At 34.8% G+C, this 144179-nt stretch overlaps 3 protein-coding genes and 1 long non-coding RNA gene across 7 annotated transcripts in view; 3 read left to right on the forward strand and 1 right to left on the reverse strand.

Annotated features, from left to right (window-relative positions):
- The first annotated feature begins 36263 nt into the window (after positions 1-36263).
- LOC141397786 (uncharacterized) lies at positions 36264-38334 on the forward strand. Its single transcript, XR_012411503.1, has 2 exons — positions 36264-37454; positions 37514-38334. It is a non-coding gene; the product is annotated as an uncharacterized lncRNA (long non-coding RNA).
- A 6034-nt stretch (positions 38335-44368) lies between these two features.
- Positions 44369-96057, forward strand: Dbp80 (putative ATP-dependent RNA helicase Dbp80). Of its 3 annotated transcripts, none has more exons than XM_073979037.1 (15): positions 44369-44580; positions 44640-44701; positions 54160-54261; positions 54321-54382; positions 63837-63938; positions 63998-64059; positions 90837-90968; positions 91019-91214; positions 91287-91401; positions 91527-91704; positions 91761-91862; positions 91926-92061; positions 95360-95522; positions 95600-95713; positions 95778-96057. In XM_073979037.1, the coding sequence occupies exons 5-15, from the start codon at positions 63897-63899 to the stop codon at positions 95915-95917; spliced, it is 1380 nt and encodes a 459-aa protein (XP_073835138.1). In that variant the 5' UTR covers positions 44369-44580; positions 44640-44701; positions 54160-54261; positions 54321-54382; positions 63837-63896; the 3' UTR covers positions 95918-96057. The 3 variants fall into 3 exon arrangements, with proteins under 3 accessions (XP_073835138.1, XP_073835139.1, XP_073835137.1); XM_073979038.1 differs by lacking the exon at positions 44640-44701 and adding an exon at positions 53915-54059 and having other exon boundaries at positions 44392-44603; XM_073979036.1 differs by lacking the exons at positions 44369-44580; positions 44640-44701; positions 54160-54261; positions 54321-54382 and having other exon boundaries at positions 62967-63938.
- On the reverse strand, positions 95954-108753 carry LOC141399763 (transmembrane protein 203). Of its 2 annotated transcripts, XM_073979048.1 has the most exons (3): positions 108552-108753; positions 107444-107529; positions 95954-96650 (listed from the first exon to the last, which is right to left on the reverse strand). In XM_073979048.1, exon 3 carries the CDS (start codon positions 96494-96496, stop codon positions 96074-96076), a length of 423 nt encoding a protein of 140 aa, XP_073835149.1. In that variant the 5' UTR covers positions 96497-96650; positions 107444-107529; positions 108552-108753; the 3' UTR covers positions 95954-96073. The 2 variants fall into 2 exon arrangements, with proteins under 2 accessions (XP_073835149.1, XP_073835148.1); XM_073979047.1 differs by lacking the exon at positions 107444-107529.
- A 23495-nt stretch (positions 108754-132248) lies between these two features.
- Positions 132249-144179, forward strand: part of parvin (beta-parvin) — a 73548-nt gene continuing 61617 nt past the window's right edge. The window contains exon 1 of the mRNA XM_073979039.1: positions 132249-132469. Coding sequence (XP_073835140.1) covers positions 132349-132469 — 121 coding nt within the window. The 5' untranslated portion in view covers positions 132249-132348. The remainder of the gene's footprint in view (positions 132470-144179) is intronic.

Below are 144179 nucleotides of genomic sequence, written 5' to 3' on the forward strand. Positions count from 1 at the left end.
ATTTTGTAAAACACGATTTCCTAAAAACTGCTCAAATATTCTTAGTTGATTTTAATAATTAATTCGTAGACAATAATTAAATATATTTATGTGTATACACAAAAGAATTGTTAACAAAAAACAAAACAGGATTCAAGTGAAACAAGCGAAATTTACAATTAGTAGGCTTCAGTAGTGCGATTCTCTAACACATTTTTGGAGTTACCGACAAAAATCGGTAAAATTAAAATGCTCATAATTTCGGTAATTAACGATATTATTCGGTAAGTTAGCGACAAATAGAAAGTAGTCGCAAAGTTCTAGCGATAGCAACAGTGTTGTCAACTTTTATTTGAACATTTCATTCATAATTTTGCGTTTTAATGTTACCGATTTTTGTCGGTAATTAAAAAAATGAGTTAGAGAATCGCACTACAGAGCCTGTAAAAATCTATTATCTTTTGAATTTTTTTTTTGTAAAATTTATGAAGGAAATTTGGTCAAAATTTCAATAATAGTAGACTTTTGCAAGTTCTGGAACAGAGCAATTTACTGAAAGTTTTAAAATTGAAATAAATTGAATTGTGAAAGCAATTTTATTAGTTTTTCGAAATTTTTTAAGAATTTACACATTTCTTAAAAATGGAGGCAAAACAAAATATGGATTCGAAATTTCGTGAACTAAGATTTTTGAATATTACGGAAATGTTTGAAAATAATTAAACGGATTTATTTCGCTTTTGGAATGCAATATTCAGTTTGAAACGTGGTGATGTCTCATATGCATTTCCTATAAGAACAAAATTTGTAAAGAATCCCACCAAAAATACCCCTTACAAAACCCCTTACTAACCCTTTATTTTAAGAAGGGCATGTCGCGCGAAATTAGTGGTTATTTTTGACCACTAAAATAAGTAGTTAAATAAGTTGTCACAACTTTAAGCGACTACTTTTTTAACTACTTATTTCAACGGTCAAATAATAACTACTTATTTGGCGCGACAGGCCCTTGTTAAAATAAAGGGTTAGTAAGGGGTTTTGTAAGGGGTATTTTTGCTGGGAGGTAATGTTGAATGCGTTCTCAGCCAAGTAAATTTTAATAAAATAAAATATCAAAATTCTCTTCATAATGATTCAATGGAGGGCATACTTTATACCAAAGATGATTTAAAACTTAACAAAACATATTGTTATGACATATTTATTATGCCCGATCTCTTAAAAATGATAAACTCAAATACTTATTTCAAAAATAAATAACTTAATGACGAAATGCTTATTCACATTCTTATTTATAAAATAAATAGCTTCAATTTACTGATTGAAGTAAAAACATGTTTAATAACATGAATATCCATTTTATGTATCTTTTAATAAGAAATATATTAAAATATATCTAAAAGTGCGTGTTTAAATTTTTGACGATCTTATAAAATAGATTTGACGATTTCTAAAATAAAAATCGTCATTTTGACGATTTTCCATAAAAATAATCTGGCAGCGCTGCTTATGTACCCAGACCTGTAGTGCGATTCTGTAACTCTCTACCGATGGAATATTTGTCGGTAAGTGCTATTCTGTATACAAATTTTACCGATTTTTATGTCGGTAAGTATCGAAAATCATCGGTCAGTTACCGACGAAAAAAAGGAGTCGTAAAGTCTACCGACATAAAAGAATTTTCATATTTTAAACAAATAAATCTATGAAAATACATTTTTTAAGAAATGATTTTGGAATATTTTTCTTGGCAAATAAAAAGGTAAGCTGAGATATATTTCTTTACGCATAAAAAAGAAAATTCTGCGACATATGGAGGATACTTTCAATCTAAGTTATAGGAAGCTTATGACAAATTGGAAATGGATACATTTTATAAAATAATGGATGAAATTGGGGGTCATTTGGAAACCTCCAGAATTGCGGGAAAAACCTCGGAGAAAATAATAACTATTTTCAGTACGAATAAAATATTTTTAAGGATATATTCCGTAACAGTTGCTACCCATATAAAAATATATATATTGGTGGTTTCGATTAGCATCAACATTAAAAGAAAGAAGAATATCACCATGGTCGTCATATTCCCTGATAATACGTAATTCTGAAATAACAGATCAATATAGACAATTTAAATATTCCTGTTCAAAATATACATATTAAATGTTGGGATTCTACATCTTCCGTTTCACTCTATACCCCTCCACATCAGAAAAATTCTGAAAAATTTGTCGAATATTACACCATGTTTACATTAGAACTTGGATTTGATAATGAAAATAACATTCATAGTTTTAACTACGATTTTTAATTTGTAGATTGAATTTTTGTACATGTAATTTGAAACATAATCATTTTATATACAATAGTCATTTAAATAATTTCATTAGAAATTTGCATTATGTTAACTTTGAATGAACATTATTTCGTTTAAAGTGTGATTTTTCCCATTTCTCCTAAAAATAACAAGAAACGTTTAAAAATTATAATAATTTATATACTTCGTACACGCTTTTCATTTTGAAATGACGTCCATCTTCTTTAAAATTCCGTCATTCTACCGATATTCGTCGCAAAAATTTTTGTATCGATAACATTGAGTTACAGAATTTTAGCGACGAATATCGGTAGAATGACGGAATTTAAAAGAAGATGCACGTCATTTCAAAATGAAAAGCGTATACGAAGTATATAAATTATTCTATTTTTTAAACGTTTCTTGTTTTTAGGAGAAATAGGAAAAATCACACCTTAAACGAAATAATGCTCATTCAAAGTTAACATAATTCAAATTTCTAATGAAGTTATTTACTTACTTAGCTGGCCCATTACAGAACATTTGTTCCATAGGCCGAACTAAGAAAATATCTCCAATTCTCTCTATTTGTTGCTACGCACTCTGGAATACCGCGCCTTTTCATCTCATCATCCACTTGTTTGCGCCATCTATTCCTTGGCCTGCCAATTCTGCGTGCACCGCCAAGCGGTCCGTGTTTATACGCCTTTTTAGCGGGTTCATCATCGCTCATTCTTAACAATATTGATGTCGTTGTATAGCAGATACAGCTCGTGGTTCATGCGACGTCGATATTCACCGTCAACGCAGATTGGTTCGTAGATCTTTCGAAGAACTTTTCTCTCAAACACACCAAGCACTTCCATATCTGCTTGCGCAAGTACCCAGGCTTCGGAGCCATACATCAGCACGGGTAGTATCAGTTATTTGTAGAGCTTTATTTTTGTTGACGAGATGTGGCTTTGTTTTTAAACTGCTTACTTAAACCAAAGATGTCGTTTGTTGTGTTTACGGAGGTGTCGAGGTAGACGAAGTCTTTTACTACCTCAATATTATAGGAACCAACTTCCACAGTCGGTCCGAGCTCAATGGACGCATTGCACGTCGACACCATCAACTTGGTCTTCTCACCGTTCACCGCCAGACCCACTTTAGCAGATTCTCCTTCGACCTTCATAAAGGTATCAGTTACTTCTTTTACTGATCGGCCCATGATGTCTATATCATCAGCATAAGCAAGTAACATGTGACTATTGATGTAGCTTGTGCCACTTCTTTTGACGTTTGCCTCTCGTATAACCTTTTCCAGCAGGATGTTGAAGAGATCACACGAAAGGCTGTCTCCTTGTCTGAAACCTCTTTTGGTACCAAACTCTTCGGAGAGGTTCTTTCCTATTTTAACTGAGGACCTCGTGTCAAATAAAGTCATTTTACAAAGCCGGATGAGCTTTGCGGGGAAACCAAATTCAAACATGGCTTGGAATACCTTTGAACGCAGCGGGCTGTCGAAGGCTGCTTTATAATAGACAAAAAGGTGGTAGGTGTCGATCTGCATCTCTTGGGTCTTCTCCAGGATTTGCCGCTGGGTAAATATCTGGTCAATGGTGGACTAGCCAGGCCTAAAGCCGCATTAGTATGGTCCAATTATCTCGTTGACCATAGGCTTTAGTCGTCCGCACAATATCCCTGACACGATCTTGTAGGCAATAGGGAGTAGACTTATACCCCTATAGATAGAGCATACAGTCTTATCCCCTCCTTGTGTACAGGGCACATTATACTCAGGTTCCAATAGTCGGGTACTCGTTCTTCCTGTCAGATGGTGCTAACTAGCTGATGAATACACCTTATCAGCGTGTCGCCTCCGGTTTTGAACAGTTCGGCTGGTAAGCCATCAACTCCTGCTGCCTTATTATTCTTCAGCCGATTTATTGCTGTCTTTACCTCATCTTGGCTGGGCGGTATACATTCAATACCATCTTCTGGGATTGGGACTGTGGTATCTTCGTCGTCTTCGCTGCTATTGGATACCAACAGTTTTGAAAAATGTTCTTTCCATATCCTGAGTACACTATCTGTATCAGTTACCAAATTACCTTGCTTGTCTCTACAGGAGGATGTGCCTGTACCAAAGCCATCAGTTTGATGCTTGACTCTTTGGTAGAATTTTCGGACTTCATTCTGGCTCCTGTACATCTCGATTTTTTCACACTCCCGCTTTTCCATCTCTCTCTTTTTCCTGCGGAAAAGACGTTTCTCCTCTCTCCTTTTCTCCCTGTATCTCTCTCGTGCGCTACGCGTTGCTACGGTTTGTAGAGTAGCCCTATATGCCGCATTTTTCTCTTCGGTGGCAGCACGACACTCCTGATCATTCCACGGATTCCTTGGTGGAGGTCTCTGGTATCCAAGTATGGATTTTGCGGCTGTTTGCTTGGAGTGGGCAATGATTTGCCATTGCCCTGATATGTTATCGGGATGAGGAGTGCTTTGATTAAGCAATTGGGCTAGTTGAGTGGAATATGCTGTGGCTATGATTGATTGCAGCTTACCGATGTCTAACTTTTGTGTTGTGTCTGTTCGTACTTTGTTTGCTACGTTTAAGCGGGTACGTACCTTTGCTGCAACAAGGTAGTGGTCCGAATCAATGTTTGCGCCTCGGAACGATCGTACATCCAACACGCTCGATGAATGTCTTCCATCTATCACAACATGATCAATTTGATTTCTTGTTTTCTGATCTGGAGACAGCCAGGTGCCCTTATGAATATCGAGATGATTAAATCTGGTACTGCTAACTACCATGTTTTTTGCAGTTGCAAAGTCTATCAGCCTCATACCATTGTCAGATGTTTCACTGTGGAGACTGAATTTCCCGACTGTTGGGCCAAAGATATTCTTCTTTCCAATTTTGGCATTAAAATCGCCTAGAATGATTTTAATGTCATGGGCAGGGCAACGGTCATATGTTTCTTCTAAGCGCTCGTAAAATATATCTTTGGTCTGTTCGTCATTTTCTTCAGTGAAGCTTGATACCAGCTGTTTTAGCCTCCGACTAACTACGAATCCGCAACCAAACTCATGCTTTTCGTCATGGCAGCTATAATACAGTGCGTCACCTTTAGGTGTTGTTGTGACGCCTTTCCCAATCCATCGTATTTCCTGTATGGCAGTAATATCGGCCTTGTACTTTTCAAGTACGTCTGCCAATGCGAAGACTGCAACTTATCTATAAAGAGTGCGAACATTCCAGGTGCAGATTTGTTTTTCTTTTCTTTCGTTTTTTCATAGTAGGCTGTTTTTTCTAGGGGAGGGTTACTAAACCAACGCCCAAACCCAAGTTTTAAACGTTCTTATGGGTGAACGCGCGGCACATGTTAGCTCACTACCTTTAACGGGTGTTAAAGGCAGTTCCCCAGGTGACACCAAGGGGGGGTCAGTGTCCACTTGAGATGAAAGAGGGACCAAGATAAATCCTGGGCTTTGCCATGTTAAAACCGGTCAGGACCGTTTCTTGGTATCTTCCATCCCCTAGTTACCCTAAATCACTATTGTATATAAAATAAGTGTGTTTCAAATTACATGTAGAAAAATTCAACTTTAGGACATGTTTATATTATAGCCTTTTGCAGGGTTAACCTTCTCAATGAAGATATATTTGAAATATAAGCAATGGAATTGACATTCGAAACCCAGTGGGTTTATTAAATATTAAAAATCGTAGTTAAAACTACGTTTACATACATTTAACTATATTTAATTTTTTATTTATTCCGGGGGATTTTAATTGCCAAATCCATTGGATATACGTATAAATTCTCATAACCCGGCATGTTCTAATGTAAACATGGTGTAATATTTGACAAATTGGTTGAATTGTTTGAAACAGAAGATTTAAAATCCTAACATTTAATATGTATATTTTGAACAGGAATATTTAAATTGTGTATATTGATCTGTTAAATCAGAATTACCCAGCAAAAAAAAAATGGAAGTGGTGCAAGTTGGAGTGAGGATTTCATTACATGCATGGATGCGCTTCCAGTGGACTAATGAAAAAGGCAATCCTTTTCCTCACATTTGGATTACATCCAACAAGCACTTTTATGTATAAACGATAAAAAATTCAATTTTCATTCAACAAATGAAATTAAAGTAATACGGCGTTTATATTATAGTTTTTTGCAGGGTTAACCTTCTTTATGAGGATTTGTTTGAAGTATATACAATGGAAATGACATTTGAAACCCAGACCCAATGGGTTAACCTTGTTATATATAAACGGCCTATAAGAATAAAATTAAAATGTCTTATTAATGGCCTGTTCCCGTACTTTACAAAGTGGTAAAAGTCGTAAACGATTTTCATACAAATTTTGTGTACGGGAACGCAAAACTCGTAAAAGTGGTAAAAATTGTAAAAATGGAGTGCTTCCTAGCTGCGTGCTGCGGAAGCAAAATGGAGTGCTTCCTAACTGCGTGCTGCGGAAGCAAAATGGAGTGCTTCCTTTCTGCGCGCTCCCTTGTAAAATTCACTGAGGAATTCATAGAAAAAGAAGCACTTCGTGACACTTGCACCAGTGATTTAACTGCTTCCGTGGATGCAAACTTTTTGCTGGGTACGTATTATCAGCGAATATGACGACCATGGTAATATTCTTCTTTCTTTTAATGTTGATGCTAATCGAAACCACCAATACATTTTTATATGGGTGGCAACTGTTACGGAATATATTCTTCAAAATATTTTGTTCGTACTGAAAACAGTTATTATTACCTTCGTTCCAGTACTTTTTTTAATGATGAAAGTGTCAAAAGAGCAAACTGTCGAAAATGAGTCCAACACACATTTTTTCAAAATGTACGGGGACGAAAAAATGGCAGAAACGTCATAAAAACTGGAACAAATGTCAGCGAATCAGAAGCCGACAAACATGTTGCACATTTTTGCTCGCTCAAAATTGTCGTGTAAAAAGTTTCTAAAGAGAAAGCTATTCAGCGCCATTTTTGTTCAAAGAGAAGTGAACATTTTGCATCTTTTTTGGTGTACGGGAACGCATTTTGGGGAAAATGTGCAAAATGTGTTAAATGTGTAAAAACTTTCTAGTTCTGGAACGAAGCTATTTTCTCAGAGATTTTTCCCGCAATTCTGGAAGTTTCCAAATAACCCCCAATTTCATCCATTATTTTATAAAATGTATCCATTTCCAATTTGTCATAAGCTTCCTATTTTTTAGATTGAAAGGATCCTCCATATGTCACAGAATGTGTTTTTATGCGTAAAGAAATGTATCTCAGCTTACCTTTTTATTTGCCATGAAATATATTCCAAAATCATTTCTTAAAAATTTGATTTTCGTTGATATTTTTGTTTAAAACATGAGAATTCTTTTATGTCGGTAGACTTAACGACTCCTTTTTTTTGTCGGTAACTGACCGATGATTTTCGATACTTACCGACCAAGATCTATTTAACAGGTCACGTAAGTAGCACAACAACAACTCATTTTTGGCGGAAAATTCTTCAATATGTCAAAATGTTTGTTTACGTTTTCATACAATTTATTCACAATAACAAAAAATTTGACAGACTGAAACCAATCAGCTGGACGTTTTACGCCACCTTATTATTTCATCATGTTACCGACATAAAAATCGGTAAAATTTGTATACAGTATTGCACTTACCGACAAATATCGCTAACTATCGACATTTGTCGTTAATTCCACCGGTAGAGAGTTACAGAATCGCACTACTGATCGTATTTGAAACGTCAAAAGAAATTGTTGTAAATTCAATTCGTCTCAAAAACATACGGCAAATTACAAATTTATTGTTTAATATTAAAAATGATAGCACATTATGCTACTAATGCTAACTAATGAGTAAATAAAAAATTATTTTATCGTTTAGACATCGTATATATTAGTCTTGGTTGATTATTATTTCATCATGTTACCGACATAAAAATCGGTAAAATTTGTATACAGTATTGCACTTACCGACAAATATCGCTAACTATCGACATTTGTCGTTAATTCCACCGGTAGAGAGTTACAGAATCGCACTACTGATCGTATTTGAAACGTCAAAAGAAGTTGTTGTAAATTCAATTCGTCTCAAAAACATACGGCAAATTACAAATTTATTGTTTAATATTAAAAATGATAGCACATTATGCTACTAATGCTAACTAATGAGTAAATAAAAAATTATTTTATCGTTTAGACATCGTATATATTAGTCTTGGTTGATTAATATAAACTTTGTATATCAAAGCAAATTTAATTTGTTCGCCTTGTTTGCAAATTTTGATATTAGCTGTGTCTTTTTACGTGATAATTAATAATAATTATTACTAATGTTGCAGATTTTGACAGTTGTATAAAGGAAAAGTAGCTGAAAAAAAATGTTTCAGCAACATTTAGTAAGTAAAAAGACACCCCTATTTTAAACCATTTTTGTTGTAGCAATTCACGGATGCATCTACCTTGTTTCTTGTGTCAGCTTGGATTTTCTAGCAACATGTTGCAAAGAACAGAGTTGTATACAAGTATTTATGCAGGATTTAAAACAAATCCACTCAATTGTGTCATATCTAAATGGCATATTATCTTGGAATTCAAAAGCCTAAACTAAAATAACAGACCATTTTAAATAGAACCATATAGGATAACGTAATATATCTGCTGAAGAATGAATTTAATATCGTTATTTTTTATTATTTTTTAAAGTAAATTCTACGAATGTATAAAATGAAGAAGTAAAAAATTTGATTCGATTTATTTATTTATTTATTAGAAAGTTTTTATGGAACCTCCTGAGGGAATTGAAGGAAAGAACGTTGGTAAACTTGTAAATTAAAAAATGTTATCTACGGTCTGAAACAGGCGAGTCGAGAGTGGAATAAGAACTTGAGCACACTCTTAAGTCGATGGTCAGACTAGCAAGGTTTCTTGAAACCAATTTCGTTAAAGTTTCTTTTCAAGTTTCGTTAGTGTCCACACACGTTAGCGTGAAATTTAAGATTTTTGCGTGTCCTCTTTAATTTACCATTCGCGTTTGTTGTGTTTCTCAGACCAATAAAAACAAAAATAAATAAACTAAAAAAACGACACAAAATAATTAACATTAATAATTAAATTAATATTAATAGTTAAATTTTCACTATTTCATTAACTAAATGTTTTTATTAAATATTTTTATGCTTGTTTTGTAGTTAACGTTTGCTTGAGAAAATAAAAATGAAAGAAAATGGAAGAAAAAATCTTGCAACGAATAACAAGAAGAGGCAACACAACAAACACAGAAAACCATGTACATGGGTTTCACTACTTCATACCCCTCGCCTATAAACTTGACGTCGCCATGTTGAAATCGTGCTAGTCTGACCATCGACTAAAGGAGGGGGTCAGCAGTCAAAACTTGATCCATGTATTTATTTTTGTGTGAACGGATCAGAGATGTTTTTCATCGCCGTTTATGTAGATGATTTCATTTTATGGATTAAAGAAGAATTTATTGATGAAGAATTTGGGGGAGGCAACGAGCCTTCGTATCACCAAATATCGAGAAAAAGGTAAGATACATATTGATCAAGGTGTATATATTGCAAATACTTTGAAGCATTTTAATGAGTGATTATAAGCCGGTGGGCACACCTTTTGACATAAACAGGAAATTAACAAATCCTCAATCAAATATTAATCGATTTGATAGTATACCATACCAAGAAGCTATAGGCAGTTTACTTCACCTAGTGCAAGGAACGCGCACGGATATAGCTTACGCTGTGAATTTTTTGAGCAAGTTCAACAATTTCGATAACTAGGCGTTTACACCAGACAATTTGTCTTCAAATACAACTCTGATTTACTAACACATACACACATTTGTCGGCTGTCTCCCAGCTGTAGAGCTAACAAAAAATCGATGGCACTATCGATAATATCGATTATTATTTAAAAATTCAATATCGATAGATAGTTTTGTATTTTTTAAATTTTTTAAAAAATAAAAGCAGTTGTTTAATCTCCTTTCTTTCTGTGAACTACTTTTGCATAATTTCAAGAAAAACATTGACATTTCCGCCATTTTCATCTCCAAATTAATGGCGATCACAACTTAACGATAATATCGATAGTAATCGATATTTTAAAACATAAGTACTTTTTTAATGGTAAAATGTTTATAAAAGGAAACTGTCAAAAATGAGTCCAACACACATTTTTTCAAAATGTACGGGAACGGAAAAATGACAGAAACGTCATAAAAACTGGAACAAATGTCAAAGTCGGCATGTTAGCCAATCGGAAGGCGGCAAACATGTTGCACATTTTTGCTCGCTCAAATTTGTCGTGTAAAAAGTTTCTAAAGAGAAAGCCATGGTACAATAAAGTGGAGGTAGGCCAGGTATGAAAATCACTGAGAAATGCCACCCTGCAGCCATGGCTTAAAACGTCAAATGGCATGGTACAATAATAATGGTAGATGTACCTGCATAGCTATCCCGTATTAAAAACATATGGAACTTAGAGCTTCACTTTTTATATGTAAAAAGTGCCATATAGTGTAAAAACATTTCTTTAGCTAGGCTCCAGAATATTCTTGTTCCAAAAATAGCAAAAGTTCTTCACAAACTTATGATAGTGAAAAAATGTCGTTCACTTATTTTATACTTGACAAGTTTGGCTAATCTGACATCGTGATTGCTGGTATCCGATTTGCAGATAAATGTCAGCAGAATTTTTACAAAAATTGTAGTTTTTACATTCACGTACTTTTGGAACAAATTTAAATTAATATCAATATCTGATAAATTGTTCATTCGTAAGTTTTGCTAAAAAATCAACAATTTTATTATGGCACGCGAATACACATTTTTTGTCCTTGTTTTCAATTTTAAGATATAGTGTTACAGCAGAAGTTTTTTGTTGGAACAATTCAGCGATACATCTACCTTTATGATTGCATAATGTCAAAAACAGTACAAAATGTCAACCCTGCTTTTGACAGATTAGGCCATAAAAAGAAAAAAATTGTAATCAGCTGTTAGCTGTGGCCTACCTTTACTTTATTCTACCATGGAGAAAGCTATTCAGCGCCATTTTTGTTCAAAGAGAAGTGAACATTTTGCAACTTTTTCGGTAAAATAAAATGTATTTTTTAGAAAATAAAAGCAGTTGTTTAATCTCCTTTCCATTTCTGTGAACTACTTTTGTATAATTTTAAGAAAATCATTGACATTTCCGCCATTTTCATCTCCAAATTAATGGCGATGACAACTTTACGATAATATCGATAGCAATCGATATTTTAAAACATAAACTTCGTTACAGTACTTTTTTAATGGTAAAATGTTCAAAAGAGGAAACTGTTAAAAATGAGTCCAACACACACATTTTTTCAAAATGTACGGGAACGGAAAAATGGCAGAAACGTCATAAAAACTGGAACAAATGTCAAAGTCGGCATGGCAGCCAATCGGAAGGCGGCAAACATGTTGCACATTTTTGCTCGCTCAAATTTGTCGTGCAAAAAGTTTCTAAAAAGAATGCTATTCAGCGCCATTTTTGTTCAAAGAGAAGTGAACATTTTGCAACTTTTTTGTTGTACGGGAACGCATTTCGAGTAACAATTTGCAAAATGTGTTAAATGTGTAAAAACTTGTTGCGTGGTAAATTATATTTAATTATTTCTGAACAAAAAAAAAAAAAAACGTTGAAAGCCGGCAGCGTCTCTCCATGTACCGGCGCTATTAAAATAAAGCGGAAACAGTTTACTGGGGTTATCAGAAAAGTGAGGCCAAGTACAAGGTTGCATGGCCATAGGCAATTCATAACGAGGGGCGTGTGGCAAAATACAACCCTGTGGGGTCTACAGGCCTTCTTAGTTTGGAATATAATCACAACAAAATGAATGTCGGAAGGATAAGAAAATGAGGAAAATGTAAGCGTGTTTTCCGGAGTATAAAAGGGCCAAAATGGTTAAAATGGCTCTTATTTTCCAGTGGTGTGCCGCAGACGGTAATTGTTATCCTTTTTTTTTAAGAAGGCGAACCCCTATTTTGTTCAAATAAAACAAGCGAGCTATCGTGAATTTCTTTTATTAAAATATAGTTTTCTTAAACCCATGTTGTGGGCGATAAAACCAAATTGTAAGTTGGTTATATATTTTTGGTGGTAAATTAACCAGTTAGTGATGGTGATTTGTGTTTGTGTATTTATTTTAAGATATCGCCAAACAGAAATCGATGTCATTCACTGACCTCTCCGACTATCTAAGCGGAGAGGTCAGCTCATTCCTTTCACAAAGAAGTATTGATGAGGTTGTTGTTTGCTAAATCCATCTGGACCAGTGTATGGGATTCCCTGGAGGAAAACGCACCGATCCAAAAGTATTTTCGGTATGGACAATCCAGGTAAAAAGTAGCCAAAGTGATCTAGTCCCAAGCCCGAAAAACCGCGGCGCACCAAATCGTTGCCTAGAAATACAAAAAGATAAAAGAAGATAATGAAATCCAGTAATTGCCAACAGAATGTTTAGGAGTACAATGAATTTATGAAAGTTAAAAAAAAAGGGCGACTCAATGCAGATTTTTTGTTTGAGAAAATGAAAAACCTATAATGAAATAATATCAAAACGTCTAACTAAAGAAAAAAAAAACTAAATTTTGCAATTATCATTATTAACAATAACCTAGGTTAAGTTGTGCTGTTTAAGTGGTGTCTAATAAGTGTTAAGCGTAAATCAGATCTCTTTATTATTGTTAGGGACATTAACTCCAGTTTATTTTTGATTTTTTTGAGAGTAGGGTTACCCCAAACTATATGGAATTATTTCCAATTTTTCGAGATTTGCTTAAAGTTGTGTTGACAAATTGAAGTGTCTCACGGTCCCCCTAAAAGAGCTCTCTTAGGTAGGAAATCTAGTAGCAATTAGTGGCCTAAAAATTTGGCATCATTGGGTTCCATTAATAGGTAAGGGTAATCTGAACTAATTAATGCCTTCCTTATAGAAAACATCCCTCCTGGCGTTAGTGTTCCAAGAATTCATTTTTTTGTTATTATCGGCTATCTGTTAGATTTAAGGCTAATCATGATAATAAATTGTATTCCTGTTTGAATGTAATGAAGTAACTTGATGTACTGAGTTCTATCTGTGGGAGAGGAGAGGTGAGTTTGACCTGATGTGAGTGTTTGAGGGAGGTGGGGCCCTTATAATGATGTTGTGTTTTTCTATGGATCTAAGGGTCAAGGATGGGCGGGCGAAGTGTGGGGGCAAGTACGTCAAGCTCCTTTGTTTCGAGTGGACTCGTGTTTGTGATCGTTTCATTTTTATATTAGTGTAGTTATCATATATAATTGTTCGTCCCCTAGGGCTACTGGTGTATGGGTTGGGACCGCCCTGAAGATGGCCCCCCTGAGCTGACTGGTACCACACCGTAGCGCCGCTGTAGGTGGCACGTAACAAACTTTTTAGTTCTGGAACGAAGCTATTATATCCAAAATATCTAATGTTGGGAATATCGATGGTTTGCCAGCTGGGCCAGCTGTCCATCATATTTTCAGACAGTAGGGTTAACAAATTTTTGAAATTTTTTGTAAAAATGTGTGAGATAATTGGTCTGTTCCAGTACTGCAAGAATCTACTAATTTTTAATGTTTTTTCGATAACATAAAGGGAAAAATGTTATCGTAGTAAAAAATAGTTGCTTCTATAAACGTACTATAAAAGAGTGGCATTTTTGTTTTCAATGTCTTAAGTTTTGGGTACAACTTTGCTATTTTTGGAACACTTATCTAGTAATAGGCCTGTTCGATAACTTCGCAAGTAAAAAGTATTTGCAAGTTCTTGCAAATACTTGCAACTACTTCTCATTTCTCTTTTATTGAACAAGTTTGTTATCGAACAGCATTTTGTAAAAGTTTTTACAAGTTTATACAAACTTTTGGGTTATCGAACAGACCTAATAATATTCTGGATGTGATTTTTATTTTTTACTCTATTTGGTACTTAAGCGGCCCATACACTATCAAATTGGCTTGTCCAACCGATGATCTCCTTCTGTGCGTGAGTACTTAAGGGCTGTTTACACCAACTATCAATGTCATATGAGCTGCCATTTCTTTCACCCATTCGACATTCTCTATGTTTGTCAAAATTGACGTCATCCATACAACTTTCAATTTGTGCGTTCATACCTGCAAGTGTTATTTTCGTATGACATAACCTAAAAATATAGAAACAGCTGTTTTTGTCATTATTTACATTTATTGTTGAGTTGCAATTTTGCGCAAATTTTAATTTTGGTTGAAGGAAACTGAATTGGTAGAATTGGTGTTTGGAGTTATAGAGGCATTCATGTTTTTGCCACCAAACAATCATTTCAAAGACTGCTTCTTTCGACCAATCGATCTGAAAATAGCATTATAAACGCCATTTATTTACTTTACTGTATATATATAAATATACTATATTTAAATATACATACCTTTCCATTTTCTTTTTTAAAAGATTTTGTTGTTCATTTTTTGTTTGAGAATGTCAGAAAACAGCTGATAAATTTATGTTTACATACGAGAATGCCGTATCAAATAGAGCGCTCCCTAAATAAAAAATTTACATATGAGTTGCCAAATCATTTTGATAGATGAAAATTTTCATAGTGGTTACACTATGTGTACAACATTCGCAGGTAGAAAATTTGACATCTCATACGACATTGATAGATGGTGTAAACAACCCTTTAATAAGTGTGTAGCAAAGCTTTCAATCAGCCTTCAATCTGCAACCGAAATCTTCAAATGAATAAACTTATTTTTTATTTCTTCACAAACACAATGTTCTGTTTTTCAAAATCGTTTTTTGGCAGTATTGAAAATAAACTATATTCATCGGATTGACTTGGTTTCATATTGAAAATCAGAAGTATTTTGATTTTCCTCAATCCATACAATTCACACACACATTCCCATATTTTGAAAAATTTACACATACTACTACAAATATTGACATCAACATTTTATAGTGTATTACCCCGGTTACACTATTGAAGGTTAACCCACTGGGTTTAATAGATCCAGTGGGTTAATCTTTGCTGGTTACACTTAGCTTTTCGAGGATATAAACTGCCAGCTGATGTTTGTTTACGTATACATACAAAATAACTAATAAAGTCGTGTTTTACACTTTTACAATTTCTCGTGTGAGATATCGTCACTCTTTGCTCATATTGGTATATTTTACACACAGGGATACATTTTTGTATCATGGTATCAAGCGTACTTTTTGTTAAAAAAGTGTCCAATGTAAAAAAATAAATAATTTTATGATTTTCAAGAAATATGCTGTTTATATTAGAGCTTTTTGGGAGGTTAACCTTCATTATCAGGATTTGTTTGACGTATATGTAATGGAATTGACATTTAAAACCCAGTGGGTTTGTTAAATCCGCTTATATATAAACGTACTATAACTTTGGATTTATTAACTCCATAAAATTTCATGCGACCAATCGTAAACGTGTAAAACACGACAAACTCTGTTACAAAAACAGTTGCAACTTTTCGTACTTTTTGAGTAGAGTTGGATTTTTTTGCACAAATGCCGAATACAACACTGTATTTTTGGTGGATTTGTGCCGGATTTAAAATAAACCCAGTCGTAAGAGGATTTAATTTTTGTATGGCAAATCTGGTCAGATTTGACCAGATTAAGCAATAAATCCTCATAAAGTGGGTTAACCCGGCAAAAAACTGTAGTGTAACCGCACTATATGCCCACTTTAAAATAAACAGTGAAGTTTTAAATTTCATATTATTTTGTAAAACCAACTAACTGCATATACATCTACCTTTATTATTGCTCCATGCCATTTGACGTTTTTAGCCATGGCTGCAGGGCTGTATTTTTCAGCGATTTTCATACCAGGCCTACCTCTACTTTATTATAACAAGAGTATATCTAAATGCAATGAGATTTGTACTGGATTTATTACATCCAGTTGAGGATTTATGGCTAGTCTAAATGAGCTATAAGTTAAAAACCGGGATGTATTTGCATTTCGTGAAATCGAGTGGATTTTGAAGTGTAATGCTAGGTTTACATTTACAACATTTTCATTGTATAAATGTCAAATGAAATCCAATTGATTGATTTCAGATCAGATTCATTTGACGTATACACAAAGTAATTGGCAGTTGATATCCACTTGATTTCGTAAATGTAATGCTTGTGCTTAGTTTACGTTCGGCTTCGTTTCGTGATTTCGAAGGTGTTTCGTGATTTCGCGCGGAATCAAGCTAAATTTATCATGATTTCGCATACAAAAATGAAATCATCTCATTTCGTGATTTCAGCGAAATCAACATCGGAATCGCAGTACACATGATATACAACCCTGTTTTTGCCTAAAAACTACCAAAAGTTGCAACACTTTTCATGTATCACAATAAACAAGGTAGATGGTCAATTGCTGCAACAAAAAGTTTTAGTATCAAAATTTGTAAACAATGTGCAAAAAAATATTAAATTACTTTGTTACAATGTTATTTTTCATTGTGTTCCCGTACTTTTTTAATAGTAATGTTAGAAAAAATGCGAATTGTCAAAAATTGCTTCCCCATACAAATTTCTTAAAAAAATACGGGAACGGAAAAATTACGGAAATTGCAAAAACTCCTGCATAAATGTAAAAATAAACGTATCAGCTATCATATTAGATGCCAATGAAAATACTTGCTGCTAGTTTCTACTAGGCCAAAATTGTATGGCAGAAAACAGGAGAAGAAGGTGTTATTCGGCGCTATTTTTGTTTAAAGAGAAGTGCAAGTCTTGCTAGAACGCATTTTTAGCACTAAACGGGAATACTACTGCAAGTACAAATATTATGCAGGTTCTGAGCACAACTTTATCTATCAAAATTTATTATTATGATGTCTAAACGATAAAATCATATTTTTCATTTGTTGTACTAATACGATAAATAAATAATTTTCCAAATAAAGTTGTAAAGTTCTATATTTTTATATTTTTGGTGATTAATTCAATTTACAACAACTTGTGAAAATTCATGGTCGATCAGCTGTGCATATGCATCTACCTTGATCATTGCGATATGTTTGAAATCAACAAAAAATAATGGCCCCGGCACATACGGCGTTGTGCGTCGCGTCACGCGTTAAAAACAAAAACCACATGAAAATAGTGTAAGTGATGCCAAGTTTGTTCTTGAACTTTTCATGTGGTTGTTGTAACGCAACGCTCAACGGACCGTATGTGCCGCGGCCTTAAGTGTAAACACCGGGGTGTATTTCACGATTTCGTGAAATCCAGTGGATTTTGGAGCGCTAGTGTAAACTTGGCATTGGTTTACATTCGGCGTCGTTTCGTGATTCCGAATGCGTTTCGTGATTTCGCGCGGAATCAAACAAAATTTATCATGATTTCGCATACAAAAATGAAATCATCTCATTTCGAGATTTCAGCGAAATCAACTTCGAAATCACAGTACACATGATATACAACCCCGTTTTTGCCTAAAAAATACCAAAAGTTGCAACACTTTTCACGTATCACAATAAACAAGGTAGATGGTCAATTGCTGCAACAAAAAATTTTAGTATCAAAATTTGTAAACAATGTGAAAAAATATTAAATTACTTTGTTACAATGCTATTTTTCATTGTCTTCCCGTACTTTTTTAATGGTAATGTTAGAAAAAAGAGCGACTTCTCATACAAATTTCTTAAAAATACGGGAACGGAAAAATGACGGAAATTGTAAAAACTCCAGCAGAAATGTCAAAATCAACGTATCAGATATCGTTTTTAGATGCCAAAGAACATGCTGCTAGTTTCTACTAGGCCAAAATTGTATTGCAGAAAACAGTAGAAGAGAGTGTTTTTCGGCGCTAGTTTTTTTTTTTTAAAGAGAAGTGCAAGTCTTGCTAGGTTTCGGAGTACGGGAACGCATTTTTAGCACTAAACGGGAAAACGACTGCAAGTACGATATTTTGCAGGTTCTGAACACAACTTTTATCTATCAAAATTTATTATTTGCTCTGTTCCAGAACCTGCAAAAGTACTTTTTACTACTATTTTTTCCTTTATGTTATCGAAAAAAAAAATAATAAAAATTAGTAGAATCTTGCAGTACTGGAACAGACCAATTATGTCTCAACGATAAAATCATTTTTTATTTTTTCATTTGTTAGTACTATGCACAATTAATACGTTATATCTATATTGTCATATATTTTTGATGACTAAGGCCCGTTATTACATCCTTTCTGTAGTTAAATATTGGCCGGCATCGGTCAGATAACCCATTTTTTATTCTTACATGTTTGCTTTAAGAATAAGTGTCAGATAAATTAAAAGGAACTTTGTGTTCCTTTTAACATTTAAACTGCGCCCGAGAGTATGCTGCAGCAAAAGCAAGAAAAAATTGTCAGCAAATTCAAATCAACCAATCAGATTTGAGAAAACTTGAGGTATACAGATTTTTTTGCTTGATATTGCCATATTTTTAATAAATATAACATTTAGTTTAAATGGAAGATGTAATAAAAAATCCCTTGTAATGCTAACTTTATTCCTTACTTTTTTTAAAGTAAGGTATAACAAAAATGGACTTTAAACACAAGATGTAAGAACGGGCCTAATGCTAAGTTTACATTTACGAAATCCACTCGATTCCATCTGTCAATTCCATAGCTCAAACGTTTTCATCTGAAATCCATTGGATTTCATTTGACGTTTAACCTATGGATTTGACAGATGAAATCGAGTTTTAAATTTCATATTATTTTGTAAAACCAACTAACTGCATATACATCTGATTTCAAAGCGAACGGACGTGTTTCTGAATACGCGCACTAAACTCTTTAGTACACAGTGTTAAACCCAACAAATATATCGATTTTTCGCAGTTTTTAAATCAATTTTTTTTTACATAAAGTGCATAAACAATCTTCGTACTAAATCAATAACCCATAAAGAATGTCTTTCTTGCAAGTTTCAAATAACATTTGCAGCCAATGTTCTACCAAAATAAAATTCGTGAACTTTGTACGCTGCTTTAATTGCAATCGTCAGTTTCATTTCACTCCATGTTGTTCTCTCTCAGAGATCTCATACAAAAGTATGGGACAGCCGAAGAAAATGGAATGGAGATGTCATGTATGTGATTCAAGAGCAAAATCTCCGAATAACGCATATATCTCTGTAGACAATACTGAAAATGAAACACAACTAATACAATCTAAACAACAACGAGACGGCGACGATGACGAGGACAATGCAAGAAAAAGATTTAAAAACATTACAACACCAACTTCGTCTCTACTAAACCGAGAAATGTCAACACAAGAAAAAGACATTGCCGAGATAAAGACAGGTATGATAGACATACAAAATGCACTAAAACAACTCACTCTGAACATGTCAACAGTGAGCATAAACATGTCTAGCATTGAGCAACACATTAAAGCCAAGATACAGAGTTGGTAAACTAAATATTTGCAAAACAATAAATAAATATAAATACAAAGCTATCAAAGAGACTTTTTCTTTCAAATTCAATTTAAAAATTTTTCTATACCTAAAACAAACAACCCTAAACATTTGTACAAAAAAAAAAGAATTATACTGAGGATATAATCCACAGTTTTAACGACATAAACATGAATTATATGAAATTTAAAATGTCGATCTTACAACTAAATATCAGATCCTTGAGAAAAAACTTTTTGGCATTTATAGCTACAATTTCGAAAATAATAAACGAAATCAAAATAATAATATTATGTGAAACTAATATCACTGATGATGAAAACCAATTCTACAACATTGAGGGTTTCCACTCGATTTTCCTTAACAGAGCTGGTCGAGGTGGGGGTATTGCGATATATATTAAAAAGGACATACAATATAAACAAACACAAACTGAAACAAAAGCGGCAGAGACAATGAAATTGGAAATACAAACATCAAACAATGTAAATGTTATAATGATTCCAATCTATCGGCCGCCAAGCCAAAACATCAAGCTATTTTTGCAAGAAATTGAGCACTTAATAAACAGTATAGATCGAAAACACAAGTTAATATTAGTTGGAGATGTAAACATAGACATCAAAAAACCCAACGCTACAACAAACAACTACTTAAACATTTTATCGTCAAATGGATTACATTGTATGATCACAAACACAACTCGTGAGGACAACAGAAATCAAACAGAAACATGCATTGATCATCTAATTTGTAGATGGGACAAAAGACTAACGCAAGCACACGCATCGGTAATAAAAAGTGAACTTTCGGATCATTTCATGGTGTTTGGATGCATTAATGAAGACACACCGACGGAGAAATCCAACCAAACCCACCAAAATATCACAAATCTGAGAATAAATACAAATAAAGTAAATATTCTAATAAATAACACAAACTGGGAAGAAATTGTGAATATCTCAAATAATACCAATGAACTATTTACTAACATTTGTAATAAATTTAATCAAATATACAAAAATTCAACGTCAACACAAACAAAACTGAAGAAAAGAAACCCATACCCGTGGTTAAGTGAAGACCTACTAAAATGTTGCAAAATAAGAGATCAACTTTATAAAAAATACTCTCAAAACAAGAATAATACAATCAATGAAAAAATATATAAAATTTTTAATAACAAATTAAATAAATCAATAATAAAAGCTAAAAACGATCATTTTCACCAACAATTCATTGAAAATAGAAGCAATATAAGAGGCACATGGCAATTAATCAATAAAATCACTGGAAAATAAGCAGAAAACATAGATGAAAACATAAAAAGAAACTTTAAGAATGAAACACTGAAAGACATTACAGAAAAATTCGCCATAAACTTCAATGAAAACATTTTAAAAATAATTCATCCATGTTCAAAAGTCACACTACATACACACGTGAGCAAAACTATTCAGAACTCTATGTTTATGGAGCTAGCAACTGGAGAAGAAATTTATTATATTCTAAAAAACATCAACCCTGCAAAGAGTGCGGGAATTGATAACATAAGATCACTCGATCTAAAGAACAACGCTGAGGTACTTACACCGATCATCACAAAAGTTATCAACGGAAGCATTGAAGAAGGCTTAATACCTGACATTATGAAACAGTCAATAATAAGACCAATATTCAAAAACGGCAACAAGACCGATTACAATAACTATAGACCTATCGCTATACTGCCAGCAATAGAGAAAGTTCTGGAAGAAATAGTGGTTAGAAGACTTAATGGTTTTCTCATAAAATACAACATTATATGTAAGAACCAATACGGATTCCAAAAAGGAAAAAACATAAACCAGCTCCTTGGACATTTCTCGAACCACATAAACCAACGTCTGAGCAAAAACGACAACTGTATAGCTTTATTCATAGACTTTAGTAAAGCTTTCGACACACTACCCCATGAGAAGCTCATCGATATGTTATCAAAAAGTGGAATACGAGGAACAACTTTGAAATGGTTTGCAGATTACCTCTCGTGCAGATCATTCTCTGTAAGAATAGACAAAGCTGACAGTAGCAAGATGGCCGCGACATATGGAGTACCACAAGGCTCTAAATTGGGTCCAATATTGTATATAATATACTCAAATGAAATGGTGCAACAGCTGAAGAACAGCTCAACAGACACATACGCTGACGACACAGCAATAATAGTTTCTCACAAAACACCGGAGACTGCGGCCAATACACTTCAAAGTGAACTAAACATTATCACAAGATGGTGCCACGATAGTGGTCTCATAATAAACCCAAATAAAACTAAACTAATGCATATCCGACCAAGAAATATACCAAAAGCAAACATCAAAATAAAATTCCATGATATGAAATGTCTCCACAACAACACAACTCAGGAAAGCAGCGATGAATGCGAGAATCTTCTTGAAGTGGTACAAATCTATAAATACCTTGGTGTTCACTTAGATTATAATTTTAAGTGGAAGACACACACTCAATGCCTGCAAAAAAAGCTAAACCAAACCTCATACGCACTATATCACCTTGGGAACTGTGCGCCGTACCACGTAATAAAGCAAGCATACTTCTCCTTAGTCGAATCACACCTTCGACACGGAATCACTGCTTGGGGTAATGCAAGAAGCTGCAGGCTATTACAAACATGTCAAAACAGGATTGTCAAGTCTTTACTGAAGAAAACCCATACAAACACTCAACACAGCCAAAGACTATCTAACACATTGTCAACGAAACAAATGTACAAAGAACAAGGAATACTTAACATAATTGATCTATATTCAATATCAATAATAAAAGAATTTATGGATGATGATAACCTGGCCCAGAAAATAAATCATGACCGAAATACGCGAAGTTAATCTCAAGGCAAATTCAGAATACCGGCATACAAAAACGATTATGGATAGTTCTCCCTAGCAATCAGTCTACCTAAAACCCTAAACGAATTGCCAAAGGAAATAATCGATGAGACCAACAAAAATATTAGAATGAAATTATTGAAAACACATTATTTAAATAAGTAGAAATAATATCTATGAAGTCTACAGCCATCTATTAAAAAATACTGTTAAATTACAATTGTATATATATATATCACCCACAGACAAGCTATACATAGCTTCGCGGGTTGTAATTTAGAATGAATTGTAATAAAACGAAAATAAATAAATAAATAAATAAAAATAAAATTATGAAAGTGAAAAAAAAATTATCATGATTTCGCATACAAAAATGAAATCATCTCATTTCGTGATTTCATCGAAATCACAGTACACAAGATATACAACCTTGCTTTTCCCTAAAAAAGTACCAAAAGTTGCAACACTTTTCACGTATCACAATAAACAAGGTAGATGTGCGAATTGCTGCAACAAAAAATGTTAGTATCAACATTTGAAAACAATGTAAAAAATATTAAATTACTTTGTTACAATGCTATTTTTCATTGTCTTCCCGTACTTTTTTAATGGCAATGTTAGAAAAAAGAGCGAATTCTCATAAATTGCTTCCCATACAAATTTCTTAAAAATACGGGAACGGAAAAATGACGGAAATTGTAAAAACTCCAGCAGAAATGTCAAAATCAACGTATCAGATATCGAATTTAGATGCCAAAGAACATGCTGCTAGTTTCTACTAGGCCAAAATTGTATTGCAGAAAACAGTAGAAGAGAGTGTTTTTCGGCGCTAGTTTTTTTTAAAGAGAAGTGCAAGTCTTGCTAGATTTCGGAGTACGGGAACGCATTTTTAGCACTAAACGGGAAAACGACTGCAAGTACGATATTTTGCAGGTTCTGAACACAACTTTTATCTATCAAAATTTATTATTTGCTCTGTTCCAGAAAACATGCAAAAGTACTTTTTACTACTATACTATTTTTTCCTTTATGTTATCGAAAAAAAAAATAGTAAAAATTAGTAGAATCTTGCAGTACTGGAACAGACCAATTATGTCTCAACAATAAAATCATTTTTTATTTTTTCATTTGTTAGTACTATGCACAATTAATACGTTATATCTATATTGTCATATATTTTTGATGACTAAGGCCCGTTATTACATCCTTTCTGTAGTTAAATATTGGCCGGCATCGGTCAGATAACCCATTTTTTATTCTTATATGTTTGCTTTAAGAAAAAGTGTCAGATAAATTAAAAGGAACTTTGTGTTCCTTTTAAAATTTAAACTGCGCCCGAGAGTATGCTGCAGCAAAAGCAAGAAAAAATTGTCAGCAAATTCAAATCAACCAATCAGATTTGAGAAAACTTGAGGTATACAGATTTTTTTGCTCGATATTGCCATATTTTTAATAAATATAACATTTAGTTTAAATGGAAGATGTAATAAAAAATCCCTTGTAATGCTAACTTTATTCCTTACTTTTTTTAAAGTAAGGTATAACAAAAATGGACTTTAAACACAAGATGTAAGAACGGGCCTAATGCTAAGTTTACATTTACGAAATCCACTCGATTCCATCTGTCAATTCCATAGCTCAAACGTCAAATAAATTTTCATCTGAAATCCATTGGATTTCATTTGACGTTTAACCTATGGATTTGACAGATGAAATCGAGTGGATTTCGTAAATGTAAACATAGCATAATTCAATTTACAACAACTTGTTCTGAAAATTCATGTTCGATCAGCTGCGCATATGCATCTACCTTGATTATTGTGATATGTTTAAAATCAACAAAAAATAAGTGTAAACACCGGGGTGTATTTCAGGATTTCGTGAAATCCAGTGGATTTTGGAGCGCAAGTATAAACTTGGTATAAAAGTGTCAAATGAAATCCAATGGATTTCAGATCAGATCCAGTGGCGTGGATCGAAACTAGTCTTCCTGGCCTTACCCCTTTGCGAACAATGCCAACCTTTTTTCCACTAATAAATTAGTTGTTTTAAAATAATAGAACAACAACAATAAATCCAGTACAAATCTCATTGCATTTAGATATACCTTTTGGAGGATTTAAATTTCAATCAGCTGATTTTTGTTCATAGCACAATTACCAAGGTAGATGCATCAGTCCATCCGATCGAATTTGAAACGTCAGAAGAAGTTGTTGTAAATTGAACTCGTCTCAAAAAACATACAGCAAATTAAAAATTTATTGTTTAATATCTTTGTATATCAAATCAAATTTATTTTTTCGTATCGTTTACAAATTTTGACATTTTAAATTATTTTTGTAATAGCAATTAACCGATGCATCTACCTTGTTTCTTGTGCCACTTTGCAACTAGAGTTGTACAATCTAGTTCATTTGAAAGATCTAATTCAATAGCTCAGCTCTTTAAACTGAACTAGGTCAATAATCTAGTTCATAGTTCACTGTACAGTTCAATCATTCGGATCAAAATCGTTCACCGGCTCTTAATCGGTCGTTTTATGAAAACGCATACGTACGCCAAACAAACAAAATACTAATATGATTTAACTACTCCATAACAAAAATATTACATTTGCATAGTTTTATTGCATTCTTAAGGCCGCCATCAGACCATCTGCTTTTTCACATGTATGAATCAGCTGTTCTGTATATTAGTATACCCAAAGTGACAACATACATATGAAAAAGCAGATGGTCTGATGGCCGCCTAAAGAAAGATTAATTAATTTTAGAAAAAAACTTCCTTCATTTAGGTGGCTGGCAAAAAATCGTATGTTGTGTGTGTGTGTAGAAATTGTCATTGCAAAAAAGCTTTGTGTGTGTGATACTTTTATATTATTTCCCTTTTTCCTATCCAAAAAGGCAGATTGAATCTGGATTCGGCATATTGTAATATGTTATGTCTCTTATGTTTTTGTAGAACAATCTTTCTGTGACCGCTGAGATGAGGCATAACCTCATCATGATGCACTCCTTACTGGGATCTACATAATTTGCATCATTTCTACAAAAACATAAGAGACATAACATATTACAATATGTCGAATCCAGATTCAATCTGCCTTTTTGAATAGAAAAAAAGGGAAAAAATAAAAATAACATACACACTATGCCTTTTTTGCAATGACAATTTCTACACACACACACACAACATACGATTTTTTGTCAGCCACCTAAATGAAGGACATTTTTTCTAAAATTAATAAATCTTTCTTTAAGAGTGCAATAAAATTATGCAAATGTAATATTTTTGTTATGGAGTAGTTAAATTATATTAGTCTTTTGTTTGTATTTGGTGTATGTATGCGTTTTCATCAAACGACCGATTAAGAGCCGGTGAACGATTTTGATCCCAATGATTGAACTGGACAGTGAACTATGAACTAGATTACTGACCTAGTTCAGTTTAAAGAGCTGAGCTATTGAACTAGATCTTTCAAATTAACTAGATTGTACAACTCTATTGTGAACGACATGTTGAACTAGATTGTGATCGTACCGTCACCGACTGATTATAGTTCAGTGAACTATTGATCTAGTTCATACGCTCTTCAATGAATCGTTCAATTGAACTAGTTAGTTCATGAACTATACAACTCTATTTGCAACTTTTTGTATTTTCTAGCAACATGTTGCAAAAAACAGAGTTATATACGAGGATTTATGCCGGATTTAAAACAAATCCACCCAAAACGAGGATTTATTTTTGTATGGAAAATCTGGTAGGTTTTGACCGGAATTAACAAATAAAACCTTATAATGCACTAAATCCGGCTAATGAAGTCATATCTAAATGACCTATTAATTCCCTGTTGCAAACGTCAAATAAATCCAAAATCTGAACGATTTTGCTTCCGAAATTGTTCAGTTGTGTCGGACATCCGACATTTGGTAAGTTGGGAGCTAAAGGCGAGAACACAAGGATTTTTGGTGCCTATTTTTTCGGCCTCGCTTTAAAGCTCAAAAGTGAAATTGTGCTGTTTTCAATAGGAGAGACCACAACGAAGCGAGGCTTCAAGCCAAAAAGTTGAAAATTGTTGAACTTTTGAATTCTTCGCCTGGCTTCATTTTTGACATTTCGTTTCGACATTCAATTTGATATAAACACGTGTTCAATCTGAAAAATAGAATTTGGCTGTAATTTTTATGTTCGGTACTAAGTCCCAATTTACATTAGGCGAGTTTACTTGCGGCAATTGTGAGTTTGTAGGTGAGAGAGGCTGCTGAGAGGCAAAGGGTTACCATATGCCTCACCCCTCTCTCCTACAAAATGACAATTGCCGCAAGTAAACTCGCCCAATGTAAATTGGGACTAATTGTTTACGAACAATTCATATGTCTGTGTTTAGACACACAAATTTCTCGGGAAAGTAAATTGAGTTTTTGGGAGAGAGCGGAGAGGAAAGAGCTCCTCAATACTCTTTCCTACCCCCTATTGCCTAAAAACTGAATTTACTTTCCCGTGTGTCTAAACACGGACTATTAAAAAATTAAATATTATTTGATATATATATATATATATATATATATATATATATATATATATATATATATATATATATATATATATATATATATATATATATATATATATGTGTTTACGCTTCTGTGTGAAACCAAGAAATAAGCGGCCTAGTTCAGAAATAAGCTTAGCAGGAATATTAAGCTAAGAGCTGGGGCTGGATTCTTGTTCTATGAAAATTTGATATGAAAAATATTTGCTTTATAAATTTTTTCATTTGACATTTATTTCCTTTGTAACATTTTCCATTTCAAATTTTCATAGAACAAGAATTGAGCCCCTGATTGTGTTCTCACCTTAATAACATCAACGGTTGATGTTTTTCCACCACCAAACGAATCGAATCATCATTGAATCGTTCACGTGTTTTCAACTTTTTCCATGGTTTAATAATAAAGGTTAGCTAAAGCTTCCTGTCAATTTAATTTTTTTCTTTCGACTGTTCCTAAAACGTCAAAACAATATACACAATCTTTGTATGTGTGTGTGATGTTTGAATAATATGCCAACAATTTTAAAAACAATCGAATTCAATTATTTTCAAAATTGTTTTTAGAACATTTGTATGGAAGAAATCCTTCAGCTTATTATTGAAACAAACATTTTATCATATCCACAACTCAATTATGTGGAGAAACCTTGGCCCTTCATTCATTTTTCGCGTTTTTTATAAAATGCTCAAAACTGGTATTTTGTAAACAAACCCACTTGTTGCCTTTTTGTTTACTAATTTTGAAGTTTCATGAATTCTGGAAAAACAAGGGTTCTATAGATTTTTTTCATTTAAATCTACCTCTTTACTTATACCATGACTTTTTCGTTTTCTATCTGTTGTTGTGGAATTGAGAATTTTTCGCTATTCGTTTTGTTCGCACTCACGAATGTAAACAGAACGAAACAAAACAACGAGTTCGGTCCACGTGGGTTATGTTTCGTGTTGTATTGTTCTATAAACGAAATCAATGGAAATGTTTCATAAAGTATTTTTACGTACGCTGAAGAAAGTATTGAATAATAGGGTCGTTCTTAAAAATTTCTCAGGAATTACTTTTGCTTTTACATTTATTCTTTTATTAGCTTTATTATTATTAGAATCAAAACATTGTTAAATTTAAGTTTTTCAGAGTAGTAAATTTATAGTGGGTTTTCAAACCGATCATGGCCCTATGGGCTAGGTTTTTATATGAGCTGTTGCGTGGTAGTCTATATTAAAGATATTTAATTAATTTGCCACCAGTAGTGGGATTCTGTAACTCATTTTTGCTGTTACCGACAAAAATCGGTAAAATTAAATCGCAAAATTATGACTAAAAACGTAAAGAAAAGTTGGCATCACTGTTTGTGTCGGTAGAGGCTAGCGACTACTTTTTATTCATCGTAAACTTACCGAAAAATTTCGTTAATTATCGAAATTATAAGCATTTTAATTTTACCGACAATTATCGATAACAGCAAAAATGAGTTACAGAATCCCACTACAGAACTGTAAAAGCCGTCCGCTAAGCAACTTTCCACCTACCACCTTCAACAAGAAAATAACGCGGAAACGGTTTTGCTGGGAAGTGTTAGGAAAAATGATGCCCAATGCACGGTTGCATTGACACAGACAATTCATAAAGTTGTACGCATGGCGAAATACAACCCTGGGGGAACTATAGGGCTTCTTAGGTTGGGGTAAAACCAAAACAAAATAAATGTCGGGAAAATGAGAAAATGAGGAAAATGAAGCGCCTTTTCCTGAGTATAAAAGGGCCAAAAGAGGTTAAAATGTCCTCTCAGTTTCCAATGGTGTGCCGCAGATGGTAATTGATGTCAGTTTTTTTTTTTTGGCTTAACATAAAAGTAAACCCCCATTTTGTTGTAATAAAACAATCGAGTTAGTGTGAATTTCTTTTATTGAAAGACAATTATTTTGTCCATAAACCCAGGCTGTGGGCGATAAAAACAAATTGTAAGTGTAGTTAATTTTTATGGTGATGTGGCAATTTATTTATGGTGATTTGTGTTCGTGTATTTTCTCTTAAAGAACTCGCCAACCAGCAACGGACGTCATTCACTGACCTCCCCGGCTATCAAAGCGGAGAGGTCAGCTCATTTTATTCGCAAAAACGCAAAGAAGTCTTGATGATTTTTTTTCCTGGGCTAATTTATCCTGGCCAAGTGTATCCGATTCCCTGGAGGAATGAAAATACCCCACTCCAAAAGTAATTTCAGTGTGGAAAAGCCAGGTAAAAACACGTAGCCAATATTTGATTCAGCTTCAAGCCAGAAAAGCGCCGGCGCACCATACCGTTGCCTGAAAATATAAAGAGATTAAAGAAAATTAGTAAGATCAACTATTGACAAACAAATTAAAAATTGCAAAAAAGGAAATATTGATAAAAATTAAAAAGGCAAAATAATTTAAAATTTGTGGGAAGATCAAAAAATGATATAAAATATTAAACTAAAAAAAAAAGAGAAAAAGCATAATTAAAAGAAAAGAAAAGCATATATAATTTTTTTTTTAAATATTTAAGGTAATCTGAACTAATGTCTCCTTTTTAGGAAAAAATAACTTTTGTTGGCGTTAATGTTCCAAGAAATCGACATATTGTGTTTTTGTATCTATTAGGTTTAAGACCAGTTATGAGCAGATTAATAAATTGTATTGATGTTTGAACGTATTTAATTGACATGATGTTTGGTGTAAACATCGACTAGTAAAGAAGTAAAGTAAAGCTGTGTACTTAGCTATAACAGTCAGTTCCGAATAAGTGTAATAAAGTAAATAAAGCATTGTAGAAGCGTAATCTAAAACGAACCCTGTTTTATTTGGTACAAATCGTATCGGGGAATAAAACAACGTCTACACGGAGATTAGTTAAATCTAATTCCGTAACAGTATGTATATTCCATGGAAATGACAACTTTTATATAGCAATTGTTTCAAAAAATAATGGGTTCCACAATGCACCATTTACTAAAAGTGCATAATAATAGCTGTTTTTATTTTAAAGAGTACATCTGTCGTCATAATGACTAACGGTTTTTATTAAAGTTTTTTGGGATAAATGGTTTATCTAATCCAAAATACGTTGTTAGATTAATTAATAAGAGTATACAAAAAATAGTCTTTAAATGATGATTTTTAAAAAATAGTAAACGTATACAAATATTTATCGATATCGCTCTTTCTTTCATTTCTTTGTAAATTAACTTTAAACCAAATGTGTAAATTCGCACAATAACATTCGACAAATTATTATATATTATCGACAACTATATTATAGCTGCCATGACGTAAAGCATGAGTTTGGTAGTGGATTCGTAGTTAGTCGGAGACTAAAACATCTTGTATCCAGCTTCACTCCAGTGAATGAAAGACTTGCTGCAATTCGAATAAAAGCTAAATTCTTCAACATCAGCTTTATTTGCGCTCATGCTCCCACTGAAGAAAAGGATGAACAGACCAAAGATATATTTTACGAGCGCTTAGAAGAAACATATGACCGTTGCCCTGCCCATGACATTAAAATCATTCTAGGCGATTTTAATGCCAAAATTGGAAAGGAGAATATCTTTGGCCCAACAGTCGGGAAATTCAGTCTCCACAGTGAAACATCTGACAATGGTATGAGACTGATAGACTTTGCAGCTGCAAAAAACATGGTAGTTAGCAGTACCAGATTTAATCATCTCGATATTCATAAGGGCACCTGGCTGTCTCCAGATCAGAAAACAAGAAACCAAATTGATCATGTTGTGATAGATGGAAGACATTCATCGAGCGTGTTGGATGTACGATCGTTCCGAGGCGCAAACATTGATTCGGACCACTACCTTGTTGCAGCAAAGGTACGCACCCGCTTAAACGTAGCAAACAAAGTACGAACAGACACAACACGAAAGTTAGACATCGGTAAGCTGCAATCACAACAGATAGCCACAGCATATTCCACTCAACTAGCCCAATTGCTTAATCAAAGCCCTCCTCATCCCGATAACATATCAGCGCAATGGCAAAGCATTGCCCACTCCATGCAAACAGCCGCAAAATCCATACTTGGATACCAGAGACCTCCACCAAGGAATCCATGGTATGATGAGGAGTGTCGTGCTGCCACCGAAGAGAAAAATGCGGCATATAAGGCTACTTTACAATCCGTAGCAACGCGTAGCGCACGAGAGAGATACAGGGAGAAAAGGAGAGAGGAGAAACGTCTTTTCCGCAGGAAAAAGAGAGAGATGGAAAAGCGGGAGTGTGAAAAAATCGAGATGTACAGGAGCCAGAATGAAGTCCGAAAATTCTACCAAAGAGTCAAGCATCAAACTGATGGCTTTGGTACAGGCACATCCTCCTGTAGAGACCAGCAAGGTAATTTGGTAACTGATACAGATAGTGTACTCAGGATATGGAAAGAACATTTTTCAAATCTGTTGGTATCCAATAGCAGCGAAGACGACGAAGATACCACAGTCCCAATCCCAGAAGATGGTATTGAATGTATACCGCCCAGCCAAGATGAGGTAAAGACAGCAATAAATCGGCTGAAGAATAATAAGGCAGCAGGGGCCGATGGCTTACCAGCCGAGCTGTTCAAAACCGGAGGCGACACGCTGATAAGGTGTATTCATCAGCTAGTTAGCACCATCTGGCAGGAAGAACGAGTACCCGACGATTGGAACCTGAGTATCCTGTGCCCCGTCCACAAGAAGGGAGATAAGACTGTATGCTCTAACTATAGGGGCATAAGTCTACTCCCTATTGCCTACAAGATCGTGTCAGGGATATTGTGCGAACGACTAAAGCCAATGGTCAACGAGATTATTGGACCATACCAATGCGGCTTTAGACCTGGCAAGTCCACCATTGACCAGATATTTACCCTGCGGCAAATCCTGGAGAAGACCCAAGAGATGCAGATCGACACCTACCACCTTTTTGTCGATTATAAAGCAGCATTCGACAGTCCGCTGCGCTCAAAGGTATTCCAAGCCATGTCTGAATTTGGTATTACCGCAAAGCTCATCCGGCTTTGTAAAATGACTTTAACTGACACGAGGTCCTCAGTTAAAATAGGAAAGAACCTCTCCGAAGAGTTTGGTACCAAAAGAGGTTTCAGACAAGGAGACAGCCTTTCGTGTGACCTCTTCAACATCCTGCTAGAAAAGGTTATACGAGAGGCAAACGTCAAAAGAAGTGGCACAATCTACACCAATAGTCACATGTTACTTGCTTATGCGGATGATATAGACATCATGGGTCGATCAGAAAAAGAAGTAACTGATACCTTTATAAAAGTCGAAGGAGAATCTGCTAAAGTGGGTCTGGCGGTAAACGGTGAGAAGACCAAGTTGATGGTGTCGACGCGCAATGCGTCCATTGAGCTCGGACCGACTGTGGAAGTTGGTTCCTATAATATTGAGGTAGTAAAAGACTTCGTCTACCTCGGCACCTCCGTCAACACAACAAACGACATCAGTTGTGAAATAAAAAGAAGAATTGTATTGGCCAACAGATGCTACTTTGGATTAAGTAAGCAGTTTAAAAACAAAGCCACATCTCGTCAAACAAAAATAACGCTCTACAAAACACTGATACTACCCGTGCTGATGTATGGCTCCGAAGCCTGGGTACTTGCGCAAGCAGACATGGCAGTGCTTGGTGTGTTTGAGAGAAAAATTCTTCGAAAGATCTACGGACCAATCTGCGTTGACGGTGAATATCGACGTCGCATGAACCACGAGCTGTATCTGCTATACAATGACATCAATATTGTTAAACGTATCGAGATGCAGCGATTGCGTTGGCTAGGCCATATCAAAAGAATGAGCGACGATGATGAACCCACTAAAAAGGCGTATGAATACATGCCACATGGCGGTGCACGCAGAATTGGCAGGCCAAGGAATAGATGGCGCAAACAAGTGGATGATGAGATGACAAGGCGCGGTATTCCAGAGTGCAAAGCAACAAATAGAGAGGAATGGAGATCTCTTCTTAGTTCGGCCTATAGAACAAATGTTCTGTAATGGGCCAGCTAAGTAAGTAAGTAACATTCGACAAATATACAGCAGTTCAAATACATAAATACATTGTCGTAGCAACATATTTGTTCTGTTCCTTTACGCGCCTGATGTTACGATTTCTTATAATTTTTAACCTGCAAAGGAACGCTTACTTTACAAAGCATAAAATTTACCACTGTTACCATTTTTAAAGTAAAGGAACAGACCAATTGATAGTACTTTTACAATTACGAAATCCAATCGCTTTCAACTTTACGTAAACGTCAATTGAAAACTCGTCTAAAATCCAGTGGATATCATTTGACGTATAAGCAATGGAATTGACAAATCGAGTGGATTTCGTAAATGTAAACATACCATAACTTTTTCTTGGTCAGCAGAAGTTTAACAGTGGCATTTTACTCTCAAAAATTCTCTCTCATTGTTTTTCTACGAAGCACAGCTTCGTAGTCCGTTATTTTCTATTGCTATTTGTTTGAATCTTCGTAAGGGAGAAATATACAGTTCGTCAATAAAACGAATACATTTCTTGTATTAGTTGTCGAAAAATGGCAAATAAGTGGCGTTTTTTTGCAAAATATTGTTGGTGGACTCGTTTATAAATGAATTGTATGTGTGTTCCTCTACGTTTTTAATTGTAAACGTTGCAAAATGAGTTCAACATATTTGTCCAAAACTTATGGTAATGTAAAAATAGAAGAAACGCCAAAAAATGTGTAAGAAATGTCAAAGTCAACCTATCAGCAATCAGAAGTAAGCAAACACGTTACAACTTCCTTGGGCAAATTTGTCGTGTTTAATATTTTTTAAACTTTTTTGATTAAAGGAACAGTTTTTTCGCAAACAGTTGTTAAAATGGCAAAAAATAGTAAAATATTTCTGCTTTTGGAACAAAACTATTCATAAAACTTAAGTATCCTGCGCATAAAATAGTATTTATGACAAATGCGTAATTTTTTGACATATATTGAATGGAATTGATAACTGAAATTATGCATTGTTTATAAAACACGTAGAACGCACTTACACTTGCGCTTAAGACATGCGTTTTGGGAATCTACGTATTTTATTTAACATATTGTTACGAATGTAACTGATAGGTTTAAGTTAATTTAGTTTAATTTCCGTTAATTTAAAAACTTGAATTGTAACGTAAAGTTTTATTACGCAGTTACTTTATTTAAGTAACAACAACTACCACGTAGAATCATCTTCATCATTCTAGTTCTACCTTACATGTTACTGATGTGCCTTTGTTTCCATTTGTTTTGCGATAATCGTTCAATCATCGCCCAGTATTTGTTTTTGTTGTACTTTACTTTGTCCATTACGTCATGTCTGTATTCTGTGTTTGTATCCCGTATATGTGTGTTGTTGTTGTTCGTTTGGTGCGAGTGTGCGTCTGTGTGGTTGTTGTTAGTTGGCTTCTCGAGGTTGCCAGATGCATGCTCTAGATACTTCCAAACGATAAATGTGGGCATATAAATATGAGATGCCGGGCAAACAGTGAGCAGTTATGAATTTTATCGCGAAGTGTAAACATCGACTAGTAAAGAAGTAAAGTAAAGCTGTGTACTTAGCTATAACAGTCAGTTCCGAATAAGTGTAATAAAGTAAATAAAGCATTGTAGAAGCGTAATCTAAAACGAACCCTGTTTTATTTGGTACAAATCGTATCGGGGAATAAAACAACGTCTACACGGAGATTAGTTAAATCTAATTCCGTAACAATATGTATATGCCATGGAAATGACAACTTTTATATAGCAATTGTTTCAAAAAATAATGGGTTCCACAATGCACCATGTTTGTACTAAATATTTAAAAATTACGACCTTTCTTCTGTTTTATTGTTAATAGAGACCAACTAATATTATACACCCTATCTCGTTAATATTTATTGATACAAAAGGGGATTCGTTTTCATAATATGAAAACATTTCCTTGACAAACTGTTCCACAATCACCAAGTTTCTGCTATTAGCTGATACAATAGCGGTATTAACGAAGTGTGAGCAAATCAAAATTTCTTAACCTCATCGTCAATCCATAGTTAAACTATAATTTTTGTGTGGTATTGTAAACAGTTGTATGTTCACAATATTAACAAGATGTAATATGTCTAAAATATCACTTTCAACGATTCGTGAATACCGCTAATGACTTTGACATTTACTCCACAGTTTTATGGTTCTTCCCTTACTCCGTTCTCGTACTTTTTGCATAAATATGTATGGGAAAATAATTGTTGACAATTTGCTCTTGTGCTAATAAACAAGTACTGGAAAGGTGTAAATAGATGACTGATGGAAATTGAAAAAATATTATGTGAATGCTTTGATAGCGATCGGTTTTAATTTGTTCGACAATGGCTCCATGAAAAAATATTACGAATTCAATTTGGCATTATTTTGAACATCAAACCGAATTTGGGAAAGCTGTGTGTAATTTATGCAAAATAGAAATGAAAAGTAATAGATCTTTTAATTTGAAATCTCATTTACTAAAAGTGCATAAAATTGATTTAAACAACATTGAAAGCTCAGCAAATTTTTTATGTTCCGATAAAACATCTACCATTTCTACAAGAAAAGAAACCATTAAAATTAATATAAGTAAACAAATATTGTTTGTCTTATATTGGGCTACTCACTGAAGACTGTGTTTCGTTCAATGTCCTTAATTCCTTATCAAAAAAACTTGGCAATTGTTTTAGTCTAAACGCAACAAATTGTAGGCACACATTAAAAAAAGTTGCTATGGGAATCAGAAATAGCATGAAAATTGAAATGCTTATCAAAAAAACTTGGCAATTGTTTTAGTCTAAACGCAACAAATTGTAGGCACACATTAAAAAAAGTTGCTATGGGAATCAGAAATAGCATGAAAATTGAAATGAGCAAAAGGCTTTTGTCTTTGAAAATTGACAGCGCAACGAGATTATCAAGAAATATTTTTGGAATTAGCGCGCAATTCATTAATGGTGATCAAATAAAATCGCTCATTTTAGGTATGGTGGAATTAAAAGGTGCTTCTTCAAGCTCATCCAACAATCTTGCGGCAGAAATACTAAAAATTCTAAGTAAATACGATGTGCAGATCAACCAGATAATATCTATTACTTCGGATAACGGAGCTAACATGATAAAAACAACAAAAATTTTGTCAAAATTCGCCATGAACGAGGAACATGAAGTCACAGATGAAGATTTGAACAACACATATTTAGACAACATCAATAATTTAGAAAGCCCCTCAAATCTTCACGTTGAGAATATTCAAATATCTAGGTGTGCAGCCCACACAGCACAGCTATGTGCCCTAGACGTCACGAAAGATAGTGAAATAAAAAAAATATTTATTATACTGTAGAAATTTCACAAAGTTTATTCGTAAGACTTCAAATGGTTTTAGAGATGCGTTTGAACTGAGAAGCCTAAAATTGCTTAAGCTAGATTGCACAACTAGATGGCGTTCAACGTATAAAATGATTCAAACGCTACTAGCTACAAAAGAGGCTCCAATTGAAGTGGAGTCTATTACAAACAAAACCAGCGAAGAAAACTTCGAAAATAACGATTCTCTATGGGAATTTATGGAATCCTATGTCACTGTTTTCACTCCTCTACAAGAGGCTATTGTGAAATTTCAAGCAGAGAATTTACATTATGGAAATTTTTATGCTGAGTGGCTAAAATGTAAAATGATTACCAGTAAATTAGTACAAAACAATACGAATACCTTGGTAAAATATATTGGAGAAAAGGTAATACAAAGCATGGAAAGGCGGACGAATAAGTTACTAGACAATGAAAGCCTTAACGCATGTTTGTTTTTGGATCCGAGGTTCCATCACACCCTAAATGGGACAAAAGGGAAAAAGCCGTTACTTATTTAAGTAATCTATGGGAAAAATATTGTTGTGTTACATCAAAAGATGTTGCCGATACCAGCGTTTTGACTCCTCAAGGTTCCTTTGAGAATGAAGCAGATGAAATGTTAAATTCATTTTTAGCTGATGTACTTGAATCCCCAAATGGCGAAATTGTACACAATGACGTGTACTCCAAAATAAAAAAATCTGCACCTGTCTTTTATGCGTAGCGGCACCAATGTATTGGAATTTTGGAAAGAAAGAAAATATTCAGAGCCTGAACTTTATGCTTTAAGCTGTGTTTGTTTCGGTATACCCCCAACACAGGTGGACAAACATAATTATAGTTTATTCTTCTTAGTAACGAAATTTTATATCGTTCACAGGTTACTGTAGAAAGGGCGTTTTCGACATTGAAGCTGATATTAACCGACAGCCGAAACCGAATGAATCACGAAACTCTCGAAGACGTATTATTAGTAAAGCTAAATTCAGCCTTTACCACAGGATACTTAGATTTGTTTATGGTAATCACAGCCGAATCGATTATCAATCACTCTCTGTCCAATTTATAGGTTGCTCTTTTGAACATTTAGTTAGTGTTAGATGCCTTTGTAACCTCTTCTCTACTATTAAATACGGCAAGCCCTCATATTTGTTAGACACCTACACATTTTTAAATACCACTAGAAATTCTAATATTCTTATCGAACGGTTTAATACTTCATATATGGACCATTCATTTCATAATAGAGTTGTTCGTTTATGGAATGTATTGCCTTCGTCATTAAAATTTTTTTCCATTAGCCCTCACAAGTTTAAAAAGTCTTTACTTTCTTACTATCAAAATATAACGTAGTTCTTTATTGTTTGAGTATTACTGACACTCATTGCATGTAAATGTTAATGTACTTTTAGGGAAATTTGCGTTAACAATTTTTAATAATATTTTTTAATAATTTTTTATGATAAAATCTTCATGTCTTAAGTACATTTTTTTTACTGTTTAATTTATTTTTGAATCTCACAATTAAATTGCCTTTATTTGTTAAAAGAATTTTTTAGAATGTAAGAAAATTTATGTGTCATTATAATTTGTAACACTATTAATATGTATCTATCAATTTGTAGCCCTTATAGGGATTTTGATTGATTAATAAATTTGATAATAATAATAATAATAATAATAAACGAAGCTATAAACAAATTGTCCCTTTTTGAAGACCAGAATCAAGAAGATTAGTGCAAATGTTTTTTATAATTAGCCATTTTTCTAATTTCCGTTAAACATTCTAAATGTTCCTTACAGTAAAAATATATTTATTTGTGTATCTTAGCACTCAGACAAATACATTCTTATAGTTGAGCAGCAGTTGAATATTTCCACCAATTTTCTGTTTGTTATATAAATGGCTATTTGATAAGTAGTCTATAAAATATCCATAGGGTAGAAAGATATGCTTTGTTCCAGAACCTAAAGTATTTTTGATTTTTTTGACACATTAAAAAAGGAAAAGTGTCAACATTTCAAAAATAGTAGACTCTTGCAGGTTCTGGAACAGAGCAATAGTTGTGGTCAAAATAATAGTAGTGTGTTAAAAATATCGAAATGTACAATTAGTTATGGTTTCACTGCTCAATACCAAATTCTGTTATATTTCAAATACATACTTCTTTGCCATCAAACATTTTTCTGGGTTATGTTTGATGCTATGCTGTTGATTTTGTTCATAGCACAGTACAGCAACAGTTTTCGTTTTTGTTTTCTTGACTGCGGCTGTTTACTATGCTGTTAAAATGTCTGCAGCACAGCATAGCAATAGCATTAGTTTTTGATTTTGATGACTATGCTATGCTATGTGCTGTGAAGATTTCAGAAGCACAGCATAGACCATGTGCTGTGCTACTTTTATGTTCGCAGCATAGCACAGCAACAGTTTTCGATTTTGTTTTTGAAAACAGCACAGCATAGCAATAGCATATTTTTAGTGATTTCAGTGCTGTGCTGGTAGCAAATTCAAACACAGTGATGTCTATTAGCACATAACATGCAGGCTGGTTGTCTGTTACAGTGCTCTCCACAGTGGCCGTACATCAAACAGTTCCAGCATTTCGTAGGCTTATTCTTGTATTTTGGTCTCTGTTTTCTCCATGTGATCATTACTTTATTTACTGTTCCCACATTTCGTAAATATGTCGGGTTAAAATTTGTTCTCTCAAATTGAACTTTGTACACTGCATCATGTATAGTGCTGTATATTGTATTCACTTCCACTACAGAAAGTGGTATGAGATTGTACTCTTTTAACTCATCTTCTATGAGTTTTGGATCTATTTTTGGTAATCCATGTAGAAACATGGTAAATAATCTGCTCTCCTTCGTATTAAAGGAATGGAATTCCATTTTGTTTTCCTTTAGTGCGTTAACGCAGAAATTGTATTGATCAGTATTCAGAGGAAACACCTTAGTTCCTATTGAAATCCATTTGAAAAGGCAATCATTACCTAATAAGTGTTGGACTTCCCTAAGAGGAAGAGCTGAGTCGACAACTATGGGTGGAGGTTTGGGAGTTTTTTTTTTTCTCCTCCATGATATTGTTTTCATGGGCTACATCCATATTGCCTTCTTCAGATAAGGCATTGAATCGATAGTGGGTAGACACTGCTGGTCTAGTGGAAGATATACTGCCTCCTATTACCATAGAAGGCTTTATGTTCTTGAACGCACCGGATTTGCTCCTAGGCGAAGTCTGAGTAGCGGGCCTGCGGCCCGTACTGTTTATTGTAGTATTCACGCATGCCAATCCCTTAGTTTTTGTTTGAGAAAATACTCTTACTAAGTTCATAAGAAATCCCTGACATTATTATTAATGTAACATTTTCATCGGATGTTTAAATTTTTTTGTAAAAAGTCGAAAATTACAAAAAAGTCTATTTTTTGAATTGCTTGCGTTTTAGGCCGATTGCGTGAAAATGCATAGGCCAAATGAAGTTTTATACGCATGGAATGACAGATAACAGATAAAACTATGCGAAAATATCCGAGTTTTACGTAAATTTTTGCAACCATTCTTTATTGCGTTTAAACGACCAGTGGCTTTAAGTGGTTTAAGGATGTGATCATATTTTTTCTTTTGTAAATGGTGTAAAAAGTAAATGAATATATGAGGAAAAGTCAGAATTTTTTTATATTCCATTTGAAAAAAATTAAAATTTTATTTTGAAGCCACATGAACGATTTTTGGTACATGGATTGAGAAAAAATTCCCATTCTCAAATCTGTTCAAGATACTAATTTTGAATATTGCGCGCCAAAGTTATGGCGGTTTCAATTCTGATTATTAGAAAAATCTTATAAAAACTCTATTCATTATATCGAGAAACATTGTTAATTTATGGCTTCCTACATACTATATATTTACTGAGGTCCCATAACTTTAGTGGAAAGGTTGTACATTTTCGCGGAAATTAGGAAAGAATTCAAATAATTGGTAGTTTGCAACATGTTTTAATAAAATTCAACCTTTATATGCATCTAAAAAATATATAAATATGTACGTAATCTAAACATCGCGAAGATTCAAATGAAACCAAAACTATACAAATCCGTTTAGTGGTTTGCATATTTTAGCAAAAGCAAAAAAATATGTTGAGGAAATTTATAAAATTTTTGTAAGAGAAAATATTTATTAACATTTATTTTGTGCGTTAGTTGAAAAAATGTAGGAAAAAATAGGCCGGAGGTATTCTTCTATTTTTGTTAAATTTCAAATGAAACCAAAACTATACAAATCCGTTTAGTGGTTTGCATATTTTAGCAAAAGCAAAAAAATATGTTGAGGAAATTTATAAAATTTTTGTAAGAGAAAATATTTATTAACATTTATTTTGTGCGTTAGTTGAAAAAATGTAGGAAAAAATAGGCCGGAGGTATTCTTCTATTTTTGTTAAATTTCACGCAAAAAATCACATTTTTTATTCTAATCACTTCTCGAATACACGCTAACATCTAGCGGAAGATATGGGTGTCGTTCAAATTAATGTTGGGTTCCTTTAAGTGGGATATACTCTTGAAATAAATCTGTATCGAGTAATGTTCATTTTAAAATGCGTGTAAATCGCGAAATCCTCAAAATCACTTGATGCGCATGCGGTTTACCAATACACCGAATTCTTCTCTTTTAATTTTTACACATTTGCCAGGATTTACTTTGGCCGCTAAGATGTAGCATCGTCTGCAGTTTAGTGTGCAACAAACTGTATAACGCTTATAATTTGCACAAGGTGCATACACTTTTTATGCGCATCCGATTTCACTATCATCCATGAAAAAATACATCGATCTAAACCTATTTCGATAAAATCCATCAAGAAACGTGAATGTAGCATCTCACACTATTTATAAGATAAATAAGATACAGTTCCCACGCCACTAAATTTTTTAAACCGCTGTTTTCGCAAAAACGCGAGTGATGGGTCAGTTTCTTCATTGAAAAGAAAACGATCCACAGAAAACGCGATTAAATCCGCGATATTTTCAAAAATATTTTACGCACATTTATCGGTTTTTGCAGTTGCTGTTTTCGCCGTTCTAGTGGATGGATTTTCACGATCTATGATTTATATGATCCGGACCGTGAAAAAACAAAAATATCTTGGGGTCCCAGCACAATCAAATGGATACTGTAAATACTGTACCCCAAAAATAGGGTTTTTCGAAAAAATATCGCACTAAATTTTGGCCTTTGGCAGTGGATTACTGTGATGCTGTCTGGGCTACATAGTCAAAATAAATATCAAAGTATGCGTAATCGCGAGTACTTTGATACTATTATATGTTTTCTGAAATACCCGAATGCGCGTCGCAGTTAGATTAAAAATACAATAACACTTAAAATCTAGCTTCAAAATGTCAGCATCCATAAAAGGTGGATGTAGTGGAGATTTTGAAAAGTGATACATTAGAAGTGTAATCTTCATTTTGTATTCTTCTACTTTTACTTTGGACAGATATTCGTAATTTAAATGGTTTAACCGCCAATAAAATAACAACGTAAAAAACTCGTTTGCTTCAACGCGTTTTTATCTATTTTTATTCATTTACGCGGTCATAGATTCCGCGCAAAATAACTTTTTAAGCCTCATTTTTGAGCTTCGATTAAAAACACTTCGCTTGATTCAACTATGGTCATATTTCGTGGTACACTGCATGTTATGTCCTTACGGAGGTGGTCGATTGAATGAAAGACGATGTTTAAACATATAACCATCAATTCATTTAAGGGCTGTTTACACCATCTATCAATGTCATATGAGCTGCCATTTCTTTCACTCATTCGACATTCTCTATGTTTGTCAAAATTGACGTCATCCATACAATTTTCAATCTGTGCGTTCATACCTGCAAGTGTTATTTTCGTATGACATAACCTAAAAATATAAAAACAGCTGATTGTTGAGTTGCAATTTTGCGCAAATTTTAATTTTGGTTGAAGGAAACTGAATTGGTAGAATTGGTGTTTGGAGTTATAGAGGCATTCATGTTTTTGCCACCAAACAATCATTTCAAAGACTGATTCTTTCGACCAATCTATCTAAAAATAACATTATAAACGCCATTTTTTTACTTTACTGAATATTTAAATACAAATACCTTTCCATTTTCTTTTTTAAAAGATTTTGTTTTTCATTTTTTGTTTGAGAATGTCAGAAAACAGCTGATAAATTTATGTTTACATACGAGAATGACGTATCAAATAGAGCGCTCCCTAAACGAAAAAAATTACATATGAGTTGCCAAATCATTTTGATAGATGAAAATTTTTATAGTGGTTACACTATGTGTACAACATTCGCAGGTAGAAAATTTGGCATCTCATACGACATTGATAGATGGTGTAAACAACCCTTTATTGAATAATGCCAAGTTTACACTTGCGCTCCAAAATCCACTGGATTTCACGAAATCCTGAAATACACCCCGGTGTTTACACTTATTTTTTGTTAATTTCAAACATATCACAATGATCAAGGTAGATGCATTAGCGCAGCTGATCGAACATGGATTTTCACAAGTTGTTGTAAATTGAATTATTCATCAAAAATATAAGAATATATAAATATATAGAACTTTACAACGTTATTTGGAAAGTTATCGTAAAATTATCTATATATCGTATTAAAAGTACTAACAAATTAAAAAATAAAAAAAAAAAATGATTTTATCGTTGAGACATCATAATAATAAATTTTGATAGATAAAAGTTGTGCTCAGAACCTGCACAATATTAGTACTTGCAGTAGTTTTCCCGTTTAGTGCTAAAAATGCGTTCCCGTACTCCGAAATTTAGCAAGACTTGTACTTCTCTCTAAACACCCTCTCTTTTCCTGTTTTCTGCCATACAATTTTGGCCATGTTCATTGGCATCTAATGTGATAGGCAATACGTTGATTTTGACATTTATGCAGGAGTTTTTGCAATTTCCATCATTTTTCCGTTTCCGTATTTTTTAAGAAATTTGTATGGGGAAGCAATTTTTGACAATTCGCTTTTTTCTAACATTACCATTAAAAAAGTACGGCAACACAATGAAAAATAAATTACTTTGTTACAATTCTATTAAATTACTTTGTTACAATTCTAATTTTTGTTTTCACATTGTTTACAAATGATGGTACTAAAATTTTTTGTTGCAGCAATTGACCATCTACCTTGTTTATTATGATACGTGAAAAGTGTTGCAACTTTTGGTATTTTTTTAGACAAAAACAGTGTTGTATATCTGGTCTGTTCCTTTACTTCTGAAAATGGCAAAACCGGCAAAAGTAGTAAAAGTTGAAAACTGCTGCCATATGAACTGTATGGTGTCTAAAGTAAAGGAACGGTTTTCGAGTAAAAAGTTGTAAAACTTGAAGATTCTTGCACGTAAAGGAACAGAGCTAACATGTGTACTGTGATTTCGATGTTGATTTCGCTGAAATCACGAAATGAGATGATTTCATTTTTGTATGCGAAATCATGATAAATTTAGCTTGATTCCGCGCGAAATCACGAAACACCTTCGAAATCACGAAACGACGCCGAATGTAAACTAAGCATATGCCTTGATTAAGTGTGAACGAAGCATAAAATACTACAGTTGTTCGACAAATTCCCCAAGTAACAAATTCTTGCCCTCCTTTCTGAAAAAATCCCCAGTTTGGCGAAAAATACAAAGTACTGGCAACACTGCTTCCAAAACGTACGCTACCTTCTTCATCAACCATTCACTGAATCTGCGTTTGTTTGCTAAAAGTATATTTTCGCAAAATTATTTTTTTGCAAACTTTCTTTTTATATAGAAAAATCGTGTGTTTTGTCCTACAAGTTCTACATACATTTTATTAATTCAGTCGTAAGCTATGGATTGGGCTAAAAAAGCGGAGGACAGCGGAGGACCAAGTGTCTAAATTGGTAATTGCAAAAAAAAATCTTTTGTAGAACTTTCACTTTCTTATTTCGATGATTTTTAGGTTAGCAATTTGGAAATTGAAAAGAAAGAAGAAACAAAAGAGGATGCTCCTGATGTTGCAAGGTAAGGATTGCTTTCCAATAAGAATTTTAATATTACAGCAACAATTCATTAAGAATGTGTACGGTTAGACAACAAAAATATTGCAAAGGCCAACATTAGTTGCGTCTTTTTTACTTTTTCAGTAATAATTATTCAGTAACTTCTTTTCAGAGAGTAAGAGAGATTTATTTTACTCTTTGATACGAAAATAGAGAAAAAAGTAAAAAGACAGCATTCAGTAAACTTTTACCAAAACAAAAACATTTTGTCTGTTCCTTTACTTTTAAAAGTGGTAAAACCGGCAAAAGTAGAAAAAGTTGTAAACTGCTCCCATATGAATTGTATGGTGTCTGAAGTAAAGGAACGCTTTTCGAGTAAAAAGTTGTAAAACTTGAAGATTCTTGCACGAAAAGGAACAGAGCTATTGGCACCTATGAAAGAAAAACTAACTCCAAAGCAGTACTCTAGCGTCGAGCACAAATACTACAGTTGCCACTTCTGTGGCACTGCATCTGCAAAAAATTGATTTTATTATAATGAGGTGTATTCCATGTACTTCACAATCTCTTGTTCTTGTGATTTTTGTAATCTTGTGAATTCAAAGAAAATTTTGTTTCCGTTCCCTAGATTTGCACCTGTCCATAGGAGAAAGTCTTAAATCCCCGGCCGAAGGTCGGCTATTTAGAGAAAAATTTGTGATTTTAAAGAAAATTTTGTTTCGGTTCCCTAGATTTGCACCTGTCCATAGGAGGAGGTCTTAAATCCCCGCCCGAAGGCCGGCTATTTAGAAAATGTATGATTTTATAGAAAATTTTGTCGCCGTTCCCGAGATTTGCACCTGTCCATAGAAATGTCCATAGTATCTCGGGAAGTATGGACTTCCGCAATAAATGTTATCTATATTTGTAATCAGGATGACGAGACCTACATGTGAAAAAAATTTGGTCCCGATCTTATAGCTTAATGAAAACATTCAACTTGCTCCTAAAATATATAATAAACTAGCGGACCCTCGCTATTAAGAAATAAAATTTCATACAAAAACTCAATTTTTGATTTTTCCAATTTTCCTACTTTTCCAGAGAGATTTTCCAAAATTTTCTTCCGTAAAGACCTTCTCGAAAATACGAATAACTGACAAAAAATTTTACAGAAATCGGCCTAGCCGTTCTCATTTTATGAATTACTATACATTTTTTACACAATTTTTATATATATACTAGCTGAACCCGGTGCGCTTTGCTGCCCCGACTACGACAAAATATAATGGAATGCATAATTATATTTACCTTTTTAATATTTTAGCGCATAAATATGTATAGGAGATAGGAAGGCGTAATATACCTATTCAGGTTTGTTACGGAGCTACTATGGTATTTTTGTATGTTTCAGGAGGCAACACTCCTCCGAAAGCCTTTCCGCCTATAAGTATTCCTAATGATTTAGATATATCATATAAAACATAAATCTTAAGAAGTCTCTCAAAGATATGAGACTTAATAGCTGTAGCCTTGGTCAATTCCTTCCCAACTATAAGTACTTGTGTAAATAATGATGACTCCTACTGACTGCTAAATTTCATTGAAACTGAACATACACATAGCCCAGAAAGTCTGCGTTCACCTTACTACTTTTCAAAAATGATGCTAAAACTTTAATAAATAGGTAAATGAGATCAGTTTTTCTTTCATAAATAAGTTATTGGCACTCTTTAGTACCAGAATAAAAAGAAAAATTCCAGAAAATATATTATTATTGCGAAGATAACGGAAGAAAAGTGTTAGGTTAGGTTAGGTTATAGGATGCGCAGCTGCTGTAAAAGGCAGCCACTCCACTCGGAGACCTTGTTGTTGTTGTAGCAACGCATTTATGTTTGTTCGTGTATTATTTCAGTTATCAAGTTCCTCTGTATCCAGACTCAAGAGTTCTGCAACCTGGACTGGTTGCGTCCATAAAGAATGAGGAGACAGGTGAGTGGGGTTAGCTGGGCAGTTGAATAAATGCAGAGTATCGTGTGGTCCCAATCCACATGCTGGGCATATGTTGGGTATCGTGGCGTCAATTCTGGCCCAATACGAATTGAGGCGGCTGCATCGTCCGGATCTTAACTGAGCTAAAACCACTCGTGTTTGCCTTGGCAGCTGTCGTTCTTCTGCTGCGATGGATGGGGGATGGTTTCCAAGTACGGCATTCACACTGTATCTTCGTACTGCTTGCGCAACCATGTTGGTGTGAATGCGATTCAAGCCTGCCTGATAGGCTCGTTGATCTAGCGGTTCTCTTTTATACCTTTGGACCTCTCTCTCTAGATCATGAAGGTCTCTCCTGACGTGCCTGGGTGGGGGGCGCCTGTCCATTAAATCGTGACAGGGATGCTCACTGCGGTAACACCCAAGCAGGTACTGCATCGACAACATCTTATTGTGCTGACGCACCGGTAAAACCTTCGCCTCCTCATGAAGATGGTCCACTGGTGTCATGAGGAGGCACCCTGTTGCAGTCCTCAGGGCGGCATTCTGGCAGGTTTGAATCTTCTTCCACTGCGATGCGCTAACCTTTGCGGACCACGCTGGCGCCGCATAGCTTACCACAGACCGGCCTATTGCATTGTAGGTGGTCAACAAGGTTTCTTTATCAGCACCCCAAGTGCTGCCGGCCAGCGACTTGAGGACCTTGTTCCTACTTCTGATCTTATTGCAAATAGCTGTGGCATGCGCGGACGACTTGAACATGCTATCGAACGTTACACCCAGTATTTTAGGGTAGTTAGTGGTCGGAATCAGTGCACCATCGACCAATATGTTCAGTGGGAGCCTCATCTCAGCCGTCCATGTGGTGAATAGCGTGGCTGTGGATTTAGCGGCGGATATTTTCATATTCCTCAGATGGAAGAACTGCACTAGGTCAGCTATGTAGACATTTAACCTATCACATATGTCATCGACGATAGGACCCGACGCCAAGATCGTACAATCATCCGCATACATCACGATCTCTATGCCGTCTGGAGGGTGTGGAATTTCAGAAAGGTAGAGGTTAAACAGTTCCGGAGATATCACCCCTCCTTGGGGAACTCCCTGTTTCACTCTACGGGTTTTGGACTTCTTGTTTCTGAATTCTACAAACGACTGGCGTCCACACATATAGTTGATTACCCAACGTTTCAAACATGGCTGGAGATTAGTTTTCTCTATATCCTCGAACAGCTTGGCATGGTTGACGGTATCGAAGGCCTTCGATAGGTCAAGAGCCACCATGACTGTTCGGTCGCACGGCCTTTTCTGGTTCAGTCCTCTACTGATATGTGTGGATATGGCGTCTAATGCCATCCCGCGACGGCCGGTTCTATGCACCGGATTGACTCGGAGGAATCTTCGACCAGGGGCCGTCACCTCAACAATTATGTGTTTGTGTTCGTGTTCGGAGACCTTGTGGTCCATTGTGATCATCCTGTTTTGTTGAGATCGGATATTGTTGTTGATATTGTCTGTTGTTTGGTGGTTCTGCATGTGGTTCTGTGTGTGATTATGACTGTTAATGTGTGGTGATATGATGATGTGTGTTGATTTTTTTGCTGGTGTATATGTGATGGTGGTTGTGTAAGTGTGGTGATGATGGATATTGCATCTATTGAGTTGATTGTTGTGATGTGATGGCGTGTGGTTGTGTTGTTGCTGGATGGGGGAGGAAGAGGTAGGAGAGGAAGAGACGGGTCGGGCGGTATAGGAGAAGGATGAGGGAAGATAAAAGAAAAACAAGAGAGGTATATTAGTTATTAAATAGACTAACATGCAGTTAAGTTTGTCTGCCCCATAGCCATTTAAGACCTCTACAGTATGCAAGCAGGACTGATGGGTCGAAAGAAGAGAGGTAGGAGAGCGATTCAATCATGTATGTGCCGAAGAGTCTGTATCTCCTGGCCGACAGTCTGGGGCACTGGCACAGTAAATGATCAATCGTCTCCGTCTCCTCTGCATCTTCACACAGCCTGCAATAATCACTGCTGCTAGCCTCCCATCTGCACGTCATTGATCTGATGTTGCAATGGCCAGTAATGACCCCCACAACAACCCTGATCTCTGATTTGCATAGTGAGAGGAGGGAATCAGTTCTACGTGCCGAGATCTCCGGCCAGATTGACTTAGCCACCCGACAACCAGGAGCGTCTAGCCAAGTTCTTTTGGTTTTCTCAACGTGGAACCTTGTGAGTTTGTCAATGAAGTGACAAAGCGGAGGTCGCACTCCAACTTCCAGTTGTATATCGGTTGATTGCGAGCCTCGCCTTGCCAATTCATCCACAATCTCATTTCCCACTACACCGCAGTGACCAGGTACCCAACAAAGTCTTACTGACAATCTGCAGGCTTTCAGAGCAGTTCTACAGTCTCGAACGATCCTAGATTTAATAGTGAAAGATCCTAGAGCTTTTAACGCAGCCTGGCTATCTACATATATAGTAACCGCCCTGTCTGCTAAGTCTGTCCTCCCCACTAGTGCCTCTAAGGCCTTCAATACTGCAAAGACTTCTGCCTGGAAAACACTACAGTTGTCGTTAAGTTTGTACGAGTACCTGAAGTTCAGTTCGTCTGAGTACAATCCAGCACCCGTGCCGTCTTCCATCATAGACCCGTCAGTGAAGATGGATACGCTATCGGGTATTGGTCTGCACTGAACCCATGCGTCCCTATTGGGAATTAAGACGTCAGGTATATTGAAGTCAAGAGACGGTGAGATATAGTCAGTCTCTTACCCTCTGTCACCAATCTCTACCTGAATAATAAGCCGCCGCAGAACAGATGCATGGCCAGCCATTGAGCAACGCCACATGTCAAGTTCCCTAAGCCTCAAAGCACACCTGGAGGCCTGAAGCTGAGCCAAAATGTCCAAAGGTTGAACATTTAAAACAGCATTCAGCGCCATTTGAGGAGTGCTTTTTATAGCTCCAGTAATGAGAATTGACGCGGCACGTTGCACACTGGTTACCCAGCAAAATGTTCGATGCCAAAGATGACATTCAATCATGGGTGCAAGTGATCTTTTTTGTAAAAAGTCGAAAATTACAAAAAAGTCTATTTTTTGAATTGCTTGCGTTTTAGGCCGATTGCGTGAAAATGCATAGGCCAAATGAAGTTTTATACGCATGGAATGACAGATAACAGATAAAACTATGCGAAAATATCCGAGTTTTACGTAAATTTTTGCAACCATTCTTTATTGCGTTTAAACGACCAGTGGCTTTAAGTGGTTTAAGGATGTGATCATATTTTTTCTTTTGTAAATGGTGTAAAAAGTAAATGAATATATGAGGAAAAGTCAGAATTTTTTTATATTCCATTTGAAAAAAATTAAAATTTTATTTTGAAGCCACATGAACGATTTTTGGTACATGGATTGAGAAAAAATTCCCATTCTCAAATCTGTTCAAGATACTAATTTTGAATATTGCGCGCCAAAGTTATGGCGGTTTCAATTCTGATTATTAGAAAAATCTTATAAAAACTCTATTCATTATATCGAGAAACATTGTTAATTTATGGCTTCCTACATACTATATATTTACTGAGGTCCCATAACTTTAGTGGAAAGGTTGTACATTTTCGCGGAAATTAGGAAAGAATTCAAATAATTGGTAGTTTGCAACATGTTTTAATAAAATTCAACCTTTATATGCATCTAAAAAATATATAAATATGTACGTAATCTAAACATCGCGAAGATTCAAATGAAACCAAAACTATACAAATCCGTTTAGTGGTTTGCATATTTTAGCAAAAGCAAAAAAATATGTTGAGGAAATTTATAAAATTTTTGTAAGAGAAAATATTTATTAACATTTATTTTGTGCGTTAGTTGAAAAAATGTAGGAAAAAATAGGCCGGAGGTATTCTTCTATTTTTGTTAAATTTCAAATGAAACCAAAACTATATAAATCCGTTTAGTGGTTTGCATATTTTAGCAAAAGCAAAAAAATATGTTGAGGAAATTTATAAAATTTTTGTAAGAGAAAATATTTATTAACATTTATTTTGTGCGTTAGTTGAAAAAATGTAGGAAAAAATAGGCCGGAGGTATTCTTCTATTTTTGTTAAATTTCACGCAAAAAATCACATTTTTTATTCTAATCACTTCTCGAATACACGCTAACATCTAGCGGAAGATATGGGTGTCGTTCAAATTAATGTTGGGTTCCTTTAAGTGGGATATACTCTTGAAATAAATCTGTATCGAGTAATGTTCATTTTAAAATGCGTGTAAATCGCGAAATCCTCAAAATCACTTGATGCGCATGCGGTTTACCAATACACCGAATTCTTCTCTTTTAATTTTTACACATTTGCCAGGATTTACTTTGGCCGCTAAGATGTAGCATCGTCTGCAGTTTAGTGTGCAACAAACTGTATAACGCTTATAATTTGCACAAGGTGCATACACTTTTTATGCGCATCCGATTTCACTATCATCCATGAAAAAATACATCGATCTAAACCTATTTCGATAAAATCCATCAAGAAACGTGAATGTAGCATCTCACACTATTTATAAGATAAATAAGATACAGTTCCCACGCCACTAAATTTTTTAAACCGCTGTTTTCGCAAAAACGCGAGTGATGGGTCAGTTTCTTCATTGAAAAGAAAACGATCCACAGAAAACGCGATTAAATCCGCGATATTTTCAAAAATATTTTACGCACATTTATCGGTTTTTGCAGTTGCTGTTTTCGCCGTTCTAGTGGATGGATTTTCACGATCTATGATTTATATGATCCGGACCGTGAAAAAACAAAAATATCTTGGGGTCCCAGCACAATCAAATGGATACTGTAAATACTGTACCCCAAAAATAGGGTTTTTCGAAAAAATATCGCACTAAATTTTGGCCTTTGGCAGTGGATTACTGTGATGCTGTCTGGGCTACATAGTCAAAATAAATATCAAAGTATGCGTAATCGCGAGTACTTTGATACTATTATATGTTTTCTGAAATACCCGAATGCGCGTCGCAGTTAGATTAAAAATACAATAACACTTAAAATCTAGCTTCAAAATGTCAGCATCCATAAAAGGTGGATGTAGTGGAGATTTTGAAAAGTGATACATTAGAAGTGTAATCTTCATTTTGTATTCTTCTACTTTTACTTTGGACAGATATTCGTAATTTAAATGGTTTAACCGCCAATAAAATAACAACGTAAAAAACTCGTTTGCTTCAACGCGTTTTTATCTATTTTTATTCATTTACGCGGTCATAGATTCCGCGCAAAATAACTTTTTAAGCCTCATTTTTGAGCTTCGATTAAAAACACTTCGCTTGATTCAACTATGGTCATATTTCGTGGTACACTGCATGTTATGTCCTTACGGAGGTGGTCGATTGAATGAAAGACGATGTTTAAACATATAACCATCAATTCATTTAAGGGCTGTTTACACCATCTATCAATGTCATATGAGCTGCCATTTCTTTCACTCATTCGACATTCTCTATGTTTGTCAAAATTGACGTCATCCATACAATTTTCAATCTGTGCGTTCATACCTGCAAGTGTTATTTTCGTATGACATAACCTAAAAATATAAAAACAGCTGATTGTTGAGTTGCAATTTTGCGCAAATTTTAATTTTGGTTGAAGGAAACTGAATTGGTAGAATTGGTGTTTGGAGTTATAGAGGCATTCATGTTTTTGCCACCAAACAATCATTTCAAAGACTGATTCTTTCGACCAATCTATCTAAAAATAACATTATAAACGCCATTTTTTTACTTTACTGAATATTTAAATACAAATACCTTTCCATTTTCTTTTTTAAAAGATTTTGTTTTTCATTTTTTGTTTGAGAATGTCAGAAAACAGCTGATAAATTTATGTTTACATACGAGAATGACGTATCAAATAGAGCGCTCCCTAAACGAAAAAAATTACATATGAGTTGCCAAATCATTTTGATAGATGAAAATTTTTATAGTGGTTACACTATGTGTACAACATTCGCAGGTAGAAAATTTGGCATCTCATACGACATTGATAGATGGTGTAAACAACCCTTTATTGAATAATGCCAAGTTTACACTTGCGCTCCAAAATCCACTGGATTTCACGAAATCCTGAAATACACCCCGGTGTTTACACTTATTTTTTGTTAATTTCAAACATATCACAATGATCAAGGTAGATGCATTAGCGCAGCTGATCGAACATGGATTTTCACAAGTTGTTGTAAATTGAATTATTCATCAAAAATATAAGAATATATAAATATATAGAACTTTACAACGTTATTTGGAAAGTTATCGTAAAATTATCTATATATCGTATTAAAAGTACTAACAAATTAAAAAATAAAAAAAAAAAATGATTTTATCGTTGAGACATCATAATAATAAATTTTGATAGATAAAAGTTGTGCTCAGAACCTGCACAATATTAGTACTTGCAGTAGTTTTCCCGTTTAGTGCTAAAAATGCGTTCCCGTACTCCGAAATTTAGCAAGACTTGTACTTCTCTCTAAACACCCTCTCTTTTCCTGTTTTCTGCCATACAATTTTGGCCATGTTCATTGGCATCTAATGTGATAGGCAATACGTTGATTTTGACATTTATGCAGGAGTTTTTGCAATTTCCATCATTTTTCCGTTTCCGTATTTTTTAAGAAATTTGTATGGGGAAGCAATTTTTGACAATTCGCTTTTTTCTAACATTACCATTAAAAAAGTACGGCAACACAATGAAAAATAAATTACTTTGTTACAATTCTATTAAATTACTTTGTTACAATTCTAATTTTTGTTTTCACATTGTTTACAAATGATGGTACTAAAATTTTTTGTTGCAGCAATTGACCATCTACCTTGTTTATTATGATACGTGAAAAGTGTTGCAACTTTTGGTATTTTTTTAGACAAAAACAGTGTTGTATATCTGGTCTGTTCCTTTACTTCTGAAAATGGCAAAACCGGCAAAAGTAGTAAAAGTTGAAAACTGCTGCCATATGAACTGTATGGTGTCTAAAGTAAAGGAACGGTTTTCGAGTAAAAAGTTGTAAAACTTGAAGATTCTTGCACGTAAAGGAACAGAGCTAACATGTGTACTGTGATTTCGATGTTGATTTCGCTGAAATCACGAAATGAGATGATTTCATTTTTGTATGCGAAATCATGATAAATTTAGCTTGATTCCGCGCGAAATCACGAAACACCTTCGAAATCACGAAACGACGCCGAATGTAAACTAAGCATATGCCTTGATTAAGTGTGAACGAAGCATAAAATACTACAGTTGTTCGACAAATTCCCCAAGTAACAAATTCTTGCCCTCCTTTCTGAAAAAATCCCCAGTTTGGCGAAAAATACAAAGTACTGGCAACACTGCTTCCAAAACGTACGCTACCTTCTTCATCAACCATTCACTGAATCTGCGTTTGTTTGCTAAAAGTATATTTTCGCAAAATTATTTTTTTGCAAACTTTCTTTTTATATAGAAAAATCGTGTGTTTTGTCCTACAAGTTCTACATACATTTTATTAATTCAGTCGTAAGCTATGGATTGGGCTAAAAAAGCGGAGGACCAAGTGTCTAAATTGGTAATTGCAAAAAAAAATCTTTTGTAGAACTTTCACTTTCTTATTTCGATGATTTTTAGGTTAGCAATTTGGAAATTGAAAAGAAAGAAGAAACAAAAGAGGATGCTCCTGATGTTGCAAGGTAAGGATTGCTTTCCAATAAGAATTTTAATATTACAGCAACAATTCATTAAGAATGTGTACGGTTAGACAACAAAAATATTGCAAAGGCCAACATTAGTTGCGTCTTTTTTACTTTTTCAGTAATAATTATTCAGTAACTTCTTTTCAGAGAGTAAGAGAGATTTATTTTACTCTTTGATACGAAAATAGAGAAAAAAGTAAAAAGACAGCATTCAGTAAACTTTTACCAAAACAAAAACATTTTGTCTGTTCCTTTACTTTTAAAAGTGGTAAAACCGGCAAAAGTAGAAAAAGTTGTAAACTGCTCCCATATGAATTGTATGGTGTCTGAAGTAAAGGAACGCTTTTCGAGTAAAAAGTTGTAAAACTTGAAGATTCTTGCACGAAAAGGAACAGAGCTATTGGCACCTATGAAAGAAAAACTAACTCCAAAGCAGTACTCTAGCGTCGAGCACAAATACTACAGTTGCCACTTCTGTGGCACTGCATCTGCAAAAAATTGATTTTATTATAATGAGGTGTATTCCATGTACTTCACAATCTCTTGTTCTTGTGATTTTTGTAATCTTGTGAATTCAAAGAAAATTTTGTTTCCGTTCCCTAGATTTGCACCTGTCCATAGGAGAAAGTCTTAAATCCCCGGCCGAAGGTCGGCTATTTAGAGAAAAATTTGTGATTTTAAAGAAAATTTTGTTTCGGTTCCCTAGATTTGCACCTGTCCATAGGAGGAGGTCTTAAATCCCCGCCCGAAGGCCGGCTATTTAGAAAATGTATGATTTTATAGAAAATTTTGTCGCCGTTCCCGAGATTTGCACCTGTCCATAGAAATGTCCATAGTATCTCGGGAAGTATGGACTTCCGCAATAAATGTTATCTATATTTGTAATCAGGATGACGAGACCTACATGTGAAAAAAATTTGGTCCCGATCTTATAGCTTAATGAAAACATTCAACTTGCTCCTAAAATATATAATAAACTAGCGGACCCTCGCTATTAAGAAATAAAATTTCATACAAAAACTCAATTTTTGATTTTTCCAATTTTCCTACTTTTCCAGAGAGATTTTCCAAAATTTTCTTCCGTAAAGACCTTCTCGAAAATACGAATAACTGACAAAAAATTTTACAGAAATCGGCCTAGCCGTTCTCATTTTATGAATTACTATACATTTTTTACACAATTTTTATATATATACTAGCTGAACCCGGTGCGCTTTGCTGCCCCGACTACGACAAAATATAATGGAATGCATAATTATATTTACCTTTTTAATATTTTAGCGCATAAATATGTATAGGAGATAGGAAGGCGTAATATACCTATTCAGGTTTGTTACGGAGCTACTATGGTATTTTTGTATGTTTCAGGAGGCAACACTCCTCCGAAAGCCTTTCCGCCTATAAGTATTCCTAATGATTTAGATATATCATATAAAACATAAATCTTAAGAAGTCTCTCAAAGATATGAGACTTAATAGCTGTAGCCTTGGTCAATTCCTTCCCAACTATAAGTACTTGTGTAAATAATGATGACTCCTACTGACTGCTAAATTTCATTGAAATTGAACATACACATAGCCCAGAAAGTCTGCGTTCACCTTACTACTTTTCAAAAATGATGCTAAAACTTTAATAAATAGGTAAATGAGATCAGTTTTTCTTTCATAAATAAGTTATTGGCACTCTTTAGTACCAGAATAAAAAGAAAAATTCCAGAAAATATATTATTATTGCGAAGATAACGGAAGAAAAGTGTTAGGTTAGGTTAGGTTATAGGATGCGCAGCTGCTGTAAAAGGCAGCCACTCCACTCGGAGACCTTGTTGTTGTTGTAGCAACGCATTTATGTTTGTTCGTGTATTATTTCAGTTATCAAGTTCCTCTGTATCCAGACTCAAGAGTTCTGCAACCTGGACTGGTTGCGTCCATAAAGAATGAGGAGACAGGTGAGTGGGGTTAGCTGGGCAGTTGAATAAATGCAGAGTATCGTGTGGTCCCAATCCACATGCTGGGCATATGTTGGGTATCGTGGCGTCAATTCTGGCCCAATACGAATTGAGGCGGCTGCATCGTCCGGATCTTAACTGAGCTAAAACCACTCGTGTTTGCCTTGGCAGCTGTCGTTCTTCTGCTGCGATGGATGGGGGATGGTTTCCAAGTACGGCATTCACACTGTATCTTCGTACTGCTTGCGCAACCATGTTGGTGTGAATGCGATTCAAGCCTGCCTGATAGGCTCGTTGATCTAGCGGTTCTCTTTTATACCTTTGGACCTCTCTCTCTAGATCATGAAGGTCTCTCCTGACGTGCCTGGGTGGGGGGCGCCTGTCCATTAAATCGTGACAGGGATGCTCACTGCGGTAACACCCAAGCAGGTACTGCATCGACAACATCTTATTGTGCTGACGCACCGGTAAAACCTTCGCCTCCTCATGAAGATGGTCCACTGGTGTCATGAGGAGGCACCCTGTTGCAGTCCTCAGGGCGGCATTCTGGCAGGTTTGAATCTTCTTCCACTGCGATGCGCTAACCTTTGCGGACCACGCTGGCGCCGCATAGCTTACCACAGACCGGCCTATTGCATTGTAGGTGGTCAACAAGGTTTCTTTATCAGCACCCCAAGTGCTGCCGGCCAGCGACTTGAGGACCTTGTTCCTACTTCTGATCTTATTGCAAATAGCTGTGGCATGCGCGGACGACTTGAACATGCTATCGAACGTTACACCCAGTATTTTAGGGTAGTTAGTGGTCGGAATCAGTGCACCATCGACCAATATGTTCAGTGGGAGCCTCATCTCAGCCGTCCATGTGGTGAATAGCGTGGCTGTGGATTTAGCGGCGGATATTTTCATATTCCTCAGATGGAAGAACTGCACTAGGTCAGCTATGTAGACATTTAACCTATCACATATGTCATCGACGATAGGACCCGACGCCAAGATCGTACAATCATCCGCATACATCACGATCTCTATGCCGTCTGGAGGGTGTGGAATTTCAGAAAGGTAGAGGTTAAACAGTTCCGGAGATATCACCCCTCCTTGGGGAACTCCCTGTTTCACTCTACGGGTTTTGGACTTCTTGTTTCTGAATTCTACAAACGACTGGCGTCCACACATATAGTTGATTACCCAACGTTTCAAACATGGCTGGAGATTAGTTTTCTCTATATCCTCGAACAGCTTGGCATGGTTGACGGTATCGAAGGCCTTCGATAGGTCAAGAGCCACCATGACTGTTCGGTCGCACGGCCTTTTCTGGTTCAGTCCTCTACTGATATGTGTGGATATGGCGTCTAATGCCATCCCGCGACGGCCGGTTCTATGCACCGGATTGACTCGGAGGAATCTTCGACCAGGGGCCGTCACCTCAACAATTATGTGTTTGTGTTCGTGTTCGGAGACCTTGTGGTCCATTGTGATCATCCTGTTTTGTTGAGATCGGATATTGTTGTTGATATTGTCTGTTGTTTGGTGGTTCTGCATGTGGTTCTGTGTGTGATTATGACTGTTAATGTGTGGTGATATGATGATGTGTGTTGATTTTTTTGCTGGTGTATATGTGATGGTGGTTGTGTAAGTGTGGTGATGATGGATATTGCATCTATTGAGTTGATTGTTGTGATGTGATGGCGTGTGGTTGTGTTGTTGCTGGATGGGGGAGGAAGAGGTAGGAGAGGAAGAGACGGGTCGGGCGGTATAGGAGAAGGATGAGGGAAGATAAAAGAAAAACAAGAGAGGTATATTAGTTATTAAATAGACTAACATGCAGTTAAGTTTGTCTGCCCCATAGCCATTTAAGACCTCTACAGTATGCAAGCAGGACTGATGGGTCGAAAGAAGAGAGGTAGGAGAGCGATTCAATCATGTATGTGCCGAAGAGTCTGTATCTCCTGGCCGACAGTCTGGGGCACTGGCACAGTAAATGATCAATCGTCTCCGTCTCCTCTGCATCTTCACACAGCCTGCAATAATCACTGCTGCTAGCCTCCCATCTGCACGTCATTGATCTGATGTTGCAATGGCCAGTAATGACCCCCACAACAACCCTGATCTCTGATTTGCATAGTGAGAGGAGGGAATCAGTTCTACGTGCCGAGATCTCCGGCCAGATTGACTTAGCCACCCGACAACCAGGAGCGTCTAGCCAAGTTCTTTTGGTTTTCTCAACGTGGAACCTTGTGAGTTTGTCAATGAAGTGACAAAGCGGAGGTCGCACTCCAACTTCCAGTTGTATATCGGTTGATTGCGAGCCTCGCCTTGCCAATTCATCCACAATCTCATTTCCCACTACACCGCAGTGACCAGGTACCCAACAAAGTCTTACTGACAATCTGCAGGCTTTCAGAGCAGTTCTACAGTCTCGAACGATCCTAGATTTAATAGTGAAAGATCCTAGAGCTTTTAACGCAGCCTGGCTATCTACATATATAGTAACCGCCCTGTCTGCTAAGTCTGTCCTCCCCACTAGTGCCTCTAAGGCCTTCAATACTGCAAAGACTTCTGCCTGGAAAACACTACAGTTGTCGTTAAGTTTGTACGAGTACCTGAAGTTCAGTTCGTCTGAGTACAATCCAGCACCCGTGCCGTCTTCCATCATAGACCCGTCAGTGAAGATGGATACGCTATCGGGTATTGGTCTGCACTGAACCCATGCGTCCCTATTGGGAATTAAGACGTCAGGTATATTGAAGTCAAGAGACGGTGAGATATAGTCAGTCTCTTACCCTCTGTCACCAATCTCTACCTGAATAATAAGCCGCCGCAGAACAGATGCATGGCCAGCCATTGAGCAACGCCACATGTCAAGTTCCCTAAGCCTCAAAGCACACCTGGAGGCCTGAAGCTGAGCCAAAATGTCCAAAGGTTGAACATTTAAAACAGCATTCAGCGCCATTTGAGGAGTGCTTTTTATAGCTCCAGTAATGAGAATTGACGCGGCACGTTGCACACTGGTTACCCAGCAAAATGTTCGATGCCAAAGATGACATTCAATCATGGGTGCAAGTGATCTTTTTTGTAAAAAGTCGAAAATTACAAAAAAGTCTATTTTTTGAATTGCTTGCGTTTTAGGCCGATTGCGTGAAAATGCATAGGCCAAATGAAGTTTTATACGCATGGAATGACAGATAACAGATAAAACTATGCGAAAATATCCGAGTTTTACGTAAATTTTTGCAACCATTCTTTATTGCGTTTAAACGACCAGTGGCTTTAAGTGGTTTAAGGATGTGATCATATTTTTTCTTTTGTAAATGGTGTAAAAAGTAAATGAATATATGAGGAAAAGTCAGAATTTTTTTATATTCCATTTGAAAAAAATTAAAATTTTATTTTGAAGCCACATGAACGATTTTTGGTACATGGATTGAGAAAAAATTCCCATTCTCAAATCTGTTCAAGATACTAATTTTGAATATTGCGCGCCAAAGTTATGGCGGTTTCAATTCTGATTATTAGAAAAATCTTATAAAAACTCTATTCATTATATCGAGAAACATTGTTAATTTATGGCTTCCTACATACTATATATTTACTGAGGTCCCATAACTTTAGTGGAAAGGTTGTACATTTTCGCGGAAATTAGGAAAGAATTCAAATAATTGGTAGTTTGCAACATGTTTTAATAAAATTCAACCTTTATATGCATCTAAAAAATATATAAATATGTACGTAATCTAAACATCGCGAAGATTCAAATGAAACCAAAACTATACAAATCCGTTTAGTGGTTTGCATATTTTAGCAAAAGCAAAAAAATATGTTGAGGAAATTTATAAAATTTTTGTAAGAGAAAATATTTATTAACATTTATTTTGTGCGTTAGTTGAAAAAATGTAGGAAAAAATAGGCCGGAGGTATTCTTCTATTTTTGTTAAATTTCAAATGAAACCAAAACTATACAAATCCGTTTAGTGGTTTGCATATTTTAGCAAAAGCAAAAAAATATGTTGAGGAAATTTATAAAATTTTTGTAAGAGAAAATATTTATTAACATTTATTTTGTGCGTTAGTTGAAAAAATGTAGGAAAAAATAGGCCGGAGGTATTCTTCTATTTTTGTTAAATTTCACGCAAAAAATCACATTTTTTATTCTAATCACTTCTCGAATACACGCTAACATCTAGCGGAAGATATGGGTGTCGTTCAAATTAATGTTGGGTTCCTTTAAGTGGGATATACTCTTGAAATAAATCTGTATCGAGTAATGTTCATTTTAAAATGCGTGTAAATCGCGAAATCCTCAAAATCACTTGATGCGCATGCGGTTTACCAATACACCGAATTCTTCTCTTTTAATTTTTACACATTTGCCAGGATTTACTTTGGCCGCTAAGATGTAGCATCGTCTGCAGTTTAGTGTGCAACAAACTGTATAACGCTTATAATTTGCACAAGGTGCATACACTTTTTATGCGCATCCGATTTCACTATCATCCATGAAAAAATACATCGATCTAAACCTATTTCGATAAAATCCATCAAGAAACGTGAATGTAGCATCTCACACTATTTATAAGATAAATAAGATACAGTTCCCACGCCACTAAATTTTTTAAACCGCTGTTTTCGCAAAAACGCGAGTGATGGGTCAGTTTCTTCATTGAAAAGAAAACGATCCACAGAAAACGCGATTAAATCCGCGATATTTTCAAAAATATTTTACGCACATTTATCGGTTTTTGCAGTTGCTGTTTTCGCCGTTCTAGTGGATGGATTTTCACGATCTATGATTTATATGATCCGGACCGTGAAAAAACAAAAATATCTTGGGGTCCCAGCACAATCAAATGGATACTGTAAATACTGTACCCCAAAAATAGGGTTTTTCGAAAAAATATCGCACTAAATTTTGGCCTTTGGCAGTGGATTACTGTGATGCTGTCTGGGCTACATAGTCAAAATAAATATCAAAGTATGCGTAATCGCGAGTACTTTGATACTATTATATGTTTTCTGAAATACCCGAATGCGCGTCGCAGTTAGATTAAAAATACAATAACACTTAAAATCTAGCTTCAAAATGTCAGCATCCATAAAAGGTGGATGTAGTGGAGATTTTGAAAAGTGATACATTAGAAGTGTAATCTTCATTTTGTATTCTTCTACTTTTACTTTGGACAGATATTCGTAATTTAAATGGTTTAACCGCCAATAAAATAACAACGTAAAAAACTCGTTTGCTTCAACGCGTTTTTATCTATTTTTATTCATTTACGCGGTCATAGATTCCGCGCAAAATAACTTTTTAAGCCTCATTTTTGAGCTTCGATTAAAAACACTTCGCTTGATTCAACTATGGTCATATTTCGTGGTACACTGCATGTTATGTCCTTACGGAGGTGGTCGATTGAATGAAAGACGATGTTTAAACATATAACCATCAATTCATTTAAGGGCTGTTTACACCATCTATCAATGTCATATGAGCTGCCATTTCTTTCACTCATTCGACATTCTCTATGTTTGTCAAAATTGACGTCATCCATACAATTTTCAATCTGTGCGTTCATACCTGCAAGTGTTATTTTCGTATGACATAACCTAAAAATATAAAAACAGCTGATTGTTGAGTTGCAATTTTGCGCAAATTTTAATTTTGGTTGAAGGAAACTGAATTGGTAGAATTGGTGTTTGGAGTTATAGAGGCATTCATGTTTTTGCCACCAAACAATCATTTCAAAGACTGATTCTTTCGACCAATCTATCTAAAAATAACATTATAAACGCCATTTTTTTACTTTACTGAATATTTAAATACAAATACCTTTCCATTTTCTTTTTTAAAAGATTTTGTTTTTCATTTTTTGTTTGAGAATGTCAGAAAACAGCTGATAAATTTATGTTTACATACGAGAATGACGTATCAAATAGAGCGCTCCCTAAACGAAAAAAATTACATATGAGTTGCCAAATCATTTTGATAGATGAAAATTTTTATAGTGGTTACACTATGTGTACAACATTCGCAGGTAGAAAATTTGGCATCTCATACGACATTGATAGATGGTGTAAACAACCCTTTATTGAATAATGCCAAGTTTACACTTGCGCTCCAAAATCCACTGGATTTCACGAAATCCTGAAATACACCCCGGTGTTTACACTTATTTTTTGTTAATTTCAAACATATCACAATGATCAAGGTAGATGCATTAGCGCAGCTGATCGAACATGGATTTTCACAAGTTGTTGTAAATTGAATTATTCATCAAAAATATAAGAATATATAAATATATAGAACTTTACAACGTTATTTGGAAAGTTATCGTAAAATTATCTATATATCGTATTAAAAGTACTAACAAATTAAAAAATAAAAAAAAAAAATGATTTTATCGTTGAGACATCATAATAATAAATTTTGATAGATAAAAGTTGTGCTCAGAACCTGCACAATATTAGTACTTGCAGTAGTTTTCCCGTTTAGTGCTAAAAATGCGTTCCCGTACTCCGAAATTTAGCAAGACTTGTACTTCTCTCTAAACACCCTCTCTTTTCCTGTTTTCTGCCATACAATTTTGGCCATGTTCATTGGCATCTAATGTGATAGGCAATACGTTGATTTTGACATTTATGCAGGAGTTTTTGCAATTTCCATCATTTTTCCGTTTCCGTATTTTTTAAGAAATTTGTATGGGGAAGCAATTTTTGACAATTCGCTTTTTTCTAACATTACCATTAAAAAAGTACGGCAACACAATGAAAAATAAATTACTTTGTTACAATTCTATTAAATTACTTTGTTACAATTCTAATTTTTGTTTTCACATTGTTTACAAATGATGGTACTAAAATTTTTTGTTGCAGCAATTGACCATCTACCTTGTTTATTATGATACGTGAAAAGTGTTGCAACTTTTGGTATTTTTTTAGACAAAAACAGTGTTGTATATCTGGTCTGTTCCTTTACTTCTGAAAATGGCAAAACCGGCAAAAGTAGTAAAAGTTGAAAACTGCTGCCATATGAACTGTATGGTGTCTAAAGTAAAGGAACGGTTTTCGAGTAAAAAGTTGTAAAACTTGAAGATTCTTGCACGTAAAGGAACAGAGCTAACATGTGTACTGTGATTTCGATGTTGATTTCGCTGAAATCACGAAATGAGATGATTTCATTTTTGTATGCGAAATCATGATAAATTTAGCTTGATTCCGCGCGAAATCACGAAACACCTTCGAAATCACGAAACGACGCCGAATGTAAACTAAGCATATGCCTTGATTAAGTGTGAACGAAGCATAAAATACTACAGTTGTTCGACAAATTCCCCAAGTAACAAATTCTTGCCCTCCTTTCTGAAAAAATCCCCAGTTTGGCGAAAAATACAAAGTACTGCACTGCTTCCAAAACGTACGCTACCTTCTTCATCAACCATTCACTGAATCTGCGTTTGTTTGCTAAAAGTATATTTTCGCAAAATTATTTTTTTGCAAACTTTCTTTTTATATAGAAAAATCGTGTGTTTTGTCCTACAAGTTCTACATACATTTTATTAATTCAGTCGTAAGCTATGGATTGGGCTAAAAAAGCGGAGGACCAAGTGTCTAAATTGGTAATTGCAAAAAAAAATCTTTTGTAGAACTTTCACTTTCTTATTTCGATGATTTTTAGGTTAGCAATTTGGAAATTGAAAAGAAAGAAGAAACAAAAGAGGATGCTCCTGATGTTGCAAGGTAAGGATTGCTTTCCAATAAGAATTTTAATATTACAGCAACAATTCATTAAGAATGTGTACGGTTAGACAACAAAAATATTGCAAAGGCCAACATTAGTTGCGTCTTTTTTACTTTTTCAGTAATAATTATTCAGTAACTTCTTTTCAGAGAGTAAGAGAGATTTATTTTACTCTTTGATACGAAAATAGAGAAAAAAGTAAAAAGACAGCATTCAGTAAACTTTTACCAAAACAAAAACATTTTGTCTGTTCCTTTACTTTTAAAAGTGGTAAAACCGGCAAAAGTAGAAAAAGTTGTAAACTGCTCCCATATGAATTGTATGGTGTCTGAAGTAAAGGAACGCTTTTCGAGTAAAAAGTTGTAAAACTTGAAGATTCTTGCACGAAAAGGAACAGAGCTATTGGCACCTATGAAAGAAAAACTAACTCCAAAGCAGTACTCTAGCGTCGAGCACAAATACTACAGTTGCCACTTCTGTGGCACTGCATCTGCAAAAAATTGATTTTATTATAATGAGGTGTATTCCATGTACTTCACAATCTCTTGTTCTTGTGATTTTTGTAATCTTGTGAATTCAAAGAAAATTTTGTTTCCGTTCCCTAGATTTGCACCTGTCCATAGGAGAAAGTCTTAAATCCCCGGCCGAAGGTCGGCTATTTAGAGAAAAATTTGTGATTTTAAAGAAAATTTTGTTTCGGTTCCCTAGATTTGCACCTGTCCATAGGAGGAGGTCTTAAATCCCCGCCCGAAGGCCGGCTATTTAGAAAATGTATGATTTTATAGAAAATTTTGTCGCCGTTCCCGAGATTTGCACCTGTCCATAGAAATGTCCATAGTATCTCGGGAAGTATGGACTTCCGCAATAAATGTTATCTATATTTGTAATCAGGATGACGAGACCTACATGTGAAAAAAATTTGGTCCCGATCTTATAGCTTAATGAAAACATTCAACTTGCTCCTAAAATATATAATAAACTAGCGGACCCTCGCTATTAAGAAATAAAATTTCATACAAAAACTCAATTTTTGATTTTTCCAATTTTCCTACTTTTCCAGAGAGATTTTCCAAAATTTTCTTCCGTAAAGACCTTCTCGAAAATACGAATAACTGACAAAAAATTTTACAGAAATCGGCCTAGCCGTTCTCATTTTATGAATTACTATACATTTTTTACACAATTTTTATATATATACTAGCTGAACCCGGTGCGCTTTGCTGCCCCGACTACGACAAAATATAATGGAATGCATAATTATATTTACCTTTTTAATATTTTAGCGCATAAATATGTATAGGAGATAGGAAGGCGTAATATACCTATTCAGGTTTGTTACGGAGCTACTATGGTATTTTTGTATGTTTCAGGAGGCAACACTCCTCCGAAAGCCTTTCCGCCTATAAGTATTCCTAATGATTTAGATATATCATATAAAACATAAATCTTAAGAAGTCTCTCAAAGATATGAGACTTAATAGCTGTAGCCTTGGTCAATTCCTTCCCAACTATAAGTACTTGTGTAAATAATGATGACTCCTACTGACTGCTAAATTTCATTGAAATTGAACATACACATAGCCCAGAAAGTCTGCGTTCACCTTACTACTTTTCAAAAATGATGCTAAAACTTTAATAAATAGGTAAATGAGATCAGTTTTTCTTTCATAAATAAGTTATTGGCACTCTTTAGTACCAGAATAAAAAGAAAAATTCCAGAAAATATATTATTATTGCGAAGATAACGGAAGAAAAGTGTTAGGTTAGGTTAGGTTATAGGATGCGCAGCTGCTGTAAAAGGCAGCCACTCCACTCGGAGACCTTGTTGTTGTTGTAGCAACGCATTTATGTTTGTTCGTGTATTATTTCAGTTATCAAGTTCCTCTGTATCCAGACTCAAGAGTTCTGCAACCTGGACTGGTTGCGTCCATAAAGAATGAGGAGACAGGTGAGTGGGGTTAGCTGGGCAGTTGAATAAATGCAGAGTATCGTGTGGTCCCAATCCACATGCTGGGCATATGTTGGGTATCGTGGCGTCAATTCTGGCCCAATACGAATTGAGGCGGCTGCATCGTCCGGATCTTAACTGAGCTAAAACCACTCGTGTTTGCCTTGGCAGCTGTCGTTCTTCTGCTGCGATGGATGGGGGATGGTTTCCAAGTACGGCATTCACACTGTATCTTCGTACTGCTTGCGCAACCATGTTGGTGTGAATGCGATTCAAGCCTGCCTGATAGGCTCGTTGATCTAGCGGTTCTCTTTTATACCTTTGGACCTCTCTCTCTAGATCATGAAGGTCTCTCCTGACGTGCCTGGGTGGGGGGCGCCTGTCCATTAAATCGTGACAGGGATGCTCACTGCGGTAACACCCAAGCAGGTACTGCATCGACAACATCTTATTGTGCTGACGCACCGGTAAAACCTTCGCCTCCTCATGAAGATGGTCCACTGGTGTCATGAGGAGGCACCCTGTTGCAGTCCTCAGGGCGGCATTCTGGCAGGTTTGAATCTTCTTCCACTGCGATGCGCTAACCTTTGCGGACCACGCTGGCGCCGCATAGCTTACCACAGACCGGCCTATTGCATTGTAGGTGGTCAACAAGGTTTCTTTATCAGCACCCCAAGTGCTGCCGGCCAGCGACTTGAGGACCTTGTTCCTACTTCTGATCTTATTGCAAATAGCTGTGGCATGCGCGGACGACTTGAACATGCTATCGAACGTTACACCCAGTATTTTAGGGTAGTTAGTGGTCGGAATCAGTGCACCATCGACCAATATGTTCAGTGGGAGCCTCATCTCAGCCGTCCATGTGGTGAATAGCGTGGCTGTGGATTTAGCGGCGGATATTTTCATATTCCTCAGATGGAAGAACTGCACTAGGTCAGCTATGTAGACATTTAACCTATCACATATGTCATCGACGATAGGACCCGACGCCAAGATCGTACAATCATCCGCATACATCACGATCTCTATGCCGTCTGGAGGGTGTGGAATTTCAGAAAGGTAGAGGTTAAACAGTTCCGGAGATATCACCCCTCCTTGGGGAACTCCCTGTTTCACTCTACGGGTTTTGGACTTCTTGTTTCTGAATTCTACAAACGACTGGCGTCCACACATATAGTTGATTACCCAACGTTTCAAACATGGCTGGAGATTAGTTTTCTCTATATCCTCGAACAGCTTGGCATGGTTGACGGTATCGAAGGCCTTCGATAGGTCAAGAGCCACCATGACTGTTCGGTCGCACGGCCTTTTCTGGTTCAGTCCTCTACTGATATGTGTGGATATGGCGTCTAATGCCATCCCGCGACGGCCGGTTCTATGCACCGGATTGACTCGGAGGAATCTTCGACCAGGGGCCGTCACCTCAACAATTATGTGTTTGTGTTCGTGTTCGGAGACCTTGTGGTCCATTGTGATCATCCTGTTTTGTTGAGATCGGATATTGTTGTTGATATTGTCTGTTGTTTGGTGGTTCTGCATGTGGTTCTGTGTGTGATTATGACTGTTAATGTGTGGTGATATGATGATGTGTGTTGATTTTTTTGCTGGTGTATATGTGATGGTGGTTGTGTAAGTGTGGTGATGATGGATATTGCATCTATTGAGTTGATTGTTGTGATGTGATGGCGTGTGGTTGTGTTGTTGCTGGATGGGGGAGGAAGAGGTAGGAGAGGAAGAGACGGGTCGGGCGGTATAGGAGAAGGATGAGGGAAGATAAAAGAAAAACAAGAGAGGTATATTAGTTATTAAATAGACTAACATGCAGTTAAGTTTGTCTGCCCCATAGCCATTTAAGACCTCTACAGTATGCAAGCAGGACTGATGGGTCGAAAGAAGAGAGGTAGGAGAGCGATTCAATCATGTATGTGCCGAAGAGTCTGTATCTCCTGGCCGACAGTCTGGGGCACTGGCACAGTAAATGATCAATCGTCTCCGTCTCCTCTGCATCTTCACACAGCCTGCAATAATCACTGCTGCTAGCCTCCCATCTGCACGTCATTGATCTGATGTTGCAATGGCCAGTAATGACCCCCACAACAACCCTGATCTCTGATTTGCATAGTGAGAGGAGGGAATCAGTTCTACGTGCCGAGATCTCCGGCCAGATTGACTTAGCCACCCGACAACCAGGAGCGTCTAGCCAAGTTCTTTTGGTTTTCTCAACGTGGAACCTTGTGAGTTTGTCAATGAAGTGACAAAGCGGAGGTCGCACTCCAACTTCCAGTTGTATATCGGTTGATTGCGAGCCTCGCCTTGCCAATTCATCCACAATCTCATTTCCCACTACACCGCAGTGACCAGGTACCCAACAAAGTCTTACTGACAATCTGCAGGCTTTCAGAGCAGTTCTACAGTCTCGAACGATCCTAGATTTAATAGTGAAAGATCCTAGAGCTTTTAACGCAGCCTGGCTATCTACATATATAGTAACCGCCCTGTCTGCTAAGTCTGTCCTCCCCACTAGTGCCTCTAAGGCCTTCAATACTGCAAAGACTTCTGCCTGGAAAACACTACAGTTGTCGTTAAGTTTGTACGAGTACCTGAAGTTCAGTTCGTCTGAGTACAATCCAGCACCCGTGCCGTCTTCCATCATAGACCCGTCAGTGAAGATGGATACGCTATCGGGTATTGGTCTGCACTGAACCCATGCGTCCCTATTGGGAATTAAGACGTCAGGTATATTGAAGTCAAGAGACGGTGAGATATAGTCAGTCTCTTACCCTCTGTCACCAATCTCTACCTGAATAATAAGCCGCCGCAGAACAGATGCATGGCCAGCCATTGAGCAACGCCACATGTCAAGTTCCCTAAGCCTCAAAGCACACCTGGAGGCCTGAAGCTGAGCCAAAATGTCCAAAGGTTGAACATTTAAAACAGCATTCAGCGCCATTTGAGGAGTGCTTTTTATAGCTCCAGTAATGAGAATTGACGCGGCACGTTGCACACTGGTTACCCAGCAAAATGTTCGATGCCAAAGATGACATTCAATCATGGGTGCAAGTGATCTAGCATGTCATCTTTTTAGCATCTTCATCGATGAATTTTATATGAGCGTGGACCCTAAAAGATGACGTTCTTTTCTGGATCCTAAGCATGTCATTTTAACCAATGCGTTGACATGTCATTTCCACCAATGCTTTGGCATGTCATTTCCACTAATGATTTGACATGTCATTTTCACCAATGCTTTGGCATGTCATTTTCATCAACCCCTTGGCATGAAATTTTCATGTCTTGTTTGGAAAATGGAAATGCTGTATTGAAATATGGTTTTCATGAAAAACAAAACTCTTTATTAATTCAAACGAATTCATGAAATAGCTACAATTAATTTATCAGTTTAGTTTTTCAAAAGTTTACATCCAAAATTGCAATGTAATCACCACCGCTGCAACGCCAAAGGTTACTTCCTCCGTTCTCCGCAACTGATATTCTTTCATCTTACAAAAGGTTTTTTCAATTATCTTCCCATCACCAGTTCAGATTTCAACATGGACTCCAAATGCACTCCTTTAAGTATTTTTATTTCGTAAATTACTTTTATTTTATAATTTTGTTATTTTATAACATTTTAGTAATTTATACTCTTTTGTTTAGTGACGGAAATATGTAGGGATCTACAACCCGGCTTGCTTTAGGGATCTCTAAGAACAAAATGTAACGAACGGGGAGGAGAGACTTTTTATGGAAAATACCATTTATGCTTAATTAATTTATTTTTAATTGTTTCTTTCCAAAAGTAGTTTCTTCTTTATTTTCAGATTCTTGTTCCTTTTCGTTTCGGACTTTTTTTTTCAAATTCCAAGAAGCGAGATTTGATTGATTTCATTCTATGTCAGATTTAGAACAGACAAGGGATCTTTTAAAATAGCAATGTGTGCAGTCCGATTCTATTTTTAGCTCGATGGTTGGGACTTCATATAATACCAATTGTTTAGAAATTTTAGTTGTTTGATATGCAGGAAATGTAAGACAACATCACGACGACAGTCCTAACAACTTTGGTCTGTTCCAGAAACTGCAAGAATCTACTTATTTTTACTACGATAACAATTTTTCCTTTATGTTTTCCGAAAAAATAGTAAAAATTAGTAGATTGTGTTGCAGTACTGGAACATACCAAAATGAAAATAAACAGGTGTGTAAATAAAAACACAAACATCATCTCTATTGGATCGATGGAATGGGTACAAATGCTGATGAAAAGATCGGATCTTTCACGACTTCCTTTGCATTGGTTCAAATCCTAATGAAAAGATCGGATCTTTCACGACTTCCTTTGAACTAATGCAAAAGATGACATGAAATCACTTCATCGCAAAGAACCCCTTCCGTCAAATTTTGCTGGGTAGCTTTGAAAGATTTGTTTTTATACTGAGTGCCACCACACAAGACAACCATAGGTTAGAATGGGGCAAACCACAGTATTATACAACCAGTGTATAATGTGTGGTTTTAAGCCCCAGCTCCTTCCTATGGTGTTCCTACAGGAATATAGTGCAATTAACCCTCTTTTAGCTCTCTCCTCGGTGTTCCTTTTCCATAGGAGCCTATGGTCCAGTACCACTCCAAGGTACTTAGCTTCAGTGGAGAGGTTTAGTTGCACCCCATCCAGAGTTGGTGGAACAAACTCAGCAGTATTCCTCTTTCTGGTGAATAGTACCAACTCTGTCTTCGCCGGATTCACACCAAGTCCATTTTGGTGGGCCCAGCGTGAGAGCTTTACTAAGGCACCTTGCATAAGGTCGGACAGCGTTGATAGAAATTTCCCGCTGATTAGAATAACTACATCATCAGCGTAGGCGACTACTTTGGTTTTTAACCTGTCAAATTCTAAAAGTATCCCGTTCAGTACCAGAAGCCACAACAGGGGTGATAAGACTCCTCCCTGCGGTGTGCCCCTGGTGACCGACATCTTAATAGAACTCTCTCCTAAATTTGAATTGATAATTCTACTCTCGAGCATTCTATCTATCCAATTGATTAGAATTGAGGGGACACCTAGTGATTCTAGAGCAGAGTGGATAGACTCAAGTTTCACGTTGTTAAACGCACCTTCTATGTCCAAGAAAGCAGCTAAAGTGAAGCTAGAGTCATCCATGCTCTTCTCTATATAACCCACGACCTCGTGTAACGCTGTGTCTGTCGATTTCCCTTTTACGTAGGCATGTTGTGAATTGCTTACAAGGTCATTATTTATATAAGATCTAATTTCCAAATCTAGTAGCCTTTCCAAAGTTTTAAGTAGAAAGGAGGAAAGACTTATCGGCCAAAGTCCTTTGGTAAGGTGTGACTAGGTTTCCCAGCTTTGGGAATGTAGATCACCGTCACCTCTTTCCATATCGCCGGTATGTGCGACAGCAGAATGCAAGCCCTAAAAATCTTCCTTAATATAGATATCAACACTCGAGGCGCGTTATGAAGCATCGCAGGGATGATACCGTCAGGTCCAGGGGATTTATAGGGTTGAAAAGTACTGATCGCCCATGAGATTCTGGGATTACTTATTGCACCATCAACAAGATCACACTCTGCTGTGTTGAAGCTTCTGCTCGCATCTTCACTAGGTCGACACGTGCTGGCATCTTGACAGCCAGGAAAGTGTGTACTTGCCAACAGGTTTAGACTCTCAAGAGCTGAGTTAGTCCAGGTGCCCTCGTTTCGCTTAATGCTTCCAATGGTTTTCGGGTCCTTTGAGATCACCTTGCGAAAGAAAAGTGTTACAACTGCTAAATTAAAGCCCCAAAAAGTCTGCGTTCACTTTGTACGTCGCAAGAATACCGTTAGTTTTTTTTTGAATTTTTTGAAGTTTTCTCCCATTTGTAATCAATATTGTCACAACTGGTCATTCTGTGAGGTCGCTTGCATACTTAACTTAAAAAAGTAAGTTATTTCAAGAATGGAAAACAAGGGCAAAGAAATTGGCATCGATAAAAGGAAAATTCTAGATAAATTATGGAAAAAGCTATCGAAATATTGGCGAAACTGTAGGTAGAACATATTAGTCCATACATAGAGTGATAATTAACTATAAACAAACCAGAATTTTTACGTCAAAACCCAGATCTGGGCATTATATAGGAGCCAAAACCTTACAGTCTCAGCAGTATGCTTTGAAACGTTATGTTGTTGCAACCAAAATTTCGTAGTTCTTCTGCATTTTGGTTCTAATTGCGCTTCATGATGTTTAGGTAACCCTACTTGTCCATTGTCGATTCAATAAATACAAGTTGGCCCACTCCAGAAGCTGCTACACACCCCAAACCAAAACAGCACCCTCGCCAGTTTTTACACTGTAAAACAAGATTTTGTTTTTTCAAGCGCTGTTCGAGCTTTCTCCAAACAGTTTAAAGTCCTTTCATTGCAAACATATAGAACATGCTTTCGGCCGAAAATATGACTTGATTCCGGAATACTTGGAGGCTTGTTTATGTATTCATTAGCAAATTCAATATGCTTCTGCATGTTCACTAGTGATATGTACGGCTTTCGCCGTGCGACTATACCATGATATCCAGCTTTATGCAGTATTTTTCTGGCGGTTTGTGCACAAATACTTTTTTTGGATGCCATTTTCACATTTTCAACAATTTTTGAAGTAATTATCGGACTGTTTGTTTTAACTATATTAGTTATGTTACGCTCCTCCCGTTCTGATAATATTTTTGACCGTCCAAAACTGAGTTTTGACCGTCCAGATCTGGGCATTGACTTCAAAATTCCGAATTTTTATAGTTAATTATCACTCTATGTATAGACTAATATGTTCTACCTACAGTTTCGCCAATATTTCGATAGCTTTTCCCATTATTTATCTAGAATTTTCCTTTTATCGATGCCAATTTCTTTGTCCTTGTTTTCCATTCTTGAAATATTTTACTTTTTTAAGTTAAGTGTGTAAACGACCTCACAGAATGACCAGTTGTGACAATATTGATTAAAAATGGGAGAAAACTGCAAAAAAATTCAAAAAAATTAACGGTATTATTGCAACATACAAAGTGAACGCAGACTTTTTGGGGCTCTAATTTAGCAGTTGTAACACTTTTTTACCGTTATCTTCGTAATAATAATATATTTTCAGGAATTTTTCTTTTTATTCTGGTAGTAAAGAGTGCCAATAACATATTTATGAAAGAAAAACTGATCTCATTTACCTATTTATTAAAGTTTTAGCATCGTTTTTGAAAAGTAGTAAGGTGAACGCAGACTTTCTGGGCTATGTGTACGTAACAAAAACATGAAATCAACCGAAAATATATATGGGTAGCTATATTCCTATATGAACCGATCTCGATATAATTTTTCAAATTTATTTTTAGTCCAAATCCCTTCTCACTTTCCAAATTTCATTTAAACTGAACATACATAGCGTGTTTTGTGCATAAAATAAAGAAAATAATTTGTCCCATTTATTTCTAGAACGAATTCCGCCACGCTTTCCAAATTTCAGTGAAATTGGACATATATAGTGTGTCCAAATCTGAACCGGTCTCAATATAATTTGTCACATTTATTTCTGGAACAAATTCCGTCAGACATCTCAAATTTCAGCGACGTTGGACGCATATAGCGTGTTTGATGCATCAAATACAGAAAATCGGCCGAAAATATATGTAGGAGCAATATCCAAATCTGAACCGATTTCGATATAATTTGACACATTTATGTCTAGACTAAATCCCGTTTCGCATTCCAAATTTCAGCGAAATTGGACACATATAGCGAGTTTGGTGTATAAAATACAGGAAATCGGCCGAAAATATATACAGGAGCTATATCCAAATCTGAACCGATTTCGATATAATTTGGCATATTTATTTCTAGACCAAGTTCGGTAACACATTCTAAATTTCAGCGAATTTGGACATATATAGCGTGTTTGGTGCATCAAATGCGGAAAATCGGCCGAAAATATATATGGGAGCTATATCCAAATCTGAACCGATTTCAAAATAAATCGGCACATATATTTCTAGGCCAATATCCATCACACATTCTAAATTTCAGCGAAATTGGACATATATAGCGTGCTTGGTGCATAAAATAAGGAAATCGGCCGAAAATATATGTAGATGGGAGCTATATCCAAAGCTGAACCAAACTCGATATAATTTGGCACATTTATTTCTAAAACAAATTCCGCCACACATTCCAAATTTCATTGAAATTGGACATAAATAGCATGTTTGGTACATAAAATAAGGAAATCGGCCGAAAATATATGTATGTGGGAGCTATATCTAAATCTGAACCGATTTCGATATAATTTGGCACATTTATTTCTAGACTAAGTTCTGTAACACATTCCAAATTTCAGTGAATTTGGACATATATAGTGTGTTTTGTGCATCAAATACATGATATCGGCAGAATATACAGTTGCGTTCAAAATAATAGGAGCGCCCATACAAAAAAAAGAAAATTGTCAAAAAATATGGTTAAATGTACTCATTTTGGTTTATTTTGAATTTGTTTGACATTGTTGACATCCCAACAGTTAATTCATCAACAGAAATGTGGCAATCTGTTTTAAATTATTTACTGTTTACACCAACATTATAAATCGTGTTTAAAGTTTTTGTTCAAAAAAATAGGAGCGTGGAAGAAAAAGGACGAGAAAAATAGTTTTAGTTGAGTTTAGGATCAAAATTGTCAATATTTTAGTTAACAGTAGTAAATCCAATAGATTTTACGAGATTTGATTGCTGTTTGAAAACAAAAGTCCTTTGGAGGTAGCCAAAAAACCGGCGATAGTCCTTGCAGAAATTTTTTTCATAAATTGAGCACTTATTGGGCAACCCAATGGATTTTGTAGACAAAAGCTTTAACGATTAGATTTGTTTGATGCTATGGATGTTATCCCTAACAATATATAATGATTGGTATCCCATAAATTTGTGTATTTTGATCCTTGAGCCATGTTTAAGGCAGTTTACATTAGCCCTTAAGGTAAGGATCGGCCAAATAAGCGTATCTATAAGGAATTTGTTCCCCAACCAAATAATATTTGGAAGTCCTTAGGATGCTAACCTTGTGTATGCAATCAATTTCAATTATATTCAAAAAATGTTTAAAACGTGAACGGTTGAAATGTACTTTGAACCATTTAGTGATAGGCAGGCTGGGATTGCACTGTGGTTGGTATACGCCGTAATATATTTTTCAATATAAACTTACGTTTTTCACTCAAAAATACTTCATTTAGGTTAGTTTCATTAGAAAACTATTTATTATACGATGCAAAACCTAATAAAAATAATCTTAGGCCAACTTCAAAAGTTTGTCTTTAAAGTTTCCTTCTCATCAATGCGTTTTGAGAAATGTCTCATATGTGCCAATCATCCAATTATTCAAAACTGAACCATATAATGAATTCTGCGTGCAGTTAAGATGCTAAGGACCTCAAAACATCACTTGAGCGAGACATTAATGCCTTATAGATACGCTTTTTTTAACCGATCCTTACGTAAAGAATTAATGGAAACTGGCTTTAACTTGATTCCGGAATACTTGGAGGCTTGTTTATGTATTCATTAGCAAATTCAATATGCTTCTGCATGTTCACTAGTGATATGTACGGCTTTCGCCGTGCGACTATACCATGATATCCAGCTTTATGCAGTATTTTTCTGGCGGTTTGTGCACAAATACTTTTTTTGGATGCCATTTTCACATTTTCAACAATTTTTGAAGTAATTATCGGACTGTTTGTTTTAACTATATTAGTTATGTTACGCTCCTCCCGTTCTGATAATATTTTTGACCGTCCAAAACTGAGTTTTGACCGTCCAGATCTGGGCATTGACTTCAAAATTCCGAATTTTTATAGTTAATTATCACTCTATGTATAGACTAATATGTTCTACCTACAGTTTCGCCAATATTTCGATAGCTTTTCCCATTATTTATCTAGAATTTTCCTTTTATCGATGCCAATTTCTTTGTCCTTGTTTTCCATTCTTGAAATATTTTACTTTTTTAAGTTAAGTGTGTAAACGACCTCACAGAATGACCAGTTGTGACAATATTGATTAAAAATGGGAGAAAACTGCAAAAAAATTCAAAAAAATTAACGGTATTATTGCAACATACAAAGTGAACGCAGACTTTTTGGGGCTCTAATTTAGCAGTTGTAACACTTTTTTACCGTTATCTTCGTAATAATAATATATTTTCAGGAATTTTTCTTTTTATTCTGGTAGTAAAGAGTGCCAATAACATATTTATGAAAGAAAAACTGATCTCATTTACCTATTTATTAAAGTTTTAGCATCGTTTTTGAAAAGTAGTAAGGTGAACGCAGACTTTCTGGGCTATGTGTACGTAACAAAAACATGAAATCAACCGAAAATATATATGGGTAGCTATATTCCTATATGAACCGATCTCGATATAATTTTTCAAATTTATTTTTAGTCCAAATCCCTTCTCACTTTCCAAATTTCATTTAAACTGAACATACATAGCGTGTTTTGTGCATAAAATAAAGAAAATAATTTGTCCCATTTATTTCTAGAACGAATTCCGCCACGCTTTCCAAATTTCAGTGAAATTGGACATATATAGTGTGTCCAAATCTGAACCGGTCTCAATATAATTTGTCACATTTATTTCTGGAACAAATTCCGTCAGACATCTCAAATTTCAGCGACGTTGGACGCATATAGCGTGTTTGATGCATCAAATACAGAAAATCGGCCGAAAATATATGTAGGAGCAATATCCAAATCTGAACCGATTTCGATATAATTTGACACATTTATGTCTAGACTAAATCCCGTTTCGCATTCCAAATTTCAGCGAAATTGGACACATATAGCGAGTTTGGTGTATAAAATACAGGAAATCGGCCGAAAATATATACAGGAGCTATATCCAAATCTGAACCGATTTCGATATAATTTGGCATATTTATTTCTAGACCAAGTTCGGTAACACATTCTAAATTTCAGCGAATTTGGACATATATAGCGTGTTTGGTGCATCAAATGCGGAAAATCGGCCGAAAATATATATGGGAGCTATATCCAAATCTGAACCGATTTCAAAATAAATCGGCACATATATTTCTAGGCCAATATCCATCACACATTCTAAATTTCAGCGAAATTGGACATATATAGCGTGCTTGGTGCATAAAATAAGGAAATCGGCCGAAAATATATGTAGATGGGAGCTATATCCAAAGCTGAACCAAACTCGATATAATTTGGCACATTTATTTCTAAAACAAATTCCGCCACACATTCCAAATTTCATTGAAATTGGACATAAATAGCATGTTTGGTACATAAAATAAGGAAATCGGCCGAAAATATATGTATGTGGGAGCTATATCCAAATCTGAACCGATTTCGATATAATTTGGCACATTTATTTCTAGACTAAGTTCTGTAACACATTCCAAATTTCAGTGAATTTGGACATATATAGTGTGTTTTGTGCATCAAATACATGATATCGGCAGAATATACAGTTGCGTTCAAAATAATAGGAGCGCCCATACAAAAAAAAGAAAATTGTCAAAAAATATGGTTAAATGTACTCATTTTGGTTTATTTTGAATTTGTTTGACATTGTTGACATCCCAACAGTTAATTCATCAACAGAAATGTGGCAATCTGTTTTAAATTATTTACTGTTTACACCAACATTATAAATCGTGTTTAAAGTTTTTGTTCAAAAAAATAGGAGCGTGGAAGAAAAAGGACGAGAAAAATAGTTTTAGTTGAGTTTAGGATCAAAATTGTCAATATTTTAGTTAACAGTAGTAAATCCAATAGATTTTACGAGATTTGATTGCTGTTTGAAAACAAAAGTCCTTTGGAGGTAGCCAAAAAACCGGCGATAGTCCTTGCAGAAATTTTTTTCATAAATTGAGCACTTATTGGGCAACCCAATGGATTTTGTAGACAAAAGCTTTAACGATTAGATTTGTTTGATGCTATGGATGTTATCCCTAACAATATATAATGATTGGTATCCCATAAATTTGTGTATTTTGATCCTTGAGCCATGTTTAAGGCAGTTTACATTAGCCCTTAAGGTAAGGATCGGCCAAATAAGCGTATCTATAAGGAATTTGTTCCCCAACCAAATAATATTTGGAAGTCCTTAGGATGCTAACCTTGTGTATGCAATCAATTTCAATTATATTCAAAAAATGTTTAAAACGTGAACGGTTGAAATGTACTTTGAACCATTTAGTGATAGGCAGGCTGGGATTGCACTGTGGTTGGTATACGCCGTAATATATTTTTCAATATAAACTTACGTTTTTCACTCAAAAATACTTCATTTAGGTTAGTTTCATTAGAAAACTATTTATTATACGATGCAAAACCTAATAAAAATAATCTTAGGCCAACTTCAAAAGTTTGTCTTTAAAGTTTCCTTCTCATCAATGCGTTTTGAGAAATGTCTCATATGTGCCAATCATCCAATTATTCAAAACTGAACCATATAATGAATTCTGCGTGCAGTTAAGATGCTAAGGACCTCAAAACATCACTTGAGCGAGACATTAATGCCTTATAGATACGCTTTTTTTAACCGATCCTTACGTAAAGAATTAATGGAAACTGGCTTTAACTTGGCTCAAGGATCAAAATACACGAATTTCCGGGATTACCGATCATTATATATTGTTCGAAATAACAGCCAGAGCATCAAAAAACTCTAATCACTAAAGTTCTGTCTACAAAATCCATTGAGTTATTCAATAAGTGCTCAATTTATGGAAAAAATCGCTGCAGGGACAATCACCTGTTTTAGGCTACCTCCAAAGGACTTTTGTTTTCAAACTGCCATCAAATCTCATAAAATCTATTGGATTCACTACTGTCAACTAAAAAATAGACAATTTTGATCTTAAACTCAGCTAAAAATATTTTTATTGTCCGTTTTCTTCCGCACTCCTATTTTTTTGAACAACAAATTTGAAGGCGATTTATAATGTTGGTGTAAACAGTAAATAATTTAAAACAGATTGCCACATTTCTGCTGATCAATTAACTGTTGGGATGTCAACAATGTTAAACAAATTCAAAATAAACTTATTTTGAACACAGCTGTATATATAGGAGCTATATCCAAATCTGAACCGATTTCAAAATAAATTGGCACATATATTTCTAGGCCAATATCCATCACACATTCTAAATTTCAGCGAAATTGGACATATATAGCGTGCTTGGTGCATAAAATAAGGAAATCGGCCGAAAATATATATAGATGGGAGCTATATCCAAAGCTGAACCAAACTCGATATAATTTGGCACATTTATTTCTAAAACAAATTCCGCCACACATTCCAAATTTCATTGAAATTGGACATAAATAGCATGTTTGGTACATAAAATAAGGAAATCGGCCGAAAATATATGTATGTGGGAGCTATATCCAAATCTGAACCGATTTGAATATAATGTAGTAAATTTATTTCTACATCAAATTCCGTCACACATACAAAATTTGGAGATTGTATCTGTAATAGTTCTAAAGATATTTGCATACAAAATCTAAATTTTTTGGAGGTACCTCCGGTTTTGATGCTATATCTCCAGATCAACGCTAAATTTCAAAAAATGACATAGCCTATTTTCATTCCAGGCCATGTAGCAATGTACCCTCAACATTTCAGTAGGATCTGTTCAGCGGTTTTCGAGTCTATAAGGCACAAACAAACAAACAGACAAACAAATTTCAATTTTATATATATAGATAGATTCGGTATTGTAAATAGTCATCGCTACATTTCTAACTTCGGTATTTGTATGTGTATAGCCACATTATTCATACGAAATGGCTATAATTGGTACTTAGTCTCCCTTGGGGGTATTAAACATTTCTGCAGAGAATTATTGGCATATGTCCACTTTCTAATACAGCTACCATATGACTGTACCTCCCGAGTTTTAATATTTTGGAGTTTTTAGAGTCATTATTCCACAGAAATGGCTACAATTTGGTGTTTAGTCTCCATTATGGGAATAAAACATTACCGGTAGAAGTTGTTATGTAGCCTCTATTGAACGATACCTTCCGGTTCTTTGTATTTTCAAGGTTTTAGCGGCATTATTTAACATTATTTGGTATGTAGTCTCCTTTGGAGGAATCAAATATTTTAGCAGAGAATTGTCGGTAAAATCCAAGTTTCCATATAGCCGCCATAAAAAGGTACCTACCGATTTTTGTGGATTTTTTTCAACCGAAATGTCTGAAACCTGATTTCAATATTTTTTACGCTGGTGGGTAACGTCGTTTTTACTTGTTGTTAACAAAGTGCTGTTTCATTGAGCAAGTTATTATGTTACACTTTTAAATATGAAACATAAAAACTGATTTCAAGATGCTAGTTGAATTTATCTAGACTCTGCTGTATTTTAAGCCCTAAAGTTAATGTTGACGGCGTGTTTGCTGCCCCTCTATTAAATTAGTAAATCTAATCAGAAAGAATAAAGTTTTCAAAAATTGGACGCAATCGCGATATTCTGATTCAAAAAATCCATTATTGACAAACCCATTATTACTATTGTTCAAAAAACCCATTATTACTATTGTTTTTACTAATACGTCTAATAATCTCTGAGTTTCGCGATTTGTTAAAACCTGTTATGGGAGAGGTCCCCCATCCCCTCCATTTTCTGTATTCTACCACCTTATGAACCAGCACACACGGAAGTCTAATTTAGAACATCATGTCAGTCTTAAAGAATTTATATACATTTAGATAGATCATTGCATAGTTTACCCGTCGTTTTAGTGACAATTTCACATTTTTAGACGTTCCAGTTATTTAACCATCTTTGAAATTACGTTTTGTCTGATTTCTCAATCAATTTTTTGGAATTTCGATCACGCAGCATTTTACATTATCGAGGTTGTACTGTATTACAAAATGTGGGCTTGATCGCGCTTTCCCACTTATTGAAGCCAGTGTTTACAGCGTTAAGGATATTATCTATAATAATACATTTTTGAAAAATTGGGCTCACCACGACATTCCACTTTCGAGATGACCATTCAGGATCGAGGTAGTATTTACCATAGTATTGCAGTAATTTTTAAACAATACCTTCAAAAATATCCTTAATTTCACGTTTTCTTAAAAAGTTTTGTGGTGGAGGTACCCTGGTCACTCCACTGACCAGTATAAAAAATAGCTAAAAACCTATTCTCAGACCTAAAAACTCCACATACAAAATTTCATCGAATTCGGTCCAGCCGTTTCGGAGGAGTTTAATTTCGAACATCATGGCAGACTCGAAGAATTTTATATATATATATATATAGATAGATAATAAATTTGAGGTGTCAATAAAAGTATTGCCCGGGAAAGCAGCACTATAAAACTAATCATTTTTGCAAATTTCTGTAGTCATAATGCATTTTTATGACTTTCGCGGCTAATAATGTGCTAACAGTATTGAATGTGATAAATTTCATTAATAAAAAAAGCTGTAATGAAGGTGACGAATCGGCTATAGACAAGTATGCAAAGAATGAATATTTAAAACAATATGTATTGTCGGAAAATGGGCCAATGTAAAACAATCTGATTTTCGCTTTTAAAACGTCAGAATCCTCTGGAAAGTATAGGGAAAAAAATAGACCATCAGTGCAGTATTTTGAAACGACCTACAACAAGACACTATTTCCTCTCTCGATAGTATTGGAATGACAGTTTTACAAAATGAAGATATTTTCCTCTCTACTATCATAATAAATCCCAAAAAGTGTGCCAAACCCAATAAAACTCATCAAATATACAGAAATGCTCAAATTTCAATTGAACATCACAGTAATGTCTTTGACCAATCACTTACAGTTCGAGTAGCAAGATAATGGAATAGGCTTCCGAACCTCCTAAAAACTTTGCAATATCATCAAAAACTTAAAAAAACTCATTACTCATTTTTCCCTGGATTTACTTTAACTCGTCTTATATAGATATCACTGGAAGTATCTAACAACTTATATGCAGTGTGCGTTGGTAAAGTTTTAAATTCTAAATTTAGTCAACGATATACATATATAAAAGAGCAGTGAGCTGAGGTATTCACTGACTGACTGGCTGATTCATCAGCGCCCAGACGAAACTGCTGAAGCTAGAAAGTTGAAATTTTGGGTGTAGGTTGCTGTTGGTGTGTAGGGGTGAAAAAAGGCTGGGTTTTTGGAAATTCCACCTAGAAGTACTAGAAGAGTACTAAAAGGTACTAAATATGGTACCCTTTGTATTAGGCAAACGGTAAGAGCTAGAATTCTGAAATTTGGAATGAGGGTAACTGATGGAGAGCTAGAAAGATGTACCAAAGTGTTTTTGGAAATTCGAACTATAAGTGTACGAAAAGTACTAAATGGTACTAAATTTAGTACAATTTGGGTTTGGGTGAACGAATAGAGTTGGAATCTTGAAATTTGGAATGAAGGTCACTGATGGAGAGTAACAAAGAAAGTTTTTTGGAAATTCGAATTAAAAGTGTACGAAAAGTACTAAATGGTACTAAATATAGTACAATTTGGATATGGTTTAACGAATAGGGCCGGAATCCTGAAATTCGGAATGGGGGTCACTGATGTCCTAATGGTAGTGAGTTTAGTATGATTTGGATTTGAAGAGCTGGAATCCTGAAATTTGGAATTAAGATTGCTGTTGGAATATAGAATTGAGATATGTAGGTATCTTTGGAATATCGTACTATTGTGCACGAAGCAGTACTAAATGGTACGAAATTCGCTACAATTTGTATTTACGTGAACCAATTACTGTTGGAGTGTAGGATTGATGTAGTTTTGGAAATTCATACTTATAGAAAATTGCTAAATGGAACTAGTTTTTGGAAAATCGTGTAAGAAAACTGCTAAATGGTACAAAATTTGGCACCTTTTGGTATTTGCTATATGGTAGAACTGGAATTTTGAAATTCGGTATTAGATTAGCAATTTGTGTAGGGAGGAGGTTTTGCAAATTCGTTCTTATTTATACAAAAAGTACTAAATAGTACCATAATTGGTTTCAGGGGAACAGACAAAGCTGGAAAAGTGAATTGGGGTTAGGATATATGTTGAATATAAGGAAGTAATTTTTGAAACGTTTACTTATATGTACGAAAAGTTGGGTAGCATGTTGTTACCAAAACCATTTTGGTATTGTGTAAACAGCTAAGGGACTAAATTTGGTGTTAGGTGTAGGAACAATTTGGAAATACGCTATTTGTAGAAAAAATACCAAAAAATGGAAAAGTATTTGTTATGAAGATCACTCTAAAATTTGAGATAAAATTCTGAGTTTAAAATATTGTACTGAATATTGTTCCATTGATTTTATGTTAACTCCAAGGCGTTTCTAAATAATGTACTGAAATTAACCCTCCAAACATTTTCTATCGCTTGCTTGACGCAAAAGTCACTGAAAACGGATTGTTGTGTCTACTGCGACAGTCGCATTTGTTTCCGAAAAGACAAAAATGACTAAAGAAACTGTTCCACTTATGCGGTCCAAACTCTATTTTCGCTTCCGTCACTGTTGTATGTTTCTTATGCGATTCAGTTGCGAGTGTCGGAAGCGGGGCACTTTGAATGTGCATTAGGTACCCATGCAGGTACCGTTTACGAAACTTTCAGTAGTGACGGAACCGACAGTATTTGCAAAAGGCTATTTAGTTTTTCTTATTGTTTATTCAAACATATTTTTATTCATTTGAATTTAATGTTACTGCGGTATAAAAGATGCTTTTTATTATAAAATTGATCAAAAAAGAAACAACTTTTATAATACAATGCACCTTTTATAACCGCATTAACACTGAATTCAAATGAATAATACGTTTGATTTAATTTTTTATAAAAGTTGTAAATATACAATAAAGAAACTAAACAGCTTTATTTTCATTTAAATTTTTGTATCAAGTTTGTACCGATTGCTAACAGAACGTCGCAAGAACTGAAGAAATCGCGTCAATTAACTCATGATTTATTGTACTTATTTGTCTTCATTACAATTCGCTTAACTGTTTGCAAGATAAATTGTTTTTGTAATGCTGCCACTATTGTTTTGAAAACATTACTCTCTATAATAGAGAGTAGTATCAATACTCCAGACTTTAAGCATTTGTTTTTGTACAACATAAAGTGCCGCTTTTTATAATAATGTAAGTCGCGCAGTTGTGACCACAAACGGATAAAAAGCGATAACAACGTATTTGTACTTGTAAATAGACAACATTCGCATTTTTAACTGAATGCAGGCACTTTACGGAGACGCATTTACTGAGGGAAGATATATTTAACTTCCAAATGTTTGGAGGGTAAGTAGTCAAACGTGAAGTATCTTTTCAATAAATGTTTTTTGTTCTGACCGCATTGGTATGTTAATTTAAAAACGTGGTCCAATGCGACAATTTTGTTAACTAGAAGGTATTTAGCCCCTGATAATTAAAAAGCTTAGATTGAAATGCCTCAAAAAATTTGCCGTTATATACGGTTGACATACCCGTGCACATTAAGTAAAATTTTTTGTAAAAAAGTTTTTCTAACCTTTCATGCACAAATTCCGAATTTCGGTTGGAAAATGCGCAGAAGATCTTCAAGATACTCTAAATCTTCTCCTTTAATAAATGTTGATTGAAGTGGACATTTTTTAAATTACAATTTTATATCCTCTGAGTATTCTAGGTCCAAATTTAAAGAAAATTGGACAATATAGATTTGTTCTTCTTTTAAAAAAAAACTAAGTCGAGAGGTACCGTTATATGGGGATATGTGAATCTGTATGGCAATTTTGAATGCCGAAAATTTAACGGACCTATTCGGGTTTTGGGCGAAACCGCTAAAGAACCTTGAATCGTGAATGTGCGTTATTGTTGTTATGAGGGGTGAGATAAAGTTTAAAAAAAAAACATTGTTCCACAACATCCCATACGGAAGAAGGGATAATTCTCTCATATCAATGAGTGCACCCCGATTCATATTTAGCTCAATGATATGGGACCTACAGTTTATCGCCGAGTCCGAACGGCGTGTCTTAAGACACCACTTTTGGAGAAGTTTTTCAAGGCTGAAATACTCAGGAAATGTTGCCAACATTACTGAGGGGTATTTTGCCACCGTTGAAAAATATTTGATGTTGCCTGGCCGGGGAATCAAACCCCCGACCTTCTGCATGCAAGGCGGGCGTGCATACCATTGCACCACGGTGGCACCCAAAAGAAGAAAGTTTAGTGTTTAGATGTTTAGTGTTTAGAAATTCGTACTGGAAGGGAATGCTGTGTTAGTGAAGGGGTAAAACCAGGAGTCAAGTCTAAAATTTGCAATATGATTCGCTGTTGGTCTATGTCTGTGATATGAGGTCGTAGTTTTGGAAATTCGAAATAAAAAATATGGAAGCTGTGTAGGGATGCGACACGGCAGATTTTTTTTGAAATCCTGACCACAGGGTACAGTACTAAAAGGAATTAAATCGAAAAAAATTGGTAAAAAAATAGGTCTTAGTACAACAGAATCTCCAGTGTTCACCATATTAAATATTGTTTTTTTCCATCATGTTATGCTTTGTTTAAAAGATTTAATACATTTCTCATCATGATCTTGTCCTTGGTTCTGTAAAGGTAGATTTATTATAACGTTATGTTTTTATTGAATAAAGAGACTACAAGCGTATTCGTTTTTGGAGAATTCTTTGATTATTTGTCTAGTGTCAGTTTTGATGCTTTTCTTTAAACGTCAGGTGTCAATGATTTTATTGACCCTCTTATATCAAATATATTTACATTTGTTCCCGTTATAAAGAAAAATGTCTCTTATGCTAATGATAATTTGACTTAAATCAAAATATATTTTATATAATAATATATAATATATAGATACAACGTCCTACACCTGAAAATGGGGATATATTCCGTTCTTATTGGAACAGAGCAAAGTGTGTTTTTCAAACGAGAGTAGAAAGTTTTTTGGGGACTTTTAAAGGTATAAATTCATCCCAGATTTGGAGAAAGTTAAGGACTGGTGGCTTTGTTGGTGATGACCCGGCGTCTATTGATAATATTATAATAAATGTTGATGAACTTAATGATAATTTTGTTCAGCCTGGATCTGTTCCTTTTTCTGATGTAGTTGATTTGTCTGGTTATCAGGGTTGACATCCCAGCAAAATGTTCGATGCCAAAGATGCTATTCAAGAATGGGTGCAAGTGAAATGGAATGTCATTTTTTCAGCATCTTCACTCATTCTTTTTACAAGAGCGTGACCCCCAAAAGATGCAATTCATTTTCAGATCGTAAGCATGTCATCTTTACTAACTCGATGGAATGGCATCTTCAACAATTCTTTGGCATGGCATCTATACCAATCCTTTGGGATGCCATCTTAACCAATTCCCAAGAATAGCATTTTCACTAATCTTTGGCATGTCATTTTCACCAACCCTTTGGCATGTAATTTTCACGTCTTGTTCGGAAAATGAAAAATGCTGTATTGAAAAATGATTTTCATTTTTTTTTATTAATTGAAAGGAATTAATGAAATAACTATAATTTATTTATCATCATAAAGTTTACATCTATAATTGCAGTTTGTTCTCGTTGTTGTAACAGTAGTTAATATGTTTGTATTCTCATTTTTCTGCTTATCTGACTCTGGGTCTATCAGTCGTAAGAATGTGGCTATTTCGCTGTTTATATGGTTTGTAACCACAAAGCTGCAAACTTAAGTTTCTTAGCAGGATCGGTAGGGCAATTGAAAAGGAGCAGTGTGTCGTGGGGGCCTGTGCTGTATGCTGGGCAGATGTTTTCCACGGTGTCATCAGTACATGTCCTATAGGAATTTTGACGGCTGCACCATCCCGAGCGTATTGACCCAAAACTACTCTGGTTTGTCCTGACAGCTGGCGCTTCTCAGCTGCGATAGATGGTGTATGTTCTCCAAGGACCTCATTCATACGATAACTGTTTACTGCATCTGCGACTGCATTCGTATGAATGCTACTTAAACCTGGTTGAAAGGCTTGTTGATCTAGAGGTTCTCTCTTGTAACGTTAGACTTCTCTTTCTAGATTATGAGCACGGCTTGCTCTGAGTGAGTCCTCTGCTAATATGGATGGTTGTTGTGCTGCTTACGGATCCTATGCTATTGATCGGCAACTGGAAAGTTATTTCTGATGCTGGAAGAACTATAGCCACAAGGGTCCTTGCTACGGGCGACAAAAGCGAAATCGGTTTGTAAGATTCACCTTTGCTGGCATCCTTTTCGGGCTTCAGTAGCTGGCCTATTTTCCAGACTTCGGGAACGATGTGTTTGGCAAGCGACAGGTTGTAAATTTAAGTGAGAAACTTGACTTCCGGCCGTCCCAGCTGTTGCAGTCTAAACACCGCCGCCGCACGCAACATAGTTTACTTCCTCCGCAACAGGTTTTGATTCATCTTACAAAAGGATTTTACTTCCCATCAGTGCAGTGCATATTTCGACATTGACTCCAACTGCAGATTACTATTTCGTGAATTTTATTTTACAATGTTTTGGAAATGTTTGTTGTTTTGTAGGGATATACAAATCGACTTGTTGAGCAGGGTTCTCTAAAGCAGGCAAGGAAACTTTTATAATTGGTCTGTTCCTTTACTTTTAAAAATGGTAAAAGTGGTGAACTGCTCTCATATAAATTGTATGCTTTTAAAAGTAAGGAAACACTTTGCGGGTAAAAACTGGTAACCTCAGGCACGTAAAGGAACACGACTAATACCAAAGAGTGCAGTCCGACTCTACTTTTAGCTCAATGATTGGGACTTCCTAGCATAATAAATCTTACATTGCTTTAAACGTACATATTTAGATAAATAAAAGAATATATACATGTGTAAAAATAAAAACACAAAATTCATTTCTATTGGATCGATGGAATGGGTTCAAATGCTAAGGAAAAGATCGGATCTATCACGACTTCCTTTGAATTGGTTCAAATGCTGATGAAACGATCGGATCTTTCACGACTTCCTTCGAATGGGTTCAAATGCTGATGAAAAGATCGGATCTTTCACGACTTCATTTGAACCAATGCAAAAGATCCAATGAAATCATGGCATCTCATGGAACCACTTCCATAACATTTTGCTGCGTACATGTGTAAAAATAAAAACATAAAATTCATCTCTATTGGATCGATGGAATATGTTCAAATGCTGAGGAAAAGATCGGATCTATCACGACTTCCTTTGAATTGGTTCAAATGCTGATGAAACGATCGCATCTTTCACGACTTCCTTCGAATGGGTTCAAATGCTGATGAAAAGATCGGATCTTTCACGACTTCATTTGAACCAATGCAAAAGATCCAGTGAAATCATGGCATCTCATGGAACCACTTCCATAAAATTTTGCTGGGATTCTTCTTTTTCTGCACTATATTAATTCAGAGTCCACGGGTATTGATGGCATACCGATTAAATTTTAGAAAAATATCTATCCATATGGTTCTAATTTCTTTTATCATTTCTTCAATTCTATATTCACTACATCTGTTTTTCCTAGTGCTTGTAAAACTGCACGAGTAGTACCAATACCTAAGCAAAAGAGTACACACTCAATTGACAATATGCGCCCTATTAGTATAGGTTAGGTTAGGTTCTACATTAATAACACGGCATGTAAGCTTGTTTTCTCTTACCTATCTCTTCGTTTTCAGTTTGTAGATTTTAATGGGTGAGTTTCAAGTGTTCTTGGGCCCCTTAATTTTTATTATGTATATTAATGATATAGTTAAAGCCCTTGCAGCTGCGGTAAGTTCGCCATTTATATAGCATTTCCAAATTAAATGAAACCTTTATTTTTATTAAAAGAAAAAAGCCAGAATATTTTGAAAGGAGAAAGAATTAAAAAGTTGTATGGGGTTTCAACGATTTTTTACTTACATTCTAATCTTAAGTAATGACATAAAAGTGTACCTTCCTGCATGTTTTGCTTCCTTGAACTTGAACAATTCATAATTTTTGGGCATCAATTAAGTTTATAGTGAAATAATCATAAAGAGAGAATAATCCTAGAGAGAGGCTTACAAAATTGCTAATAACACTCGTGACACAAAATGGAGGTGAAAATCTGGGGCAGAGATAATTCCTTTTGGAATTGAAAGCCCTTGGTGAGTATATTAGGAATCCCGAGGGACAGATTAGCCGTGAGTCGAACTTCGGAGTTGTGGCCTGATTAAGTTTCTGCTGAAGTACATGGTCTTCTGAAATTAACGTTATATTTTTGTTAACTGTTGTATTAGCTTATTTATGAGACGACTTGTCTTCACTCAAATCGAATGAGGATTATTTTCGGCCTTCTAACTCCCTTCCTTCAATGTCCTTTTCGTCCCTTATTTTAAGAAGCGCTATAAAAGTACCACATGCAGCAAATCGTGAACCACTTCATTATGTAATACAATTAGCCCCTGTTATTATTAGTAATTTATTAACCGGTAATTCTCTCTTTAGCATTATTTCGCTATAACCTTAATTGATGCCCAAAACATATGAAATGTTTAAGTTCAAGGATTCAAAACATTCAGGAAGGTACACTTTTATGTCATTACTTAAGATTAGAATGTAAGTAAAAAATCGTTGAAACCCCATACAACTTTTTAATTCTTTCTCTTTTCAAAATATTCTGGCTTTTTTCTGGTTTCATTCAATTTGGAAAAGGTTTCATTTAATTTGGAAATGCTATATAATTAATATTATTGAGGTATGCTGTGCGTCTCGATTACAGCGAAAATTCAAAGAAGAAAAAACATTCTTAAGGCTTCAAAATGTCTGCATCAGCATCTGAAGTATATTCTGAAACTTCTTATTTGAGCATTAACCTCCACTTTGTGTTCTAAAGCCACTAATTGGAATCTATATATATAAAAATGGTGTAAAAAATGTATAGTAATTCATAAAATGAGAACGGCTAGGCCGATTTCTGTAAAATTTTTTGTCAGTTATTCGTATTTTCGAGGAGAAGGTCTTTACGGAAGAAAATTTTGGAAAATCTCTCTGGGAAAAGTCGGAAAATTTGAAAAATCGAAAATTGAGTTTTTGTATGAAATTTTATTCCTTAAAAGCGAGACGAAGTTCGCCGGGTCCGCTAGTTTAATATAAAAAACGTTTTACATTTTTCATTTCATTTATTTCACATGTAATTGTAGGCATCAGGCTCATTTCCGATTTTTGCATTAATACTACCATAGCTTCCGTTTAAATTATTATTCAGGGCAATCATGAATAAAAATTCCGCGAGGAATTTATTCCCTTTCCCCACTTTTACAATTTCTTATTTCCATATTTATGTCCAAAAATTGATAATTTTTGTCGATTTTTCTAGAATGTTCCATAATTAAGAGATTCTAGTAGTTTTCAGCGATTTGAAATATTGATTTAAAAAAATTAACTTTTTAAAATTATTTTCTCTGCGGAAAATTCCGAGGGAAATATTAATGATTGCTCTGATTATAAAAAATTCATCGATGAATCGGGCTAAAACATTTTATTTCACTGAAATGCGTACAAAAGTTACAGCCTAGCACAACTGTTCCCGTGCTGCAATGCTCCAAATCTCAGTTTCAACATAAGTTAAATTAACTAATTCACTTATTCATCAATTTCTTTATTTGATTACATACCAATAATTATTGACATTGAAGAAGGCAGGCAGATCTTTTTTGTTGTCCGTTCTATATGTAATAGTTAGTTTAGTATAAATTACAACTTAACAACCATTAAAACTAAATAAATTTCTCTTTTGAACAGTCCAGCCGAGACAAGTCTTCTTTTGAAAATCATTCGCAAAGGTTTGGTTGAATCGAAATTGGATTTAGAAGTACAACGCCAGGATCCTTCGTCCCCATTATATTCTGTGAAAACTTTCGAGAAATTACATTTGTAAGTTATGGAAATATTTTTTATTTTGTTGAACGTCATTGTTCTTTTAGAAAACCTGAGATATTAAAAGGCATATACGCAATGGGGTTTAACGCACCATCGAAAATACAGGAAAATGCATTACCAATATTGTTGGCGGATCCACCACAAAATATGATAGCACAAAGTCAATCTGGTACTGGAAAGACCGCGGCATTTGTTCTTGCAATGCTAAGTCGCGTTGACACTAAGTTAGAATATCCTCAGGTGAGTATGTAATTATGTGTGTATTAATTTAATAATGTATTTTAAACTGTTAATATGTCTCAATAATTATAGGTACTTTGTTTATCTCCTACGTATGAGCTTGCAATTCAGACCGGTGAAGCTGCTGCCCGTATGGCACAGTTTTGTCCAGATATTAAATTGAAATTTGCTGTACGTGGGGAAGAAGGTATGTGTTCTATTGGTAGCAATAGAAAAAAGGCAAACTTCAAAAACTTATCAGAACTGTGTAAAAATGACCATTGTCATGCAAACCATGTTCATATCTTGAAAACTTAATAAAAAATTTTTCAGTTGCCCCTGGTACAAAACTTACTGATCACATAATAATTGGTACGCCTGGAAAGGTTTTAGATTGGGCATTGAAGTACAGATTTATAGATTTAAAAAAAATACGCGTTTTTGTTTTGGACGAAGCTGATGTAATGATCGCCACACAAGGTCACCATGATCAGTGTATTCGAATTCATAAGTATGGAACTTTTATAATTGCATTTTCCAACTGTTAATGCATATTCTTTTTTTTAGACAACTCTCGCCCAAATGTCAAATGTTATTCTTTTCTGCAACATATGATAAAGAAGTCATGGAGTTTGCTGAACACATTGTCCCCGAGGCAAATATTATAAGGTTTAAATTTACACAATATTTATGCATACGCTTATTAAATAACTATTTAATGTTAATTTTCAGATTAAGAAGGGAGCAGGAATCTCTAGATAACATAAAACAGTACTATGTGAAATGTAATTCAGAGGAAGAAAAATATCAAGCCATACAAAATATTTATGGAAGCATAACAATTGGACAAGCTATAATATTTTGTCATGTAAGTAAGGATTAATTAATTAATAAATTATTATAATTATATATTTAATTTGGTTTACATATGCGACTACGAGGGTTTTTAGATGTTTCGGTTGAATTCGCATTTAAAGGAATTCATCTGTCACACTTATTCTTGAGCTCGAGTCGTCATAAAATCGGGGAAGGGTTCTTTGTTTCAATACAAAGAACTAAGAGAACTGATGAGTCCAAGTGGCGTTGGATGAAACTAGTCTTCTCTGCCACCCCCTAAAGTAATCAATTTTAACTATATCCCACTTTAAACTTGTTGTTTTTAAATTTGAACAACAAATATGAGATTAAGCTTAACTTATATACAAATAGTATTATAATATATTTATATTAATAATCACCCTTATTACGGATAGCGTAGTCGTAGGCGTTCAAGTGTCGTAGGCGTAGTCGTAGTTTACATTTTTTATATGATGAAAAATTATATACTACGAACATTTTTTATTTTATAGCATCTTACGAACTGAAGAAGACTCAACAATTGATTGTCTGCTAGTTGTAGGTTGTGGTGTGGGTGGTTCTTCACTAGTTTGATGATGACCTTGTTCTGAGGGTTGAGTAGGATCGGCAACAGGAATACCATCGCATCCAGTATAAGAATGTGATACTGTATTATCATCACGATCAGTTGCAACGTCGTTATTTTGATTTTGAGTTGTTTGAGGTAGATGGTTCATATCAAAAATATCTAACGGCGTGAGACTTCATGGCTTTGAAATGTGGAAATGATGTTAGTTCAACTTCATAGTTGACACTTCCCACTCGTTTCTTCACAACGGCAGGTGCCCAGAAAAACTTATTGTGGGTTATCATGAATGAAATTTCCCCGTGAGTTTTGTTTTTCCGCCGTTGCAACTTAAGGGAAAAGGTGAAAAAATTCACGGGGAATTGCCGTTCATGATAACCCCTATAATGTTTGAAAACCTTGGCGAAGACCTCAGTACCAATATCAAACGATCTATTTTTGGCATTGAATCGTCGGTTGTATTGGGCTTCCATCTTCTCATTGCGTTGGTTAGGAACTTCTTTTGGTTTGAGAAGCAAGTCCAAATAGGTTCTCACTTTCCTCCCCAAAAATAATTCAGAAGGTGATTTACCTTCACAGGCGTTGATGTTGTCTGTTGCACTGTAATACAGCAAAAATTCACGAATACCATTGACGCAGTTTTGCTGTTTCTTCAAGGCTCGCTTGAACGTGTCTACAAAACGTTCCACCTGTCCGTTTGATTGTGGGTGGAATGGGGCGGTACGGATCCCAGCAAAATTTGACGGAAGGGGTTCTTTGCGATGACGTGATTTCATGTCATCTTTTGCATTGGTTCAAAGGAAGTCGTGAAAGATCCGATCTTTTCATTAGGATTTGAACCAATGCCAAGGAAGTCGTGAAAGATCCGATCTTTTCATCAGCATTTGTACCCATTCCATCGATCCAATAGAGATGATGTTTGTGTTTTTATTTACACACCTGTTTATTTTCATTTTGGTATGTTCCAGTACTGCAAAAATCTACTAATTTTTACTATTTTTTCCGATAACATAAAGGAAAAATTGTTTTCGTAGTAAAAATAAGTAGATTCTTGCAGTTTCTGGAACAGACCAAAGTTGTTAGAACTGTCGTCGTGATGTTGTCTTACATTTCCTGCATATCAAACAACTAAAACTTCTAAACAATTGGTATTATATGAAGTCCCAACCATCGAGCTAAAAATAGAATCGGATTGCACACATTGCTATTTTAAAAGTTCCCTTGTCTGTTCTAAATCTGACATAGAATGAAATCAATCAAAACTCGCTTCTTGGAATTTGAAAAAAAGTCCGAAACGAAAAGGAACAAGAATCTCAAAATAAAGAAGAAACTACTTCTGGAAAGAAACAATTAAAAATAAATTAATTAAGCATAAATGGTATTTTCCATAAAAAGTCTCTCCTCCCCGTTCGTTACATTTTGTTCTTAGAGATCCCTAAAGCAAGCCGGGTTGTAGATCCCTACATATTTCCGTCACTAAACAAAAGAGTATAAAATGTTGTTATAAAATAACAAAATTATAAAATAAAAGTAATTTACGAAATAAAAATACTTAAAGGAGTGCATTTGGAGTCCATGTTGAAATCTGAACTGATGATGGGAAGATAATTGAAAAAACCTTTTGTAAGATGAAAGAATATCAGCGGAGAACGGAGGAAGTAATCTTTTGCGTTGCAGCGGTGGTGATTACATTGCAATTTTGGATGTAAACTTTTGAAAAACTAAACTGATAAATTAATTGTAGTTATTTCATGAATTCGTTTGAATTAATAAAGAGTTTTGTTTTTCATGAAAACCATATTTCAATACAGCATTTCCATTTTCCAAACAATATGAAAATTTCATGCCAAGGGGTTGGTGAAAATGACATGCCAAAGCATTGGTTAAAATGACATGTCAAAGCATGGGTGAAAATGACGTGTCAAAGCATTGGTGAAAATGACATGTCAAATCATTGGTGGAAATGACATGCCAAAGCATTGGTGGAAATGACATGTCAACGCATTGGTTAAAATGACATGCTTAGGATCCAGAAAAGAACGTCATCTTTTGGGGTCCACGCTCATATAAAATTCATCGATGAAGATGCTAAAAAGATGACATGCTAGATCACTTGCACCCATGATTGAATGTCATCTTTGGCATCGAACATTTTGCTGGGTACTTATATCGTTCTTAATTATGTGGCCAGGTCGATTTATGACTATTTTAATAAATCGTGGTTTCTTTCGTTGATTTGGCTTTATTTAAAAGTGCTGTACTTTATTTACAAATTTTGTTCCATATAAATATTCAAATTTTTGGAACGTAGCAAGTCAAATACTTTTTAATACGATGTCGTTCTTAATTATATGGCCGCCACTGTAGGTGTAAAGTGTGTTGCAGAACAGCTTTAGGTGTGTTGTATACACGTGAGGTGCAGAGGTGAATGCCAGAACATGCCTGATAGTTGTACAAATGTAAATTCCAATTAGTAGTATTTGGCATAGGATACGCAACGGTAGTCGCACGATAGTTTGCGAAATATATGAACGCATTTTTAGTCGGAAGTGAGTGACGACTTTCCTTTCGTACGGGTTTTCGTGCGACATACATAAACAGGGGGTACATTTTTGGGTATTGTATTCTCGCAAGTAAATCAGTAAATGTCGCTGGATAATAAAGCGGCAACCACGTTCTATGACAATAACATAAATAACATAACATAAATAATTTTATTTAATAACATAAATTTTATTTTTAGACCCGAAAAACAGCTGGTTGGTTAGCTGGTAAATTATCATCAGATGGACACTCTGTTGCTGTGCTTTCGGGCGAACTTACTGTTGAACAACGATTGGCTGTTCTCGATCGTTTTAGAATTGGACTGGAAAAAGTATTAATAACTACAAATGTTTTATCACGAGGTTAGTGAATAATAATTATGTAGCTCCCTTGAAAACGATTTTATATTCAAATGATTTTTTTTAATATCCATAAAAAGGCATTGACGTGGAACAGGTTACAATTGTAGTAAATTTCGACTTACCAATGGATGCAAAGGGTCGAGCCGACTGTGAAACTTATCTACATCGCATTGGCAGGACTGGAAGATTTGGTTTGTACATATATTATTAAACAATATGCACATGGCTTTAATTATTTCTTACTTATTTCTTCAGGAAAGAATGGCATAGCCATTAATTTGGTTGACAGTGAAAAATCGATGGAGATTTGTCGTGCTATTGAAAGCCATTTCAAAAAGACGATTAAAGAGCTGAATGCTGATAATACGGAGGAAATTGAAAAAATTGGAACGTAATTTCTACCAAATATAAAATAAAACTATGACTTGGTCTACTATTAATACATGCTATTTTTATTTTGACCATGAACATCATTTAACATTCCTTCTGAGCTAAAATACTTGTAATAAAATCAAAATGTTTACAAAACGCAAAAGTAATCATGTATTATGTTAAACGGAGTTGGGTAGTTGGCAGGCGCGGACAGCAACAAGTTGAAGCAACACAAATATTGGCGAAAAAACCTCGCTATATTCCAAATTCGTTTGGCCACTTAATTTAAGACATAGCAAATATTTAAAAATTGCCACTAAAAACAGGAAATATGTGCTCCACATAAAACGATGCAAAGCCTTGCGCTTGTTTTCAGAATCCAAGTACATTCGTAACAATACAATTATGCAAAAGTATGCATTGCATATATCAACGCAAAACAATGGACTAAATATGGTAAACCAGTCTACTGTATTCTTTCCAATAGTGCCAGATATCCGAAATGCAAGAGTTATTGTGAAAACAAGTAGTCCACAGAGATTAACCATTATTTCGAATTCTGTTAGGCCAAGCCACCGCACAAGCTCCGACAATTTAAACATATTTAGCTTGAAAGTGTTTACGTATTTTTAACTTTTATTCACAAAACGGAGTCGATATCGTATGTACTATTTCTAGCAATTTTTATATGAACGGCAGAGTTATTCCTTTTTTGAATTGATACGTCTTCGTCATCACATAGTGGGTGAAATTCATCTGCAACATAAGTAAAGAAAAAAAAACAATAGATTAATATATATTTTATTAATTAAATGTGTATTAAATGATTATGTATGATTATGCAGTAAAAGTGCCATCTTCCCATCTGTGTATATTGCCAGACCGTCTAGATAAGAAATACTTTCAGCCCATGTGTCCCTACTTGGAAAACAGATAAAGAGTCAAACCGGGGCACAGAGGACGAAATCATTGATCTAGCGGCGCGAAAGTCAAAAAATCAAAGTGTAAAATTGCGAAATGTTTTCCATTATATCGATTACAGACACCCTGCTAAGATTTTGTTTTTACTTTTTTGTTGTTGTAAATATTCACTCAGTTATTCAGTGTCAAGTGCAAGAAATTTTGACGGATCAGATTTTAATAAAATTGTTGCTAAAAACCTGATCTCATATTTGTTTAATTGTTATATAAATTCGTAATAAAACTAAACAAAGTTTATTTTTTATTGATAGGGGAGGGTTTAAGTTAAATTAAAATAAAATGTTTGGGGCCTTAAATTACATAGTTATAAAGCAATAAATTTTCAAAAATTATTATTTTTTGTATGTTTTTAGTGCAATATACTTTTGTTAGGTGGAGCGTAACTACAAAGGTCCACCGAGGTTCGGCCAGTTATTTTTTTAATAATTAAATTGGACTCCCTAGATTCCGGAAAATGTAGCTTTAAATCCCCAAACTACTGAAAGTCGGGGGTGGACCTATGTCCACAATTTTTGGTGGAAAGGTTTAGTGATCACTAGGAACCCTAAGTACCAAATTACAAATAATTTGGAAGGAAAAGGTGACTTAAATCCTCAAAATATCGAATATCAGGAGGTACCGTTATATGGGAGTTATACCAAAATATTTGCCTATGTTGTTCATATTTAGTCCATAATTACCCACAGACACAGATTGAGTTTGTCCAAAATTTCAGAAAGATATCTTCATTCGTTTCCAAGTTATTAATTTCGCGCCGCTAGATCAGTGGTGCGGGGGCCTAATTATGTGGTTCGATATCGAGTTGTTTCGAACCGAGTACTCAAAGTTGGAATGACAACATTCGTTATCGGGTTATTGAACATAAATTGCCTATCGTAAACCAACAAAATGAAAGACTTCTTATTGTATTTTTGTTTAAAATGTAGAAATTGTTGTTTGTTGTCGGTTTAAAGAAGAAAAATACAATTAGTAAATAAATGTCTGCTTTTTTACACAAAATAAAACAATTGAGAAAAATCCTTTGCAGTAGTTTGAGAAGTCTCCCTTTTCCCGTATGGGATGTTGTGGAACAATGTTTTTTTAGTAGTTTGAGAAATAGTAATAAAATTAGAATTAAAATAAATACCTATAGAAATTTATGCGCTCATTAGCCAAAATTTGCTGTTTGCAGATCTTACAAATAAGTTGGAATAGTACTAAGCTACTATTTTTTACTACGATAACATTACTTCCTTTATGATTTAGTAAAAATTAGTAGAGCAGTACTGGAACAGACCAATAATTTTAAAAGTAAACGAACAGACCAATTAATAAACAGCCTTTATTTTGCAGGTGAACCACATTTAATAGAATATATTTTAAAGATCTCATCCATCGTTGTTTACCAAAGGAAAGACACTAAGTGTGTTCGTTTACTCAACAATTTGTTAGAACAATGTCAAAAAGGTTTTGCAAACATTAATCGTTTTCTTATTTTCTTAGCACAATTTCATTCCATTATTATTCAATCTATTCAACAAATTCCACAAATATTTACATTTCTTCGTTCATAATTTGGTTTTTTTTTTTTAGTTTTTGCTCTCAATTAAACACACATGCCAGATTTCACAATTTTTTGGTCAAAAATTGATAAATGATGATTTTTACCCAAAAAATTATGATTATAATTATTTTGCTAAGTAATTTTGTAAAACATGAATGATCATATATTTGTAGTTGATTTTAATAATAACCCCACTTAATACCACAAAAAATGGTTACAAAAATTTCAATTTCAATTTCGTAATTCAAAAAAATCGACTTTTTTGTAAACGAGTCTTTTGTGAAAAAATTTAAGTATGCCATATAAATTTAATCATAAATTTCACATTCATAAAAATTCGGGGACTTGTTAGGAATGTAGTACAACCATTTTCGAAATTAAAAACCAGGGGATTGTCATTTAAAAATACACCTACATTACCCCTCAATTTTCGGCATTTTTAAAAGGCCCGATTTTTTTAAATTCTTAGAAAATCTCAAAAATATCATTTTCATATAAGTGGGTAAATAATAATCAAATATATTTAGGTGTATACACTCTAAACATTTTCCGGTATTTCACAATGATAATGAGATGTTGGTAATAGTGGTGTATTGATTTCGTTAGATTTGTCTAAAGCTTTTGACAGAGATGCGACCCTTATCCAAAAATTGAGTAGGGATTTCTTCTTCAATAATACTGCTTGCAGACTTATTTTTTCTTACTTAAATAGTCGCTCTCAATTTGTTGATTATAATGGGTCTGAGTCTAGAGTACGTAGTGTTAGTAGTGGGGTTCCACAAGGTTCAGTTCTTGGCCCCCTGCTGTTTATTTTGTACATTAACGATTTCAATGTTTCCGTTGATATGAATACCTGTCTTCCATTTATATATGCTGATGATATCCATTTATTTTTTCAGTCTGCTAATACTATTAGCTTGCCACCAACAATTAATACAACTTTAAATATATGCTTTGTTCCAGAACCTGCAGAAAGCTACTATTTTTTACTACGATAGCATTTTTCCCTTTATGTTATCGGAATAAATAGTAAAAATTAGTAGATTCTTGCAGTTCTGGAACAGACCAATAGTTGCTTCTTGGATGCAGGAAAATAATTTTGTAGTTAACGTTAGCAAGACAAAGTCGTTACCATTTGGTCCCGTTCGGCAGAGTAGCCATATGTTTACAATGAGTATGAACCCAGCAAAATGTTCGATGACAGATCATGAGTTGAATCATAGGTGCAAGTGACTTGTCATAGGTGCAAATTTAGGTGAATCACCGATGAAATTTACAAGGGAGTGACACCTGATTTCACCTGTTCATTGTCATGGCATTTTGCACCAGTTCATTGTCATGACATTTTGCACCAGTTCATTGTCACGGCATTTTGCACCAGTTCATTGTCACGGCATCTTGCACCAGTTCATTGTCATAGCATCTTGCACCGGTTCATTGTCATGACATTTTGCACCAGTTCATTGTCACGGCATCTTGCACCAGTTCATTGTCATAGCATCTTGCACCGGTTCATTGTCATGGCTTCTTGCACCAGTTCATTGTCATGGCTTCTTGCACCAGTTCATCGTCATGGCTTCTTGCACCAATGCTTTGGATCCGGATTTTTGTCAATCAGAAATAAAATACGCAATACAATTATGTAATTTGTTGAATTAATAAGAATACAATGCGCAGATGATTTGTATCGCCAGATGTTATTTTTCTTTATTTTGTATGTAATTTTCAATATTATATATTATATTAATCTGCAATATCATATTTATCTCTTCCGATGGCTGCAAGATACTTCTTTCAACTTGGGGGTTCCGTTTTTCCAATATTCGATAAATTATGTGTCAATCTCTGAACCAAGCTCATCGTTTGGGAAATCTAGTATAATTTTGAATTCTGTTATTTTATTTCAAAAGAAAAAGCTTATCCTGTAATAGTTACCACGTTATGGTCTCTTTTATACTTATTTTACCGATCTCCTACTTTGCTTCTCTCACTTTGCATGCCATGCTTGTGATATCGTGATCTTTCCATTGGAGTTTTGTTCCCTCGGGTCGCATAACGTCAAATGGCTCGTATTCATATGCCGGTGGCATCTTTATCCATCCTGTTAACATGGCCCAACCAACCCAATAATTGCAGCTCGATATGTTTTACTATATCGGTGTTGGTCGGCTGGGGAAGCTCGTGGTTTATAGACCGGGTCTTTTTCATACTTCTTTTTAATATCCACAAAACGAAACAGGTTTCCAAACAAAAAAAAAATTTTCTTTTGTTTTATGTAAATTTACATTGTATTTTTAATTAAAATATATAAATTTTGCCACTATCGACCACTTTCATCTGACTTTTATTTTCATTTTAACAATTACTTTTGCAAGTACACAATTATTCGGGTATATGAGTATTTGATAATTTATTGTGCGGTTACTTATCAATTTATTTGAACTCATGATAATATTGTGACAAAGATCGGATCTTTCACGACTTCAATTGCACTCATGAAAATTCGATGAAAAAGATCGGATCTTTCATGACTTCGATTGCACTCATGAAAATTCGATGAAAAAGATCGGACCTTTCACGACTTCAATTGCATTCATGAAAATTCGATGAAAAAGATGGGATCTTTCACGACTCCTTTCGCACTCATGCAAAAGAACCAGTGAAGTCATGATTTCACATGGAATCACTTCCATTTAATTTTGCTGGGAATGGTAATGTGGTTGAAACTGTTGATAAAATAAAGTGTTTGGGTATTTGGGTTGACTACAAGCTTGATTTTAGTCCCCACATTGATACTTTATTTCCTAAAGTGATATCTATATTGCGTAAACTTCGTGGTACAAATTTTTATCTGCCACTTTTTGTAAGGAAACAGCTTGCGCATGCCTTATTGATCTCCACTATTACTTATGGTATTGAAGTTATATCTGGCACGAGTCAATTATGCTTAGATAGGATTTTGCGTATTATTAATATGGTAGTTCGTTTTGTTTATGGATTGAGATATCGTGATCATGTTTCGAACTATGTCATGGAGTTTTTGGGTGTCTCCTTTCAATCGTGTTAATGCTCGTGTTATGACTTCTTTCTATAAAATTATAAAAAATGGAGCTCCTGAAATGCTTTGTGAGAAATTCTCTTTTTCTCGGTATATACGCAATCCACAAGTGCGGCTTCCTCGTTTTGGATCTGTAATGTGTGATCGATCATTCGTCGTAAGAGTGGCTAGGGTGTGGAATTATCTTCCTCTCAATCTACGTAATTTCGCCAGTTCTCCTTATACATTTAAATGAAATTATTTAATGTACCTTCGTCGACATCACTCTGGTTCTTGAAATTAAATTTTAGGGTCAGCATTTTAACTATGAGTCTTTTTTATTTTTATTTTCATATATATCATATTGGCTGGGGAGCCAAAGTTTTTCCAATGTTACATTTATATACATATATATATTTTTGATATTTTTATCTTTTTTTCAATAATAAGTATAATCTAAATAATTTTCCTTAAAGAATTATAGTTGGTCATGTACATATGCTGAATTTTTGTATTCTATGTAATGCTAAATTTGGTCTGAAAGACTTTCTGGCATTGTAATGTATGAATAATAAATGAAATGATAGGCAACAAGATGCGACACAAAAGTGCGTAATTTTCAACAGCTTTTTTGTAAGTGTGTGCATATGTACCCAAATGTATACACAATTTCTTAATGTGTTTCTCCGTATTCCTACATAATAAAACTACACTGTAGACATTTTCCGTGGAATTTCACAATGATAATGATAGGCAACAAGATGCGACACAAAAGTGCGTAATTTTCAACAGCTTTTTTGTTGTAAGATTTTACGCAAAAGGTGTTTATAACTTTACACATTTTGAGTTGCGATTTTAGACATAATTTATTGTAATTTTACGCATTTTTGTATGTAAGTGTGTGAATATGTACCCAAATGTATACACAATTTCCTAATGTGTTTTTCCGTACTCCTACACAATAAAAATACATTTTAAATACGGAGAAAAAATATTTTTATTTTCATTAAAATAACTTATTCCATTTACGTAATTAAAAGGGGTCGATTATGGATAGCAACCCAACTCCAGTTGCGTTCCCCACAGCAAATGTAGTAATAGAATTTTCTATTTCCGCATAAAAATTTATACTTTTTTACAACTAAATTAATAGCTGAAGGTTCAATACACTGATATTTATTGAATTTGACAAAAATTTCCGCCTTTGGTCATTTTAATCGCAGGATTTTCTCTTCTGGCAACGCAACTGGAGTTGGGTTGCTATCCATAATCGACCCAAAAGTACTAATAAAAGTAAATATATGTATATTTAATTATATACACTATCTTGTTGACAAATTCTAAACTTTTATGCATGGTAGAACAAATATAAGATAAAGTAAATACTACAACAAATACAACTCAACAACAACCACAAAGGAATTTGTTCTTGTTTGTAACGTTATTGTCACCGCTACATGTAAACAAAACAAGGAAATGTCTATAAATTATTGGAGTTTAAAAAACTAATATGTTTCACATTTGATTGAATATTTTGAAAAACATGAATGAAAACTCGTTACATTTTCAATTTATATGTATCCATATCATTCCACTAAATGGATAATTTCTCGCAGAAGGTAGAATTCTGGCAAAAGTCTTTGGGATCGATGGTAAATCATCGAAGAAGGAGAAGCTGCTTCAATCTTTTGTTTTTGAAATAAAAATAGCACACGTTTATTAGGGCTTTATTTTTTTAAGTTTAACAAAATACCGCATACATTAACAAATATTGTACCGCCTCTATAAGCGGTGTTTTAATGTGCGGCTCGTCCGTTCGGACTTGGAGGAGGTTACATGTCAATTATATGAAGAAGTCTTTATGGGAATAGTTTTTTTCTGATGAATACATTTTTTCTTCAAAAAAATATATATCCCTAATATACATCGAACATAGAAATAAATATATAAAATGTCGTATTGAATTTGACACTAGCATTACTGCACAGTTCAGTCAGCTGGGTATTGCTGTTTGTTACCTTTTATTGTTCTACCATGACTTTTATGATAATTAAAATTATTCATGACATTAATAATTATTTTACACTTTAATACACAACTTTTTCTTCTTTTAAGCACTTTTTCACAAAATTGTTTATTGACTTCTTATTTTAATTTTTATTTATTAAAAAACAATATCTTCACAATCTTTCGTCCGCTTCGAACAAAGAACCTCGAGCAACTAACACGTTTTTCATCTCATCATCTCTATCCTATCATCCTCATCTCATCAAGCTGCATCAACACTCTATCATCTTTAATCATCTCAACAAAACACCTCCATCATCTTCAAATCATCATCTTTAAATAGTAGAGTTGGGCAATCTAGTTCCCGGAGCGGATCGATCTTTCTAGTTCCTTTTCCCAAAAGGAACTAGTTCCTTAATATAGTTCCATACATGGTACAATGATGTAGAGGTAGGCCAGGTATGAAAATCACTGAGAAATGCCAACCTAAACCATGGCTTAAAACGTCAAATGGCATGGTACAATAATAATGGTAGATGTACCTGCATAGCTATCCCGTATTACAAAAATATATGGAACTTAGAGCTTCACTTTTTATATGTTATGGCACATAGTGTAAAAACATTTCTTTAGCTATGCTCTAGAATATTCTTGTTGGAAAAGTGCTCCAAAAATAGCAAAAGTTCTTCCCAAACTTATTACAGTGAAAAAATGTCATTCCCTTATTTTCTAATTGACAAGTTTGGCTAATCTGACATCGTGATTGCTGGCATCCGATTTGCAGATAAATGTCAGCACAATTTTTATAAAAATTGTAATTTTAACATTCCCGTACTTTTGGAACAAATTTAAATTAATATCAATATTTGATAAATCGTTCATTCGTAAGTTTTGCTAAAAAAATCAACAATTTTATTTTGCCACGCGAATACACATTTTTTTCCTTGTTTTCAATTTTAAGATAAAGTGTTACAGCAGAAGTTTTTTGTTGGAACAATTCAGCGATACATCTACCTTTATGATTGCATAATGTCAACAACAGTACAGAATGTCAACCCTGCTTTTGACAGATTAGGCCATAAAAAGAAAAAATTGTAATCAGCTGTTAGCTGTGGCCTACCTTCACTTTATTCTACCATGGTTCCATAGTTCCAAATAGTTCCGAGAGCGATATAGTTCAATGAATCTTTCTCTTTCATCGTTCTTTCTATTTCCTTCGTTACAAATAGTTCCGAGTGTGATATAGTTCCACGAATCTTTCTCTTTCACCGTTCTTTCTGTGTCCTTCGTTTAAAAATAGTTCCGAGAGCGAAATATATCGTACCTTTTGTTTTCATTGTTTGTTGGAATTGACATAATATGTTAGGTGTATGTCATTTATGTTTATTTGCCAATGTAAAATAAGAAAAATTAACGCAACGAACAAAGATCGACGTAGGTGAGGTGATACATTAAAGGAATGAGGGGTGCACAAAAGGAACTATGTGAACTAAACGAACTATATAAAAGAAAGACCTGGATATAGTTCCAATAGTTCCTCATTCGGAATAGTTCCTTGGAACTAGTTCGTTCCGGAACTACACAACTCTATTAAATAGCCTACACAGGATGAACACAATGGACCAACGGTCTCCGAGTGAAGCAGTCACCTGTTCTAATAGAGGGCTGCGCATCCTTAAACCTAACCTTATCTAAGATAGACACTCTTACCTTCCTGTCTAACATAGATTCCATTGTTCTACTCAACTTTGCCAAACATCTATCATGGCTTGGCAAAGGTCCTTAACTATTAAATACTAATCAGACTTTTTCTACTTTACCACCACAATATCATCTATAACTCGGCATCAAACCTCGCATCATTACATCTGTATCCTATCTGCACTGCACCATCAACTCATCATGTCCTATACTTCACCATCATCTCTACCCTATCATCCTCATCTCACCATACCGCATCAACACTCTCACATCTTTAAATCTTCATCTACAACTTACACAGGATAAACACAAAGGACCAACGGTCTCCGAGTGAAGCAGTCACCTATACCCAGCAAAAAAGTTTGGAAGTAGTGCAATGCAGAGTTATGATTTCAATACATCTTTCGATGCAGTCCACACGGAGTTATGAAAAATGCACTCTGCTCGATACATTTCAGAAGCACTCGCTTATAGATCCCTAGCCAATTTTTTGATCCCTACAGTCGCAGTCTTTTTTTCTGAACACAAGAAAGTGAAGAGTGAAGCAATATCAGTTGCGGTGTCACAAAAAGCAGAGGAAGTAAACTCAGTTATGATCAAATTTAATGGAAAGTTTTTATAATTTGTATTAGTGTAATAAAGTTAATATTCTTGTTTACACTAATAAGCAATGTATTTTATTTATTTAGCCGATAGCCTTAGTTGCTAGTGCTATTTTTTATATAATTTTATTGTAATTTTTTATTATAATAAATATTTGAAATAAAATAAATAAATTTTATTTATTTTGGGATATCTGCAATGGCTTGCATTTTATAGCATCTTTACACTGCATTTAAATTCAATCCAAAACACTACATCAAAGGCTGTGATTTGGATCGAAAATGGAGTGCATCCTTGCTGCGCGCTCTCTTGTAAAATTCATAGGAAAAGATGTACTCCAGCGGCAATTGTTCTAGGGATTTAACTGTATCCGCGGATGCAAACTTTTGCTGGGTAATACTAGATGGCTGCCCATCCTTAAACCTAACCTGAACTTGTTTGAGCTTTCTGGATCCCTTTTACTAACTTTCAGAATAATGACTATTAAATATTTTCTAATTATGTCATCGGAAATGTCTTCCCAATCATTATTATTTGCGTGAACCCGATTTCGCTTACTTTTTTGCTCATTATCCGAAACTATTAATTCTTTGCATTCTGTCAGTGGCCGATTCGTCATTGTTTATAGGTAGTTAATATTTTCTCAAGCGTTTTTTATCTGTCTGAAGACCCTTCATGACGGCTTTTTTTATCACTGAATTTATTACATTCAATGCCGCTAGTCCATTATTAGCCGCAAAAGTCATGAAAATTCATAATGACTACCAAAATTTACAAAAATGATTAGTTTTATAGTACTGCTTTTCCCTTTGCAATACATTTATTGTCACCTAAAAGTAGTAGGTAATTCTTGTTTCTGTTTTCTTTCTACGTTGTCAAACGTATTGAATAAAGTTTTCACCGGATAGAGGACAGATTGTGCAAAAATTGGATCGTTTCGAAGTTGACAGAGGAGGAAAAAGAAATTTCCTGGTGAAGTCTTTGTACCTATTTTTTCATTCTGTTTCATTGGGATTAGTCCTACTTCCATAATTTTTGGTAAAAATGTTTTGTGAACACTAGGAACCCTAAGTACCAAATTACAACTAATTTGCTACGAAAATTTGGCTTAAATCCTCAAAATATCGAATATCTGAAGGTTCCGTTATATGGGGGCTGTACCAAACCATTAGCCGATATTGTTCATATTTGGCCCATTATTACCCACAGAGACATAGTTTGCAAGTTATTAATTTCGCGCCGCTAGATCAGTGGTTCCGACCACCGTGGTACGGGAGAAAACATTATGGTACGGTACCTTAATTCTATGTTTTTGAACCCAATAGCAAGAGATTTGCACAAAAACCGTATACTTTTACATAATTTGTTGCCATAATTATGAATTTTTTACAATTTTGGTCTTTGCAATACATTTGTTGCCTAACTGTACTGGCATTATAATAAAAGTGCTACACGTGATAAAATTAGGCCTGTTCGCATGCAAATATTTGCAACTACTTCTCATCTTTTACTGAACAAGTTTGTTATCGAACAGCATTTTGTAAAAGTTTGTACAAATTTGCATAAACTTTTCGGTTATCGAACAGACCTATTGTTAATTCTTTAAGCGCAGCTAAAGTAAATTTGTTTCAATGAAGTTAAGATTCAATGAAGTTAAGATTGTGTAGTTGAATTTACCTATGAGATTTATGGTTGACGTGTTTATGGCATATGTTAAAGTATCATTCGAATTGTTCACCAAATCCAGTGCCCGCCATGGTCGGCTGTAAAAATATGAGAGATAACATTGGTATTTACGGAACCTTGAAGGCCCTCTCCGGAAATAATACATTTTTGAAAACTTTGTGATGACCGCGATTTCAGATTTTATTAAAAACATTGTAGGGGAGGACCACCGGTCACTACTCTTAGTCGTATAAAAACAGCTTACGAACGTTCTAATTAATTGAAATAATACATTTTTGAAAATTTTGGGATGACCGCGATATTTCACTTCCGCGACGACCATTCAGGGTCAAGACAGTAATTACCATAGCATTGCAAACAATTTGTAAACAATATATTAAAAAGTATCTTGAATTTCGCGGTTTTCTTAAAAAATTGTGGAGAGGACTTTTTCGGAATTGCTTTATCGTGACATCTCAAGTTATCGGGATTTTACTGTATTCCAAAATATGGCGTTGACCGCGTTATCCCACACATAGAAGCCAGTGTTATAGCGGTTTGTCACGCTTACTAAAATTTGCTATACTATCTGAAATAGTACATTTTTGAATAATATAGGATGACCGCGATATTTCACTTCCGCGAAGACCATTTAAGAAAATATATAGCCTATTTTCACCACCGGTGTTCCCAGTACATTATCGGAAATTTTCCAAAAAATCTATTCAGCCGTTTTTGAGTCTTTTCGTTTTTGAATAATTTGGAATGACCGCGATATTTCACTTCCGCGAAGACCATTTAAGAAAATATATAGCCTATTTTCACCACCGGTGTTCCCAGTACATTATCTGAAATTTTCAAGAAAATCTGTTCAGCCGTTTTTGAGTCTATTCGGAACATACAAACATACAAACATAGTAACATACACACATTGTCTTTTATATTATATCGTTATACTCAGAACCCCAAGGGCCAGCCATATGATACAGGGTACTAAAGAATTGTTCCCTTTAAATCCCAAGTGCTTTAAGAATGTTTCTTCTTATTTTCTTGAAACATATTGTTTATTTATTTCTTCGCTAAGCATTGCAATAAACGGGACATAACAAAATAAATTTACCTCTTGAGCTTTCCTTGTCCGTCGTCGTTGGTCTTAACTTATATTTTTTCAGGATTAATTTTCAATGTCGTTCGAGATGAAAATAATTAAAACAAATGCTAGTGGAAGAACACAAAGCATTTGTTAGAAGTTGTTGAAGAAGAACAACCAAAGGAAGAAGAAGCATTTGTTTTTTCTCTCACACACAACCAGTGGAAGAAGAAGCACCAAAACTGCAGAGGTGGAAGCGAGTCGGCGGCGCGTCGCCGCTGATCTTTTCTTAATGGGGTTTCTACACGGTATGTTTTTTACATATTCATACATAGCAACTGACACTTTTTTTCGCCCATATGTAATTCCTTCTGCACGGCAAAATTTTATTTTTCATTCGTTTTCTGTTGTTTTCTTTATTTATATCGCGTACAAACAAAACAGCTGTTTTCCTTTGGTTGTACAGACGAGAATAGAGCGCGTTCTATTCGAGAAATATACATGCACATAACACTTTGATGCATTGAAATTTCTGTATGGTTCACACCATGTGTAAAAAATTCAGATTTGTAAAAAGTGACAGTTGGTATGCACAATTATGTAAAAAACATACCGTGTAGAACACCTTTAAGAGTTTAGCCTAAGTAATTGTACATGGTACAATTACTTAGGTACATGGTACAATTACTTAGGTAGAAACATCGGCGAATTGCTACAACAAAGCATCTTTTTTTGTAATGTAAAATGTCAAAATTTTCGCCAAATGGTATCTTGTTGTCTCTTTAAGACCTAAGTTAAGACCTCTGTTGATTGCGTTGCCTAAACAATGTAAGTATATTTCTTTTAACCCCGAATCTAAAAGATTTTTGCAGTAATTCTGTTGAGCCTAAACGAAACAAAAATAAATATGGTCAAAACAACACAACAAAAGCAACATATCATACTCTGAAATTAGATTTTGTAGTTATATATATGTCGTTCTGAGTTTTTCGGGGTTTAGACGGAGGCTTTTTCTTTTGCTGGAAGATTTTTCGATTCGGCTTTACTTTGTCCCATGGTACAATAAAGTGGAGGTAGGCCAGGTATGAAAATCACTGAGAAATGCCACCCTGCAGCCATGGCTTAAAACGTCAAATGGCATGGTACAATAATAATGGTAGATGTACCTGAATAGCTATCCCGTATTACAAAAACATATGGAACTTAGAGCTTCACTTTTTATATGTTAAAAGTGACATATAGTGTAAAAGCATTTCTTTAGCTAGGTTCCAGAATATTCTTGTTGGAAAATTGTTCCAAAAATAGCTAAAGTTCTTCCCAAACTTATGACAGTGAAAAAAAATATCATTCACTTATTTTCTACTTGACAAGTTTGGCTAATCTGACATCGTGATTGCTGGCATCCGATTTGCAGATAAATGTCAGCAGAATGTTTACAAAAATTGTAATTTTTATATTCCCGTAGTTTTGGAACAAATTTAAATTAATATCAATATTTGATAAATCGTTCATTCGTAAATTTTGCTAAAAAAATCAACAATTTTTTTTTGCCACACACATTTTTTGTCCTTGTTTTCAATTTTAAGGTATAGTGTTACAGCAGAAGTTTTTTGTTCGAACAATTCAGCGATACATCTACCTTTATGATTGCATAATGTCAAAAACAGTACAAAATGTCAACCCTGCTTTTGACAGATTAGGCCATAAAAAGAAAAAAATTGTAATCAGCTGTTAGCTGTGGCCTACCTTTACTTTATTCTACCATGCTTTGTCCATTATATATTTTCTTCACACCAAAACTTCCAAGCAGAGGTAGAAGCGAGTCGATTATTTGACGGCGGCGCGTCGCCGCTGATCTTGTTTTTAGGAGTTTAGCCGCCGCCGATTACATCGACTCAAATCGGCTAAAAATCGCCGCTTTAAACTCGAACGGAAAAGGCGCGCGCCGAAGTTCTATTTAAAGCAAATAGTAACAAATTGAATATTCAATTTATGCCGCTAAATATTTTGAAAGTGCCTTGCAAAATATGTCTTTTCATTATTCAAGATTGACTTAAGCTCTCACGTATAACAAGATTATCATTGCTCTGCAAGAAGTTACTATTCAGTCAATCTTAAAACACAAAAAAATTGTTTTCCAATAATTAATATAATTACACTCCACAACCTTTTCCTCCTCTCCTCCGCCTGTTTTCCAATATTTTTCCGAATTTCCGTATGTCTTCATTAAAAAACTTTTAACTTTCCAAGTTGTTTCGACGCCTCCAAACAATAGTATGCTAAGTCGACTTAGCATGTTTTCAAGTTCTTTACATTTTTATATTTAACGTCCTTTAACTTAAATTCTGTCAAATTTTGGTAATGATCGGACAATCCGAACAGAAGTTATAAACAAATATTTACATAAACTTCAAACTTTTAGAGCTTGTCCTGCAAAACTCGCTTTTCAGAATTAGCAAACTATTATTTGGAGGTGTCGAACGTCCTTTAACTTAAATTCTGTCTAATTTTGGTAATGATCGGTCAATCCGAACAGAAGTTATAAACAAATATTGAGCATAGTACTGAAGTTCAAAAAAATTTCCAAACTTTGAGAGCTTCTCCTGCAAAACTCACTTTTTAGACTTAGCATACGATTATTTGGTCTGTTCCTTTACTTTTAAAAATGGTAACAGTGGCTGAAAATGGTAAAAGTGGTAAACTGCTCTCATGTAAATTGTATGCTATTAAAAGTAAGGGAACACTTTACAGGTTAAAAATGGTAAAAAATGGTAACCTCAGGCACGTAAAGGAACAGAGCAATTTGGAGGTATGATGTGCTCTATTTATATACCAATTTATTAAAAAAGGACATCAAGCAAAATATTTCTCAACAAATGATTTAATACTAAAGAAGAATCAAAATAAAAACAAACAAAATTAGTGTTTTGTTTTGTGTCATTGCATTACACTCTGGCTATTACCCAGGACGGAAATTTCCCTTGTACTAGAAGGTATTGCCTTCGAAAAGTCGGCTAATGTAAGGCATTTTTGACGGGACATAGGCGTACGGATTAACCAGTTAAATCCAGTAGTGGGATTCTGTAACTCATTTTTGCTGTTACCGACAAAAATCGGTAAAATTAAATCGCAAAATTATGACCAAAAACATAGAGAAAAGTTGTCATCACTGTTTGTGTCGGTAGCCTCTACCGACTACTTTTTATTCATCGTTAACTTACCGAAAATTTTCGTTAATTATCGAAGTTATAAGCATTTTAATTTTACCGACAATAATCGATAACAACAAAAATGAGTTACAGAATCCCACTACTGTAGTGGGATTCTGTAACTCATTTTTGCTGTTATCGATAATTGTCGGTAAAATTAAAATGCTTACAATTTCGATAATTAACGAAATTTTTCGGTAAGTTAACGATGAATAAAAAGTAGTCGCTAGCCTCTACCGACACAAACAGTGATGCCAACTTTTCTTTATGTTTTTAGTCATAATTTTGCTGTTTAATTTTACCGATTTTTGTCGGTAACAGCAAAAATGAGTTACAGAATCCCACTACTGTTCTGTTTTCTCGTCCGTTCTTGTATACGGTATCTGGACATGCCGATTCAATTTCAACCATGGTACAATACATTCTTCATGATAGACATGAGAGCAGGGTAATTTTAAACAGTTTTAGATTAAAAACAGCAAAAACACAATTACGTCGAATTTATTTCATTTCTTTATTCGCCGCGGCGAATTTATTTCATTTTTTATTCGTCGCGGCGAATTTGTTCCATTTTTTTATTCGCCGCGGCGAATTTATTTCATTTTTTATTCGCCGCGGCGAATTTATTTCATTTTTTATTCGCCGCGGCGAATTTATTTCATTTTTTATTCGCCGCGGCGAATTTATTTCATTTTTTATTCGCCGCGGCGAATTTATTCCATTTTTTTATTCGCCGCGGCGAATTTATTTCATTTTTTATTCGCCGCGGCGAATTTAAATTTGTTTACTAGCACTCTTCTTCTTCTTTAGAATATTCCGAGTACTTTTCATTGATAGCAGTTGTCGTATAAAAAAACGGGCAGAGTTGCCAATAACGTGTTTATATCATGGTACAATTAAAAAGGTAGAAACAACGGCGAATTGCTACAACAAAGCAACTTTTTCTGTAATGTAAACTGGTTGTTATTGTAACTACGGTAACAACCATGGTATAAGTAACCCAGCAAAATTAAATGGAAGTGATTCCATGTGAAATCATGATTTCACTGGTTCTTTTGCATGAGTGCGAAAGGAGTCGTGAAAGATCCCATCTTTTTCATCGAATTTTCATGAGTGCAATTGAAGTCGTGAAAGGTCCGATCTTTTTCATCGAATTTTCATGAGTGCAATCGAAGTCATGAAAGATCCGATTTTTTCATCGAATTTTCATGAGTGCAATTGAAGTCGTGAAAGATCCGATCTTTGTCACAATATTATCATGAGTTCAAATAAATTGATAAGTAACCGCACAATAAATTATCAAATACTCATATACCCGAATAATTATGTACTTGCAAAAGCAATTGTTAAAATGAAAATAAAAGTCAGATGAAAGTGGTCGATAGTGGCAAAATTTATATATTTTAATTAAAAATACAATGTAAATTGATATAAAACAAAAGAAAAATATATTTTGTGTTTGGAAACCTGTTTCGTTTTGTGGATATTAAAAAGAAGTATGAAAAAGACCCGGTCTATTAACCACGAGCTTCCCCAGCCGACCAACACCGATATAGTAAAACATATCGAGCTGCAATTATTGGGTTGGTTGGGCCATGTTAACAGGATGGATAAAGATGCCACCGGCATATGAATACGAGCCATTTGACGTTATGCGACCCGAGGGAACAAAACTCCAATGGAAAGATCACGATATCACAAGCATGGCATGCAAAGTGAGAGAAGCAAAGTAGGAGATCGGTAAAATAAGTATAAAAGAGACCATAACGTGGTAACTATTACAGGATAAGCTTTTTCTTTTGAAATAAAATAACAGAATTCAAAATTATACTAGATTTCCCAAACGATGAGCTTGGTTCAGAGATTGACACATAATTTATCGAATATTGGAAAAACGGAACCCCCAAGTTGAAAGAAGTATCTTGCAGCCATCGGAAGAGATAAATATGATATTGCAGATTAATATAATATATAATTTTGAAAATTACATACAAAATAAAGAAAAATAACATCTGGCGATACAAATCATCTGCGCATTGTATTCTTATTAATTCAACAAATTACATTATTGTATTGCGAATTTTATTTCTGATTGGCAAAAATCCGGATCCAAAGCATTGGTGCAAGAAGCCATGACGATGAACTGGTGCAAGAAGCCATGACAATGAACTGGTGCAAGAAGCCATGACAATGAACCGGTGCAAGATGCTATAACAATGAACTGGTGCAAGATGCCGTGACAATGAACTGGTGCAAAATGCCATGACAATGAACTGGTGCAAAATGTCATGACAATGAACTGGTGCAAAATGCCATGACAATGAACTGGTGCAAAATGCCGTGACAATGAACTGGTGCAAAATGTCATAACAATGAAGTGGTGCAAAATGCCATGACAATGAACAGGTGAAATCAGGTGTCACTCCCTTGTAAATTTCATCGGTGATTCACCTAAATTTGCACCTATGACAAGTCACTTGCACCTATGATTCAACTCATGATCTGTCATCGAACATTTTGCTGGGAAAGAGGTAGATTTAAATGAAAAAAATCTATAGAACCCTTGTTTTTCCTGAATTCATAAAACTTCAAAATTTGTAAACAAAAAGGCAACAAGTGGGTTTGTTTACAAAATACCAATTGTGAGAATTTTATAAAAAACGCGAAAAATGAATGAAGGGCCAAGTTTTCTCCACATAATCGAGTTGTGGATATGATAAAATGTTTGTTGCAATGATAAGCTGAATGATTTCTTCCATACAAATGTTCTAAAAACAATTTTGAAAATCATTGAATTCGATTGTTTTTAAAATTGTTGGCATATTATTCAAACACTACACACACACATACACAGTTTATGTATATTGTTTTGAAGTTTTAGGAATACTCGAATGAAAAAATTTAAATTGACATAAAGCTTTGGCTAACCTTTCTTATTAAACCATGGTAACAACTTCTTCACGGAAAATGTTTTGTATGTATCTACCTGAAGTGACAGAAAAGAAATTCGCCTCAAAAATTTTTTCGCCTCTGTTTATGAATTTTGACATTTAAAATCTTCGTTTTTCTTTGAATTCGCTTGATGGAGGACCTTGGGCCATGGTTGTTACCGTAGTTACATGGTACAATAATTGTACCATGCGTAGTTATTTTTGTTTGACGAAACAAAAAATACCAGCTGATCGAACTTGAACTGCTAAAATAAGTTATTGTAAATTAAATTTTCATACAAACACAACAAATGTTGACATTTTACGAGTACAACATTAAGTTTATTTGTTTTCTTTTTTCGAGATACATCTACCTGTTTCTATACAGTTCGACATTTCAATAACTCACAGCGAATTCAAATGCCAAATATGAATTTTGACAGCTCAAATCGAAATCATCTGATTTTGCCGGAGGACCTGGGTCATGCACCAAAACTGCAGAGGTGGAAGCGAGTCGATTATTAGTCGGCGGCGCGTCGCCGCTGATCTTTTCTTAAGAGTTTAGCCGCCGCCAATTACATCGAACGGAAAAGGCGCGCGGCGAAATTTTTTATTTATTTCCCAGCAAAAAGTTTGCATCCGCGGATGCCGTTTAATCAGTACAAGTGTACAGTACAATTGCCGTTGGAGTACATCTTTTCCTATGAATTCACTTATGAATTTTACAAGAGAGCGCGCAGCTAGGATGCACTCTATTTTGCTTCCACAGCACACAGCTAGGATGCACTCCGTTTTCGATCCAAATCACAGCTTTCTATGTAGTCCTTTGGATTGAATTTAAAGGCACTCTTCGGATTGTGTTTTTAATCAATCTAAAGATGCAGTAAAAATGGAAGCTATTGCGAAATATCCCAGAATAAATAAAATGCATTCATTATTTGTGTAAAACAAGAATATAAAGAACTTTATTATATAAACACAAATTAAAAAAGTTTCCATTAAATTCAATGACATTTGAGCTTACTTCCTCCGTTCTCAATTTAATCCAAGCGCATCTGATTTTGTTTCATCATCCAAAAGGTTTTTATGTTGCCTTCACATCACTAGCTCAGCTTTCGACATGGACTCCAACTCCACTCCATTAAAAATTCCCGTCTCGTGAATTACCGCATAAATGTTCGCAACTTATGTTTTTACTTCTTTATTTTATAACAAATTCTCCGAAATGTATACATTCATTTGGTCTGTTCCTTTACTTTTGAAAATGGTAAAACCGGCAAAAGTTGTGAACTGCTCTCATATGAATTGTGTGGTGTCAGAAGTAAAGGAACGCTTTTCGAGTAAAAAGTGGTAAAACTTGAAGATTCTTGCACGTAAAGGAACAGGGCTTTTGTCTTTTGAAGAAATGTGTAGGGATCTCTACAGCAACTGCTTATAAAATGTATCGAACGGAGTGCATTTTTCATAACTCTGTTGGACTACATCGAAAGATGTTGTGAAAATAACTCTAATTACACAACTTCAAAATTTTTTAGCTGGGTTTACTTCATTTCATTTTTGAGGGCGAAACCTATAACTCTGCGTGTTGCTTGTGCGTTCAAAAATACAAAAACAAAATACATGTATGTATAGTAAGTTTACATTTACGAAATCCTCTCGATTTCAACTGTCAATTCCATTACTTAAACGTCAAATGAAATCCAATGGATTTAAGATGAGATTTCATTTGACGTATACGCAAAGCAATTGACAGTTGAAATCGAGTGGATTTCGTAAATGTAAACCAAGCATTAATCATTTTTAATTATAGCATTTTATGCTAAGTTTACACTTGCGCTCCAAAATCCACTGGATTTCACGAAATCCTGAAATACACCCCGGTGTTTACACGTATTTTTTGTTGATTTCAAACATATCACAGTAATCAAGGTAGATGCATATGCGCAGCTGTTCGAACATGAATTTTTAACACTAGTTGTTATAAATTTATTTAGTTATCTCTCTATAGAGAAGGTGCAGTCTTCGCATTGGCAGACGTACTTGAAAAGTACAAGGCCGATATTACTGCCATACAGGAAATACGATGGATTGGGAAAGGCGTCACAACAACACCTAAAGGTAACGCACTGTATTATAGCTGCCATGACGTAAAGCATGAGTTTGGTTGCGGATTTGTAGTTAGTTGGAGACTTAAACATCTGGTATCCAGCTTCACTCCAGTGAATGAAAGACTTGCTGCAATTCGAATAAAAGCTAAATTCTTCAACATCAGCTTTATTTGCGCTCATGCTCCCACTGAAGAAAAGGACGGACAGACCAAAGATATATTTTACGAGCGCTTAGAAGAAACATATGACCGTTGCCCTGCCCATGACATTAAAATCATTCTAGGCGATTTTAATGCCAAAATTGGAAAGGAGAATATCTTTGGCCCAACAGTCGGGAAATTCAGCCTCCACAGTGAAACATCTGACAATGGTATGAGGCTGATAGACTTTGCAGCTGCAAAAACATGGTAGTTAGCAGTACCAGATTTAATCATCTCGATATTCATAATGGCACCTGGCTGTCTCCAGATCATAAAACAAGAAATCAAATTGATCATGTTGTGATAAATGGAAGACATTCATCCAGCGTGTTGGATGTACGATCGCTCCGAGGCGCAATCATTGATTCGGAACACTACCTTGTTGCAGCAAAGGTACGCACCCGCTTAAACATAGCAAACAAAGTACGAACAGACACAACACGAAAGTTAGACATCGGCAAGCTGCAATCACAACAGATAGCCACAGCATATTCCACTCAACTAGCCCAATTGCTTAATCAAAGCCCTCCTCATCCCGATAACATATCAGCGCAATGGCAAAGCATTGCCCACTCCATGCAAACAGCCGCAAAATCCATACTTGGATACCAGAGACCTCCACCAAGGAATCCATGGTATGATGAGGAGTGTCGTGCTGCCACCGAAGAGAAAAATGCGGCATATAAGGCTACTTTACAATCCGTAGCAACGCGTAGCGCACGAGAGAGATACAGGGAGAAAAGGAGAGAGGAGAAACGTCTTTTCCGCAAGAAAAAGAGAGAAATGGAAAAGCGGGAGTGTGAAAAAATCGAGATGTACAGGAGCCAGAATGAAGTCCGAAAATTCTACCAAAGAGTGAAACATCAAACAGATGGCTTTGGTACAGGCACATCCTCCTGTAGAGACCTGCAAGGTAATCTGGTAACAGATACAGATAGCGTGCTCAGGATATGGAAGGAACATTTCTCCAATCTGCTGGTATCCAATAGTAGCGAAGACGATGATACCACAGATCCAATCCCAGAAGATGGTATAGAATGTATACCGCCCATCCAAGATGAGGTAAAAACAGCAATCAACCGGCTGAAGAATAATAAAGCAGCTGTTTAAAACCGGAGGCGACGCGCTGATAAGGTGTATGGATCAGCTAGTTAGCACCATCTGGCAGGAAGAACGAGTACCCGACGATTGGAACCTGAGTATCATGTGCCCCGTCCACAAGAAGGGAGATAAGACTGTATGCTCTAACTATAGGGGCATAAGTCTACTCCCCAGCAAAATAAATTGGAAGTAGTGCAATGTGGACTAGTTCTGTCACGGCATGTTTTGATGCAGTTCAACTGGAGTCGTGAAAAAGGCACTCCAGTCCTCACATTTTAACCGCATTTGGATGTAATCCAAAGAATCACATCCACTTGTCACATTTTAACAACATCCGGATGCAGTTCAACGGAGTCGTGAAAAAGGCTCACAATTTAACAGCATCCGGATGCAGTCCAAACGGAGTCGTGAAAAAGGCACTCCGTTCGCTACATTTTATTAGCAGTTGTTAGAGATCCCTATATGTACATAAATCAGATTGTACATCTCTACAGGCAGCGGCTTTCATTTTCCAAAAAGAGATAAGCGTGTTAACATGTCCAAACATTTGTTAATACAAACTAAATAATATTTAATATTTAAATAATATTTAATTTGCGAACATTTTTCCGGCAACTCACCAGAAGAAAATTTCCGAATGGAGTGCTGTTGGAGTACGTCTCGAAATCTTAACTGGTGATGGGAAGACAACCCATTTAGCAAATGAAGCAAAAACAGTTCAGCTTGGAACAAATGCAAGCGGAGGAAACACGCATGTTTGCGATTGAATTCAATGGAGAATTTTCATAATTTGTGTTAATGTAATAAAGTTGTTAATATTTTTGTTTTGCACAAATAATAAATGCATTTTATTTGTTCTGGCATATTTTGTAATGGCTTGCACAATTTCCGCAGAATGCCTGTACCAAACACGTGCTTTGGACTGCCTCCTATTCTACCCCAAAGGGTTAGTTAAAATGCAATGCCAAAGGGTCAGTTAAAATGCAGTGCCAGAGGGTCAGTTAAAATGCAGTGCAAAAGGGTTAGTTAAAATGCAATGCCAAAGGGTCAGTTAAAATGCAGTGCCAAAGGGTTAGTTAAAATGCAGTGCTTTGGAGTGCATCTTTCAGTAGTCACGCTCTTGTAAAAATCAACACTGAAAATGCATCATTTGATGCACATCCAGATCACTTGTACATATCATTTAACTGCATCTTTGGATGCAAACATTTTGCTGGGTCCCTATTGCCTACAAGATTGTGTCAGGGATATTGTGCGAACGACTAAAGCCAATGGTCAACGATATAATTGGACCATACCAATGCGTCTTTAGACCTGGCAAGTCCACCATTGACCAGATATTTACCCTGCGGCAAATCCTGGAGAAGACCCAAGAGATGCAGACCTACCACCTTTTTGTCTATTATAAAGCAGCCTTCGACAGCCCGCTGCGTTCAAAGGTATTCCAAGCCATGTCTGAATTTGGTATCCCCGCAAAGCTCATCCGGCTTTGCAAAATGACTTTAACTGACAAGAGGTCCTCAGTTAAAATAGGAAAGAACCTCTCCGAAGAGTTTGGTACCAAAAGAGGTTTCAGACAAGGAGACAGCCTTTCGTGTGATCTCTTTAACATCCTGCTGAAAAAGGTTATACGAGAGGCAAACGTCAAAAGAAGTGGCACAATCTACACCAATAGTCACATGTTACTTGCTTATATACATCATAGGCCGATCAGTAAAAGAAGTAACTGATACCTTTATGAAGGTCGAAGGAGAATCTGCTAAAGTGGGTCTGGCGGTGAACGGTGAGAAGACCAAGTTGATGGTGTCGACGCGCAATGCGTCCATTGAGCTCGGACCGACTGTGGAAGTTGGTTCCTATAATATTGATGTAGTAAAAGACTTCGTCTACCTCGGCACCTCCGTAAACACAACAAACGACATCAGTTGTGAAATAAAAAGAAGAATTGTATTGGCCAACAGATGCTACTTTGGTTTATGTAAGCAGTTTAAAAACATAGCCACATCTCGTCAAACAAAAATAACGCTCTACAAAACACTGATACTACCCGTGCTGATGTATGGCTCCGAAGCCTGGGTACTTGCGCAAGCAGACATGGCAGTGCTTGGTGTGTTTGAGAGAAAAATTCTTCGAAAGATCTACGGACCAATCTGCGTTGACGGTGAATATCGACGTCGCATGAACCACGAGCTGTACCTGCTGTACAACGACATCAATATTGTTAAACGTATCGAGATGCAGCGATTGCGTTGGCTAGGCCATATCATAAGAATGAGCGATGATGACCCCGCTAAAAAGGTGTATAAACACGGACCGCTTGGCGGTGCACGCAGAATTGGCAGGCCAAGGAATAGATGGCGCAAACAAGTGGATGATGAGATGAAAAGGCGCGGTATTCCAGAAAGCGAAGCAACAAATAGAGAGAATTGGAGATCTTTTCTTAGTTCGGCCTATAGAACAAATGTTCTGTAATGGGCCAGCTAAGTAAGTAAGTAAGTTATCAAAAATATATAACAATATAGAACTTTACTGCTTTATTTCGAAAATTATCTACACATCGAAAATTATCTATACATCATACTAACAAATGAAAATATAATGATTTTATCGTTGAGACATCATAGTAATTAATTTAGAAGGATAAAAGTTGCGTTCAGAACCTGCAAAATATTACTACTTGCAGTAGCTTTCCCGTTTAGTGCTACAAATGCGTTCCCGTACTTCGAAATCTAGCAAGACCTTGCACTTCTCTTTAAACAAAAATAGGGCTGAGTAACACCCTCTTCTCCTGTTTTCTGCTATACAAATGTGGCCTGGTAGAAACTAGCAGCAAGTTTATTGGCATCTGTATACGCTGATACGTTGATTTTGACATTTCTGCTTGAGTTTTTGCAATTTCCGTAATTTTTCCGTTCCCGTATTTTTTATGAAATTTGTATGGGAAAGCAATTTTTGACAGTTCTTTTTTTTTCTAACATTACCATTAAAAGAACGGGAACACGATGGAAAATAGCATTGTAACAAAGTAATTTAATATTTTTTCACATTGTTTATAAATTTTGATACTACATATAAGCTGTGTTTCTTTACTTACCTGAGGTTACTATTTTTACCATTTTTTAACCTGCAAAGCGTTCCTTAACCACGAAAAGTGGCAAAACTGGAAGCAATTTTTAAGGGAGTGAGAGTGGAGAGATAGCGAAAATGGCTTTCTCTTCTACCACAGGCTACCAGCAAAATTTCTGCAGGTAAAAATGGCAGAACTGATTTTTCGACTTTTATTTGACGATTATTTCACAATAAAAAAAGAAAATGGACGAAAAAAAAGGAGAAAAAGTCGAACGCTGACAAAACTAAATTAAAAACTGTGAAATAAAAAACGAAAATTGATTTTTTATGTTTCTTTTCGACATATCTGCCAGACCTACCATTTTTTCGTTCCTTTACTTTTCTGGTAAAAATGTTCATGAGAGAGCAATTTTGACATTTTTCTCTTTTACCACCCTTACCATAAAAAAGTAAAGGAACAAAGCTAAAACAGTTCAATTTTTAGGTAGTTTATGACAAAAAACATGGTTTCTTATAATAGTATGTTGTTTTCGTGCGTTGTTTAGAATAAATAACGTAGCTATCGTCATTTATTTTTGTATGGTAAATGACGAAAAAAATTTCCTGTTTTAGCAAATAAATGACGAACCAGCCCTAAAACCTCATTTTTGTGCTAATGTAAAAAGCATATTCAGGGGCTCAATTCTGTTTCTATATCCGTGTTTAGACACACAAATTTCTCGGGGAAGTAAATTCAGTTTTTAGGCAATAGGGGGTAGGAAAGAGTATTGACGAGCTCTTTCCTCTCCGCTCTCTCCCAAAAAACTCAATTTACTTTCCCGAGAAATGTGTGTGTCTAAACACAGACTATGAAAATGTGAAATGAAAACTTTTATAAAGGAGAAAACTGTCAAATGAAAAAAATTATAAAGGAAATATTTTTTCATTTCAAATTTTCATAGAACAAGAATCCAGCCCCAGGCGTTTACTTTACATAAAGTTTAGAAAAAACGTCCTTCGAAAAAAATGTAATTAGAATTTCATTTAAGTGGCTGGCAAAAAATCGTAAGACCCGCTCCACACTAGCGTGAATTTCATTAAAAAATTTCATGCAATTAGGCGTTCTTAAATCGAATTCCCCACTACAGCAATTTTATGATTTTACACTACTATGGAAGTCGATCTAGAGACGCATAATTTCATGAAATTTTTTCAATGAAATCACTCTAGTGTGGACCGGGACTATGTTGTGTGTGTAGATATTATCACTGCTTTATGTATGCATGTTTCTTTGTGTTTGTTCCTTTTTTATAGCCAAAACAAGGCACATTGAATATGTAATGGATTCGATATATTACGATATGTCAATACAAGCAAAAACTATCGCGGAAGTGACTTAGGCATGCCGCACAGTGTTGTCGCTTCCATACAAATGTGGACAAAAATAGAAGGCGTTGACCTAGGTTGAGAATTTTTGCAAAAGTTCTTATGAGGGCACAGGAATGAAAAATATCAACTTTGGTCCATATTGGTTCAGATTTGGATATAGCCCCCATATATATCTTTCCCCGATTTTGCAATAAATTGGTCAATTTTAATCGAATAGCCTTCAAATTTAATATGTGATATTTTCTTAGGCTCCTGAGTAGTTTCACTGATTTTCGTAAAAATCGGTTCAGGTTTGGATATCTCAGAAGGTTAATTATTGGGGAAATTTCATCTTATCAGTTTAAAATAATATTCCCCGGGTTTCATAGGCACACCATTGTAGAGCCGGCATTTGACAACACAAATTTAACAAATTTGTTAAAAAGATACCTCAATCCTTCGGTTATAAATGGCATTAAAGCTCCGGAATCAGTAATGGGAAAAATACAAGAATTGTATCCAAATCATTTCATCATAAGGCACGTTATACTCAAAAATTTGTCGAGGACATTACATCCGAAGATGAAGAAGAAGACATTATAATCGAGACTCATAAGCGAGCCCATAGAAATGCCGTAGAAAACAAGGCCCATATTTTAGAAAGATTTTATTTTCCTAGTATGTTGTCTAAAATCAAAAGAATAGTAAAACTGTGCTCCATATGTAAGAAAAGCAAATATGATAGACACCCTAATGAACCAAGATTAAGTGAAACTCCAATTCCTTCATATCCCGGAGAAGTAGTGCACATAGATTTGTTCTCTAAAGATAGAAAAGTAATTTTGACGTCCTTGGATAAATTTTCTAAATACGCGCAAGCGAAAATACTAAATGGAAAATCAATTGAAGACATAAGAAGACCATTAAGAGAACTTATATTTTTCTTTGGTGTTCCTAAAACAATCGTCATGGACAATGAGAAATCTTTAAATTCGGCTTCCATACTCTTTATGATGAAGTTAGGCATAAATGTATTCACAACACCACCATACAGAAGCGAAGCCAATGGACAGATTGAACGTTTCCATTCTACGCTTGCTGAAATTATGAGATGCCTTAAAGAAGAGGAAATATGTAGGAATTTTGATGAATTGGTAGAAGGAGCAGTGAATGAATATAATCATTCTGTTCATTCGACTGTGGGTAGAAAACCAGTAGATTTGTTCTTTGGAAGAACCGTCGACTTTTCACCTGGGGATTATGAACGGACACGTGAGACAAATATAGAAAGGCTACGAAAGAAGCAGAAAAATGATTTAAAATTTCATAATAAGAAAAAATCTGAACCTAAAACTTATATTCCTGGTCAAACTGTTTTTGTCAAAATCAATAAAAGATTGGGAACCAAATTGACCCAAAAATAAAAAGAAGAAATAGTAAAAGAAGATAGAACTTCCACAATAGTGACACAAAGTGGAAGAGTCGTCCATAAGAAACATATTAGAAATTAAAAGCATTTTCGTTACAGGTTTATATTGATTCTAGGCAATTTTGCCGGAAATATTCAAATACTGGATTATTCCAACACCAAATTGGTTACAATTGATGCTGGCTTAGCAAAAATCCAGTCTGGTACATTTACCCCCTGTTTTTGTAAAAGTTTTTATTCTTCTCACACGAACTGTCAAATTTTGTAGATCGATTTACTCACCTCAGCGCAAATGTAGAGTACTGATTTTTAAAAGAGGATTTCTTAACTATTTGTGGAACTCGTCTACGAAAAATTAGGTCCGTATGTAATCTGGGGGCTGAGCTATGGATGTCTAAATTATTACGAATATAGACGAACGAACAAAAAATAGTTGCAAAAACAGGGGGTTAAGTAGTACACGTGTTTGATTTGAAAAATTATGAAGATGTTGCTATAAATATGGAAACACTAATTGGAAAAAACATTGGCATTCACCATCCCATCCTTCCTTACCTACTCCACTATACATCCCGAATAAAATCCTGCCTATCCCGCTTAAAACCAAAACTTAGACCTAAGCGATCTATAGATTTGCTAGGCAGTGCTTGGAAATGGTTGGCTGGAACACCAGACCACCATGATTTAGAGATAATATCACAAAAAATAAATAACATGTTACAGAATAATAATAATCAAGCCATTATAAATCAATTAACAATAGAAAAACTAAATACAATTGCAAATGAAACAAATAGGATAATTAAAGAAATTAAAGAGGAACAAACATTGGATATGGTAATTGAATTCAAATATAAATTGGAAATAATTCAAGAAGAACTAGCAAATATAGAATTTGCCATCCAATGGGCAAAAGCCAACATAGTGAATTCAGTTGTGTTTTCCAATGTGGAAATAAAAATATTTGAAGAAATATTCGAAAAATCCGAAATACCATTTTCCAACATTGATGAACTTCTGAAATTTGCCAATATTAAAATTGCTTCCAATCAAGAAACACTTCTCTATATCATAAGCATACCTACTACAGATGAGAAAAATTGTAAAAAAAACATCATTAAACCTGTAAAATTTCAACACAATATTTATAAAATAAATTTCAGAAACATTTTAATTTGTAATAAACAAATATACGGCCTAAAAACTAATTGTAATCATTTTGACAATATAAATATTTGTAACTTTAATGATATAATTAACATAACAGAATCGAGCTGTATTCCCAAATTAATAACTAGTAAACCATCATCATGCACGGTAACAAACAACGAAAATATACCCTCGGTTGAAGAAATAGAAGACGGATTGCTGTTCCTTAATCAGTTTAATGGAGAAATCATGGCCGATAACTCCCCCATTTCCCTAAACGGCACATTCCTCATTCATCACTCGAATACAAGCCTCAACATTGACGGAAGATCATTTCTAACTACACAGATTGCAAAATCAAAACCCTTGCCAGCGCTGCTGCAAATTGACGAATCCCACTCTCAGGAAGAGACCTTATCATTGGAAATGATGAAAACACTCACAAGCGATAACATCAATACCATTGAATCTCTAAAGCTTGACAAACACATAAACATTTGGATAAACGTGGCTCTTGGTTTGACACTCGTAATATTAATTTTGTTAATCCTGATACGTCAATATAGAAATAGAAATGATGCAAGAAATACAGAAAATGATGAGGTGCAAATCGATATCGAAGACAAGCCAACACCTTCAAAAAGGAATAAAAGATTTACAAGTCTAAATAACATCCCGTTTTTCTGAGGAAAACTTTCGTGCAAACCAATGTTCATACGGGACGTATGAAATTTAAAGGGGGAGGAGTTAACATCAAATATATTTCTTCAAACCACTGTCCAAACATCACATCATATCGCAACATGATCTGCTTAGTTTGCATGTGAACGTCTGGACAAACGTATTCGCATAAATTCATTTAATATGCCAACGAGGAGTATTGGATTTCACTATGGGAAATGCTGAGTAAACTACACGTGTAGAGGGAATACAGCAAAATTAGGTTTGGATTATGATTAAATTAAGTTAAAAGTTTTGTGTCCATTTATTACTCAATAAAGCAAGACGTGCAGTTCGCACGTCCGGTTTTTTAAAAATATAAAATAATATATTTTATTTTATCTTATATAAACGGGGTATTAGATTACCTATGACATATTTTTCATATTTAAAGAGCTATGACTTCATTATAGATGCACATATCGACAAAATTCTTTCAGATTCCTTCTATTGGATGTGTTTAATGTAAGAAAAAAACATAAACATATGTAAAAGTTAACATCACATTTTTTATTTTTGTCCACGCGGCAACACTGTGTGCCGCCTTGGCAATGAGAGCAGTCGCGGAAGTCACCCTGAAGTGACCTCAGTTGTGAAGACATGAACCACGCCCGCGTGTCGTCTTGTAGTCACTCCAGCGACACTTGGAGATCATTTCCGCGAAAGCTCTTGGAATTAAAAAAATACGTTTTTATTTTAAAGTTTTAAGTACGCTCTTTTAGAGAATTTGGAATTTCCCCTACATTAATAGTAGAAACACAATGAAATACGCCGCCTTTTTCACGCACAGTTTCGTGTAAACGATTAAAGGCCAAGTACTACCTAATTCAAATGCTACCTTGAATCAGGCTATTGAACTGTAATGAACGATATCGACTGATCTAGTTCAAACGCTTTTTTAAATGAGTCCTTTAATTGAACTTGTTCGTCCATGAACTATACAACTCTAATGTCAACCCTGCCTTTGACAGAATAGGCCATAATGCTTGGTTTACATTTACGAAATCCACTCGATTTCAACTGTCAAATCCATAGGTTAAACGTCAAATGAAATCAAGATGAGATTTCATTTGACGTTTGAGCTATGGAATTGACAGTTGAAATCGAGTGGATTTCGTAAATGTAAACAAAGCATAACAAGAAAAAAATTTTAATCAGCTGTAATGGGTAGTTTACACGATCTGTTTTCTGCATATGAGTTGTCACTTCTCCCATACAAAATGTATATGCAAAGTGACACTCATATGTAAAAAACATATCGTGTAAAGTACCCATAAGCTGTTTTTTCATTATTGTACCATGTAATCTACTTTGTTTATTGTGATACGTGAAAAGTGTTGCAACTATTGGTACTTTTTTAGGCAAAACAGGGTTGTATATCATGAGTACTGTGATTTCGATGTTGATTTCGCTGAAATCACGAAATGAGATGATTTCATTTTTGTATGCGAAATTATGATACAATTTGCTTCGTGGTTTAATAAGAAAGGTTTATTTAAATTTAATCAATTTAAATTTTTCCAGTTGAGTATTCCTAAAACTTCAAAACAATATAAACTAACTGTGTATGTGTGTGGTGTTTGAATAATATGCCAAACAATTTTAAAAACAATATAATTCAATGATTTTGAATATTATTTTTAGACCATTTGTATGGAAGAAATTCGTCAAATTTGCATTGAAACAATCATTTTATCATATGCACAACTTGATTGTGTGGAGAAAACTTAATACTATGTTTACATTTACGAAATCCACTCGATTTCAAATGTCAATTCCATAGCTCAAACGTCAAATGAAATCCAATCGATTTCAAATGAGTTTTAATTTGACGTATAAGCAAAGGAATTGACAGTTGAAATCGAGTGGATTTCGTAAATGTAAACATAGCATAACACTTCATTCATTTTTCGCGTTTTTTATAAAATGCTCAAAAAATGCATTGTAAACAAACCCACTTGTTGCTTAATTTTGAAGTTTTAGGAATTCAAGATAAACAAGGGTTCTATAGATTTTTTCATTTAAATCTACCTCTTTACTTATGCTTGGTTTACATTTACGAAATCCACTCGATTTCAACTGTCAAACCCATAGGTTAAACGTCAAATGAAATCCAGATGGGATTCATTGAACGTTTGAGCTATGGAACTGACAGTTGAAATCGTGGGGATTTCGTAAATGTAAACTTAGCATTAGCATAAGTAAAGAGGTAAATTTAAATGAAAAAAATCTGTAGAACCCTTATTTTTTTTTGAATTCCTATATGAATCTGGAAAATTAGCTAACACCAGCTTTGTTCCTTTATTTTTTGAATGGTAAGGGTGGTAAAAGAGAAAAGCGTCAAAATTGCTCTCTCATGAACATTTTTACCAGAAAAGTAAAGGAACGGAAAAATGGTATATCTTGCAGCAATGTCAAAAAGAAACATAAAACATCAATTTTCGTCTTTTATTTCACAGTTTTTAATTTAGTTTTGTCAGCTTTCGACTTTTTCTTCTGTTTCGACCATTTTCTTTTTCATTGTGAAGTAATCGTCAAACAAAAGTCGAAAAATCAGGTCTGCCATTTTTTTTACCTGCAGAAATTTTGCTGGTAGCCTGTGGTAGAAGAGAAAGCCATTTTCGCTCTCTCTCCACTCTCACTCTCTTAAAAATTGCTTCCAGTTTTGCCACTTTTCGGGGTTAAGGAACGCTTTACAGGTTAAAAATGGTAACAAATGGAAAAAATGGTAACCTCAGGTAAGTAAAGGAACACAGCTACCATTAATGAGATGAATAAACTGAATATTGATATACTTGGAGTTTGCGAAGCATGGTGGCCTGATAATGGAGAATTTGCATCTCAAAACGTCAAAATATTTTACTCAGGAAACCTGAATAGAACTCATAAAAACGGAGTAGGTGTCATTTTAAAAAACCACATAGCACAATGCGTAATAGGATTTGTACCAAAATCTGACAGAGCAATGCTTATAAAGTTAGAAACAAACCCTTAAAACTAAATATTATACAAGTATATGCACCCACTGCAGACAAGAGCAAAGAAGAAGTGGAAGATTTTTACGAAGATGTAAAATACCTAATAAATATACTATGTTGTTTTTTATTAACAAAAAGGTCGAAGAAAATTCAATAATTAACAACTATACCTAATAAATATGACAAAACCCCATGATATAACTATCATCCAAGGAGACTTTAATGCCAAAGTTGGACAAGATATTGTACCAGGCTTAATACTATGTTTACATTTACGAAATCCACTCTATTTCATCTGTTGCGTATACGTCAAATGAAAACTCATCTGAAATCGATTGGATTTCATTTGACGTTTGAGCAATGGAATTGACAGTTGAAATCGAGTGGATTTCGTAAATGTAAACATAGTAGCTCTGTTCCTTTACGTTCAAGAATCTTCAAGTTTTACCACTTTTTACTCGAAAAGCGTTCCTTTACTTCAGGCACAATACAATTGATATGGGAGCAGTTTACAACTTTTGCTACTTTTGCCGGTTTTACCATTTTCTGAAGTAAAGGAACAGACCAAGTATAACAGGCAAATTTGGACTAGGCGAGAGAAATGATAGAGGTGACATACTTATTCAATTCTGTCAAGAATATGGGTTGAAAATTACAAATACAATGCTCTGCTTGCCAAAAAGAAGATTGTATACCTGGAAATCCCCTCAGGACAAATCAACAAATATAATACGGAACCAGATAGATTATATTTTGATCAATAAACGCTTTTCTTCATGTGTAATGAAGACATCCACATATCCAGGGGCAGATGTTCCATCGGACCATATCCTGTTAATGACAAAAATAAGAGCAAAATTGAAGAGAAACTCAAAGAGAAAAACACGTGAAAAACTCAATACTGGAAAACTGGAGGAACCAAGGGTTAGGACAAGAATGAGGGAGATCATTGATCAAGAATTTAGAAAAATTGAAGCTGCAGATAGTGAACAGATGTGGAATTCAGTTAAAAATACGCTAAAATCCATAGCGGACAATAATCTAGGAATCACAACAAAACCATAAAAGAATGAATATATGACAAAGGAGATACTAGATCTGATGGAGGAATATATATGTGAGACCGGGGAATACCCAAATGACTGCCTGAGATCAAAGTTTATAACTATACCAAAGAAAACACAGCCGAAACACTGCAGTGACTAAAGACTTATCAGCCTAATGAGCCATGCATTGAAGATTTTCCTAAAAATAATTCATGGGCGAATATATGAGAAGTGTGAAAAAGTTATTGGTGCTTATGCCTTGTTCAGACTGACGGTGTTTCGCTCTCTATTCGTTGTTCGACCCCAAATTACGATGTAATTACTTCATTTCCCATACAAAATATTGAGAACGAACAACGATTTGTGTACATTGTTCAATTTAAATTACTCTCAGAACGACGATAAAATATGTCCCATCTCTAACAAATGAGAGAATTTATCGAAATAAATTAATTATGACAGGAAAAATACAAAATTTAAAAATTTATTAAAAACCCAAACATTTTTAGAAAAACTGCAAAATATGAATGAAAGGTAAACGGTTTAACTACTAGACTAGTTTATAATCAAATCATAGCAAATTGTGTCTTCTCTTTCATTGAATTTGCATTTCTTGTCCATCGTTTCAAATTGGCGTACAAATTTAGAAACAAAAATCAAATGCCTGCCGGAAAGTCTGTATACCAAAGAGTTATTTTGGCAGGCCTGTCTGTCGTTAATTTTCAAAATAGAAAAATTTGAAAATATACTGAAAACACCAAAATTGTGAGAAAAAATAGAAAACATGAATAAAACTAATATAATTTAATATTAAATAATATTTTAATATTAAATAAAGAAGGACAAATATTTTTTCAGTTCATATAAATTAACATTACTCGCCTGTTGGATGAAACTTTCTTTAAAATCAGTAAACAAAAACTATGAACATATGAATCATGTTGCTATGAATTGTGTACCATGTCGTATGAACGGGTTAATTCGTGTACGTAATTATGAGAACGAACGGCGTTAATCAAATGCTGGTATGAACATGGCATTACGTCCATTGGTATCGGGCAGAATGAAATTCGATGTATAAAGGCCTGCGTACATAAGCTGCTTTGCCTGATTGCCTTGCTTACCTGCTTCATTTCTGACGTAATAAGAATAATAGAATAAAGACGAAATTTCGAACTGGGTTGCCATCAGTTGGAAATTGGGTCGGCCTTCTTTGTTCTTTTATTTTTTATTGAAGCAGCAAAGCAAGGCAATCAGGCAAAGCAGCTTATGTACGCAGGCCTTAAAAAGCTTGTATTTGCATGAGGCTGCACATGTTGACGTAAACGGAGAATGCACGGAAGACATAGTAATATCAAAAGGTGTCAGACAAGGATGTATATTATCCCCCTTATTGTTCAATGTATACTCCGAAAGAATATTCCAAGAATCTATCAATGATGTCAAAAAAGGAATCCTGGTTAATGGTACTTTTCTCAACAATATTAGATATGCCAACGACACAACCATACTAGCCGATATCATTGCAGGGCTGCAATACCTACTTACTAGACTAACAACGCACAGTGAAAGCTATGGTCTAAAGATAAATATTAAAAATACTAAGTCCTTGGTCACACTAGATGGTTTCATTGAAACAATTTCATGAAAATCCAGGGTTCCTAGTGGGGAACTCGATTTAAGAATCCCTAAAAGTTTCAATGAAACCACTGTAGTGTGACCTTCGACTAAGTACATGGTTATATCCAAAGAAAGTATGGGTAATCAAACACAAGCTCTGTTCCAGAACTAAAAACTTTTTACAATTTTTACCACTTTTACACATTTTGCGTTCCCGTACACAAAATTTGTATGAAAATCGTTTACGACTTTTACGATTTTTACCACTTTATAAAGTACGGGAACCGGCCAACAATTAAAAATTAAAGATATGGACGTGGAAAGAGTACATAGCTTTATATACCTCGGCGTCATAATAAATGACAAGTGGAACATTTCCGATGCAGAATATAAGGCAGACAGTCCAGGGGACGAAAAGAGAAGTCTTAGATTAACAATATTCAGGAATGGACCGGCATAAATGATGCCTCAACTCTACTCAGCAGGTGCAGAAATGGACAATCTTTTGCTGAAATAATAAACAACTTATAAATACATATAAGCACTTAATATAATGTAATATATTTTATGTAATTGCACTGATCGCCATAAATTCGTAAAACGAATAGGCAAATAAAGAAGAAGAAGAAACTTAGCATCATACCATGATTTGCTTGATTCCGCTCGAAATCACGAACCGCTTTCGAAATCACGAAACGATGCTGAATGTAAACCAAACATATGCCTTGATATGAACATAGCATGAAATTGGTTCAAATTGTTGCAAAGGTTTAAGTAAACAATCACACCTAATGTAAAGACAATGCTACCATATTCGACAAAATCGATTTCCTCATTTTCGAGTGTATAGATCCCTAGAAATATTTTTAATTTTATATTAACAAAAACAACCAACGCGGATTAAAAGTAAATTGTTTCAATATGAGCACCTTAAATCGGCCAAAATCACCACATACAAATAGTACGATAAAATCTGGCGAAAAAGAAGAAAGTTTTTGGGATAAATTCAGCACACTTGGAAGGAAAAAAGGCACTAAAGAAGGTATGAATATGCGAATATGACATACATAAATTTTCAACACACAGTAGATGTAGTATGTGTGTATCATTATTTCCCGTATAGTGTAGGAAAATAATCTCAAATGATTTGCATTACGTCATTGTTTATTATAGAGTATGTTAATGTATGTTGTTGTAGAGTATGTTAATGAATTTCGCCCACTGCAATGTATACACAGTTTGTCAAGTAATTGCTTTCGACCCAAGAAAACGAACATCTTTTTGTATTAATTTACGAAGAATGACAGATAATATACAGTTAGACGACTATATTATTGCAAACGATGAATTTTTACAAATTTAGATATTTAATTAGAAATTACAAGTAATTCTTTCAATAATGTTGGGCTTTTTGTAAATATCTCTTGATTTACTTGTTAATGACAACATCAAGCCAATAAATGCAGAAATCGGTCGGAAATAACAAAAACAACTGGCAAAAAGGATAGGTACCTGGTTTTTATGATGCCAACTAAATAATTGCAAAATGAATGAATGTGCAATAATATCGTGGGATTTTCCCCGCGATTTTTTTCAATAACGGATTTTTATGACTTTTATGGTATGTGGACATGCTGAGCCATAATTTTTGATCATAAATATATTTTTGTGTGTGTGTAACATAGACAGTATATTCAGAAAAAGAGAAAGTCAAGCAAACGGTTTTGGAAAATATGCTACATTTGGTCTATTCTAATTATAATAATGGTAAATCCGAAAGAGGAATCCTTAAAGTCACCTCTCGTAAGCTGAGAAGTGTATACATCATTTACCACACCGAGAAAGAAGCCAGGCTCAAACTGAAGGCGTTACAAGGCAGACCCAAAATAGTAACCATGCGAATTGACCGGAGACTGATTAAAGAAATTGACGAAAGATCCCAAAGCAGCACGAGAAAATTGATTTTTTTAATTAAAAATGATTTTGGAGTAAGTGTCACATGGAAAAATCGGAAAAGTGCTACATAATAACAATCACTCATGAAGAGTGACTAGGTAAAAACCATTGCCCTCCCAGTACAATATATAGAAACTATTCAGACTTGTTACAGACAACTTTTCACACCATCTTTAGTATCGTTATATTTTCTGATGAGATTAAAATGATGCTGTACCATCGCGATGGGTCTCAAAAAGTGTTGCGAAAACCCCTTACAGCCATGGAAAACAAAAATTTAATACATACTGTAAAGTTCGGAAAACTATAATTTATGGTATGGGGTTGTATACCAAGCAGTGACGTTGGTAACATCCAGATCTTGGAGGAAACAATGACAGAGGAAGTTTATTAGGATGTTTCAAAACATGATTTAACCAAAAGCGTCAAGAAATTTAGGCCTGTTGGCCCTGAAAATTCAAACAAATTACAATATAAGTACTACCAAGACAACGCCCCTAAGCATAAATCTAATTTATGTAGGACTTGGTTGTTATACAACTGTACCAAAGTCATTTACACCCCGTTCCAATGTCTAGATATTAGCCCCATCGACAATTCATGGGTACACCTGAAGGAAAAAGTCGGGAATAGGCCGCCTACTAACCTGGGGGACTAAATAAAATGCAATAAAGAAGAAAGTTGTGAATTTTGCAATTCTTTAGTTGACAGTGCAAATAATGAGTTCTTTTCATTTTTGTTAATTTTGAGAAAATGTTTAGTGAAATTTAGCTGTTTTTTATTTTATTATATTAATAAACATCTGTAAGAATTATACTGTTAACAAAAATATCAAAAATTATATTTATTTATATCAATAAAATGATGTTTTATATCAAATTTTGTAATAATTTTGGTTTTGCAATAATTAAGTTGACTAACTGTATGTCTTCGTTTACTCAAAATTTGTACGAATTATTACTGCATGTTGAAGGAGGTATGGAGGTATGAATATGCGAATATGACATACATAAATTTTCAACACACAGTCTATTAGGCAACAGCAACAAAGCTTATCCAAATGATAGATTAAAATTTCATATTTCTTTTCTCTTGTGAGGTTCTTCTTTTCAACCATATCTTAAAACATAAATAAAAAACTTTCTTTTAACTTTCCACGTTGTATCGGGTGTCTTGGCTAACACAAAGAAGAATCAAAATAAAAACACAAGACGGAACCTATTCTCCACAGATTGATTAGAATGAACTATATACCCAGGCGACGGTGTTGATCTACTGAATATCTCTTTGTAGAATAGAATAAAGTCTGAAAATCCCGACAATAGGGACGATACAGATGGACATTCACAAAGTAAAAAACAGAAGTCGAAAAAAGAAGTGGAGGAAAAGGGAAGGGAGAAGATGCAATTGCTTGGTATTAAACTTCACCGAAGAACATTTGGATCGCTATGAAATCCCGAAAGCTGCCGTAAAAAGACTTATGCAAACGATGTATGTAGTATGTATGTATCATTATTTCTCGTATAGTGTAGGAAAAGAATCTCAAATGATTTGCATTACGTCATTGTTTATTATAGAGTATGTTAATGTATGCTGCAGTTTGCAAAAGATTTCGCCCACTGCAATGTATAATGTATACACAGTTTGTCAAGTAATTGCTTTCGACCCAAGAAAACGAACATCTTTTTGTATTAATTTACGAAAAATGACAGATAATATGTGTCTTCGTTTACTCAAAATTTGTACGAATTATTGGAATTATTGTATTACTGGATGTCGTTTATGCCATGTTAATACCAGCATTTGAATCACGTCGTTCGTTCTCATAATTACGTACACGAATTAACCCGTTCATACGACATGGTACACAATTCATAGCAACATGATTCATATTTTCATACTAAAATATTTATCCTTCTTTCAGATATCTATTTAATATTAAATTTTATTATTTTCATTCATGTTTTCTATTTCACAATTTTGGTGTTTTCAGTACATTTTTTAATTTTTCTATTTTCAAATTAACGAGAGAGAGACCTGCCAAAATAAATTTTTGGTATACAGACTTTTTGGCAGGCATTTGATTTTTGTTTCTAAATTTGTACGCGAATTTAAAACGATGGACAAGAAATGCAAGTGCAATAAAAGAGAAGACACAATTTGCTATGATTTGAATATATACTAGCCGTTAAACCGTTTACTTTTCATTCATATTTTGCAGTTTTTTCTAAAAATGTTTGGGTTTTTAATAAATGTTTAAATGTTGTATTTTTCCTGTCATAATTAATTTATTTCGATAAATTCTCTCATTTGTTAGAGATGGGACATGATTTATCGTCGTTCTGATAGTAATTTAAATTGAACAATGTACAAAAATCGTTGTTCGTTCTCAAAATTTTGTATGGGAAATGAAGTAATTACATCGTAATTTGGGTTCGAACAACGAATAGAGAGCGAATTGCCTTAGTATGAACAAGGCATTAGTCGATTACAAGATGTTACTGGATTTGTACGAATTTGTACAAATTATGTATTATAGTAAACGAACACACCTAATATGTCCTTTTGTTAGAGTAGTACCTCACTGTGTGATGCATAGTATTTTTCATTTATGATATACAGTGACAGAAAAGTATACATACATCCTACAAAAATGCAGTTTAGGCTAAATGGTTGGTTTTTTACAGCAACAACTACACTGTGTGGCTCCTTGGTGACAGAATAACCATAATTAAGATCCGTATGCGGAGTGGACTGTCGTGCACTACTGCTAGTATCAGTCCCAAGGTTGGAGGAACGAGAAGTACACATACAGTTAGTCAACTATATTATTGCAAACGAAGAATTTTTAAAAATTTAGATTTTCAATTAGGAATTACTACCAGAAATTCTTTCAATAACGTTGGACTTTTTGTAAATATCTCTTGATTTACTTGTTAATGACAACATCAAGCCAATAAATGCAGAAATCGGTCGGAAATAACAAAAACAACTGGCAAAAAGGATAGGTACCTGGTTTTTATGATGCCAACTAAATAATTGCAAAATGAATGAATGTGCAATAATATCGTGGGATTTTCCCCGCGATTTTTTTCAATAACGGATTTTTATGACTTTTATGGTATGTGGACATGCTGAGCCATAATTTTTGATCAGAAATTAATTTTTGTGTGTGTAATATAGACAGTATATTTAGAAAAAGTGAAAGGCATGTAAACGGTTTTCGAAAATATGCTACATTTGGCCTATTCCAATTATAATAATGGTAAATCAGAAAGAGAAATCTTTAAAGTCACCTCTCGTAAGCTGAGAAGTGTATACAACATCATATACCGCACCGAGAAAGAAGCCAGGCTCAAACTGAAGGTGTTACATGGCAGGCCCAAAATAGTAACCACACGAATTGACAGGAGAATGATTAAAGAAATTGACGAAAGAGTCCAAAGCAGCACCAGAAAATTTGCATTTTTTTAATTAAAAATGATTTTAGAGTAAGTGTGTCACATGGAAAAGTCAGAAAAGTGCTATCTAATAACAAGCACTCATCACGATTGACTAGGTAAAAACCATTGCCCTCCCAGCACAATATACATATAGAAACTATTCCGACTTGTTACAGACAAGTTTTCACGCCATCTTTAGTATCGGCATGGCGTTATATTTTCTGATGAGATTAAAATGATGCTGTACCATCGCGATGGGTCTCAAAAAGTGTTGCGAAAACCCCTTACAGCCATGGAAAACAAAAATTTAATACATACTGTAAAGTTCGGAAAACTATAATTTATGGTATGGGGTTGTATACCAAGCAGTGACGTTGGTAACATCCAGATCTTGGAGGAAACAATGACAGAGGAAGTTTATTAGGATGTTTCAAAACATGATTTAACCAAAAGCGTCAAGAAATTTAGGCCTGTTGGCCCTGAAAATTCAAACAAATTACAATATAAGTACTACCAAGACAACGCCCCTAAGCATAAATCTAATTTATGTAGGACTTGGTTGTTATACAACTGTACCAAAGTCATTTACACCCCGTTCCAATGTCTAGATATTAGCCCCATCGACAATTCATGGGTACACCTGAAGGAAAAAGTCGGGAATAGGCCGCCTACTAACCTGGGGGACTAAATAAAATGCAATAAAGAAGAAAGTTGTGAATTTTGCAATTCTTTAGTTGACAGTGCAAATAATGAGTTCTTTTCATTTTTATTTTATTTATTTTTTATTTATTTCAATTAATATTTGCCTAGTCTTTCGACCTTAAGCTGTATACTACATTATAATGTTTATATAACAAAATTAATATAAAATAAAGTAATAAGTAAGGAATATTTAAACTACTCAAACAAAAATAATTACTATCTGTAAAAGTAGGGGTAGTAATTATAAAAAAAAAACGATATAAACTTATAACATTTCGACTAATAGAGATTTAAAGTACTCCAGGAAATGGATGGGATGTTCAACTACTCGTTTAACAAAAATATACAATGATATATTATAAACATAACTAATTGGTAAAAAAAACTATAATTTTTGAAAATTTAAATTTAGCAAGAAAACAAAGATTATGAAGAAAGGGCATTTTGTGCAAGCACACGATGAATTTTTAACTACTAAAATGAAAACTGCAATAACATATGAATTTGAATCTAGCCACCCAAAACGTGATGTACTTAAACAAATCAAGTAAATAACGACCGAGTGGCAACATCCATATTTTATAATGAAAGTGAAATTTTTGGACATAAGTGAACATAGGCAGAATAAAACATGGAGAAAAATAAAAACACAAGATTGCTAAAAAGATGGAATTATGTATACATATATACAAGCATATACATGCATATGTTTACTCAGGCTATTGAAGGTGCCGCAAGAGATTTTCACGAAATGTACGTTGCGTTACATTAAAAAATCGTATAGAAAGTCTTAAAGAGAGTGGCAAGGAATTATATATCCTGGCCACCCTAACGTGAAAAGAATGCTCTAAAATCGGAGTTAATCTTGGAATAATTAATTGGGGGTTTCTCAGTGATTTAGAAAAATGAAAGAAACGAACTAGGAAACAAGGATACTGCAGCTTAACAACTTTATAGAAATGGATCATATTACGTAGGCTCACAAAATTACGAAAGCTGCAGCCGAGAAAATTATGTATGTACGGTGTTACATGCTGCCGGATGCATATGCCATATACATATCTAATGACTCTATTGAACGCAAGCTGAACCCTTTTCATGTCAGAACCACAAGCACCAGAATAAACTTCTAAACAATATATTATTAATGGCATTATAAGAGCATGGGCCAGTTTTTTCCTGATAAACTGCGGAAATTTTATTTCCACATTATATAATTTTCTAAGAATAAAATTAATTTTGGAAACAACAGAATTGACATGAACTTCGAATTTAAGATGTCTATCTAACATCAGCCCAAGACATTTAATTTGATCAACGAATTCAATAGATCTGAAATCGTATATAACACTTACATCACAATGATCACCCAAACCAAATTTCATTGCTTTCGTTTTAGAGGTGCTTATGTTTAGTTTATTTAAACACATCCAATTATGTAAAATCGACATTGAAGAGTCAATAGAAGCTTGCAAAACATCATGGTAGCTCACATCACTTTTAAAAAGAAGCTGTATGTCATCAGCAAATGCAAATGGCAAGCAATTTGAAGTGGAAAGCAATGGAAAAAGATCATTGATGAAGATTATAAAGAGTAGTGGGCCAAGTACCGATCCTTGTGGTACACCACTCAAAACCGGCAACAATTCAGAAGTACGACCATTACACGAAACATACTGATACATATTAGTAAGGTAAGACAGGATAAGATTGCAAGCTGTTATTGAAAAATTGAAATGTGAATGTAATTTATTTACCAGTAAAGTATGATCTATCCTATCGAAGGCTTTCTCCATGTCAAGGGAAAGAAGAACACAACATTCTTGATTACTAATTATGCTTCTGATGTTGTCAGTAAGGCCAATTAGCATAGAAGTCGTACTCCGATTCCGTCTAAAACCTTGCTGAGAATCGTGAAGTAGACACAAGGATGTAATATGGTCAAGAATCTGAGATTTAACAATGTACTCAAACATTTTCGATAAAATGGGCATTATTGAGATGGGTCTATACGAGTCGGTGGATTCACTTTTACGAATGGGAATAATCTTTCCAATTTTCCACAATGCCGGAAACGTAGAGGTCATTAGCATTGTATTAACCAAATGTAATACATGCCTTTCAATATGAGGCCAAACAATGTTTAAAAATGTTAATGTTAAACCGTCCGAACCCACAGCTTTAGATTTTATTAAAGAAAAAGCAAGCCTAACTTCATCGATTTCAACAGAGCGAAACATAAATGAACCATCCAAATTACCAATGAAACTCGAATCACTGCGGTTTTGAAAAGAACGAAAAGAACTGTTGAGTTCATTGACATCAACATCAATTACGTCCTTTTCATTACCAACACCATATCTCTTCAACACACCCCACAATTCCGCGCTAGTTTTTCCATCAAACAATGACACATTCACTTGGGATTTAATACTTCTTATTACTCGCTTAGATTTGTTACGGCACCTACAATAAATTTTCCAATTTTCAGGACTAGGATTTGATTTATAATTTCTCCAAGCAAGGTTCCGAAGGGATGTGACATGCTTAATTTCTGGATTATCAAACCAATCATCCTTTCTGTAATGATTAATTTTACGTTTTCGTACTGGAAATGAAGAATTAATGTTCGCTAAATTAGAGTACAAGGCATTCAGCTGTAAATCTGAATTGGCAGTTATGTACATGCCTGAGAAATCACACCTAGATACAACTTCCTGAACGTCAACAGGAGATAAAGCCGAGTAATCAACATATTCATAGAACAAAGTCTTACATACTTTTGAAATACTCAGAGAAATAAAAATAAATGAATGGTGCGAAATGCCTGGACACTGAAACTGACTAGAAAGACGAAGGGTTTCAATAGAAGAAAGTAAAAAGTAATCGATTAGGGATGTAGACCTATGTGCAATATCATAATGAGTGGGAAGTGAATTATGAACTACAGATAAATTAATGTTACTACACACATTTCTCACATGAATCGATTTTGGTAAATTAAATAAATTATTGTTGAAGTCGCCCATTAAAACAACGTCATCATACCTTACAATTAAATCAGATAAATTATCTTCAATATTGGCAAAGTCCCCATGCGGCAAATAAACAGTGCCAACCAAAACTTTTTTTCTCCCAAAACATAGCTCTGCAAAAATACACTCAAGTACACCATATGATGTGCTCTTAAAAACAATTTTGTGTTTTATCTCTTTAGAAATGTAGATGGCCACACCGCCACCTCTGCCCTCAGGTCTATCACTTCTGTGACAAATATACCCTGGTATGTCCACCACATTGTAAGACATATAAGGCTTAAGCCAAGTCTCACTAACACCAACACAATCCAAATAATTATCTTGCAAAATGTCCCTAATTTCATTGATCTTTGACGAATTTTGATTAATTTTGAAACTTTGGCAGTTAAAATGCGCAATGTTTAAGTTATTTCTATGGTTACAAAGAAGCGCTTTTAAAATAGCGTTATCACTGGCAATGTTCATTTTTAGACTATAGTGCAGAAAAAGAATTTAAATGTTTTGTAAAAAAAAAAATAGCTAAAATATATGAATATATAAATAAATAGAAATACACTACATAAGTGCCATTGAAGTAACAGGATGCCTATGTAGATATCGATTCACTGCATTCATCTAACAGCTGTGCACACTGATCAACGTCCATTTCAGCGTTAGATCCATCTTGCAGAACTACCTCCACCTTCGGCTTATCTGCGTTATAGAGCTTGTAATACTGTATTTTTCCCAAACTTCTAAGTTTCTTGCAAAGATAAATTAACTTCGAAGAAGTGGCATTAAGATGGTCGTTCAGAAACACTCGACTACCTGCATCATCACCAGTAATGTCTCGTAAATGCAGGCGTATTCCTCTATGGTAATTTGCCATCAAAAGATCACGAGTGTACACTGAGTTAAACTTTACCAATACCGACTTCCCATTTAAGAAGTAACAACAATGTTGTACGTCGAGTGGACTTAGATCAACACCACACAATGAAGCAATTTTTATAATCGGTGTTCTCAAATCTTTAATGCCGTCTGGCAAACCATTTACTACAATGTTCGCTCTATTAAGCCTCCTCTGCATAATATCTTGTTGCATATGAATTTCTCTTATCTCATTACATCGACAGGAATCTAGCCGTTTAGCCATGTCGTAGCAGTTTTTCTGTTCTTCATCTAATTTTATAATTTTGGCATTCACTTCCTCTCGAAACCCATCAATAATACCAATAATTTTCTCCTGAAAGGATTTGAATTGTTCAAGCAGCTCCAGTTTATACTGATCTTGACGTTTTTCCAGCGAGGAGTTAAGTTCAGAGCAACATTGGCGCAGCTCATCACTCAAATATTTGTCATGGGTGGCAGTTGGCGCAGAAGATGTGTTGCTAATTTGTTCTGTTGTATTTAAACCGCCAGCACTTTCACCCGAAGTGCAATCTTTCATTTTTATACATTTTGTGCATTTAAACAAAAAATTTTTGTTTTTATATAAAAACGCATGTTGCTCTTTTGTTACTTTTAAGCAAGCACTATGATAATAATCGCCACATACTGAGCATCCAATGCTGTTTGTCGTAACAGTAACATTACACTTTAGGCATTTATATACTTTTCTCTTGGGAGCCATAATCACAGCAATGTAAAAACAACAACAATAGAAGATGCGGCAACAATAAATAAAAACTCAATAGCAAAAAATAAGCAACAGCAATCTCAAGTCACTTCAGATAACTGTCGATGAAATATCCAAATCCAATAGATATAAATATGTGTCGACGAAATTTGTTATTCAGTTACACTTCAGAAGGCAATGAATAAACAAGTTCTGGTTTCTCTATTTTTCTTCTTTTCAGCTTCTTCTTCTTCCAAGTTAAACAACATAAATTATGTGGGAGTTATAATTACAAACACAGTGTAATTCGTTGTAAAACTCCAAGAACTCCAATAACTTAGCGACAAACTCCACTTTCCAGACAACAATTTATAACTTTCAACTACTATTAGCTATTATTTACTTTAATTTAAATAATTTTTCCGCGCAGACAAAATAATTTACACTTGCTTCATTTCAGAGTTGCCATTTTTGTTAATTTTGAGAAAATGTTTAGTGAAATTTAGCTGTTTTTTATTTTATTATATTAATAAACATCTGTAAGAATTATACTGTTAACAAAAATATCAAAAATTATATTTATTTATATCAATAAAATGATGTTTTATATCAAATTTTGTAATAATTTTGGTTTTGCAATAATTAAGTTGACTAACTGTATGTCTTCGTTTACTCAAAATTTGTACGAATTATTACTGCATGTTGAAGGAGGTATGGAGGTATGAATATGCGAATATGACATACATAAATTTTCAACACACAGTCTATTAGGCAACAGCAACAAAGCTTATCCAAATGATAGATTAAAATTTCATATTTCTTTTCTCTTGTGAGGTTCTTCTTTTCAAGCATATCTTAAAACATAAATAAAAAACTTTCTTTTAACTTTCCACGTTGTATCGGGTGTCTTGGCTAACACAAAGAAGAATCAAAATAAAAACACAAGACGGAACCTATTCTCCACAGATTGATTAGAATGAACTATATACCCAGGCGACGGTGTTGATCTACTGAATATCTCTTTGTAGAATAGAATAAAGTCTGAAAATCCCGACAATAGGGACGATACAGATGGACATTCACAAAGTAAAAAACAGAAGTCGAAAAAAGAAGTGGAGGAAAAGGGAAGGGAGAAGATGCAATTGCTTGGTATTAAACTTCACCGAAGAACATTTGGATCGCTATGAAATCCCGAAAGCTGCCGTAAAAAGACTTATGCAAACGATGTATGTAGTATGTATGTATCATTATTTCTCGTATAGTGTAGGAAAAGAATCTCAAATGATTTGCATTACGTCATTGTTTATTATAGAGTATGTTAATGTATGTTGCAGTTTGCAAAAGATTTCGCCCACTGCAATGTATAATGTATACACAGTTTGTCAAGTAATTGCTTTCGACCCAAGAAAACGAACATCTTTTTGTATTAATTTACGAAAAATGACAGATAATATGTGTCTTCGTTTACTCAAAATTTGTACGAATTATTGGAATTATTGTATTACTGGATGTCGTTTATGCCATGTTAATACCAGCATTTGAATCACGTCGTTCGTTCTCATAATTACGTACACGAATTAACCCGTTCATACGACATGGTACACAATTCATAGCAACATGATTCATATTTTCATACTAAAATATTTATCCTTCTTTCAGATATCTATTTAATATTAAATTTTATTATTTTCATTCATGTTTTCTATTTCACAATTTTGGTGTTTTCAGTACATTTTTTAATTTTTCTATTTTCAAATTAACGAGAGAGAGACCTGCCAAAATAAATTTTTGGTATACAGACTTTTTGGCAGGCATTTGATTTTTGTTTCTAAATTTGTACGCGAATTTAAAACGATGGACAAGAAATGCAAGTGCAATAAAAGAGAAGACACAATTTGCTATGATTTGAATATATACTAGCCGTTAAACCGTTTACTTTTCATTCATATTTTGCAGTTTTTTCTAAAAATGTTTGGGTTTTTAATAAATGTTTAAATGTTGTATTTTTCCTGTCAT

Source organism: Musca autumnalis, unplaced genomic scaffold, assembly GCF_047663935.1.
Source record: "Musca autumnalis isolate F117 unplaced genomic scaffold, ASM4766393v1 scaffold_3, whole genome shotgun sequence".
In the NCBI taxonomy this organism is placed as follows: Eukaryota; Metazoa; Arthropoda; class Insecta; order Diptera; family Muscidae; genus Musca; species Musca autumnalis.

What these genes read in the sequence shown, in the direction of transcription:
- LOC141399763 (XM_073979047.1), bottom strand. Translation starts at nt 96,496, where the DNA reads ATGTTTAAATTGTCGGAGCTTGTGCGGTGGCTTGGCCTAACAGAATTC.
- Dbp80 (XM_073979037.1), top strand. Translation starts at nt 63,897, where the DNA reads ATGGATTGGGCTAAAAAAGCGGAGGACCAAGTGTCTAAATTG. An exon ending in ACTTTCGAGAAATTACATTT is followed by an intron (nt 90,969 to 91,018) that starts GTAAGTTATGGA and finishes TTGTTCTTTTAG; the next exon opens with AAAACCTGAGATATTAAAAG. An exon ending in CCCGAGGCAAATATTATAAG is followed by an intron (nt 91,863 to 91,925) that starts GTTTAAATTTAC and finishes GTTAATTTTCAG; the next exon opens with ATTAAGAAGGGAGCAGGAAT.